At 48.9% G+C, this 144,179-nt stretch overlaps 2 protein-coding genes across 2 annotated transcripts; one reads left to right on the top strand and one right to left on the bottom strand.

Annotated features, from left to right (window-relative positions):
• Positions 1-5,917: 5,917 nt before the first annotated feature.
• LOC142190266 (carbonic anhydrase 9-like) lies at positions 5,918-72,948 on the bottom strand. Its single transcript, XM_075262285.1, has 8 exons — positions 72,829-72,948; positions 38,368-38,397; positions 36,914-37,084; positions 34,796-34,938; positions 31,217-31,309; positions 30,614-30,680; positions 17,819-17,976; positions 5,918-6,073 (listed from the first exon to the last, which is right to left on the bottom strand). Exons 1-8 carry the CDS (start codon positions 72,935-72,937, stop codon positions 5,918-5,920), a joined length of 927 nt encoding a protein of 308 aa, XP_075118386.1. The 5' UTR covers positions 72,938-72,948.
• Positions 72,949-107,574: 34,626 nt separating this feature from the next.
• LOC142191344 (inter-alpha-trypsin inhibitor-like) lies at positions 107,575-140,026 on the top strand. Its single transcript, XM_075262344.1, has 6 exons — positions 107,575-107,748; positions 127,087-127,278; positions 134,577-134,753; positions 139,060-139,113; positions 139,209-139,287; positions 139,909-140,026. Exons 1-6 carry the CDS (start codon positions 107,691-107,693, stop codon positions 139,961-139,963), a joined length of 615 nt encoding a protein of 204 aa, XP_075118445.1. The 5' UTR covers positions 107,575-107,690; the 3' UTR covers positions 139,964-140,026.
• Positions 140,027-144,179: the final 4,153 nt, after the last annotated feature.

Here is a 144,179-nt window from a genome sequence, read left to right on the forward strand (position 1 = left end):
CCTATACCAGTACGGTACCAGCCGCTTATACCAGTACGGTACCAGCCGCTTATACCAGTACGGTACCAGCCGCGTATGCCAGTACGGTACCAGCCGCCTATACCAGTACGGTACCAGCCGCCTATGCCAGTACGGTACCAGCCGCGTATACCAGTACGGTACCAGCCGCGTATACCAGTACGGTACCAGCCGCCTATGCCAGTACGGTACCAGCCGCCTATACCAGTACGGTACCAGCCGCCTATACCAGTACGGTACCAGCCGCCTATACCAGTACGGTATCAGCCGCGTATACCAGTACGGTACCAGCCGCCTATACCAGTACGGTACCAGCCGCCTATACCAGTACGGTATCAGCCGCGTATACCAGCACGGTACCAGCCGCCTATACCAGTACGGTACCAGCCGCCTATGCCAGTACGGTGCCAGCCGCGTATACCAGCACGGTACCAGCCGCGTATACCAGCACGGTACCAGCCGCGTATACCAGCACGGTACCAGCCGCGTATACCAGCACGGTATCAGCCGCCTATACCAGTACGGTACCAGCCGCGTATACCAGTACGGTACCAGCCGCCTATGCCAGTACGGTGCCAGCCGCCTATACCAGTACGGTACCAGCCGCCTATACCAGTACGGTACCAGCCGCCTATACCAGTACGGTACCAGCCGCGTATACCAGTACGGTACCAGCCGCCTATACCAGTACGGTACCAGCCGCCTATACCAGTACGGTACCAGCCGCGTATACCAGTACGGTACCAGCCGCCTATACCAGTACGGTACCAGCCGCCTATACCAGTACGGTACCAGCCGCCTATGCCAGTATGGTACCAGCACCTATGCCAGTACGGTACCAGCCGCCTATGTCAGTACGCTACCAGCCGCCTATGCCAGTACGGTATCAGCCGCGTATACCAGTACGGTACCAGCCGCCTATACCAGTACGGTACCAGCCGCCTATACCAGTACGGTATCAGCCGCGTATACCAGCACGGTACCAGCCGCCTATACCAGTACGGTGCCAGCCGCCTATACCAGCACGGTACCAGCCGCGTATACCAGCACGGTACCAGCCGCGTATACCAGCACGGTACCAGCCGCGTATACCAGTACGGTACCAGCCGCGTATACCAGTACGGTACCAGCCGCGTATACCAGCACGGTACCAGCCGCGTATACCAGCACGGTACCAGCCGCCTATACCAGTACGGTACCAGCCGCCTATGCCAGTACGGTACTAGCCGCCTATACCAGTACGGTATCAGCCGCGTATACCAGTACACTACCAGCCTTGTAGTACGGTACCAGCCGCCTATACCAGTACGGTACCAGCCGCCTATGCCAGTACACTACCAGCCGCGTATACCAGTACGGTACCAGCCGCGTATACCAGTACGGTACCAGCCTTGTAGTACGGTACCAGCCGCAGTGGATTGTTACAGGACACTGGTGAACAAACTGCATCATAAAGACCAAGGAACTCATCAGACAGCTCAGAGATAAGGTTGTGCAGAAGTGTAAAGCAGGGTCAGGGTATAAGAACATCTCCTGAGGAGCCCGGTACAATCCATCATCCAAACCTGGAGAAAGTGTCCTACAAGACATGGCCGCCCACCTAAGGAGAGCGCTGAGCAGGAGACGCCAAGAGCCCCCTGGTCAGTGCGGAGGAGCCGCCGAAACCCTCAGGTACAGAAGAATCTGTCCACAGGACACCTAGAGGTCACTGCGCACCCCACATATCATGTATGGGGGATATATAATACAGTATGAGGAGTATACAGGGGGGTGAAGACTTTTACAAGGAGGGGGGTGGGTACGGCAGAATTTATACCTGTCCCAGGATTGAGCGAAGACGAATCATCAGAGTCAGAGGGCGGAGCTAAAAGGAACAAAAATGGGGTAATATCAGGAAATATTACCGAGAACCGTCTCCTGGATTATATACCATCCGCTAGACCGTCTCCTGGATTATATACCGTCCACTAGACCGTCTCCTGGATTATATACCGTCCACTAGACCGTCTCCTGGATTATATACCGTCCACTAGGCCGTCTCCTGGATTATATACCGTCCACTAGACCGTCTCCTGGATTATATACCGTCCACTAGACCGTCTCCTGGATTATATACCGTCCACTAGACCGTCTCCTGGATTATATACCGTCCACTAGACCGTCTCCTGGATTATATACCATCCGCTAGACCGTCTCCTGGATTATATACCGTCCACTAGACCGTCTCCTGGATTATATACCGTCCGCTAGACCGTCTCCTGGATTATATACCGTCCACTAGACCGTCTCCTGGATTATATACCGTCCACTAGACCGTCTCCTGGATTATATACTGTACCCTAGACCATCTCCTGGATTACATACCGTCCACTAGATTATATACCGTCCACTAGACCGTCTCCTGGAATATATACCGTCCACTAGACCGTCTCCTGGATTACATACCATCCGCTAGACCGTCTCCTGGATTATATACCGTCCACTAGACCGTCTCCTGGATTATATACTGTACCCTAGATTATATACCGTCCACTAGACCGTCTCCTGGATTACATACCATCCGCTAGACCGTCTCCTGGATTATATACCGTCCACTAGACCGTCTCCTGGAATATATACCGTCCACTAGACCGTCTCCTGGATTATATACTGTACCCTAGATTATATACCGTCCACTAGACCGTCTCCTGGATTACATACCGTCCACTAGACCGTCTCCTGGAATATATACCGTCCACTAGACCGTCTCCTGGATTACATACCATCCGCTAGACCGTCTCCTGGATTATATACCGTCCACTAGACCGTCTCCTGGATTATATACTGTACCCTAGACCGTCTCCTGGATTACATACCGTCCACTAGATTATATACCGTCCACTAGACCGTCTCCTGGATTACATACCGTCCACTAGACCGTCTCCTGGATTACATACCGTCCACTAGACCGTCTCCTGGATTACATACCGTCCACTAGACCGTCTCCTGGATTATATACCGTCCGCTAGACCGTCTCCTGGATTACATACCGTCCACTAGATTATATACCGTCCACTAGACCGTCTCCTGGATTATATACTGTACCCTAGACCATCTCCTGGATTACATACCGTCCACTAGATTATATACCGTCCACTAGACCGTCTCCTGGAATATATACCGTCCACTAGACCGTCTCCTGGATTATATACTGTACCCTAGACCATCTCCTGGATTACATACCGTCCACTAGATTATATACCGTCCACTAGACCGTCTCCTGGAATATATACCGTCCACTAGACCGTCTCCTGGAATATATACCGTCCACTAGACCGTCTCCTGGATTACATACCATCCGCTAGACCGTCTCCTGGATTATATACCGTCCACTAGACCGTCTCCTGGATTATATACTGTACCCTAGATTATATACCGTCCACTAGACCGTCTCCTGGATTACATACCGTCCACTAGACCGTCTCCTGGAATATATACCGTCCACTAGACCGTCTCCTGGATTATATACTGTACCCTAGATTATATACCGTCCACTAGACCGTCTCCTGGATTACATACCGTCCACTAGACCGTCTCCTGGAATATATACCGTCCACTAGACCGTCTCCTGGATTACATACCATCCGCTAGACCGTCTCCTGGATTATATACCGTCCACTAGACCGTCTCCTGGATTATATACTGTACCCTAGACCGTCTCCTGGATTACATACCGTCCACTAGATTATATACCGTCCACTAGACCGTCTCCTGGATTACATACCGTCCACTAGACCGTCTCCTGGATTACATACCGTCCACTAGACCGTCTCCTGGATTACATACCGTCCACTAGACCGTCTCCTGGATTACATACCGTCCGCTAGACCGTCTCCTGGATTACATACCATCCGCTAGACCGTCTCCTGGATTATATACCGTCCACTAGACCGTCTCCTGGATTACATACCATCCGCTAGACCGTCTCCTGTAATATATACCGTCCACTAGACCGTCTCCTGGATTATATACCGTCCACTAGACCGTCTCCTGGATTACATACCGTCCACTAGACCGTCTCCTGGATTACATACCGTCCACTAGACCGTCTCCTGGATTACATACCTTCCACTAGACCGTCTCCTGGATTACATACCGTCCACTAGACCGTCTCCTGGATTATATACCGTCCACTAGACCGTCTCCTGGATTACATACCGTCCACTAGTTTATATACCGTCCACTAGACCGTCTCCTGGATTACATACCGTCCACTAGACCGTCTCCTGGATTATATACCGTCCACTAGACTGTCTCCTGGATTACATACCGTCCACTAGACCATCTCCTGGAATATATACCGTCCGCTAGACCGTCTCCTGGATTATATACCGTCTGCTAGACCGTCTCCTGGAATATATACCGTCCACTAGACCGTCTCCTGGATTATATACCATCCACTAGACCATTTCCTGGATTATATACTGTACTCTAGACCGTCTCCTGGATTACATACCGTCCACTAGATTATATACCGTCCACTAGACCGTCTCCTGGATTATATACTGTTCTCTAGACCGTCTCCTGGAATATATACCGTCCACTAGATTATATACCGTCCACTAGACCGTCTCCTGGATTATATACCGTACACTAGACCGTCTCCCGGATTACACACCGTCCACTAGACCGTCTTCCGGATTATATACCGTCCACTAGACCTTCTCCTGGATTATATACCATCTCCTGGATTACACACCGTCCACTAGACCGTCTCCTGGATTATATACCGTCCACTAGACCGTCTCCTGGATTATATACCGTCCACTAGACCGTTTCCTGGATTACATACCGTCCACTAGACCGTCTTCCGGATTATATACCGTCCACTAGACCGTTTCCTGGATTACATACCGTCCACTAGACCGTCTTCCGGATTATATACCGTCCACTAGACCGTTTCCTGGATTACATACCGTCCACTAGACCGTCTTCCGGATTACATACCGTCCACTAGACCTTCTCCTGGATTACACACCGTCCACTAGACCTTCTCCTGGATTACACACCGTCCACTAGACCGTCTCCTGGATTATATACCGTACACTAGACCGTCTCCTGGATTATATACCGTACACTAGACCGTCTCCTGGATTATATACTGTACACTAGACCGTCTCCTGGATTACATACCGTCCGCTAGACCGTCTCCTGGATTACATACCGTCCGCTAGACCGTCTCCTGGATTATATACCGTCCACTAGACCGTCTCCTGGATTACACACCGTCCACTAGACCTTCTCCTGGATTACACACCGTCCACTAGACCGTCTCCTGGATTATATACCGTACACTAGACCGTCTCCTGGATTATATACCGTACACTAGACCGTCTCCTGGATTATATACTGTACACTAGACCGTCTCCTGGATTACATACCGTCCGCTAGACCGTCTCCTGGATTACATACCGTCCGCTAGACCGTCTCCTGGATTATACACTGTCCACTAGACCGTCTCCTGGATTATACACTGTCCACTGGACCGTCTCCTGGATTACATACCGTCCACTAGACCGTCTCCTGGATTATATACCGTCCACTAGACCGTCTCCTGGATTATATACTGTACCCTAGTCCGTCTCCTGGATTATATACCGTCCACTAGACCGTCTCCTGGATTACATACCGTCCACTAGACCGTCTCCTGGATTATATACCGTCCACTAGACCGTCTCCTGGATTACATACCGTCCACTAGACCATCTCCTGGATTACACACCGTCCACTAGACCGTCTCCTGGATTATATACCGTCCACTAGACCGTCTCCTGGATTATATACCGTCCACTAGACCGTCTCCTGGATTATATACCGTCCACTAGACCGTCTCCTGGATTATACAGATGAGTTGTGGAGATTACATGACCTCACCTTCTCCGGCCGCCTTCCTTCCCAACACCGGGGCCTTGAAGCTGGATAAGACGTTGCGGCCGTTCAGTTTCTGGGGGTCTCTGAAGTTCTCCTGCAGGAGCTGGTCATGGTCATGGTGCAGAGTGTCCTCCAGAAGATCCAGCTAGAAGAGAGCGCAGGGTTAGGGGGGCACTCCGCACCATCTTGGATTACACGTTTCAGGATTCAATGATTTGTTTGTTTCTTACCTTTGGCAGACATTGGGGCGAGAGGATTTGGGGTGTTCAGGCTGCCGACGCTCTGACATCTAGTAATGGTATATACTATAGGGGGCGCTGTATACGCTATGGATAGGGGGCGCTGTATACGCTATGGATAGGGGGCGCTGTATACGCTATGGATAGGGGGCGCTGTATACGCTATGGATAGGGGGCGCTGTATACGCTATGGATAGGGGGCGCTGTATACGCTATGGATAGGGGGCGCTGTATACGCTATGGATAGGGGGCGCTGTATACGCTATGGATAGGGGGCGCTGTATACGCTATGGATAGGGGGCGCTGTATACGCTATGGATAGGGGGCGCTGTATACGCTATGGATAGGGGGCGCTGTATACGCTATGGATAGGGGGCGCTGTATACGCTATGGATAGGGGGCGCTGTATACGCTATGGATAGGGGGCGCTAGATACACTATGGATAGGGGGCGCTGTATACGCTATGGATAGGGGGCGCTGTATACGCTATGGCCAGGGGGCGCTGTATACGCTATGGATAGGGGGCGCTGTATACGCTATGGCCAGGGGGCGCTGTATACGCTATGGATAGGGGGCGCTGTATACGCTATGGATAGGGGGCGCTGTATACGCTATGGATAGGGGGCGCTGTATACGCTATGGCCAGGGGGCGCTGTATACGCTATGGATAGGGGGCGCTGTATACGCTATGGATAGGGGGCGCTGTATACGCTATGGATAGGGGGCGCTGTATACGCTATGGATAGGGGGCGCTGTATACGCTATGGATAGGGGGCGCTAGATACACTATGGATAGGGGGCGCTGTATACGCTATGGATAGGGGGCGCTGTATACGCTATGGATAGGGGGCGCTGTATACGCTATGGATAGGGGGCGCTGTATACGCTATGGATAGGGGGCGCTGTATACGCTATGGATAGGGGGCGCTGTATACGCTATGGATAGGGGGCGCTGTATACGCTATGGATAGGGGGCGCTGTATACGCTATGGATAGGGGGCGCTGTATACGCTATGGATAGGGGGCGCTGTATACGCTATGGATAGGGGGCGCTGTATACGCTATGGATAGGGGGCGCTAGATACGCTATGGATAGGGGGCGCTGTATACGCTATGGATAGGGGGCGCTGTATACGCTATGGATAGGGGGCGCTGTATACGCTATGGCCAGGGGGCGCTAGATACGCTATGGCCAGGGGGCGCTGTATACGCTATGGATAGGGGGCGCTGTATACGCTATGGATAGGGGGCGCTGTATACGCTATGGATAGGGGGCGCTGTATACGCTATGGATAGGGGGCGCTGTATACGCTATGGATAGGGGGCGCTGTATACGCTATGGATAGGGGGCGCTGTATACGCTATGGATAGGGGGCGCTGTATACACTATGGATAGGGGGCGCTGTATACGCTGTGGCCAGGGGGCGCTGTATACACTATGGATAGGGGGCGCTGTATACGCTATGGATAGGGGGCGCTGTATACACTATGGATAGGGGGCGCTGTATACGCTATGGATAGGGGGCGCTGTATACGCTATGGATAGGGGGCGCTGTATACGCTATGGATAGGGGGCGCTGTATACGCTATGGCCAGGGGGCGCTGTATACGCTATGGCCAGGGGGCGCTGTATACGCTATGGATAGGGGGCGCTGTATACGCTATGGATAGGGGGCGCTGTATACGCTATGGATAGGGGGCGCTGTATACGCTATGGCCAGGGGGCGCTGTATACACTATGGATAGGGGGCGCTGTATACGCTATGGCCAGGGGGCGCTGTATACACTATGGATAGGGGGCGCTGTATACGCTATGGCCAGGGGGCGCTGTATACGCTATGGATAGGGGGCGCTAGATACGCTATGGATAGGGGGCGCTAGATACGCTATGGATAGGGGGCGCTGTATACGCTATGACTACTAGTCCTCCCGTATACTCCATACACTAGTCCTCCCGTATACTCCATACACTAGTCCTCCCGTATACTCCATACACTAGTCCTCCCGTATACCCCATACACTAGTCCTCCCGTATACCCCGTACACTAGTCCTCCCGTATACCCCGTACACTAGTCCTCCCGTATACCCCGTACACTAGTCCTCCCGTATACCCCGTACACTAGTCCTCCCGTATACCCCATACACTAGTCCTCCCGTATACTCCATACACTAGTCCTCCCGTATACTCCATACACTAGTCCTCCCGTATACTCCATACACCAGTCCTCCCGTATACTCCGTACACCAGTCCTCCCGTATACTCCATACACTAGTCCTCCCGTATACTCCATACACTAGTCCTCCCGTATACCCCATACACTAGTCCTCCCGTATACTCCATACACTAGTCCTCCCGTATACTCCATACACTAGTCCTCCCGTATACTCCATACACTAGTCCTCCCGTATACTCCATACACTAGTCCTCCCGTATACCCCATACACTAGTCCTCCCGTATACTCCATACACTAGTCCTCCCGTATACTCCATACACTAGTCCTCCCGTATACCCCATACACTAGTCCTCCCGTATACTCCATACACTAGTCCTCCCGTATACTCCATACACTAGTCCTCCCGTATACTCCATACACTAGTCCTCCCGTATACTCCATACACTAGTCCTCCCGTATACTCCGTACACCAGTCCTCCCGTATACTCCATACACTAGTCCTCCCGTATACTCCATACACTAGTCCTCCCGTATACTCCATACACTAGTCCTCCCGTATACTCCATACACTAGTCCTCCCGTATACTCCATACACTAGTCCTCCCGTATACTCCATACACTAGTCCTCCCGTATACTCCATACACTAGTCCTCCCGTATACTCCGTACACTAGTCCTCCCGTATACCCCATACACTAGTCCTCCCGTATACTCCATACACTAGTCCTCCCGTATACTCCATACACTAGTCCTCCCGTATACCCCGTACACTAGTCCTCCCGTATACTCCATACACTAGTCCTCCCGTATACTCCATACACTAGTCCTCCCGTATACTCCATACACTAGTCCTCCCGTATACTCCATACACTAGTCCTCCCGTATACTCCATACACTAGTCCTCCCGTATACTCCATACACCAGTCCTCCCGTATACTCCATACACTAGTCCTCCCGTATACCCCATACACTAGTCCTCCCGTATACTCCATACACTAGTCCTCCCGTATACCCCATACACTAGTCCTCCCGTATACTCCATACACCAGTCCTCCCGTATACTCCATACACTAGTCCTCCCGTATACCCCATACACTAGTCCTCCCGTATACTCCATACACTAGTCCTCCCGTATACTCCATACACTAGTCCTCCCGTATACTCCATACACTAGTCCTCCCGTATACTCCATACACCAGTCCTCCCGTATACCCCATACACTAGTCCTCCCGTATACTCCATACACTAGTCCTCCCGTATACTCCATACACTAGTCCTCCCGTATACTCCATACACTAGTCCTCCCGTATACTCCATACACTAGTCCTCCCGTATACTCCATACACTAGTCCTCCCGTATACTCCATACACTAGTCCTCCCGTATACTCCATACACTAGTCCTCCCGTATACTCCATACACTAGTCCTCCCGTATACCCCATACACTAGTCCTCCCGTATACTCCATACACTAGTCCTCCCGTATACTCCATACACTAGTCCTCCCGTATACCCCATACACTAGTCCTCCCGTATACTCCATACACTAGTCCTCCCGTATACTCCATACACTAGTCCTCCCGTATACCCCATACACTAGTCCTCCCGTATACTCCATACACTAGTCCTCCCGTATACTCCATACACTAGTCCTCCCGTATACCCCATACACTAGTCCTCCCGTATACTCCATACACTAGTCCTCCCGTATACTCCATACACTAGTCCTCCCGTATACTCCATACACTAGTCCTCCCGTATACCCCATACACTAGTCCTCCCGTATACTCCATACACTAGTCCTCCCGTATACTCCATACACTAGTCCTCCCGTATACCCCATACACTAGTCCTCCCGTATACTCCATACACTAGTCCTCCCGTATACTCCATACACTAGTCCTCCCGTATACTCCATACACTAGTCCTCCCGTATACTCCATACATCACACCCTGTTCCTCCTTAGAGATTTCCTTATACAGTTTGGAGACGTCTTGGCTCTGGTTCGGACACTGTGGCCTTGTAGGGAGACTCTGCGCAGGTACCTGACTGTTTGCACCCCGGCAGACTTCCACATATGGACATGAAGTCTCCGCATTACTCGGGGGTCACATCAGCCTTGTATGTGGAATCTGCTCCGGCTCCAGCACTCGCAACATCTGGAGAGTTTCCTTTAAAGGATGTGTCTGTACAGCGCCCAAAGCTGCAGATTGTTGTATAGAGAGCGCCATCAGCTGGCCAAAGCCGGAGTCACCGCGAGGAAGGGGTTAACAGCACTCATTCTATAGACTGCCATTATACAGACATGGAGGAGAACGGGACAAAGATCTGCGTGTGATACACATCATACATCACATATCATACATGTGATACACATCATATACATACATGTGATACACATCATATACACACATGTGATACACCATCATACATCATATACACACATGTGATACACCATCATACATCATATACATACATGTGATACACATCATACATCATATACATACATGTGATACACCATCATACATCATATACACACATGTGATACACCATCATACATCATATACATATATGTGATACACCATCATACATCATATACATACATGTGATACACCATCATACATCATATACATACATGTGATACACATCATACATCATATACATACATGTGATACACCATCATATACATACATGTGATACACCATCATATACATACATGTGATACACATCATACATCATATACACACATGTGATACACATCATACATCATATACATACATGTGATACACATCATATACATACATGTGATACACATCATACATCATATACATACATGTGATACACCATCATATACATACATGTGACACATCATACATCATATACATACATGTGATACACCATCATATACATACATGTGATACACATCATACATCATATACATACATGTGATACACCATCATATACATACATGTGATACACATCATACATCATATACATACATGTGATACACCATCATACATCATATACATACATGTGATACACCATCATACATCATATACACACATGTGATACACCATCATACATCATATACATACATGTGATACACATCATACATCATATACATACATGTGATACACATCATACATCATATACACACATGTGATACACCATCATACATCATATACATACATGTGATACACCATCATACATCATATACACACATGTGATACACCATCATACATCATATACATACATGTGATACACATCATATACATACATGTGATACACATCATACATCATATACATACATGTGATACACATCATACATCATATACATACATGTGATACACCATCATATACATACATGTGATACACATCATACATCATATACATACATGTGATACACATCATATACATACATGTGATACACATCATACATCATATACATACATGTAATACACATCATATACATACATGTGATACACCATCATACATCATATATCATACACACGTGACACCATCATACATATAATATAGCATACACATACATGTAACACCATCATTCATCATACATGTGACACATCATAATTCATATGTTATACATCATATACCATATGTGACACCATCGCTCAACACATCTCATACATGTTACACCATCATACATCATACACATACATCTTGGCAGTTACTACTATAAGGCCCAGTCTCTTGGCGGTTACTACTATAAGGCCCAGTCTCTTGGCGGTTACTACTATAAGGTGCAGTCTCTTGGCGGTTACTACTATAAGGCACAGTCTCTTGGCGGTTACTACTATAAGGCCCAGTCTCTTGGCGGTTACTACTATAAGGCCCAGTCTCTTGGCGGTTACTACTATAAGGCGCAGTCTCTTGGCGGTTACTACTATAAGGCGCAGTCTCTTGGCGGTTACTACTATAAGGCGCAGTCTCTTGGCGGTTACTACTATAAGGCGCAGTCTCTTGGCAGTTACTACTATAAGGCGCAGTCTCTTGGCGGTTACTACTATAAGGCGCAGTCTCTTGGCGGTTACTACTATAAGGCGCAGTCTCTTGGCAGTTACTACTATAAGGCGCAGTCTCTTGGCGGTTACTACTATAAAGCGCAGTCTCTTGGCAGTTACTACTATAAGGCGCAGTCTCTTGGCTGTTACTACTATAAGGCGCAGTCTCATGGCGGTTACTACTATAAGGCGCAGTCTCTTGGCAGTTACTACTATAAGGCGCAGTCTCTTGGCAGTTACTACTATAAGGCGCAGTCTCTTGGCAGTTACTACTATAAGGCGCAGTCTCTTGGCAGTTACTACTATAAGGCGCAGTCTCTTGGCGGTTACTACTATAAGGCGCAGTCTCTTGGCAGTTACTACTATAAGGCCCAGTCTCTTGGCAGTTACTACTATAAGGTGCAGTCTCTTGGCAGTTACTACTATAAGGCGCAGTCTCTTGGCGGTTACTACTATAAGGCGCAGTCTCTTGGCGGTTACTACTATAAGGCGCAGTCTCTTGGCAGTTACTACTATAAGGCGCAGTCTCTTGGCGGTTACTACTATAAGGCCCAGTCTCTTGGCAGTTACTACTATAAGGCGCAGTCTCTTGGCAGTTACTACTATAAGGCGCAGTCTCTTGGCGGTTACTACTATAAGGCGCAGTCTCTTGGCAGTTACTACTATAAGGCGCAGTCTCTTGGCGGTTACTACTATAAGGCGCAGTCTCTTGGCGGTTACTACTATAAGGCGCAGTCTCTTGGCAGTTACTACTATAAGGCGCAGTCTCTTGGCGGTTACTACTATAAGGCGCAGTCTCTTGGCGGTTACTACTATAAGGCCCAGTCTCTTGGCAGTTACTACTATGAGGCCCAGTCTCTTGGCAGTTACTACTATAAGGCGCAGTCTCTTGGCAGTTACTACTATAAGGCCCAGTCTCTTGGCAGTTACTACTATAAGGCGCAGTCTCTTGGCGGTTACTACTATAAGACCCAGTCTCTTGGCGGTTACTACTATAAGGCGCAGTCTCTTGGCGGTTACTACTATAAGGCGCAGTCTCTTGGCGGTTACTACTATAAGGCGCAGTCTCTTGGCAGTTACTACTATAAGGCCCAGTCTCTTGGCAGTTACTACTATAAGGCGCAGTCTCTTGGCAGTTACTACTATAAGGCACAGTCTCTTGGCGGTTACTACTATAAGGCGCAGTCTCTTGGCTGTTACTACTATAAGGCCCAGTCTCTTGGCAGTTACTACTATAAGGCGCAGTCTCTTGGCGGTTACTACTATAAGGCGCAGTATCTTGGCGGTTACTACTATAAGGTGCAGTCTCTTGGCAGTTACTACTATAAGGCGCAGTCTCTTGGCGGTTACTACTATAAGGCGCAGTCTCTTGGCAGTTACTACTATGAGGCCCAGTCTCTTGGCAGTTACTACTATAAGGCGCAGTCTCTTGGCAGTTACTACTATAAGGCCCAGTCTCTTGGCAGTTACTACTATAAGGCGCAGTCTCTTGGCGGTTACTACTATAAGACCCAGTCTCTTGGCGGTTACTACTATAAGGCGCAGTCTCTTGGCAGTTACTACTATAAGGCGCAGTCTCTTGGCGGTTACTACTATAAGGCGCAGTCTCTTGGCGGTTACTACTATAAGGCGCAGTCTCTTGGCGGTTACTACTATAAGGCGCAGTCTCTTGGCGGTTACTACTATAAGGTGCAGTCTCTTGGCAGTTACTACTATAAGGCGCAGTCTCTTGGCGGTTACTACTATAAGGCGCAGTATCTTGGCGGTTACTACTATAAGGTGCAGTCTCTTGGCAGTTACTACTATAAGGCGCAGTCTCTTGGCGGTTACTACTATAAGGCACAGTCTCATGGCGGTTACTACTATAAGGTGCAGTCTCTTGGCAGTTACTACTATAAGGCGCAGTCTCTTGGCGGTTACTACTATAAGGTGCAGTCTCTTGGCAGTTACTACTATAAGGCGCAGTCTCTTGGCGGTTACTACTATAAGGCGCAGTCTCTTGGCTGTTACTACTATAAGGCGCAGTCTCTTGGCAGTTACTACTATAAGGCGCAGTCTCTTGGCAGTTACTACTATAAGGCGCAGTCTCATGGCGGTTACTACTATAAGGTGCAGTCTCTTGGCAGTTACTACTATAAGGCCCAGTCTCTTGGCTGTTACTACTATAAGGCCCAGTCTCTTGGCTGTTACTACTATAAGGTGCAGTCTCTTGGCGGTTACTACTATAAGGCACAGTCTCTTGGCGGTTACTACTATAAGGCGCAGTCTCTTGGCGGTTACTACTATAAGGCGCAGTCTCTTGGCTGTTACTACTATAAGGCCCAGTCTCTTGGCTGTTACTACTATAAGGTGCAGTCTCTTGGCGGTTACTACTATAAGGCACAGTCTCTTGGCGGTTACTACTATAAGGCGCAGTCTCTTGGCTGTTACTACTATAAGGTGCAGTCTCTTGGCGGTTACTACTATAAGGCGCAGTCTCTTGGCGGTTACTACTATAAGGCGCAGTCTCTTGGCGGTTACTACTATAAGTCACAGTCTCTTGGCGGTTACTACTATAAGGTGCAGTCTCTTGGCGGTTACTACTATAAGGCGCAGTCTCTTGGCGGTTACTACTATAAGGCCCAGTCTCTTGGCAGTTACTACTATAAGGCCCAGTCTCTTGGCTGTTACTACTATAAGGCCCAGTCTCTTGGCTGTTACTACTATAAGGTGCAGTCTCTTGGCGGTTACTACTATAAGGCACAGTCTCTTGGCGGTTACTACTATAAGGCGCAGTCTCTTGGCTGTTACTACTATAAGGCCCAGTCTCTTGGCAGTTACTACTATAAGGCGCAGTCTCTTGGCGGTTACTACTATAAGGCGCAGTCTCTTGGCGGTTACTACTATAAGGCACAGTCTCTTGGCGGTTACTACTATAAGGCCCAGTCTCTTGGCAGTTACTACTATAAGGCGCAGTCTCTTGGCAGTTACTACTATAAGGCCCAGTCTCTTGGCAGTTACTACTATAAGGCGCAGTCTCTTGGCAGTTACTACTATAAGGCCCAGTCTCTTGGCGGTTACTACTATAAGGCGCAGTCTCTTGGCAGTTACTACTATAAGGCACAGTCTCTTGGCGGTTACTACTATAAGACCCAGTCTCTTGGCGGTTACTACTATAAGGCGCAGTCTCTTGGCAGTTACTACTATAAGGCGCAGTCTCTTGGCAGTTACTACTATAAGGCCCAGTCTCTTGGCAGTTACTACTATAAGGCGCAGTCTCTTGGCGGTTACTACTATAAGACCCAGTCTCTTGGCGGTTACTACTATAAGGCGCAGTCTCTTGGCAGTTACTACTATAAGGCGCAGTCTCTTGGCGGTTACTACTATAAGGCGCAGTCTCTTGGCGGTTACTACTATAAGGCGCAGTCTCTTGGCGGTTACTACTATAAGGCGCAGTCTCTTGGCGGTTACTACTATAAGGTGCAGTCTCTTGGCAGTTACTACTATAAGGCGCAGTCTCTTGGCGGTTACTACTATAAGGCGCAGTATCTTGGCGGTTACTACTATAAGGCGCAGTCTCTTGGCTGTTACTACTATAAGGTGCAGTCTCTTGGCGGTTACTACTATAAGGCACAGTCTCATGGCGGTTACTACTATAAGGTGCAGTCTCTTGGCAGTTACTACTATAAGGCGCAGTCTCTTGGCGGTTACTACTATAAGGCACAGTCTCATGGCGGTTACTACTATAAGGTGCAGTCTCTTGGCAGTTACTACTATAAGGCACAGTCTCTTGGCTGTTACTACTATAAGGTGCAGTCTCTTGGCGGTTACTACTATAAGGTGCAGTCTCTTGGCAGTTACTACTATAAGGCGCAGTCTCTTGGCGGTTACTACTATAAGGCGCAGTCTCTTGGCAGTTACTACTATAAGGCACAGTCTCTTGGCGGTTACTACTATAAGGTGCAGTCTCTTGGCGGTTACTACTATAAGGCGCAGTCTCTTGGCGGTTACTACTATAAGGCCCAGTCTCTTGGCAGTTACTACTATAAGGCCCAGTCTCTTGGCTGTTACTACTATAAGGCCCAGTCTCTTGGCTGTTACTACTATAAGGTGCAGTCTCTTGGCGGTTACTACTATAAGGCACAGTCTCTTGGCGGTTACTACTATAAGGCGCAGTCTCTTGGCTGTTACTACTATAAGGCCCAGTCTCTTGGCAGTTACTACTATAAGGCGCAGTCTCTTGGCGGTTACTACTATAAGGCGCAGTCTCTTGGCGGTTACTACTATAAGGCACAGTCTCTTGGCGGTTACTACTATAAGGCGCAGTCTCTTGGCAGTTACTACTATAAGGCGCAGTCTCTTGGCAGTTACTACTATAAGGCGCAGTCTCTTGGCGGTTACTACTATAAGGCGCAGTCTCTTGGCGGTTACTACTATAAGGCGCAGTCTCTTGGCGGTTACTACTATAAGGCGCAGTCTCTTGGCGGTTACTACTATAAGGCGCAGTCTCTTGGCGGTTACTACTATAAGGCGCAGTCTCTTGGCGGTTACTACTATAAGGCGCAGTCTCTTGGCGGTTACTACTATAAGGCGCAGTCTCTTGGCGGTTACTACTATAAGGCGCAGTCTCTTGGCGGTTACTACTATAAGGCGCAGTCTCTTGGCGGTTACTACTATAAGGTGCAGTCTCTTGGCGGTTACTACTATAAGGCACAGTCTCATGGCGGTTACTACTATAAGGTGCAGTCTCTTGGCAGTTACTACTATAAGGCACAGTCTCTTGGCTGTTACTACTATAAGGTGCAGTCTCTTGGCGGTTACTACTATAAGGCGCAGTCTCTTGGCAGTTACTACTATAAGGCACAGTCTCTTGGCTGTTACTACTATAAGGTGCAGTCTCTTGGCAGTTACTACTATAAGGCACAGTCTCTTGGCTGTTACTACTATAAGGTGCAGTCTCTTGGCAGTTACTACTATAAGGTGCAGTCTCTTGGCAGTTACTACTATAAGGCGCAGTCTCTTGGCAGTTACTACTATAAGGCACAGTCTCTTGGCAGTTACTACTATAAGGTGCAGTCTCTTGGCGGTTACTACTATAAGGCGCAGTCTCTTGGCTGTTACTACTATAAGGTGCAGTCTCTTGGCAGTTACTACTATAAGGCGCAGTCTCTTGGCTGTTACTACTATAAGGTGCAGTCTCTTGGCTGTTACTACTATAAGGTGCAGTCTCTTGGCAGTTACTACTATAAGGTGCAGTCTCTTGGCGGTTACTACTATAAGGTGCAGTCTCTTGGCTGTTACTACTATAAGGTGCAGTCTCTTGGCGGTTACTACTATAAGGCGCAGTCTCATGGCGGTTACTACAATGACTCATCATCCACATCATGTCTTGGTTACAGGTGAGTACTAGTTATGGATCTCAGGTTAGTATTATTACAGGTTACTCCTAGTCACGTGTTTGGGGTCCGGTTTCTTACCTGTGTCTCGGACAGTCGGATGGTCTGATTGAAGATGGTCCAGTTGACAGTTTGTAGGCATGGAGGAGTTGTCAGAGAACCGTTATAGCGGAAGTATCTGTCCAGCCTCTGCGGTAATAATCTACTGATGTCAAATCCAGGGATCTCTGTGATCTGTCCTGTGGCACAAATGTAAAGCAGGATCAGATCAATGGACTTACCTCATCTCCCCCGAACATGCTCACTACATACAGGGGCACCATGTGGAATACCAATATTATATATGCAGACTATCACATGGTGTCCAATCTGCTGCAATCAGTGGTGGGTGTCAGCAGAGTCATCTCTGTATATATATGTATACACTGTTCTGTAGTGTGCTGCCCCTAGTGGTAGGTGTCAGCAGAGTCATCTCTGTATAAATATATGTATACACTGTTCTGTAGTGCGCTGCCCCTAGTGGTAGTTGTCAGCAGAGTCATCTCTGTATATATATGTATACACTGTTCTGTAGTGCGCTGTCCCTAGTGGTAGGTGTCAGCAGAGTCATCTCTGTATATATATATATATATGTATACACTGTTCTGTAGTGTGCTGCCCCTAGTGGTGGGTGTCAGCAGAGTCATCTCTGTATATATATGTATACACTGTTCTGTAGTGTGCTGCCCCTAGTGGTGGGTGTCAGCAGAGTCATCTCTGTATAAATATATGTATACACTGTTCTGTAGTGCACTGCCCCTAGTGGTGGGTGTCAGCAGAGTCATCTCTGTATAAATATATGTATACACTGTTCTGTAGTGCGCTGCCCCTAATAGTGGGTGTCAGCAGAGTCATCTCTATATATATATGTATACACTGTTCAGTAGTGCGCTGCCCCTAGTGGTGGGTGTCAGCAGAGTAATCTCTGTATATATGTATACACTGTTCAGTAGTGTGCTGCCCCTAGTGGTAGGTGTCAGCAGAGTCATCTCTGTATATATATGTATACACTGTTCTGTAGTGCGCTGCCCCTAGTGGTGGGTGTCAGCAGAGTCATCTCTGTATATATATGTATACACTGTTCTGTAGTGCGCGGCCCCTAGTGGTGGGTGTCAGCAGAGTCATCTCTGTATATATATGTATACACTGTTCTGTAGTGCGCGGCCCCTAGTGGTGGGTGTCAGCAGAGTCATCCCTGTATATATATATTAAAGGATTATCTTATCTTATCTTATATGTATACACTGTTCTGTAGTGTGCTGCCCCTAGTGGTGGGTGTCAGCAGAGTATTCTCTGTATATATATGTATACACTGTTCTGTAGTGCGCTGCCCCTAGTGGTGGTATCAGCAGAGTCATCTCTGTATATATATGTATACACTGTTCTGTAGTGCGCTGCCCCTAGTGGTAGGTGTCAGCAGAGTCATCTCTGTATATATGTATACACTGTTCTGTAGTGCGCTGTCCCTAGTGGTAGGTGTCAGCAGTCATCTCTTTATATATATTATACATATGTATACACTGTTCTGTAGTGCGCTGCCCCTAGTGGTGAGTGTCAGCAGAGTCATCTCTGTATATATATATGTATACACTGTTCTGTAGTGCACTGTCCCTGGTGGTAGGTGTCAGCAGAGTCATCTCTGTATAAATAAGTATACACTGTTCTGTAGTGCGCTGCCCATAGTGGTAGGAGTCAGCAGAGTCATCTCTGTATATATATGTATACACTGTTCTGTAGTGCGCTGCCCCTAGTGGTGGGTGTCAGCAGAGTCATCTCTGTATATATATGTATACACTGTTCTGTAGTGCGCTGTCCCTAGTGGTGGGTGTCAGCAGAGTCATCTCTGTATATATATATGTATACACTGTTCTGTAGTGTGCTGCCCCTAGTGGTAGTTGTCAGCAGAATCATCTTTGTATATATATGTATACACTGTTCTGTAGTGCGCTGTCCCTGGTGGTAGGTGTCAGCAGAGTCATCTCTATATATATATATATATATATATATATATATATATATATATATATATATACACACTGTTCTGTAGTGTGCTGCCCCTAGTGGTAGGTGTCAGCAGAGTCATCTCTGTATATATATGTATACTGTTCTGTAGTGCGCTGTCCCTAGTGGTGGTATCAGCAGAGTCATCCCTGTATATATGTATACAGTGTTCTGTAGTGCGCTGCCCCTAGTGGTAGGTGTCAGCAGAGTCATCTCTGTATATATATGTATACACTGTTCTGTAGTGCGCTGCCCCTAGTAGTAGGTATCAGCAGAGTCATCTCTGTATATATGTGTCACGGAGCAAAGGTATACGTCTTCCTCCGGAAGGTCTTTTGAATCAACACGGACGCAAGAGGTCAGGAGACAACAGCAATTTATTGTAATCCACAAAGTTAGTAGCCGGCGGCGGTCACATCAACCGTAATAACAATAAGTCCACAGAAGTCACAATCCAATGATAGCTTTGGCTCCTTGGTCCTGTAACTAAATCCTGGCTCTCTGCAGAGCTGTGCACAGGCCGGCTAACACATACTAACTGCTAGCTATATACTATATACTAAGACTGTTACACCTATATCTGTGGGTGGGAAGGGCTGAGTCACAGATCCTTCCCCCCTCACCTATACCAAGGAGAGCAGACTCCCTGTCTACTATGGACAATGCACCATCCAACATCTTCTTGGAGACACTGATCAGATTATCTCCACCCATTGTCCTCACTGGTCCTCACTAGTTAGAGGGATTTGCATACAATGTGCTAACACACTAGACCCCAATCAGCCAACTACACACTGATGTTTACAACAGGTTAGAGAATACATTCCACATGAAATATATATTACACATTGCCTATAGTATAGACTCTAACCATCCCGTGACAACCCCTCCCCCTCTCAAAACATGTGCATGACACAATTGGCCTACACAGGTAAATTGGGGAATGCACATCAGTCTCTATAGCTCATATGTCCTCCTGCCGGGATAACCCATCTGCGTTCTGGTGTTGGTTCCCTCGGCGGTGCTGAATGGTAAAGTTGTAGGGTTGAAGGGCTGGCATCTGGCAGAAAATCCGGTGGATCCATGTTGGCGTCTCTCTGAGCTTGGCTTCGGGTCACTGCTCCCACAAAGTGGCACTGTAGATTTCCAACATCGTTGCCTAACAGAACATCGGCCGGCAGCCCGCTCATCACACCAATTGTGCATCGTTTTGGTCCATAACCATAGTCGAGTTCCACGGTAGCTTTAGGAATACGTCTTTGAGTACCTCCTGCCAACTCGATAGAAATGCCAGGGCCCTCCTCTAGGGCCTCGGGTCGCACAACTCGGGGGTCCGCTACCGTTAGGAAAGCTCCCGAGTCCCGGAATCCAACAACTGTTCGGCCATCCAGTAGGACCTCCTGCAAGTGCTTCCGCTGAAGGTTTGCGGGATGTGTGGCGGAAGGCTGAATCCCATAGACCCCTGGAGGTGGAACAGATGGGTCATTCATGGAGTCATCTGGAAATGGGGCCAAACTTTCTGTCCTAGGGGTGGTTCCCAGGTAGTGAATAGGCCGGGATGCCACGGTGGCCCGTGCCCCCATGTTAGCAGGGCAACTAGCTTGCAAATGTCCAGGCCGCCCGCACCCAAAACATCTGCGCTCTAGCATTCTTCCAGTAGGTCGTTGTCTAGGGACAGGGTTGTTCATAGCTGGAGGCCGATGGGCTGGGGCAGGGGTAGAGGGGGAATTGTAATCCTGAGGCCGGGCACGAAAGGTGGGTGGCTGGATGAAGGGTGTCTGGCGGACTGTGGTAGTTTTCCGCTCCTCTGCAAACAACCTCTTCCACTGCGGCTTGATGGTCAGGCCCTCATCTGCAAGGGAAGCAGCTTGCTCCACTGTGGCTGGGTTCCGTTCCAGCACCCACTCACGGATCTCAGCGGGGCACTGGGAAAAGAACTGTTCCTTAAGTATGACTTGGAGGATCTTATCGACTGTGACAGCCTCCTCTCCTTCTAGCCAGCGCTTGCATGCTTGCTTCAACTTGTGGGCGAACATGTGGAAGGAGCTTCCCCCATTGTAAGACAAAGAGCGGAACTGAACTCGGTAGGTCTCTGGAGTGACTGCATAATACTTCTGCACCGCTCTTTTAATGGCCTCATAGTCCCGCTGATCACTAGGGTCCATGGCTCTGAGAGCTTCCGCAGCCCCATCTCGTAGGTGCCCCACCAGATACCGGACCCAATCCTTCTCTGGGACTTCCATCAGGCGGCACTGGTGTTCGAAGTCCTGAAAATATCCATCAACATCCCCAGCCGCTTCCTCAAAGGTCTTGAAGTGTTTATGGGAGACATATGGTGGTTCTCTCACTGTTGGGCTGGGGGTCGGCGTTTGATTATAATTCCGCGCAGTTATCTCAGCCATTCGCATTTCATGCGCCATTCTTTCCTTTTCATGCGCCATTCTCTGTTCCTCCTTCTCCGTTTCCTGAGCCCTCTGTAATGCTCTACTCCTTTGCTCTGCAGTTGCTCCTAGCCCCAGCACTGCCAATTCCTCCTCATACAAAACAACCCATCTGCTCTTTTGGGTCTGTACCTGCCACTCCTGTATCTCTCCAGTCTCCTGGGGGCAGCCCTCCTCATGGTCGCTTTGCAGGGTCATCTCCTCCAGTGCCTCGATCAGTTGCTCTTTCGTTCTTCCCTGGTAACTCAGGTTTAGTTCCCGGGCCCTTACTTGTAGACTTGCCATAGTCCAGTTCCTGTATTCTGAGGTTGTGGCTCCATTAATCGCTGGGCTGTTGTAGTCCATCTCGCTGTCCGCTGTTGATCCCACCGCTGCCACCAGTTGTCACGGAGCAAAAGGTATACGTCTTCCTCCGGATGGTCTTTTGAATCAACACGGACACAAGAGGTCGGGAGACAACAGCAATTTATTGTAATCCACAAAGTTAGTAGCCGGTGGCGGTCACATCAACCGTAACAACAATAAGTCCACAGAAGTCACAATCCAATGATAGCTTTGGCTCCTTGGTCCTGTAACTAAATCCTGGCTCTCTGCAGAGCTGTGCACAGGCCGGCTAACACATACTAACTGCAGCTATATACTATATACTAAGACTGTTACACCTATATCTGTGGGTGGGAAGGGCTGAGTCACAGATCCTTCCCCCCTCACCTATACCAAGGAGAGCAGACTCCCTGTCTACTATGGACAATGCACAGTCCAACATCTTCTTGGAGACACTGATCAGATTATCTCCACCCATTGTCCTCACTGGTCCTCACTAGTTAGAGGGATTTGCATACAATGTGCTAACACACTAGACCCGAATCAGCCAACTACACACTGATGTTTACAACAGGTTAGAGAATACATTCCACATGAAATATATATTACACATTGCCTATAGTATAGACTCTAACCATCCCGTGACAATATGTATACACTATTCTGTAGTGCGCTGCCCCTAGTGGTAGGTGTCAGCAGAGTCATCTCTGTATATATATGTATACACTGTTCTGTAGTGCGCTGTCCCTAGTGGTAGGTGTCAGCAGAGTCATCTCTGTATATATATATATATATATGTATACACTGTTCTGTAGTGTGCTGCCCCTAGTGGTAGGTGTCAGCAGAGTCATCTCTGTATATATATGTATACACTGTTCTGTAGTGCACTGCCCCTAGTGGTGGGTGTCAGCAGAGTCATCCCTGTATATATGTATACACTGTTCTGTAGTGCGCGGCCCCTAGTGGTAGGTGTCAGCAAAGTCATCTCTGTATATATATGTATACACTGTTCTGTAGTGTGCTGTCCCTAGTGGTAGGTGTCAGCAGAGTCATCTCTGTATATATATGTATACACTGTTCTGTAGTGCGTGGCCCCTAGTGGTAGGTGTCAGCAGAGTCATCTCTGTATATATATGTATACACTGTTCTGTAGTGCGCTGCCCCTAGTGGTAGGTGTCAGCAGAGTCATCTCTGTATATATATGTATACACTGTTCTGTAGTGCGCTGTCCCTAGTGGTAGGTATCAGCAGAGTCATCTCTTTATATATATGTATACACTGTTCTGTAGTGCGCTGCCCCTAGTGGTGGGTGTCAGCAGAGTCATCCCTGTATATATGTATACAGTGTTCTGTAGTGCGCTGTCCCTAGTGGTAGGTGTCAGCAGAATCATCTTTGTATATATATGTATACACTGTTCTGTACTGTGCTGCCCCTAGTGGTGGGTGTCAGCAGAGTCATCTCTGTATAAATAAGTATACACTGTTCTGTAGTGCGCGGCCCCTAGTGGTGGGTGTCAGCAGAGTCATCTCTGTATAAATAAGTATACACTGTTCTGTAGTGCGCTGCCACTAGTGGTAGGTGTCAGCAGAGTCATCTCTGTATATATATGTATACACTGTTCTGTAGTGCGCGGCCCCTAGTGGTAGGTGTCAGCAGAGTCATCTCTGTATATATATGTATACACTGTTCTGTAGTGCGCGGCCCCTAGTGGTAGGTGTCAGCAAAGTCATCTCTGTATATATATGTATACACTGTTCTGTAGTGTGCTGTCCCTAGTGGTAGGTGTCAGCAGAGTCATCTCTGTATATATATATGTATACACTGTTCTGTAGTGCGCGGCCCCTAGTGGTAGGTGTCAGCAGAGTCATCTCTGTATATATATGTATACACTGTTCTGTAGTGCGCGGCCCCTAGTGGTAGGTGTCAGCAGAGTCATCTCTGTATATATATGTATACACTGTTCTGTAGTGCGCGGCCCCTAGTGGTAGGTGTCAGCAAAGTCATCTCTGTATATATATGTATACACTGTTCTGTAGTGTGCTGTCCCTAGTGGTAGGTGTCAGCAGAGTCATCTCTGTATATATATGTATACACTGTTCTGTAGTGCGCGGCCCCTAGTGGTAGGTGTCAGCAGAGTCATCTCTGTATATATATGTATACACTGTTCTGTAGTGCGCTGCCCCTAGTGGTAGGTGTCAGCAGAGTCATCTCTGTATATATATATATATATGTATACACTGTTCTGTAGTGCGCTGCCCCTAGTGGTAGGTGTCAGCAGAGTCATCTCTGTATATATATGTATACACAGTTCTGTAGTGCGCTGTCCCTAGTGGTGGTATCAGCAGAGTCATCTCTGTATATATATGTATACACTGTTCTGTAGTGCGCTGTCCCTAGTGGTGGGTGTCAGCAGAGTCATCTCTGTATATATATATATGTATACACTGTTCTGTAGTGTGCTGCCCCTAGTGGTAGGTGTCAGCAGAATCATCTTTGTATATATATGTATACACTGTTCTGTAGTGCGCTGCCCCTAGTGGTAGGTGTCAGCAGAGTCATCCCTGTATATATGTATACACTGTTCTGTAGTGCACTGTCCCTGGTGGTAGGTGTCAGCAGAGTCATCTCTGCATATATGTATACACTATTCTGTAGTGCGCTGCCCCTAGTGGTAGGTGTCAGCAGAGTCATCCCTGTATATATGTATACACTGTTCTGTAGTGCGCTGCCCCTAGTGGTAGGTATCAGCAGAGTCATCTCTGTATATATATGTATACACTGTTCTGTAGTGCGCTGTCCCTAGTGGTAGGTATCAACAGAGTCATCTCTGTAGATATGTATACACTATTCTGTAGTGCGCTGCCCCTAGTGGTAGGTGTCAGCAGAGTCATCTCTGTATATATGTATACACTGTTCTGTAGTGCGCTGTCCCTAGTGGTAGGTATCAACAGAGTCATCTCTGTATATATGTATACACTATTCTGTAGTGCGCTGTCCCTAGTGGTAGGTGTCAGCAGAGTCATCCCTGTATATATGTATACACTGTTCTGTAGTGCGCTGTCCCTGGTGGTAGGTGTCAGCAGAGTATTCTCTGTATATATATGTATACACTGTTCTGTAGTGCGCTGCCCCTAGTGGTAGGTGTCAGCAGAGTCATCTCTGTATATATATGTATACACTGTTCTGTAGTGCGCGGCCCCTAGTGGTGGGTGTCAGCAGAGTCATCTCTGTATATATATGTATACACTGTTCTGTAGTGCGCTGCCCCTAGTGGTAGGTGTCAGCAAAGTCATCTCTGTATATATATATTAAAGGATTATCTTATCTTATCTTATATGTATACACTGTTCTGTAGTGTGCTGTCCCTAGTGGTGGGTGTCAGCAGAGTCATCTCTGTATATATATATATATATATGTATACACTGTTCTGTAGTGTGCTGCCCCTAGTGGTAGGTGTCAGCAGAGTCATCTCTGTATATATATGTATACACTGTTCTGTAGTGCACTGCCCCTAGTGGTGGGTGTCAGCAGAGTCATCCCTGTATATATGTATACACTGTTCTGTAGTGCGCTGCCCCTAGTGGTAGGTGTCAGCAGAGTCATCTCTGTATATATATGTATACACTGTTCTGTAGTGCGCGGCCCCTAGTGGTAGGTGTCAGCAAAGTCATCTCTGTATATATATGTATACACTGTTCTGTAGTGTGCTGTCCCTAGTGGTAGGTGTCAGCAGAGTCATCTCTGTATATATATGTATACACTGTTCTGTAGTGCGTGGCCCCTAGTGGTAGGTGTCAGCAGAGTCATCTCTGTATATATATGTATACACTGTTCTGTAGTGCGCTGCCCCTAGTGGTAGGTGTCAGCAGAGTCATCTCTGTATATATATGTATACACTGTTCTGTAGTGCGCTGTCCCTAGTGGTAGGTATCAGCAGAGTCATCTCTTTATATATATGTATACACTGTTCTGTAGTGCGCTGCCCCTAGTGGTGGGTGTCAGCAGAGTCATCCCTGTATATATGTATACAGTGTTCTGTAGTGCGCTGTCCCTAGTGGTAGGTGTCAGCAGAATCATCTTTGTATATATATGTATACACTGTTCTGTACTGTGCTGCCCCTAGTGGTGGGTGTCAGCAGAGTCATCTCTGTATAAATAAGTATACACTGTTCTGTAGTGCGCGGCCCCTAGTGGTGGGTGTCAGCAGAGTCATCTCTGTATAAATAAGTATACACTGTTCTGTAGTGCGCTGCCACTAGTGGTAGGTGTCAGCAGAGTCATCTCTGTATATATATGTATACACTGTTCTGTAGTGCGCGGCCCCTAGTGGTAGGTGTCAGCAGAGTCATCTCTGTATATATATGTATACACTGTTCTGTAGTGCGCGGCCCCTAGTGGTAGGTGTCAGCAAAGTCATCTCTGTATATATATGTATACACTGTTCTGTAGTGTGCTGTCCCTAGTGGTAGGTGTCAGCAGAGTCATCTCTGTATATATATGTATACACTGTTCTGTAGTGCGCGGCCCCTAGTGGTAGGTGTCAGCAGAGTCATCTCTGTATATATATGTATACACTGTTCTGTAGTGCGCTGCCCCTAGTGGTAGGTGTCAGCAGAGTCATCTCTGTATATATATGTATACACTGTTCTGTAGTGCGCTGTCCCTAGTGGTAGGTATCAGCAGAGTCATCTCTTTATATATATGTATACACTGTTCTGTAGTGCGCTGCCCCTAGTGGTGGGTGTCAGCAGAGTCATCCCTGTATATATGTATACAGTGTTCTGTAGTGCGCTGTCCCTAGTGGTAGGTGTCAGCAGAATCATCTTTGTATATATATGTATACACTGTTCTGTACTGTGCTGCCCCTAGTGGTGGGTGTCAGCAGAGTCATCTCTGTATAAATAAGTATACACTGTTCTCATATAGATATATATAGTCCTAGGAGCCCTGACAGTGTCATACACTATGTATTATAGATATATATATATAGTCCTAGGAGCCCTGACAGTGTCATACACTATGTATTATAGATATATATATAGTCCTAGGAGTCCTGACAGTGTCATACACTATGTATTATAGATATATATAGTCCTAGGAGCCCTGACAGTGTCATACACTATGTATTATAGATATATATATAGTCCTAGGAGTCCTGACAGTGTCATACACTATGTATTATAGATATATATATAGTCCTAGGAGTCCTGACAGTGTCATACACTATGTATTATAGATATATATATAGTCCTAGGAGCCCTGACAGTGTCATACACTATGTATTATATACACTCACCGGCCACTTTATTAGGTCCACCATGCTAGTAACGGGTTGGACCCCCTTTTGCCTTCAGAACTGCCTCAATTCTTCGTGGCATAGATACAACAAGGTGCTGGAAGCATTCCTCAGAGATTTTGCTCCATATTGACATGATGGCGGCATCACACAGTTGCAGTCGCAGATTTGTCGGCTGCACATCCATGATGCGAATCTCCCGTTCCACCACATCCCAAAGATGCTCCTCTATTGGATTGAGATCTGGTGACTGTGGAGGCCATTGGAGTACAGTGAACTCATTGTCATGTTCAAGAAACCAGTCTGAGATGATTCCAGCTTTATGACATGGCATTGCATTATCCTGCTGAAAGTAGCCATCAGATGTTGGGTACATTGTGCTCATAAAGGGATGGACATGGTCAGCAACAATACTCAGGTAGGCTTTGGCGTTGCAACGATGCTCAATTGGTACCAAGGGGCCCAAAGAGTGCCAAGAAAATATTCCTCACACCATGACACCACCACCACCAGCCTGAACCGTTACCGATACAAGGCAGGATGGATCCATGCTTTCATATTGTTGACGCCAAATTCTGACCCTACCATCCGAATGTCGCAGCAGAAATCGAGACTCATCAGACCAGGCAACGTTTTTCCAATCTTCAATTGTCCAATTTCGATGAGCTTGTGCAAATTGTAGCCTCAGTTTCCTGTTCTTAGCTGAAAGGAGTGGCACCCGGTGTGGTCTTCTGCTGCTGTAGCCCATCTGTAGCCTTAAAGTTGGACGTACTGTGCGGCGTTCAGAGATGCTCTTCTGGCTACCTTGGGTGTAACGGGTGGCTATTTGAGTCACTGTTGCCTTTCTATCAGCTGGAACCAGTCTGGCCATTCTCCTCTGACCTCTGGCATCAACAACGCATTTCCGCCCCCCACAGAACTGCCGCTCACTGGATGTTTTTTCTTTTTCGGACCATTCTCTGTAAACCCTAGAGATGGTTGTGCATGAAAATCCCAGTAGATCAGCAGTTTCTGAAATACTCCGACCAGCCCTTCTGGCACCAACAACCATGCCACGTTCAAAGGCACTCAAATCACCTTTCTTCCCCCCCAGACTGATGCTCGGTTTGAACTGCAGGAGATTGTCTTGACCATGTCTACATGCCTAAATGCACTGAGTTGCCGCCATGTGATTGGCTGATTAGAAATTAAGTGTTAACGAGCAGTTGGACAGGTGTACCTAATAAAGTGGCCGGTGAGTGTATATATAGTCCTAGGAGCCCTGACAGCGTCATACACTATGTATTATAGATATATATAGTCCTAGGAGCCCTGACAGTGTCATACACTATGTATTATAGATATATATAGTCCTAGGAGCCCTGACAGTGTCATACACTATGTATTATAGATATATATAGTCCTAGGAGTCCTGACAGTGTCATACACTATGTATTATAGATATATATAGTCCTAGGAGCCCTGACAGTTTCATACACTATGTATTATAGATATATATAGTCCTAGGAGCCCTGACAGTGTCATACACTATGTATTATAGATATATATAGTCCTAGGAGCCCTGACAGTGTCATACACTACGTATTATAGATATATATAGTCCTAGGAGCCCTGACAGTGTCATACACTACGTATTATAGATATATATATAATCCTAGGAGTCCTGACAGTGTCATACACTACGTATTATAGATATATATAGTCCTAGGAGCCCTGACAGTGTCATACACTACGTATTATAGATATATATAGTCCTAGGAGCCCTGACAGTGTCATACACTACGTATTATGGATATATATATAGTCCTAGGAGCCCTGACAGTGTCATACACTATGTATTATAGATATATATAGTCCTAGGAGTTCTGACAGTGTCATACACTATGTATTATAGATATATATATAGTCCTAGGAGCCCTGACAGTGTCATACACTATGTATTATAGATATATATAGTCCTAGGAGCCCTGACAGTGTCATACACTATGTATTATAGATATATATAGTCCTAGGAGTCCTGACAGTGTCAAACACTATGTATTATAGATATATATAGTCCTAGGAGCCCTGACAGTGTCATACACTATGTATTATAGATATATATAGTCCTAGGAGCCCTGACAGTGTCATACACTATGTATTATAGATATATATATAGTCCTAGGAGCCCTGACAGTGTCATACACTATGTATCATAGATATATATATAGTCCTAGGAGCCCTGACAGTGTCATACACTATGTATTATAGATATATATATAGTCCTAGGAGTCCTGACAGTGTCATACACTATGTATTATAGATATATATAGTCCTAGGAGCCCTGACAGTGTCATACACTATGTATTATAGATATATATAGTCCTAGGAGCCCTGACAGTGTCATACACTATGTATTATAGATATATAGTCCTAGGAGTCCTGACAGTGTCATACACTATGTATTATAGATATATATATATAGTCCTAGGAGCCCTGACAGTGTCATACACTATGTATTATAGATATATATATAGTCCTAGGAGCCCTGACAGTGTCATACACTATGTATTATAGATATATATAGTCCTAGGAGCCCTGACAGTGTCATACACTATGTATTATAGATATATAGTCCTAGGAGTCCTGACAGTGTCATACACTATGTATTATAGATATATATATAGTCCTAGGAGCCCTGACAGTGTCATACACTATGTATTATAGATATATATATATAGTCCTAGGAGCCCTGACAGTGTCATACACTATGTATTATAGATATATAATCTTACCTCCATCCTTCACGGCCTCCAGATGGCTCAGTAGAGGTTCGTAACCTTCATTATAGTCGGGTCCTTTCTGTGAGAAGGAACATGAGACGTTATATAATATACAGTTTTCTGCTGGTTATATCTTGAAGTTCTTGAGTCCCTGATGCTCAGATTGTGATGAGACCTCCCGTGCCCTGCGCTGTCTATAACATTGGTGTTGTCGTATGTTGTAGATTGGCTTTATTACCCCCATGGGCTCCAGGGCCCGGCTGCTGTTGCTTTCTCTGCCCCTCCTAATTGCCCCTGATTGGTAACCACTAATGGGACCAGTCTGTGGTCAGATTGTTATAATGTCCTATTTGCCCCTGGGTTTTGTCCCTTTGCCCCATACTTTTGCTCCTTCTATGTAGACGCTTGGGATATCGTGTTTGTCCTTCACCTTTTCCCGTCATATCTCTGGGTGTGATAAGATGGCTCGGGGTAATGTTCAGCCTGGTGAGGCCCCCTTATCTGACGTCTTGTGCTCTGCCACTTTGTCTTAGATTTTCTTGTTACATAAACTCTGAACTCTGCACAGACCTCGCAGAAGATTCCAGAACCTTGGACTTACCCCTGACCACTTACCTCTATGAAAGCAGCCAGAACGGCGAGGCCTCCAGAATGGTTGGCCGCCTTCTCTACACTCGTATACTCAGAGTTATAGTGAACCACGTGGATCTAAGGAAGAGATCAGCAACTTAGGAGCAAAGTAATGGCGCCACCTTGGAAATCAGCAGGGTGGTCAAACATGGTGGAGGACAGGAGAAAGGACCAGGAGGGGTAAACAGGGCAACCTTATCCTGTCTCATGTGATGAAATGCATTTTATGAAAACTCGCAGTGTTACTTGTGGCCATTAGAGGACGCCAAAGAGCCATAGACTATAAATGAACTGAGAAACAGGATGGAGGTCAATGGAGAGTCCGAATACCAGACCCTGGGCCCAATAATAGAGACCGGAGAGTAAAGTGCAGAGCGTGAGCCCAATAATAGAGACCGGAGAGTAAAGTGCAGAGCGTGAGCCCAATAATAGAGACCGGAGAGTAAAGTTCAGAGCGTGAGCCCAATAATAGAGACCGGAGAGTAAAGTGCAGAGTGTGAGCCCAATAATAGAGACCGGAGAGTAAAGTGCAGAGTGTGAGCCCAATAATAGAGACCGGAGAGTAAAGTGCAGACTGTGAGCCCAATAATAGAGACCGGAGAGTAAAGTGCAGACTGTGAGCCCAATAATAGAGACCGGAGAGTAAAGTGCAGAGCGTGAGCCCAGTAATAGAGACCGGAGAGTAAAGTGCAGAGCGTGAGCCCAATAATAGAGACCGGAGAGTAAAGTGCAGAGTGTGAGCCCAATAATAGAGACCGGAGAGTAAAGTGCAGAGTGTGAGCCCAATAATAGAGACCGGAGAGTAAAGTGCAGACTGTGAGCCCAATAATAGAGACCGGGGAGTAAAGTGCAGAGCGTGAGCCCAATAATAGAGACCGGAGAGTAAAGTGCAGAGCGTGAGCCCAGTAATAGAGACCGGAGAGTAAAGTGCAGAGCGTGAGCCCAGTAATAGAGACCGGAGAGTAAAGTGCAGAGCGTGAGCCCAATAATAGAGACCGGAGAGTAAAGTGCAGAGCGTGAGCCCAATAATAGAGACCGGAGAGTAAAGTGCAGAGCGTGAGCCCAATAATAGAGACCGGAGAGTAAAGTGCAGAGCGTGAGCCCAATAATAGAGACCGGAGAGTAAAGTGCAGAGCGTGAGCCCAATAATAGAGATCGGAGAGTAAAGTGCAGAGCGTGAGCCCAATAATAGAGACCGGAGAGTAAAGTGCAGAGCGTGAGCCCAATAATAGAGACCGGAGAGTAAAGTGCAGAGCGTGAGCCCAATAATAGAGACCGGAGAGTAAAGTGCAGAGCGTGAGCCCAATAATAGAGACCGGAGAGTAAAGTGCAGACCGTGAGCCCAATAATAGAGACCGGAGAGTAAAGTGCAGAGTGTGAGCCCAATAATAGAGACCGGAGAGTAAAGTGCAGACCGTGAGCCCAATAATAGAGACCGGAGAGTAAAGTGCAGAGTGTGAGCCCAATAATAGAGACCGGAGAGTAAAGTGCAGAGCGTGAGCCCAATAATAGAGACCGGAGAGTAAAGTGCAGAGCATGAGCCCAATAATAGAGACCGGAGAGTAAAGTGCAGAGCGTGAGCCCAATAATAGAGACCGGAGAGTAAAGTGCAGAGCGTGAGCCCAATAATAGAGACCGGAGAGTAAAGTGCAGAGCGTGAGCCCAATAATAGAGACCGGAGAGTAAAGTGCAGAGCGTGAGCCCAATAATAGAGACCGGAGAGTAAAGTGCAGAGCGTGAGCCCAATAATAGAGACCGGAGAGTAAAGTGCAGAGCGTGAGCCCAATAATAGAGACCGGAGAGTAAAGTGCAGAGCGTGAGCCCAATAATAGAGACCGGAGAGTAAAGTGCAGAGCGTGAGCCCAATAATAGAGACCGGAGAGTAAAGTGCAGACTGTGAGCCCAATAATAGAGACCGGAGAGTAAAGTGCAGAGCGTGAGCCCAATAATAGAGACCGGAGAGTAAAGTGCAGAGCGTGAGCCCAATAATAGAGACCGGAGAGTAAAGTGCAGAGCGTGAGCCCAATAATAGAGACCGGAGAGTAAAGTGCAGAGCGTGAGCCCAATAATAGAGACCGGAGAGTAAAGTGCAGAGCGTGAGCCCAATAATAGAGACCGGAGAGTAAAGTGCAGAGCGTGAGCCCAATAATAGAGACCGGAGAGTAAAGTGCAGACCGTGAGCCCAATAATAGAGACCGGAGAGTAAAGTGCAGAGCGTGAGCCCAATAATAGAGACCGGAGAGTAAAGTGCAGAGCGTGAGCCCAATAATAGAGACCGGAGAGTAAAGTGCAGAGCGTGAGCCCAATAATAGAGACCGGAGAGTAAAGTGCAGAGCGTGAGCCCAATAATAGAGACCGGAGAGTAAAGTGCAGAGCGTGAGCCCAATAATAGAGACCGGAGAGTAAAGTGCAGAGCGTGAGCCCAATAATAGAGACCGGAGAGTAAAGTGCAGAGCGTGAGCCCAATAATAGAGACCGGAGAGTAAAGTGCAGAGCGTGAGCCCAATAATAGAGACCGGAGAGTAAAGTGCAGAGCGTGAGCCCAATAATAGAGACCGGAGAGTAAAGTGCAGAGCGTGAGCCCAATAATAGAGACTGGAGAGTAAAGTGCAGAGCGTGAGCCCAATAATAGAGACCGGAGAGTAAAGTGCAGAGCGTGAGCCCAATAATAGAGACCGGAGAGTAAAGTGCAGAGCGTGAGCCCAATAATAGAGACCGGAGAGTAAAGTGCAGAGCGTGAGCCCAATAATAGAGACCGGAGAGTAAAGTGCAGAGCGTGAGCCCAATAATAGAGACCGGAGAGTAAAGTGCAGAGCGTGAGCCCAATAATAGAGACCGGGGAGTAAAGTGCAGAGCGTGAGCCCAATAATAGAGACCGGGGAGTAAAGTGCAGAGCGTGAGCCCAATAATAGAGACCGGGGAGTAAAGTGCAGAGCGTGAGCCCAATAATAGAGACCGGGGAGTAAAGTGCAGAGCGTGAGCCCAATAATAGAGACCGGGGAGTAAAGTGCAGAGCGTGAGCCCAATAATAGAGACCGGGGAGTAAAGTGCAGAGCGTGAGCCCAATAATAGAGACCGGAGAGTAAAGTGCAGAGCGTGAGCCCAATAATAGAGACCGGAGAGTAAAGTGCAGAGCGTGAGCCCAATAATAGAGACCGGAGAGTAAAGTGCAGAGCGTGAGCCCAATAATAGAGACCGGAGAGTAAAGTGCAGAGCGTGAGCCCAATAATAGAGACCGGAGAGTAAAGTGCAGAGCGTGAGCCCAATAATAGAGACCGGAGAGTAAAGTGCAGAGCGTGAGCCCAATAATAGAGACCGGAGAGTAAAGTGCAGAGCGTGAGCCCAATAATAGAGACCGGAGAGTAAAGTGCAGACTGTGAGCCCAATAATAGAGACCGGAGAGTAAAGTGCAGAGCGTGAGCCCAATAATAGAGACCGGAGAGTAAAGTGCAGACTGTGAGCCCAATAATAGAGACCGGAGAGTAAAGTGCAGACCGTCAGCCCAATAATAGAAGCTAGTGTGATGTGGGGTGTCTCGGGGGGAGCTCAGCAGGGGGCACTCACCTCTCCTGGGAATCGCCTTCCATTGACCATGTGCTCTGACCCTGGATTGCTCTTTGACCCCCAATGGAAGTGCAGTTGTGCTGCTTGGTAAATTTCAGGAAGACCCCCAATTATCTTCATGGTGCCAGGTAGCTTCAAAACCACTATGAGCCGAGAAACAAGTATTAATAACATGACACTAGAAAGACACAAAGTATCTGGAGCCCGTTCATGAAAAACTAGGGTATAATGGGTCAACATCATCCCCGGGCCACCTACATTCATCAGACAAACTAAGAAAATTAGAAGTCAAAGATTTTATGATAATCATCTCAAGTAGACTGATGAGAGGCCGGTGGAGAGCAGGTCATACAGACGTGAGGGGTCGGTGGAGAGCAGGTCATACAGACGTGAGGGGTCGGTGGAGAGCAGGTCGTACAGACGTGAGGGGCCGGTGGAGAGCAGGTCGTACAGACGTGAGGGGCCGGTGGAGAGCAGGTCGTACGACGTGAGGGGCCGGTGGAGAGCAGGTCGTACAGACGTGAGGGGCCGGTGGAGAGCAGGTCGTACAGACGTGAGGGGCCGGTGGAGAGCAGGTCGTACAGACGTGAGGGGCCGGTGGAGAGCAGGTCGTACAGACGTGAGGGGCCGGTGGAGAGCAGGTCGTACAGACGTGAGGGGCCGGTGGAGAGCAGGTCGTACAGACGTGAGGGGCCGGTGGAGAGCAGGTCGTACAGACGTGAGGGGCCGGTGGAGAGCAGGTCGTACAGACGTGAGGGGCCGGTGGAGAGCAGGTCGTACAGACGTGAGGGGCCGGTGGAGAGCAGGTCGTACAGACGTGAGGGGCCGGTGGAGAGCAGGTCGTACAGACGTGAGGGGCCGGTGGAGAGCAGGTCGTACAGACGTGAGGGGCCGGTGGAGAGCAGGTCCTACAGACGTGAGGGGCCGGTGGAGAGCAGGTCATACAGACGTGAGGGGCCGGTGGAGAGCAGGTCATACAGACGTGAGGGGCCGGTGGAGAGCAGGTCATACAGACGTGAGGGGCCGGTGGAGAGCAGGTCATACAGACGTGAGGGGCCGGTGGAGAGCAGGTCATACAGACGTGAGGGGCCGGTGGAGAGCAGGTCATACAGACGTGAGGGGCCGGTGGAGAGCAGGTCATACAGACGTGAGGGGCCGGTGGAGAGCAGGTCATACAGACGTGAGGGGCCGGTGGAGAGCAGGTCATACAGACGTGAGGGGCCGGTGGAGAGCAGGTCATACAGACGTGAGGGGCCGGTGGAGAGCAGGTCATACAGACGTGAGGGGCCGGTGGAGAGCAGGTCATACAGACGTGAGGGGCCGGTGGAGAGCAGGTCATACAGACGTGAGGGGCCGGTGGAGAGCAGGTCATACAGACGTGAGGGGCCGGTGGAGAGCAGGTCATACAGACGTGAGGGGCCGGTGGAGAGCAGGTCATACAGACGTGAGGGGCCGGTGGAGAGCAGGTCATACAGACGTGAGGGGCCGGTGGAGAGCAGGTCATACAGACGTGAGGGGCCGGTGGAGAGCAGGTCATAGAGACGTGAGGGGCCGGTGGAGAGCAGGTCATACAGACGTGAGGGGTCGGTGGAGAGCAGGTCATACAGACGTGAGGGGCCGGTGGAGAGCAGGTCATACAGACGTGAGGGGTCGGTGGAGAGCAGGTCATACAGACGTGAGGGGCCGGTGGAGAGCAGGTCATACAGACGTGAGGGGCAGGTGGAGAGCAGGTCATAGAGATGTGAGGGGTCGGTGGAGAGCAGGTCATACAGACGTGAGGGGCAGGTGGAGAGCAGGTCATACAGACGTGAGGGGCAGGTGGAGAGCAGGTCATAGAGATGTGAGGGGTCGGTGGAGAGCAGGTCATTCCAATGTCACTGCAGTGGGTAGAAGTAGGAAGAAGATAAAGAATTTCGGGTATCCTATATTCCCATCTTGTATACGCAGTGTGTACGAGGTACGGGGCCAGCAGATTGCACTACAATACCCATAACAACATTCCGCAAGAGACCGTTGCACTGGTTTATAGAGACACCCGGCATATAAGACGCTCTAATAAGTGACTGTGATTCCTCTTTCGTGACTGTTCACACTGACCACTGATATGTCACGTCTTACCTGTATGTTTGTTGTTCTCCAGCTCTAAGGTTTCGGCGGTGCTCAGGTTGTAGCCGGAGAGCTGGATGGGTCTCAGCTGAGCGTCAAAGACGGTGTGTTGTGTGTCCACATCAATGGGTGACTGAGCCTTCCCTCCGCACTCAGGGTAGTCCTTGTCCCACTCCAGAATGTCTGATACATAGATCGGAAAAGTGATAGATGTCTATAGGTAACATACTGATAGGATGACACTGATAAGTGATAGATATCTATAGGTCACATACTGATAGGATGACACTGATAAGTGATAGAAGTCTATAGGTCACATACTGATAAGATGACACTAATAAGTGATAGATGTCTATAGGTCACATACTGATAGGATGACACTGATAAGTGATAGATATCTATAGGTCACATACTGATAGGATGACACTGATAAGTGATAGAAGTCTATAGGTCACATACTGATAAGATGACACTGATAAGTGATAGATGTCTATAGGTCACATACTGATAGGATGACGCCGATAAGTGATAGATATCTATAGGTCACATACTGATAGGATGACACTGATAAGTGATAGATATCTATAGGTCACATACTGATAGGATGACGCCGATAAGTGATAGATATCTATAGGTCATAGACTGATAGGAAGACACTGATAAGTGATAGATATCTATAGGTCACATACTGATAGGATGACACTGATAAGTGATAGAAGTCTATAGGTCACATACTGATAGGATGACACTGATAAGTGATAGATATCTATAGGTCACATACTGATAGGATGACACTGATAAGTGATAGATATCTATAGGTCACATACTGATAGGATGACACTGATAAGTGATAGATATCCATAGGTCACATACTGATAGGATGACACTGATAAGTGATAGATGTCTATAGGTCACATACTGATAGGATGACACTGATAAGTGATAGATGTCTATAGGTCACATACTGATAGGATGACACCGATAAGTGATAGATATCTATAGGTCACATACTGATAGGATGACACTGATAAGTGATAGAAGTCTATAGGTCACATACTGATAGGATGACACTGATAAGTGATAGATGTCTATAGGTCACATACTGATAGGATGACACTGATAAGTGATAGAAGTCTATAGGTCACATACTGATAGGATGAAGCTGATAAGTGATAGATGTCTATAGGTCACATACTGATAGGATGACACTGATAAGTGATAGATATCTATAGGTCATAGACTGATAGGATGACACTGATAAGTGATAGATATCTATAGGTCACATACTGATAGGATGACACTGATAAGTGATAGATATCTATAGGTCACATACTGATAGGATGACACTGATAAGTGATAGATATCTATAGGTCACATACTGATAGGATGACACTGATAAGTGATAGATGTCTATAGATGAAATAGAGCTGAGTGTCCTGAGGTTTCGGCTCATGTAGGTTTCTTACCTTGGTAGCTCCAGTGGTGATGTCCAGGACCTGTAAGAGAGGAGATGAGACTGTCAGAAGTTGTCACCAGTTGTCACTTCATGTACCTGAGCGGTGAGTCTTGTCCTGACCGTCTGGTACATATTTTTTAGTTAGAGGCCAGAATTCTCCGTCCATTAGAACCATCACCTGTCATGGCCGACAACCCCACCGGTGACCTTAGGTGGACATCGACTTCTCACGGACAGATCCAGCTCTAGACCCTGGGCCCTGCCTCTGTGGCCACTAGATGTGTGTATGGAATTCTTATCAATGTGCTTGAGATTAGAGTGTCAGCTCCTGGGGTCAGGGATGATGGGAGTGATACATTGTGTGATATAGAGATTAGAGTGTCAGCTCCTGGGGTCAGGGATGATGGGAGTGATACATTGTGTGTGATATAGAGATTAGAGTGTCAGCTCCTGGGGTCAGGGATGATGGGAGTGATACATTGTGTGTGATATAGAGATTAGATTGTCAGCTCCTGGGTCAGGGATGATGGGAGTGATACATTGTGTGTGATATAGAGATTAGATTGTCAGCTCCTGGGGTCAGGGATGATGGGAGTGATACATTGTGTGTGATATAGAGATTAGAGTGTCAGCTCCTGGGTCAGGGATGATGGGAGTGATACATTGTGTGTGATATAGAGATTAGATTGTCAGCTCCTGGGGTCAGGGATGATGGGAGTGATACATTGTGTGATATAGAGATTAGATTGTCAGCTCCTGGGGTCAGGGATGATGGGAGTGATACATTGTGTGTGATATAGAGATTAGATTGTCAGCTCCTGGGGTCAGGGATGATGGGAGTGATACATTGTGTGTGATATAGAGATTAGAGTGTCAGCTCCTGGGTCAGGGATGATGGGAGTGATACATTGTGTGTGATATAGAGATTAGATTGTCAGCTCCTGGGGTCAGTGATGATGGCAGTGATACATTGTGTGATATAGAGATTAGATTGTCAGCTCCTGGGGTCAGCGATGATGGGAGTGATACATTGTGTGTGATATAGAGATTAGATTGTCAGCTCCCGGGTCAGGGATGATGGGAGTGATACATTGTGAGTGATATAGAGATTAGAGTGTCAGCTCCTGGGGTCAGGGATGATGGGAGTGATACATTGTGTGTGTGATATAGAGATTAGATTGTCAGCTCCTGGGGTCAGGGATGATGGGAGTGATACACTGTGTGTGATATAGAGATTAGAGTGTCAGCTCCTGGGCTCAGGGATGATGGGGGTGATACATTGTGTGTGATATAGACATTAGAGTGTCAGCTCCTGGGGTCAGGGATGATGGGAGTGATACATTGTGTGTGATATAGAGATTAGAGTGTCAGCTCCTGGGGTCAGGGATGATGGGAGTGATACATTGTGTGTGATATAGAGATTAGATTGTCAGCTCCTGGGGTCAGGGATGATGGGAGTGATACATTGTGTGTGATATAGAGATTAGAGTGTCAGCTCCTGGGGTCAGGGATGATGGGAGTGATACATTATGTGTGATATAGAGATTAGATTGTCAGCTCCTGGGGTCAGGGATGATGGGAGTGATACATTGTGTGTGATATATAGATTAGAGTGTCAGCTCCTGGGGTCAGGGATGATGGGAGTGATACATTATGTGTGATATAGAGATTAGATTGTCAGCTCCTGGGGTCAGCGATGATGGGAGTGATACATTGTGTGATATAGAGATTAGATTGTCAGCTCCTGGGGTCAGGGATGATGGGAGTGATACATTGTGTGTGTGATATAGAGATTAGATTGTCAGCTCCTGGGGTCAGGGATGATGGGAGTGATACATTGTGTGTGATATAGAGATTAGATTGTCAGCTCCTGGGGTCAGGGATGATGGGGGTGATACATTGTGTGTGATATAGAGATTAGATTGTCAGCTCCTGGGGTCAGCGATGATGGGAGTGATACATTGTGTGTGATATAGAGATTAGATTGTCAGCTCCTGGGGTCAGGGATGATGGGAGTGATACATTGTGTGTGATATAGAGATTAGAGTGTCAGCTCCTGGGGTCAGGGATGATGGGAGTGATACATTGTGTGTGATATAGAGATTAGATTGTCAGCTCCTGGGGTCAGGGATGATGGGAGTGATACATTGTGTGTGATATACAGATTAGATTGTCAGCTCCTGGGGTCAGGGATGATGGGAGTGATACATTGTGTGATATAGAGATTAGATTGAAAGCTCCTGGGGTCAGGGATGATGGGAGTGATACATTGTGTGTGATATAGAGATTAGAGTGTCAGCTCCTGGGGTCAGGGATGATGGGAGTGATACATTGTGTGTGATATAGAGATTAGAGTGTCAGCTCCTGGGGTCAGGGATGATGGGAGTGATACACTGTGTGTGATATAGAGATTAGAGTGTCAGCTCCTGGGCTCAGGGATGATGGGGGTGATACATTGTGTGTGATATAGAGATTAGATTGTCAGCTCCTGGGGTCAGGGATGATGGGAGTGATACATTGTGTGTGATATAGAGATTAGATTGTCAGCTCCTGGGGTCAGGGATGATGGGAGTGATACATTGTGTGTGATATAGAGATTAGAGTGTCAGCTCCTGGGGTCAGGGATGATGGGAGTGATACATTGTGTGTGTGATATAGAGATTAGATTGTCAGCTCCTGGGGTCAGGGATGATGGGAGTGATACATTGTGTGATATAGAGATTAGATTGAAAGCTCCTGGGGTCAGGGATGATGGGAGTGATACATTGTGTGTGATATAGAGATTAGATTGTCAGCTCCTGGGGTCAGGGATGATGGGAGTGATACATTGTGTGTGATATAGAGATTAGAGTGTCAGCTCCTGGGGTCAGGGATGATGGGAGTGATACATTGTGTGTGATATAGAGATTAGATTGTCAGCTCCTGGGGTCAGCGATGATGGGAGTGATACATTGTGTGATATAGAGATTAGATTGTCAGCTCCTGGGGTCAGGGATGATGGGAGTGATACATTATGTGTGATATAGAGATTAGATTGTCAGCTCCTGGGGTCAGCGATGATGGGAGTGATACATTGTGTGATATAGAGATTAGATTGTCAGCTCCTGGGGTCAGCGATGATGGGAGTGATACATTGTGTGATATAGAGATTAGAGTGTCAGCTCCTGGGGTCAGCGATGATGGGAGTGATACATTGTGTGTGATATAGAGATTAGATTGTCAGCTCCTGGGGTCAGCGATGATGGGAGTGATACATTGTGTGATATAGAGATTAGATTGTCAGCTCCTGGGCTCAGGGATGATGGGGGTGATACATTGTGTGTGATATAGAGATTAGAGTGTCAGCTCCTGGGGTCAGGGATGATGGGAGTGATACATTGTGTGTGATATAGAGATTAGATTGTCAGCTCCTGGGGTCAGCGATGATGGGAGTGATACATTGTGTGTGTGATATACAGATTAGATTGTCAGCTCCTGGGGTCAGCGATGATGGGAGTGATACATTGTGTGTGATATAGAGATTAGAGTGTCAGCTCCTGGGTCAGGGATGATGGGAGTGATACATTGTGTGATATACAGATTAGATTGTCAGCTCCTGGGGTCAGGGATGATGGGAGTGATACATTGTGTGATATACAGATTAGATTGTCAGCTCCTGGGGTCAGCGATGATGGGAGTGATACATTGTGTGTGATATAGAGATTAGAGTGTCAGCTCCTGGGGTCAGGGATGATGGGGGTGATACATTGTGTGTGATATAGAGATTAGATTGTCAGCTCCTGGGGTCAGGGATGATGGGAGTGATACATTGTGTGTGATATAGAGATTAGATTGTCAGCTCCTGGGGTCAGGGATGATGGGGGTGATACATTGTGTGTGATATAGAGATTAGAGTGTCAGCTCCTGGGGTCAGCGATGATGGGAGTGATACATTGTGTGTGATATAGAGATTAGATTGTCAGCTCCTGGGGTCAGGGATGATGGGAGTGATACATTGTGTGTGTGATATAGAGATTAGATTGTCAGCTCCTGGGGTCAGCGATGATGGGAGTGATACATTGTGTGATATAGAGATTAGATTGTCAGCTCCTGGGCTCAGGGATGATGGGGGTGATACATTGTGTGTGATATAGAGATTAGAGTGTCAGCTCCTGGGGTCAGCGATGATGGGAGTGATACATTGTGTGTGTGATATACAGATTAGATTGTCAGCTCCTGGGGTCAGCGATGATGGGAGTGATACATTGTGTGTGATATAGAGATTAGAGTGTCAGCTCCTGGGTCAGGGATGATGGGAGTGATACATTGTGTGATATACAGATTAGAGTGTCAGCTCCTGGGGTCAGGGATGATGGGAGTGATACATTGTGTGTGTGATATACAGATTAGATTGTCAGCTCCTGGGGTCAGGGATGATGGGAGTGATACATTGTGTGATATACAGATTAGATTGTCAGCTCCTGGGGTCAGCGATGATGGGAGTGATACATTGTGTGTGATATAGAGATTAGAGTGTCAGCTCCTGGGGTCAGGGATGATGGGGGTGATACATTGTGTGTGATATAGAGATTAGATTGTCAGCTCCTGGGGTCAGGGATGATGGGAGTGATACATTGTGTGTGATATAGAGATTAGATTGTCAGCTCCTGGGGTCAGGGATGATGGGGGTGATACATTGTGTGTGATATAGAGATTAGATTGTCAGCTCCTGGGGTCAGGGATGATGGGAGTGATACATTGTGTGTGATATAGAGATTAGATTGTCAGCTCCTGGGGTCAGGGATGATGGGGGTGATACATTGTGTGTGATATAGAGATTAGATTGTCAGCTCCTGGGGTCAGGGATGATGGGAGTGATACATTGTGTGATATAGAGATTAGAGTGTCAGCTCCTGGGGTCAGGGATGATGGGAGTGATACATTGTGTGATATAGAGATTAGAGTGTCAGCTCCTGGGCTCAGGGATGATGGGAGTGATACATTGTGTGTGATATAGAGATTAGATTGTCAGCTCCTGGGGTCAGGGATGATGGGAGTGATACATTGTGTGTGATATAGAGATTAGAGTGTCAGCTCCCGGGGTCAGGGATGATGGGAGTGATACATTGTGTGATATAGAGATTAGAGTGTCAGCTCCTGGGGTCAGGGATGATGGGAGTGATACATTGTGTGTGATATAGAGATTAGAGTGTCAGCTCCTGGGGTCAGGGATGATGGGAGTGATACATTGTGTGTGATATAGAGATTAGATTGTCAGCTCCTGGGGTCAGGGATGATGGGAGTGATACATTGTGTGTGATATAGAGATTAGATTGTCAGCTCCTGGGGTCAGGGATGATAGGAGTGATACATTGTGTGTGATATAGAGATTAGATTGTCAGCTCCTGGGGTCAGGGATGATGGGAGTGATACATTGTGTGTGTGATATAGAGATTAGATTGTCAGCTCCTGGGGTCAGGGATGATGGGAGTGATACATTGTGTGTGATATAGAGATTAGATTGTCAGCTCCTGGGGTCAGGGATGATGGGAGTGATACATTGTGTGTGATATAGAGATTAGATTGTCAGCTCCTGGGGTCAGGGATGATGGGAGTGATACACTGTGTGTGTGATATAGAGATTAGAGTGTCAGCTCCTGGGGTCAGGGGTGATGGGAGTGATACATTGTGTGTGATATAGAGATTAGATTGTCAGCTCCTGGGGTCAGGGATGATGGGAGTGATACACTGTGTGTGTGATATAGAGATTAGAGTGTCAGCTCCTGGGCTCAGGGATGATGGGAGTGATACATTGTGTGATATAGAGATTAGAGTGTCAGCTCCTGGGCTCAGGGATGATGGGAGTGATACATTGTGTGTGTGATATAGAGATTAGAGTGTCAGCTCCTGGGGTCAGGGATGATGGGAGTGATACATTGTGTGTGTGATATAGAGATTAGAGTGTCAGCTCCTGGGCTCAGGGATGATGGGAGTGATACATTGTGTGTGTGATATAGAGATTAGAGTGTCAGCTCCTGGGGTCAGGAATGATGGGAGTGATACATTGTGTGTGTGATATAGAGATTAGATTGTCAGCTCCTGGGGTCAGGGATGATGGGAGTGATACATTGTGTGATATAGAGATTAGATTGTCAGCTCCTGGGGTCAGGGATGAAGGGAGTGATACATTGTGTGTGATATAGAGATTAGATTGTCAGCTCCTGGGGTCAGGGATGATGGGAGTGATACATTGTGTGTGATATAGAGATTAGATTGTCAGCTCCTGGGGTCAGTGATGATGGGAGTGATACATTGTGTGTGATATAGAGATTAGATTGTCAGCTCCTGGGGTCAGGGATGATGGGAGTGATACATTGTGTGTGATATAGAGATTAGAGTGTCAGCTCCTGGGGTCAGGGATGATGGGAGTGATACATTGTGTGTGATATAGAGATTAGATTGTCAGCTCCTGGGGTCAGGGATGATGGGAGTGATACATTGTGTGTGATATAGAGATTAGATTGTCAGCTCCTGGGGTCAGGGGTGATGGGAGTGATACATTGTGTGTGATATAGAGATTAGATTGTCAGCTCCTGGGGTCAGGAATGATGGGAGTGATACATTGTGTGTGTGATATAGAGATTAGAGTGTCAGCTCCTGGGGTCAGGGATGATGGGAGTGATACATTGTGTGATATAGAGATTAGATTGTCAGCTCCTGGGGTCAGGGATGATGGGAGTGATACATTGTGTGTGATGTAGAGATTAGATTGTCAGCTCCTGGGTCAGGGATGATGGGAGTGATACATTGTGTGTGATATAGAGATTAGATTGTCAGCTCCTGGGGTCAGGGATGATGGGAGTGATACATTGTGTGTGATATAGAGATTAGAGTGTCAGCTCCTGGGTCAGGGATGATGGGAGTGATACATTGTGTGTGATATAGAGATTAGAGTGTCAGCTCCTGGGGTCAGGGAAGATGGGAGTGATACATTGTGTGTGATATAGAGATTAGAGTGTCAGCTCCTGGGGTCAGGGATGATGGGAGTGATACATTGTGTGATATAGAGATTAGAGTGTCAGCTCCTGGGGTCAGTGATGATGGGAGTGATACATTGTGTGTGATATAGAGATTAGAGTGTCAGCTCCTGGGGTCAGGGATGATGGGAGTGATACATTGTGTGTGTGATATAGAGATTAGATTGTCAGCTCCTGGGGTCAGGGATGATGGGAGTGATACATTGTGTGTGATATAGAGATTAGAGTGTCAGCTCCTGGGTCAGGGATGATGGGAGTGATACATTGTGTGTGATATAGAGATTAGATTGTCAGCTCCTGGGTCAGGGATGATGGGAGTGATACATTGTGTGTGATATAGAGATTAGATTGTCAGCTCCTGGGGTCAGGGATGATGGGAGTGATACATTGTGTGATATAGAGATTAGAGTGTCAGCTCCTGGGGTCAGGGATGATGGGAGTGATACATTGTGTGATATAGAGATTAGATTGTCAGCTCCTGGGCTCAGGGATGATGGGAGTGATACATTGTGTGTGATATAGAGATTAGATTGTCAGCTCCTGGGGTCAGGGATGATGGGAGTGATACATTGTGTGTGATATAGAGATTAGATTGTCAGCTCCTGGGGTCAGGGATGATGGGAGTGATACATTGTGTGTGTGATATACAGATTAGATTGTCAGCTCCTGGGGTCAGGGATGATGGGATTGATACATTGTGTGATATAGAGATTAGATTGTCAGCTCCTGGGTCAGGGATGATGGGAGTGATACATTGTGTGTGATATAGAGATTAGAGTGTCAGCTCCTGGGGTCAGGGATGATGGGAGTGATACATTGTGTGTGATATAGAGATTAGATTGTCAGCTCCTGGGGTCAGGGATGATGGGAGTGATACATTGTGTGATATACAGATTAGATTGTCAGCTCCTGGGGTCAGGGATGATGGGAGTGATACATTGTGTGTGATATAGAGATTAGATTGTCAGCTCCTGGGGTCAGGGATGATGGGAGTGATACATTGTGTGATATAGAGATTAGAGTGTCAGCTCCTGGGGTCAGGGATGATGGGAGTGATACATTGTGTGTGATATAGAGATTAGAGTGTCAGCTCCTGGGGTCAGGGATGATGGGAGTGATACATTGTGTGTGATATAGAGATTAGAGTGTCAGCTCCTGGGTCAGGGATGATGGGATTGATACATTGTGTGATATAGAGATTAGAGTGTCAGCTCCTGGGGTCAGGGATGATGGGAGTGATACATTGTGTGTGTGATATAGAGATTAGATTGTCAGCTCCTGGGGTCAGGGATGATGGGAGTGATACATTGTGTGTGTGATATAGAGATTAGATTGTCAGCTCCTGGGGTCAGGGATGATGGGAGTGATACATTGTGTGTGATATAGAGATTAGAGTGTCAGCTCCTGGGTCAGGGATGATGGGAGTGATACATTGTGTGTGATATAGAGATTAGATTGTCAGCTCCTGGGTCAGGGATGATGGGAGTGATACATTGTGTGTGATATAGAGATTAGATTGTCAGCTCCTGGGGTCAGGGATGATGGGAGTGATACATTGTGTGTGATATAGAGATTAGAGTGTCAGCTCCTGGGTCAGGGATGATGGGAGTGATACATTGTGTGATATAGAGATTAGAGTGTCAGCTCCTGGGGTCAGGGATGATGGGAGTGATACATTGTGTGATATAGAGATTAGAGTGTCAGCTCCTGGGCTCAGGGATGATGGGAGTGATACATTGTGTGTGATATAGAGATTAGAGTGTCAGCTCCTGGGGTCAGGGATGATGGGAGTGATACACTGTGTGTGTGATATAGAGATTAGAGTGTCAGCTCCTGGGGTCAGGGGTGATGGGAGTGATACATTGTGTGTGATATAGAGATTAGATTGTCAGCTCCTGGGGTCAGGGATGATGGGAGTGATACATTGTGTGTGATATAGAGATTAGATTGTCAGCTCCTGGGGTCAGGGATGATGGGAGTGATACATTGTGTGTGATATAGAGATTAGAGTGTCAGCTCCTGGGGTCAGCGATGATGGGAGTGATACATTGTGTGATATAGAGATTAGAGTGTCAGCTCCCGGGGTCAGGGATGATGGGAGTGATACATTGTGTGTGATATAGAGATTAGATTGTCAGCTCCTGGGCTCAGGGATGATGGGAGTGATACATTGTGTGTGATATAGAGATTAGATTGTCAGCTCCTGGGCTCAGGGATGATGGGAGTGATACATTGTGTGTGATATAGAGATTAGATTGTCAGCTCCTGGGGTCAGGGATGATGGGAGTGATACATTGTGTGTGATATAGAGATTAGATTGTCAGCTCCTGGGCTCAGGGATGATGGGAGTGATACATTGTGTGTGATATAGAGATTAGATTGTCAGCTCCTGGGGTCAGGGATGATGGGAGTGATACATTGTGTGTGATATAGAGATTAGATTGTCAGCTCCTGGGGTCAGGGATGATGGGAGTGATACATTGTGTGATATAGAGATTAGAGTGTCAGCTCCTGGGGTCAGGGATGATGGGAGTGATACATTGTGTGTGATATAGAGATTAGAGTGTCAGCTCCTGGGGTCAGGGATGATGGGAGTGATACATTGTGTGTGATATAGAGATTAGATTGTCAGCTCCTGGGGTCAGGGATGATGGGAGTGATACATTGTGTGTGATATAGAGATTAGATTGTCAGCTCCTGGGGTCAGGGATGATGGGAGTGATACATTGTGTGTGATATAGAGATTAGACTGTCAGCTCCTGGGGTCAGGGATGATGGGAGTGATACATTGTGTGTGATATAGAGATTAGACTGTCAGCTCCTGGGGTCAGGGATGATGGGAGTGATACATTGTGTGTGATATAGAGATTAGACTGTCAGCTCCTGGGGTCAGGGATGATGGGAGTGATACATTGTGTGTGATATAGAGATTAGATTGTCAGCTCCTGGGGTCAGGGATGATGGGAGTGATACATTGTGTGTGATATAGAGATTAGATTGTCAGCTCCTGGGGTCAGGGATGATGGGAGTGATACATTGTGTGTGATATAGAGATTAGATTGTCAGCTCCCGGGGTCAGGGATGATGGGAGTGATACATTGTGTGTGTGATATACAGATTAGATTGTCAGCTCCTGGGGTCAGGGATGATGGGAGTGATACATTGTGTGTGATATAGAGATTAGAGTGTCAGCTCCTGGGGTCAGCGATGATGGGAGTGATACATTGTGTGTGATATAGAGATTAGAGTGTCAGCTCCTGGGGTCAGCGATGATGGGAGTGATACATTGTGTGTGATATAGAGATTAGATTGTCAGCTCCTGGGGTCAGGGATGATGGGGGTGATACATTGTGTGTGATATAGAGATTAGATTGTCAGCTCCTGGGGTCAGGGATGATGGGAGTGATACATTGTGTGTGATATAGAGATTAGATTGTCAGCTCCTGGGGTCCGGGATGATGGGGGTGATACATTGTGTGTGATATAGAGATTAGATTGTCAGCTCCTGGGGTCAGGGATGATGGGAGTGATACATTGTGTGTGATATAGAGATTAGAGTGTCAGCTCCTGGGGTCAGGGATGATGGGAGTGATACATTGTGTGTGTGATATAGAGATTAGAGTGTCAGCTCCTGGGGTCAGGGATGATGGGAGTGATACATTGTGTGTGATATAGAGATTAGATTGTCAGCTCCTGGGGTCAGGGATGATGGGAGTGATACATTGTGTGTGATATAGAGATTAGATTGTCAGCTCCTGGGGTCAGGGATGATGGGAGTGATACACTGTGTGTGTGATATAGAGATTAGAGTGTCAGCTCCTGGGGTCAGGGGTGATGGGAGTGATACATTGTGTGTGATATAGAGATTAGATTGTCAGCTCCTGGGGTCAGGGATGATGGGAGTGATACATTGTGTGTGATATAGAGATTAGAGTGTCAGCTCCTGGGCTCAGGGATGATGGGAGTGATACATTGTGTGTGTGATATAGAGATTAGATTGTCAGCTCCTGGGGTCAGGGATGATGGGAGTGATACATTGTGTGATATAGAGATTAGATTGTCAGCTCCTGGGGTCAGGGATGAAGGGAGTGATACATTGTGTGTGATATAGAGATTAGATTGTCAGCTCCTGGGGTCAGGGATGATGGGAGTGATACATTGTGTGATATAGAGATTAGAGTGTCAGCTCCTGGGGTCAGGGATGATGGGAGTGATACATTGTGTGTGTGATATAGAGATTAGAGTGTCAGCTCCTGGGGTCAGGGATGATGGGAGTGATACATTGTGTGTGTGATATAGAGATTAGATTGTCAGCTCCTGGGGTCAGGGATGATGGGAGTGATACATGTGTGTGATATAGAGATTAGATTGTCAGCTCCTGGGGTCAGGGATGAAGGGAGTGATACATTGTGTGTGATATAGAGATTAGATTGTCAGCTCCTGGGGTCAGGGATGATGGGAGTGATACATTGTGTGTGATATAGAGATTAGATTGTCAGCTCCTGGGGTCAGTGATGATGGGAGTGATACATTGTGTGTGATATAGAGATTAGATTGTCAGCTCCTGGGGTCAGGGATGATGGGAGTGATACATTGTGTGTGATATAGAGATTAGAGTGTCAGCTCCTGGGGTCAGGGATGATGGGAGTGATACATTGTGTGTGATATAGAGATTAGAGTGTCAGCTCCTGGGGTCAGGGATGATGGGAGTGATACATTGTGTGTGATATAGAGATTAGATTGTCAGCTCCTGGGGTCAGGGATGATGGGAGTGATACATTGTGTGTGATATAGAGATTAGATTGTCAGCTCCTGGGGTCAGGGATGATGGGAGTGATACATTGTGTGTGATATAGAGATTAGAGTGTCAGCTCCTGGGGTCAGGGATGATGGGAGTGATACATTGTGTGTGATATAGAGATTAGAGTGTCAGCTCCTGGGGTCAGGGGTGATGGGAGTGATACATTGTGTGTGATATAGAGATTAGAGTGTCAGCTCCTGGGGTCAGGGATGATGGGAGTGATACATTGTGTATGATATAGAGATTAGAGTGTCAGCTCCTGGGGTCAGGGATGATGGGAGTGATACATTGTGTGTGATATAGAGATTAGAGTGTCAGCTCCTGGGTCAGGGATGATGGGAGTGATACATTGTGTGTGATATAGAGATTAGATTGTCAGCTCCTGGGGTCAGGGATGATGGGAGTGATACATTGTGTGTGATATAGAGATTAGAGTGTCAGCTCCTGGGGTCAAGGGATGATGGGAGTGATACATTGTGTGTGTGATATAGAGATTAGATTGTCAGCTCCTGGGGTCAGGGATGATGGGAGTGATACATTGTGTGTGATATAGAGATTAGAGTGTCAGCTCCTGGGGTCATGGATGATGGGGGTGATACATTGTGTGTGTGATATAGAGATTAGATTGTCAGCTCCTGAGGTCAGGGATGATGGGAGTGATACATTATGTGTGATATACAGATTAGAGTGTCAGCTCCTGGGGTCAGGGATGATGGGAGTGATACATTGTGTGATATAGAGATTAGAGTGTCAGCTCCTGGGTCAGGGATGATGGGAGTGATACATTGTGTGTGATATAGAGATTAGAGTGTCAGCTCCTGGGTCAGGGATGATGGGAGTGATACATTGTGTGTGTGATATAGAGATTAGATTGTCAGCTCCTGGGTCAGGGATGATGGGAGTGATACATTGTGTGATATAGAGATTAGATTGTCAGCTCCTGGGGTCAGGGATGATGGGGGTGATACATTGTGTGTGTGATATAGAGATTAGAGTGTCAGCTCCTGGGGTCAGGGATGATGGGAGTGATACATTGTGTGTGTGATATAGAGATTAGATTGTCAGCTCCTGGGGTCAGGGATGATGGGAGTGATACATTGTGTGTGTGATATAGAGATTAGATTGTCAGCTCCTGGGGTCAGGGATGATGGGAGTGATACATTGTGTGTGATATAAAGATTAGAGTGTCAGCTCCTGGGGTCAGGGATGATGGGAGTGATACATTGTGTGTGATATAGAGATTAGAGTGTCAGCTCCTGGGGTCAGGGATGATGGGAGTGATACATTGTGTGTGTGATATAGAGATTAGAGTGTCAGCTCCTGGGGTCAGGGATGATGGGAGTGATACATTGTGTGTGTGATATAGAGATTAGATTGTCAGCTCCTGGGGTCAGGGATGATGGGAGTGATACATTGTGTGATATAGAGATTAGATTGTCAGCTCCTGGGGTCAGGGATGATGGGAGTGATACATTGTGTGTGATATAGAGATTAGATTGTCAGCTCCTGGGGTCAGGGATGATGGGAGTGATACATTGTGTGTGATATAGAGATTAGAGTGTCAGCTCCTGGGGTCAGGGATGATGGGAGTGATACATTGTGTGTGTGATATAGAGATTAGAGTGTCAGCTCCTGGGGTCAGGGATGATGGGAGTGATACATTGTGTGTGTGATATAGAGATTAGATTGTCAGCTCCTGGGGTCAGGGATGATGGGAGTGATACATTGTGTGATATAGAGATTAGATTGTCAGCTCCTGGGGTCAGGGATGAAGGGAGTGATACATTGTGTGTGATATAGAGATTAGATTGTCAGCTCCTGGGGTCAGGGATGATGGGAGTGATACATTGTGTGTGATATAGAGATTAGATTGTCAGCTCCCTGGGGTCAGGGATGATGGGAGTGATACATTGTGTGTGATATAGAGATTAGATTGTCAGCTCCTGGGGTCAGGGATGATGGGGGTGATACATTGTGTGTGTGATATAGCAGATTAGATTGTCAGCTCCTGGGGTCAGGGATGATGGGAGTGATACATTGTGTGTGATATAGAGATTAGAGTGTCAGCTCCTGGGGTCAGCGATGATGGGAGTGATACATTGTGTGTGATATAGAGATTAGAGTGTCAGCTCCTGGGGTCAGCGATGATGGGAGTGATACATTGTGTGTGATATAGAGATTAGATTGTCAGCTCCTGGGGTCAGGGATGATGGGGGTGATACATTGTGTGTGATATAGAGATTAGATGTGTCAGCTCCTGGGGTCAGGGATGATGGGAGTGATACATTGTGTGTGATATAGAGATTAGATTGTCAGCTCCTGGGGTCAGGGATGATGGGGGTGATACATTGTGTGTGATATAGAGATTAGATTGTCAGCTCCTGGGGTCAGGGATGATGGGGGTGATACATTGTGTGTGATATAGAGATTAGATTGTCAGCTCCTGGGGTCAGGGATGATGGGGGTGATACATTGTGTGTGATATAGAGATTAGATTGTCAGCTCCTGGGGTCCGGGATGATGGGGGTGATACATTGTGTGTGATATAGAGATTAGATTGTCAGCTCCTGGGGTCAGGGATGATGGGAGTGATACATTGTGTGTGATATAGAGATTAGAGTGTCAGCTCCTGGGGTCAGGGATGATGGGAGTGATACATTGTGTGTGATATAGAGATTAGATTGTCAGCTCCTGGGGTCCGGGATGATGGGGGTGATACATTGTGTGTGATATAGAGATTAGATAAGCTCCTGGGGTCAGGGATGATGGGGGTGATACATTGTGTGTGATATAGAGATTAGAGTGTCAGCTCCTGGGCTCAGGGATGATGGGAGTGATACATTGTGTGTGTGATATAGAGATTAGATTGTCAGCTCCTGGGGTCAGGGATGATGGGAGTGATACATTGTGTGATATAGAGATTAGATTGTCAGCTCCTGGGGTCAGGGATGATGGGAGTGATACATTGTGTGTGATATAGAGATTAGATTGTCAGCTCCTGGGGTCAGGGATGATGGGAGTGATACATTGTGTGTGATATAGAGATTAGAGTGTCAGCTCCTGGGGTCAGGGATGATGGGAGTGATACATTGTGTGTGTGATATAGAGATTAGAGTGTCAGCTCCTGGGGTCAGGGATGATGGGAGTGATACATTGTGTGTGTGATATAGAGATTAGATTGTCAGCTCCTGGGGTCAGGGATGATGGGAGTGATACATTGTGTGATATAGAGATTAGATTGTCAGCTCCTGGGGTCAGGGATGAAGGGAGTGATACATTGTGTGTGTGATATAGAGATTAGATTGTCAGCTCCTGGGGTCAGGGATGATGGGAGTGATACATTGTGTGTGATATAGAGATTAGATTGTCAGCTCCTGGGGTCAGGATGATGGGAGTGATACATTGTGTGTGATATAGAGATTAGAGTGTCAGCTCCTGGGGTCAGGGATGATGGGAGTGATACATTGTGTGTGATATAGAGATTAGAGTGTCAGCTCCTGGGGTCAGGGATGATGGGAGTGATACATTGTGTGTGTGATATAGAGATTAGATTGTCAGCTCCTGGGGTCAGGGATGATGGGAGTGATACATTGTGTGATATAGAGATTAGATTGTCAGCTCCTGGGGTCAGGGATGATGGGAGTGATACATTGTGTGTGTGATATAGAGATTAGATTGTCAGCTCCTGGGGTCAGGGATGATGGGAGTGATACATTGTGTGTGATATAGAGATTAGATTGTCAGCTCCTGGGGTCAGGGATGATGGGAGTGATACATTGTGTGTGATATAGAGATTAGAGTGTCAGCTCCTGGGGTCAGGGATGATGGGAGTGATACATTGTGTGTGTGATATAGAGATTAGATTGTCAGCTCCTGGGGTCAGGGATGATGGGAGTGATACATTGTGTGATATAGAGATTAGATTGTCAGCTCCTGGGGTCAGGGATGATGGGAGTGATACATTGTGTGTGATATAGAGATTAGATTGTCAGCTCCTGGGGTCAGTGATGATGGGAGTGATACATTGTGTGTGATATAGAGATTAGATTGTCAGCTCCTGGGGTCAGGGATGATGGGAGTGATACATTGTGTGTGATATAGAGATTAGAGTGTCAGCTCCTGGGGTCAGGGATGATGGGAGTGATACATTGTGTGTGATATAGAGATTAGAGTGTCAGCTCCTGGGGTCAGGGATGATGGGAGTGATACATTGTGTGTGATATAGAGATTAGATTGTCAGCTCCTGGGGTCAGGGATGATGGGAGTGATACATTGTGTGTGATATAGAGATTAGATTGTCAGCTCCTGGGGTCAGGGATGATGGGAGTGATACATTGTGTGTGATATAGAGATTAGAGTGTCAGCTCCTGGGGTCAGGGATGATGGGAGTGATACATTGTGTGATATAGAGATTAGATTGTCAGCTCCTGGGGTCAGGGATGATGGGAGTGATACATTGTGTGTGATATAGAGATTAGAGTGTCAGCTCCTGGGGTCAGGGATGATGGGAGTGATACATTGTGTGTGATATAGAGATTAGAGTGTCAGCTCCTGGGGTCAGGGATGATGGGAGTGATACATTGTGTGTGATATAGAGATTAGATTGTCAGCTCCTGGGGTCAGGGATGATGGGAGTGATACATTGTGTGTGATATAGAGATTAGAGTGTCAGCTCCTGGGGTCAGGGATGATGGGAGTGATACATTGTGTGTGATATAGAGATTAGATTGTCAGCTCCTGGGGTCAGGGATGATGGGAGTGATACATTGTGTGTGATATAGAGATTAGATTGTCAGCTCCTGGGGTCAGGGATGATGGGAGTGATACATTGTGTGTGATATAGAGATTAGAGTGTCAGCTCCTGGGGTCAGGGGTGATGGGAGTGATACATTGTGTGTGATATAGAGATTAGAGTGTCAGCTCCTGGGGTCAGGGATGATGGGAGTGATACATTGTGTGTGATATAGAGATTAGAGTGTCAGCTCCTGGGGTCAGGGATGATGGGAGTGATACATTGTGTGTGATATAGAGATTAGAGTGTCAGCTCCTGGGGTCAGGGATGATGGGAGTGATACATTGTGTGTGTGATATAGAGATTAGATTGTCAGCTCCTGAGGTCAGGGATGATGGGGGTGATACATTGTGTGTGATATAGAGATTAGATTGTCAGCTCCTGGGGTCAGGGATGATGGGGTGATACATTGTGTGTGATATAGAGATTAGAGTGTCAGCTCCTGGGGTCAGGAATGATGGGAGTGATACATTGTGTGTGTGATATAGAGATTAGAGTGTCAGCTCCTGGGGTCAGGGATGATGGGAGTGATACATTGTGTGTGTGATATAGAGATTAGATTGTCAGCTCCTGGGGTCAGGGATGATGGGAGTGATACATTGTGTGTGTGATATAGAGATTAGATTGTCAGCTCCTGGGGTCAGGGATGATGGGGGTGATACATTGTGTGTGATATAGAGATTAGAGTGTCAGCTCCTGGGGTCAGGGATGATGGGAGTGATACATTGTGTGTGATATAGAGATTAGATTGTCAGCTCCTGGGGTCAGGGATGATGGGAGTGATACATTGTGTGTGATATAGAGATTAGATTGTCAGCTCCTGGGGTCAGGGATGATGGGAGTGATACATTGTGTGTGTGATATAGAGATTAGAGTGTCAGCTCCTGGGGTCAGGGATGATGGGGGTGATACATTGTGTGTGATATAGAGATTAGATTGTCAGCTCCTGGGGTCAGGGATGATGGGGGTGATACATTGTGTGTGATATAGAGATTAGAGTGTCAGCTCCTGGGGTCAGGGATGATGGGGGTGATACATTGTGTGTGATATAGAGATTAGAGTGTCAGCTCCTGGGGTCAGGGATGATGGGAGTGATACATTGTGTGTGTGATATAGAGATTAGAGTGTCAGCTCCTGGGGTCAGGGATGATGGGGGTGATACATTGTGTGTGATATAGAGATTAGATTGTCAGCTCCTGGGGTCAGGGATGATGGGAGTGATACATTGTGTGATATAGAGATTAGATTGTCAGCTCCTGGGGTCAGGGATGATGGGAGTGATACATTGTGTGTGATATAGAGATTAGATTGTCAGCTCCTGGGGTCAGGGATGATGGGAGTGATACATTGTGTGTGTGATATAGAGATTAGATTGTCAGCTCCTGGGGTCAGGGATGATGGGAGTGATACATTGTGTGTGATATAGAGATTAGAGTGTCAGCTCCTGGGGTCAGGGATGATGGGAGTGATACATTGTGTGTGATATAGAGATTAGAGTGTCAGCTCCTGGGGTCAGGGATGATGGGAGTGATACATTGTGTGTGATATAGAGATTAGAGTGTCAGCTCCTGGGGTCAGGGATGATGGGAGCGATACATTGTGTGTGTGATATAGAGATTAGATTGTCAGCTCCTGGGTCAGGGATGATGGGAGTGATACATTGTGTGTGATATAGAGATTAGATTGTCAGCTCCTGGGGTCAGGGATGATGGGAGTGATACATTGTGTGTGTGATATAGAGATTAGAGTGTCAGCTCCTGGGGTCAGGGATGATGGGAGTGATACATTGTGTGTGATATAGAGATTAGATTGTCAGCTCCTGGGTCAGGGATGATGGGAGTGATACATTGTGTGATATAGAGATTAGAGTGTCAGCTCCTGGGTCAGGGATGATGGGAGTGATACATTGTGTGTGATATAGAGATTAGATTGTCAGCTCCTGGGGTCAGGGATGATGGGAGTGATACATTGTGTGTGATATAGAGATTAGATTGTCAGCTCCTGGGGTCAGGGATGATGGGAGTGATACATTGTGTGTGTGATATAGAGATTAGATTGTCAGCTCCTGGGGTCAGGGATGATGGGAGTGATACATTGTGTGTGTGATATAGAGATTAGATTGTCAGCTCCTGGGGTCAGGGATGATGGGAGTGATACATTGTGTGTGATATAGAGATTAGATTGTCAGCTCCTGGGGTCAGGGATGATGGGAGTGATACATTGTGTGTGATATAGAGATTAGAGTGTCAGCTCCTGGGGTCAGGGATGATGGGAGTGATACATTGTGTGTGATATAGAGATTAGATTGTCAGCTCCTGGGGTCAGGGATGATGGGAGTGATACATTGTGTGTGATATAGAGATTAGATTGTCAGCTCCTGGGTCAGGGATGATGGGAGTGATACATTGTGTGTGATATAGAGATTAGATTGTCAGCTCCTGGGGTCAGGGATGATGGGAGTGATACATTGTGTGTGATATAGAGATTAGATTGTCAGCTCCTGGGGTCAGGGATGATGGGAGTGATACATTGTGTGTGATATAGAGATTAGATTGTCAGCTCCTGGGGTCAGGGATGATGGGAGCGATACATTGTGTGTGATATAGAGATTAGATTGTCAGCTCCTGGGGTCAGGGATGATGGGAGTGATACATTGTGTGTGATATAGAGATTAGAGTGTCAGCTCCTGGGGTCAGGGATGATGGGAGTGATACATTGTGTGTGATATAGAGATTAGATTGTCAGCTCCTGGGGTCAGGGATGATGGGAGTGATACATTGTGTGTGATATAGAGATTAGATTGTCAGCTCCTGGGGTCAGGGATGATGGGAGTGATACATTGTGTGATATAGAGATTAGATTGTCAGCTCCTGGGGTCAGGGATGATGGGAGTGATACATTGTGTGTGATATAGAGATTAGAGTGTCAGCTCCTGGGGTCAGGGATGATGGGAGTGATACATTGTGTGTGTGATATACAGATTAGATTGTCAGCTCCTGGGGTCAGGGATGATGGGAGTGATACATTGTGTGATATAGAGATTAGATTGTCAGCTCCTGGGTCAGGGATGATGGGAGTGATACATTGTGTGTGATATAGAGATTAGATTGTCAGCTCCTGTGGTCAGGGATGATGGGAGTGATACATTGTGTGTGATATAGAGATTAGATTGTCAGCTCCTGGGGTCAGGGATGATGGGAGTGATACATTGTGTGTGATATAGAGATTAGATTGTCAGCTCCTGGGGTCAGGGATGATGGGAGTGATACATTGTGTGTGATATAGAGATTAGAGTGTCAGCTCCTGGGGTCAGGGATGATGGGAGTGATACATTGTGTGTGATATAGAGATTAGAGTGTCAGCTCCTGGGGTCAGGGATGATGGGAGTGATACATTGTGTGTGATATAGAGATTAGAGTGTCAGCTCCTGGGGTCAGGGATGATGGGAGTGATACATTGTGTGTGATATAGAGATTAGATTGTCAGCTCCTGGGGTCAGGGATGATGGGAGTGATACATTGTGTGATATAGAGATTAGAGTGTCAGCTCCTGGGGTCAGGGATGATGGGAGTGATACATTGTGTGTGATATAGAGATTAGATTGTCAGCTCCCGGGGTCAGGGATGATGGGAGTGATACATTGTGTGTGATATAGAGATTAGATTGTCAGCTCCTGGGGTCAGGGATGATGGGAGCGATACATTGTGTGTGATATAGAGATTAGATTGTCAGCTCCTGGGGTCAGGGATGATGGGAGTGATACATTGTGTGTGATATAGAGATTAGAGTGTCAGCTCCTGGGGTCAGGGATGATGGGAGTGATACATTGTGTGTGATATAGAGATTAGATTGTCAGCTCCTGGGGTCAGGGATGATGGGAGTGATACATTGTGTGATATAGAGATTAGAGTGTCAGCTCCTGGGGTCAGGGATGATGGGAGTGATACATTGTGTGTGATATAGAGATTAGAGTGTCAGCTCCTGGGGTCAGGGATGATGGGAGTGATACATTGTGTGTGATATAGAGATTAGATTGTCAGCTCCTGGGGTCAGGGATGATGGGAGTGATACATTGTGTGTGATATAGAGATTAGATTGTCAGCTGCTGGGGTCAGGGATGATGGGAGTGATACATTGTGTGTGATATAGAGATTAGATTGTCAGCTCCTGGGGTCAGAGATGATGGGAGTGATACATTGTGTGATATAGAGATTAGATTGTCAGCTCCTGGGGTCAGGGATGATGGGAGTGATACATTGTGTGATATAGAGATTAGATTGTCAGCTCCTGGGGTCAGGGATGATGGGGGTGATACATTGTGTGTGATATAGAGATTAGAGTGTCAGCTCCTGGGGTCAGGGATGATGGGAGCGATACATTGTGTGTGATATAGAGATTAGATTGTCAGCTCCTGGGGTCAGGGATGATGGGAGTGATACATTGTGTGTGTGATATAGAGATTAGAGTGTCAGCTCCTGGGGTCAGGGATGATGGGAGTGATACATTGTGTGTGTGATATAGAGATTAGAGTGTCAGCTCCTGGGGTCAGGGATGATGGGAGTGATACATTGTGTGATATAGAGATTAGATTGTCAGCTCCTGGGGTCAGGGATGATGGGAGTGATACATTGTGTGTGATATAGAGATTAGATTGTCAGCTCCTGGGGTCAGGGATGATGGGAGTGATACATTGTGTGTGATATAGAGATTAGATTGTCAGCTCCTGGGGTCAGGGATGATGGGAGTGATACATTGTGTGTGTGATATAGAGATTAGATTGTCAGCTCCTGGGGTCAGGGATGATGGGAGTGATACATTGTGTGTGTGATATAGAGATTAGATTGTCAGCTCCTGGGGTCAGGGATGATGGGAGTGATACATTGTGTGTGATATAGAGATTAGAGTGTCAGCTCCTGGGGTCAGGGATGATGGGAGTGATACATTGTGTGTGATATAGAGATTAGATTGTCAGCTCCTGGGGTCAGGGGTGATGGGAGTGATACATTGTGTGTGATATAGAGATTAGAGTGTCAGCTCCTGGGGTCAGGGATGATGGGAGTGATACATTGTGTGATATAGAGATTAGAGTGTCAGCTTCTGGGGTCAGGGATGATGGGAGTGATACATTGTGTGTGATATAGAGATTAGATTGTCAGCTCCTGGGGTCAGGGATGATGGGAGTAATACATTGTGTGTGTGATATAGAGATTAGAGTGTCAGCTCCTGGGGTCAGGGATGATGGGAGTAATACATTGTGTGTGTGATATAGAGATTAGAGTGTCAGCTCCTGGGGTCAGGGATGATGGGAGTGATACATTGTGTGTGTGATATAGAGATTAGATTGTCAGCTCCTGGGGTCAGGGATGATGGGAGTGATACATTGTGTGTGTGACATACAGATTAGATTGTCAGCTCCTGGGGTCAGGGATGATGGGGGTGATACATTGTGTGTGATATAGAGATTAGAGTGTCAGCTCCTGGGGTCAGGGATGATGGGAGTGATACATTGTGTGTGATATAGAGATTAGATTGTCAGCTCCTGGGGTCAGGGATGATGGGAGTGATACATTGTGTGTGATATAGAGATTAGAGTGTCAGCTCCTGGGCTCAGGGATGATGGGAGTGATACATTGTGTGTGTGATATAGAGATTAGATTGTCAGCTCCTGGGGTCAGGGATGATGGGAGTGATACATTGTGTGTGATATAGAGATTAGATTGTCAGCTCCTGGGGTCAGGGATGATGGGAGTGATACATTGTGTGTGTGATATAGAGATTAGATTGTCAGCTCCTGGGGTCAGGGATGATGGGAGTGATACATTGTGTGTGATATAGAGATTAGATTGTCAGCTCCTGGGGTCAGGGATGATGGGAGTGATACATTGTGTGTGTGATATAGAGATTAGATTGTCAGCTCCTGGGGTCAGGGATGATGGGAGTGATACATTGTGTGTGATATAGAGATTAGATTGTCAGCTCCTGGGGTCAGGGATGATGGGAGTGATACATTGTGTGTGTGACATACAGATTAGATTGTCAGCTCCTGGGGTCAGGGATGATGGGGGTGATACATTGTGTGTGATATAGAGATTAGAGTGTCAGCTCCTGGGGTCAGGGATGATGGGAGTGATACATTGTGTGTGATATAGAGATTAGATTGTCAGCTCCTGGGGTCAGGGATGATGGGAGTGATACATTGTGTGTGATATAGAGATTAGAGTTTCAGCTCCTGGGGTCAGGGATGATGGGAGTGATACATTGTGTGTGATATAGAGATTAGATTGTCAGCTCCTGGGTTCAGAGATGATGGGAGTGATACATTGTGTGTGATATAGAGATTAGATTGTCAGCTCCTGGGGTCAGGGATGATGGGAGTGATACATTGTGTGTGATATAGAGATTAGAGTGTCAGCTCCTGGGGTCAGGGATGATGGCAGTGATACATTGTGTGTGATATAGAGATTAGAGTGTCAGCTCCTGGGGTCAGGGATGATGGGAGTGATACATTGTGTGTGATATAGAGATTAGAGTGTCAGCTCCTGGGGTCAGGGATGATGGGGGTGATACATTGTGTGATATAGAGATTAGATTGTCAGCTCCTGGGTCAGGGATGATGGGAGTGATACATTGTGTGTGATATAGAGATTAGATTGTCAGCTCCTGGGGTCAGGGATGATGGGGGTGATACATTGTGTGATATAGAGATTAGATTGTCAGCTCCTGGGGTCAGGGATGATGGGGGTGATACATTGTGTGTGTGATATAGAGATTAGATTGTCAGCTCCTGGGGTCAGGGATGATGGGAGTGATACATTGTGTGTGTGATATAGAGATTAGAGTGTCAGCTCCTGGGGTCAGGGATGATGGGAGTGATACATTGTGTGTGATATAGAGATTAGAGTGTCAGCTCCTGGGGTCAGGGATGATGGGAGTGATACATTGTGTGATATAGAGATTAGAGTGTCAGCTCCTGGGGTCAGGGATGATGGGGGTGATACATTGTGTGTGATATAGAGATTAGAGTGTCAGCTCCTGGGCTATACTCCCCCGCCCCTTCCTCTGCACTAGGTGTATGAGCTGCTCAGGAATGTCGGGGATTACTCGCTTCTCCTTTTCACTCCTAACAACCGTTTTAATTGGATTCCACTTGGATCATTAACTCAGTAATTCTGGCACAAGATTAATGTCTGGACGGGACAGGAGACCTTGTCGCTGGAATCACACAGGTCACCTCCTAGGGGAGAGGTCACCTCCATTAGGACAAAAGAACAGCGTCATCTTGTGCTGTGGAAGATCTTGAACAGGGTGATCCCTACTTCTTGTATCTGGTGTCATCTTAAGGTCTTGTACCATGTATGGTCTCCAGTTCAGATATGTGACATCCTTCAATCAAGAATCTCATATGGACTTCAGTTCTGGCATCTTCAGATGGTGTGCCTCGTATGATCTGAAGTTCTTGTACCTGGTGACATCTTCAGATGGTGTGCCTCGTATGATCTGAAGTTCTTGTATCTGGTGACATCTTCAGATGGTGTGCCTCGTATGATCTGAAGTTCTTGTACCTGGTGACATCTTCAGATGGTGTGCCTCGTATGATCTGAAGTTCTTGTATCTGGTGACATCTTCAGATCGTGTGCCTCGTATGATCTGAAGTTCTTGTACCTGGTGACATCTTCAGATGGTGTACCTCGTATGATCTGAAGTTCTTGTACCTGGTGGCATCTTCAGATGGTGTACCTCGTATGATCTGAAGTTCTTGTATCTGGTGACATCTTCAGATGGTGTGCCTCGTATGATCTGAAGTTCTTGTACCTGGTGGCATCTTCAGATCGTGTGCCTCGTATGATCTGAAGTTCTTGTATCTGGTGACATCTTCAGATCGTGTGCCTCGTATGATCTGAAGTTCTTGTACCTGGTGACATCTTCAGATGGTGTGCCTTGTATGATCTGAAGTTCTTGTACCTGGTGACATCTTCAGATGGTGTACCTCGTATGATCTGAAGTTCTTGTACCTGGTGACATCTTCAGATGGTGTACCTCGTATGATCTGAAGTTCTTGTACCTGGTGACATCTTCAGATGGTGTACCTCGTATGATCTGAAGTTCTTGTACCTGGTGACATCTTCAGATGGTGTACCTCGTATGATCTGAAGTTATTGTACCTGGTGACATCTTCAGATGGTGTGCCTCATATAATCCGAAGTTCTTGTATCTGGTGACATCTTCAGATGGTGTACCTCGTATGATCTGAAGTTCTTGTATCTGGTGACATCTTCAGATGGTGTGCCTCGTATGATTTGAAGTTCTTGTACCTGGTGACATCTTCAGATGGTGTGCCTCATATAATCCGAAGTTCTTGTATCTGGTGACATCTTCAGATGGTGTACCTCGTATGATCTGAAGTTCTTGTATCTGGTGACATCTTCAGATGGTGTGCCTCGTATGATTTGAAGTTCTTGTATCTGGTGACATCTTCAGATGGTGTGCCTCGTATGATCTGAAGTTCTTGTATCTGGTGACATCTTCAGATGGTGTACCTCGTATGATCTGAAGTTCTTGTATCTGGTGACATCTTCAGATGGTGTGCTTTGTATGATCTGAAGTTCTTGTACCTGGTGACATCTTCAGATGGTGTGCCTCGTATGATCTGAAGTACTTATACCTGGTGACATCTTCAGATGGTGTGCCTTGTATGATCTGAAGTTCTTGTACCTGGTGACATCTTCAGATGGTGTGCCTCGTATGATCTGAAGTTATTGTACCTGGTGACATCTTCAGATGGTGTGCCTCGTATGATTTGAAGTTCTTGTACCTGGTGACATCTTCAGATGGTGTGCCTCGTATGATTTGAAGTTCTTGTATCTGGTGACATCTTCAGATGGTGTGCCTCATATAATCTGAAGTTCTTGTACCTGGTGACATCTTCAGATGGTGTGCCTCGTATGATCTGAAGTTATTGTACCTGGTGACATCTTCAGATGGTGTACCTCGTATGATCTGAAGTTCTTGTATCTGGTGGCATCTTAAGATGGTGTGCCTCATATAATCTGAAGTTCTTGTACCTGGTGACATCTTCAGATGGTGTACCTCGTATGATCTGAAGTTCTTGTACCTGGTGACATCTTCAGATGGTGTGCCTCATATAATCTGAAGTTCTTGTACCTGGTGACATCTTCAGATGGTGTGCCTCGTATGATCTGAAGTTATTGTACCTGGTGACATCTTCAGATGGTGTACCTCGTATGATCTGAAGTTCTTGTATCTGGTGGCATCTTAAGATGGTGTGCCTCGTATGATTTGAAGTTCTTGTATCTGGTGACATCTTCAGATGGTGTGCCTCATATGATCTGAAGTTCTTGTATCTGGTGACATCTTCATATATTATACATTGGGTGATTTGTGTTAGAATTGCTCTTGCCAGTGACTTGGATTCTCTAAGACACAATCAGTTTGGAGTCAACTAGATTTTAGAAGCTTTCCATTCACACGTGCGGGAGGTAAATTTCAGGAAAAATTTGGAACAGAGAAATTCATTTGTGTGAACCACCTCTAAGGAACCTTCACAATTTTCACTCTTAACCTCCTCAAGGAGTTATGGACTTCGCTTGTTAAATTTGCAGGTCAGAATCTCAAGAATAGATCTTGTGGCCGTAACGTAGAAGTAGTAGAGTAGTATGGAGCCGAGGCAGGGGTCATTAGTAGGAGAGCGCTCAGGAGGCTATAAACCTGGTTATGGAGAAGAATAGTCATAAGACTGTCAGGTACCTTGTGTCCTACTATTGGTTCTGTCTCCTGACAGCGCGGTGAGGCTCGTGGGCTACCTCCCCCTTTAGCCGCCAGCTCTGACATCATATAAGTGCTGCTTACTGACACCTCCAGACCTGGTGAGGAGAAGAAAAGCCACCACTGATGTACCAGGAGCAGGGGAGTGGGTGTCTTCAGATGTCTTCTCCACATTAGATGCCCTGTGGACATTATATGAGGTGTATTCAGCACTTGTAACCATCTCCTCCTCTGCAGTTTCTCCTTGATGTGCTGGGTGAGATAAAGCACTCACTAGATGCTGCATGTCACGGACTGTCTCTTCCTCCGGCCTTTCCTCTCTGCTTCCTAGTTCAGAGAGCGTTTGCTGCCGCTGGGGAAGTCATCTTGAGGTTTTGGACCTTTTGTGGTCCTCAGACTTTGGAGTAATCTTATGACGTTGAGTCTTGTGTGATCTTCTAGAGCTTCATTTCATTTTGGCCTCCAAGTGTGACTTGTGGACTTGAGGTGCTGATCCAGAATTCTGAGTAATGAAGCTCTTGTGTGACCTGTATCATGGCAGGCTCTACCCTAACCCATGAGACGGATCCCTAACCCCAGGAGGTATGGAGGACTACTAGAGGAGGGGTGGGGGGTGGAGAAGTCTGGCACAGGCCCGGTCACTTACATGGAGAGGATCTTGCCACGCTGGACACCTGCTGAAGGCTCTGGAGCTTCTTCCTCCACTCCCTCTATACAAAGCACATGTACACTCAGTCCGGCCGAGCATGCATGTGCCCAGGGAGTATAGAGAGATGGCTGTAGCGGCTCAGCCCCCTGGGGTCACATCTCATGGTCAACATCTTCTACATAACTTCTCTCCTAACTGACAACTTCTCTATATATGGCCGAGTATTTATAGGGGACGCAGAGTTGTCATCAACATTTCAGAACTCCCTGCAGATATAGGACAGATATAGATCAGGAGGAATGTGCCTAATATGGGAACCAAGACCGTGGTGGTAAAGGTTGTCAGGCCCCTCGGGGTCCTTATATAGAGGGGCCGGAGGGATGTGTCTAATATGGGAACCAAGACCGTGGTGGTAAAGGTTGTCAGGCTCCTCGGGGTCCTTATATAGAGGGGCCGGAGGGATGTGTCTAATATGGGAACCAAGACCGCTGTAGTAAAGGTTGTCAGGCCCCTCGGGGTCCTTATATAGAGGGTTCATGTCCCCCCTCCATTTCTGCCCCCAGATTCATGTCCCCCCTCCATTTCTGCCCCCAGATTCATGTCCCTCCATCTCTGCCCCCAGTTTCATGTCCCTCCATCTCTGCTCCCAGATTCATGTCCCTCCATCTCTGCCCCCAGATTCATGTCCCCCATCTCTGCCCCCAGATTCATGTCCCCCCCATCTCTGCCCCCAGTTTCATGTCCCCCATCTCTGCCCCCAGATTCATGTCCCCCCCATCTCTGCCCCCAGTTTCATGTCCCCCATCTCTGCCCCCAGTTTCATGTCCCCCATCTCTGCCCCCAGATTCATGTCCCCTCCATCTCTGCCACCAGATTCATGTCCCCCATCTCTGCCCCCAGATTCATGTCCTCTCCATCTCTGCCCCCAGATTCATGTCCCCTCCATCTCTGCCCCCAGATTCATGTCCCTCCATCTCTGCCCCCAGATTCATGTCCCCTCCATCTCTGCCCCAGATTCATATCCCCTCCATCTCTGCCCCCAGATTCATGTCCCCTCCATCTCTGCCCCCAGATTCATGTCCCTCCATCTCTGCCCCCAGATTCATGTCCCCCCATCTCTGCCCCCAGATTCATGTCCCCTCCATCTCTGCCCCCAGATTCATGTCCCCTCCATCTCTTACCCCAGATTCATGTCCCCTCCATCTCTGCCCCCAGATTCATGTCCCACATCTCTGCCCCCAGATTCATGTCCCACATCTCTGCCCCCAGATTCATTTCCCCTCCATCTCTGCCCCCAGATTCATGTCCTCCCTCCATCTCTGCCACCAGATTCATGTCCCCTCCATCTCTGCCCCCAGATTCATGTCCCACATCTCTGCCCCCAGATTCATGTCCCACATCTCTGCCCCCAGATTCATTTCCCCTCCATCTCTGCCCCCAGATTCATGTCCTCCCTCCATCTCTGCCACCAGATTCATGTCCCCTCCATCTCTGCCCCCAGTTTCATGTCCCCTCCATGTCTGCCACCAGTTTCATGTCCTCTCCATCTCTGCCCCCAGATTCATGTCCCCTCCATCTCTGCCCCCAGATTCATGTCCCCCCATTTCTGCTCTTATTTTCTCGTCCCCCCATCTCTGCCCAGAGTTTTATTATAGAGTTATTATACAGACAGTGTATGGAGGTATTATCAGTCAGTGTATGGAGGTATTATACAGTCAGTGTATGGAGGTATTATACAGTCAGTGTATGGAGGTATTATCAGTCAGTGTATAGATGTATTATACAGTCAGTGTATGGAGGAATTATAAAGTCAGTGTATGGAGGTATTATACAGTCAGTGTATGGAGGTATGATACAGTCAGTGTATGGAGGTATTATCAGTCAGTGTATGGAGGTATTATACAGTCAGTGTATGGAGGTATTATACAGTCAGTGTATGGAGGTATTATACAGTCAGTGTATGGAGGTATTATACAGTCAGTGTATGGAGGTATTATACAGTCAGTGTATGGAGGTATTATCAGTCAGTGTATGGAGGTATTATACAGTCAGTGTATGGAGGTATTATCAGTCAGTGTATGGAGGTATTATCAGTCAGTGTATGAAGGTATTATACAGTCAGTGTATGGAGGTGTTATACAGTCAGTGTATGGAGGAGTTATACAGTCAGTGTATGGAGGTATTATACAGTCAGTGTATGGAGGTATTATACAGTCAGTGTATGGAGGTGTTATACAGTCAGTGTATGGAGGAGTTATACAGTCAGTGTATGGAGGTATTATACAGTCAGTGTATGGAGGTATTATCAGTCAGTGTATGGAGGTATTATACAGTCAGTGTATGGAGGTATTATACAGTCAATGTACGGAGGTATTATACAGTCAGTGTACGGAGGTATTATACAGTCAGTGTACGGAGGTATTATACAGTCAGTGTATGGAGGTATTATACAGTCAGTGTATGGAGGTATTATACAGTCAATGTATGGAGGTATTATACAGTCAGTGTATGGAGGTATTATACAGTCAGTGTATGGAGGTATTATACAGTCAATGTATGGAGGTATTATACAGTCAGTGTACGGAGGTATTATACAGTCAGTGTATGGAGGTATTATACAGTCAGTGTACGGAGGTATTATACAGTCAGTGTATGGAGGTATTATACAGTCAGTGTATGGAGGTATTATACAGTCAGTGTATGGAGGTATTATACAGTCAGTGTATGGAGGTATTATCAGTCAGTGTATGAAGGTATTATACAGTCAGTGTATGGAGGTGTTATACAGTCAGTGTATGGAGGTATTACACAGTCAGTGTATGGAGGTATTATACAGTCAGTGTATGGAGGAATTATACAGTCAGTGTATGGAGGTGTTATACAGTCAGTGTATGGAGGTATTACACAGTCAGTGTATGGAGGTATTATCAGTCAGTGTTTCGAGGTATTATCAGTCAGTGTATGGGGGTATTATACAGACAGTGTATGGAGGTATTATACAGTCAGTGTATGGAGGTATTATACAGTCAGTGTATGGAGGTATTATACAGTCAGTGTATGGAGGTATTATACAGTCAGTGTATGGAGGTATTATACAGTCAATGTATGGAGGTATTATACAGTCAGTGTATGGAGGTATTATCAGTCAGTGTATTGAGGTATTATCAGTCAGTGTATGGAGGTATTATACAGTCAGTGTATGGAGGTATTATACAGTCAGTGTATGGAGGTATTATACAGTCAGTGTATGGAGGTATTATACAGTCAGTGTATGGAGGTATTATACAGTCAGTGTATGGAGGTATTATACAGACAGTGTATGGAGGTATTATACAGTCAGTGTATGGAGGTATTATACAGTCAGTGTATGGAGGTATTATACAGTCAGTGTATGGAGGTATTATCAGTCAGTGTATGAAGGTATTATACAGTCAGTGTATGGAGGTGTTATACAGTCAGTGTATGGAGGTATTACACAGTCAGTGTATGGAGGTATTATACAGTCAGTGTATGGAGGAATTATACAGTCAGTGTATGGAGGTGTTATACAGTCAGTGTATGGAGGTATTATACAGTCAGTGTATGGAGGTATTATACAGTCAGTGTATGGAGGTATTACACAGTCAGTGTATGGAGGTATTATCAGTCAGTGTTTCGAGGTATTATCAGTCAGTGTATGGAGGTATTATACAGACAGTGTATGGAGGTATTATACAGTCAGTGTATGGAGGTATTATACAGTCAGTGTATGGAGGTATTATACAGTCAGTGTATGGAGGTATTATACAGTCAATGTATGGAGGTATTATACAGTCAGTGTATGGAGGTATTATCAGTCAGTGTATTGAGGTATTATCAGTCTGTGTATGGAGGAATTATACAGTCAGTGTATGGAGGTGTTATACAGTCAGTGTATGGAGGTATTATACAGTCAGTGTATGGAGGTGTTATACAGTCAGTGTATGGAGGTATTATACAGTCAGTGTATGGAGGTATTATACAGTCAGTGTATGGAGGTATTATCAGTCAGTGTATGGAGGTATTATACAGTCAGTGTATGGAGGTATTATCAGTCAGTGTATGGAGGTATTATACAGTCAGTGTATGGAGGTATTATACAGTCAGTGTATGGAGGTATTATCAGTCAGTGTATGGAGGTATTATACAGTCAGTGTATGGAGGTATTATACAGTCAGTGTATGGAAGTATTATACAGTCAGTGTATGGAGGTATTATACAGTCAGTGTATGGAGGTATTATACAGTCAGTGTATGGAGGTGTTATACAGTCAGTGTATGGAGGTATTATACAGTCAGTGTATGGAGGTATTATACAGTCAGTGTATGGAGGTATGATACAGTCAGTGTATGGAGGTATTATCAGTCAGTGTATGGAGGTATTATACAGACAGTGTATGGAGGTATAATCCAGTCAGTGTATGGAGGAATTATAAAGTCAGTGTATGGAGGAATTATAAAGTCAGTGTATGGGGGTATTATACAGTCAGTGTATGGAGGTGTTATACAGTCAGTGTATGGAGGAGTTATACAGTCAGTGTATGGGGGTATTATACAGTCAGTGTATGGAGGTATTATACAGTCAGTGTATGGAGGTATTATACAGTCAGTGTATGGAGGTATTATACAGTCAGTGTATGGAGGTATTATACAGTCAGTGTATGGAGGAATTATAAAGTCAGTGTATGGAGGAATTATACAGTCAGTGTATGGAGGTATTATACAGTCAGTGTATGGAGGTATTATACAGTCAGTGTATGGAGGAATTATACAGTCAGTGTATGGGGGTATTATACAGACAGTGTATGGAGGTATTATACAGACAGTGTATGGAGGTATTATACAGTCAGTGTATGGAGGTATTATACAGTCAGTGTATGGAGGTATTATACAGACAGTGTATGGAGGTATTATACAGTCAGTGTATGGAAGTATTATACAGTCAGTGTATGGAGGTATTATACAGTCAATGTATGTAGGTATTATACAGTCAGTGTATGGAGGTATTATACAGTCAGTGTATGGAGGTATTATACAGTCAGTGTATGGAGGTATTATACAGTCAGTGTATGGAGGTATTATATAGTCAGTGTATAGAGGTATTATACAGTCAGTGTATGGAGGTATTATACAGTCAGTGTATGGAGGTATTATACAGTCAGTGTATGGAGGTATTATCAGTCAGTGTATGGAGGTATTATACAGTCAGTGTATGGAGGTATTATACAGTCAGTGTATGGAGGTGTTATACAGTCAGTGTATGGAGGTATTATACAGTCAGTGTATGGAGGTATTATACAGTCAGTGTATGGAGGTATTATACAGTCAGTGTATGGAGGTATGATACAGTCAGTGTATGGAGGTATTATACAGTCAGTGTATGGAGGTATTATCAGTCAGTGTATGGAGGTATTATACAGTCAGTGTATGGAGGTATTATACAGTCAGTGTATGGAGGTGTTATACAGTCAGTGTATGGAGGTATTATACAGTCAGTGTATGGAGGTATTATACAGTCAGTGTATGGAGGTATTATACAGTCAGTGTACGGAGGTATTATACAGTCAGTGTACGGAGGTATTATACAGTCAGTGTATGGAGGTATTATACAGTCAGTGTATGGAGGTATTATACAGTCAGTGTATGGAGGTATTATACAGTCAGTGTATGGAGGTGTTATACAGTCAGTGTATGGAGGTATTATACAGTCAGTGTATGGAGGTGTTATACAGTCAGTGTATGGAGGTATTATACAGTCAGTGTATGGAGGTATTATCAGTCAGTGTATGGAGGTGTTATACAGTCAGTGTATGGAGGTATTATACAGTCAGTGTATGGAGGTATTATACAGTCAGTGTATGGAGGTATTATACAGTCAGTGTATGGAGGTATTATACAGTCAGTGTATGGAGGTATTATACAGTCAGTGTACGGAGGTATTATACAGTCAGTGTATGGAGGTATTATACAGTCAGTGTACGGAGGTATTATACAGTCAGTGTATGGAGGTATTATAAAGTCAGTGTATGGAGGTATTATACAGTCAGTGTATGGAGGTATTATACAGTCAGTGTATAGATGTATTATACAGACAGTGTATGGAGGTATTATACAGTCAGTGTATGGAGGTATTATACAGTCAGTGTATGGAGGTATTATACAGTCAGTGTATGGAGGTATTATACAGTCAGTGTATGGAGGTATTATACAGTCAGTGTATGGAGGTATTATACAGTCAGTGTACGGAGGTATTATACAGTCAGTGTATGGAGGTATTATACAGTCAGTGTACGGAGGTATTATACAGTCAGTGTATGGAGGTATTATACAGTCAGTGTATGGAGGTATTATACAGTCAGTGTATGGAGGTATTATACAGTCAGTGTATGGAGGTATTATACAGTCAGTGCATGGAGGTATTATACAGTCAGTGTATGGAGGTATTATACAGTCAGTGTATGGAGGTATTATACAGTCAGTGTACGGAGGTATTATACAGTCAGTGTATGGAGGTATTATACAGTCAGTGTATGGAGGTGTTATACAGTCAGTGTATGGAGGTATTATACAGTCAGTGTATGGAGGTATTATACAGTCAGTGTATGAAGGTATTATACAGTCAGTGTATGGAGGTATTATACAGTCAGTGTATGGAGGTATTATACAGTCAGTGTATGGAGGTATTATACAGTCAGTGTATGGAGGTATTATACAGTCAGTGTATGGAGGTATTATACAGTCAGTGTATGGAGGTATTATACAGTCAGTGTATGGAGGTATTATCAGTCAGTGTATGGAGGTATTATACAGTCAGTGTATGGAGGTATTATACAGTCAGTGTATGGAGGTATTATCAGTCAGTGTATGGAGGTATTATACAGTCAGTGTATGGAGGAATTATACAGTCACTGTATGGAGGTATTATACAGTCAGTGTACGGAGGTATTATACAGTCAGTGTATGGAGGTATTATACAGTCAGTGTATGGAGGTATTATACAGTCAGTGTATGGAGGTATTATACAGTCAGTGTATGGAGGTATTATACAGTCAGTGTACGGAGGTATTATACAGTCAGTGTATGGGGGTATTATACAGACAGTGTATGGAGGTATTATACAGTCAGTGTATGGAGGTATTATACAGTCAGTGTATGGAGGTATTATACAGTCAGTGTACGGAGGTATTATACAGTCAGTGTATGGGGGTATTATACAGTCAGTGTATGGAGGTATTATACAGTCAGTGTATGGAGGTATTATACAGTCAGTGTATGGAGGTATTATACAGTCAGTGTATGGAGGTATTATACAGTCAGTGTATGGAGGTATTATAGTAATCCTATCATGTGTGATACATTCCTCAGTATAATACGTTATCTTATCCTTTAATATATGGTCCGGTTGTCACCTACCTGCTGGCTGCTTGTCATGTTCCTCCTCCTCGGTGTGGTCCTGACATGTTACATGTGGCCCCAGTACACAGGTTATTAGCAGTATAACAGCGGGGCCCCGGGCTCTCATGTCCTCACTATATATCCAGCTGTGATCCCTGAGAGCTCTGTAATCTGCACAAGGTCCCGGTCTTGTCTCCTGGATACTACAAGTGACTGATCAGTGACGACCGTCCTATAGTGTCCTGCAGCAGAGCACAGCCCGTATACTGAGGAGGAGGAGGAGGAGGTGTCACACAGAGCAAACCTGTGTCTGTATGTACGTGCGTATATGTGTGTATATATATCTATATATGTTTGTATTTATAAATATATATATATATATATATATATATATATATATATCTATACATTTGTGTACCCATACCTCCCAACTTTTTAAGAACTGAAAGTGGAACAAAGTGTGCGGCGCACGTAGCGCACTGTGGCAAATTTAGCTCCACCCACTTTTATGTTGACTCCGCCTATTCTCATTCATTTTTCATGTGCCCGCACAAAGTATAATCCTCCTACAGTCACCCGTATATTATATGTCCCCCCTCTATCTCTCCCCCAGTTTCATGTCCCCCCCTCCATCTCTGCCCCCAGATTCATGTCCCTCCATCTCTGCCCCCAGATTCATGTCCCTCCATCTCTGCCCCCAGATTCATGTCCCCATCTCTGCCCCCAGATTCATGTCCCCCATCTCTGCCCCCAGATTCATGTCCCCCATCTCTGCCCCCAGACTCATGTCCCCTCCATCTCTGCCCCCAGATTCATTTTCCCTCCATCTCTTCCCCCAGATTCATGTCCCTCCATCTCTGCTCCCAGACTCATGTCCCCTCCATCTCTGCCCCCAGATTCATGTCCCCCCATCTCTGCCCCAGATTCATGTCCCCATCTCTGCCCTCAGACTCATGTCCCCCATCTCTGCCCCCAGATTCATGTCCTCTCCATCTCTGCCCCCAGATTCATGTCCCCTCCATCTCTGCCCCCAGATTCATGTCCCCCATCTCTGCCCCCAGATTCATGTCCCCCATCTCTGCCCTCAGATTCATGTCCCCCATCTCTGCCCCCAGATTCATGTCCCTCCATCTCTGTCCCAGATTCATGTCCCCCCCATCTCTGCCCCAGATTCATGTCCCCTCCATCTCTGCCCCCAGATTCATGTCCCCTCCATCTCTGCCCCCAGATTCATGTCCCCCATCTCTGCCCCCAGATTCATGTCCCCCATCTCTGCCCCCAGATTCATGTCCTCTCCATCTCTGCCCCCAGATTCATGTCCCCTCCATCTCTTCCCCCAGATTCATGTCCCCCATCTCTGCCCTCAGATTCATGTCCCCTCCATCTCTGCCCCCAGATTCATGTCCCCCATCTCTGCCCCCAGATTCATGTCCCCCATCTCTGCCCCCAGATTCATGTCCTCTCCATCTCTGCCCCCAGATTCATGTCCCCTCCATCTCTGCCCCCAGATTCATGTCCCCCATCTCTGCCCTCAGATTCATGTCCCCCATCTCTGCCCCCAGATTCATGTCCTCTCCATCTCTGCCCCAGATTCATGTCCCCTCCATCTCTTCCCCCAGATTCATGTCCCTCCATCTCTGCCCCCAGATTCATGTCCCCCATCTCTGCCCCCAGATTCATGTGATCTCCATCTCTGCCCCAGATTCATGTCCCCTCCATCTCTGCCCCCAGATTCATGTCCCCTCCATCTCTGCCCCCAGATTCATGTCCCCCATATCAGCCCCCTGATTCATGTCCTCTCCATCTCTGCCCCAGATTCATGTCCCCTCCATCTCTGCCCCCAGATTCATGTCCCCCCATCTCTGCCCCCAGATTCATGTACCCTCCATCTCTGCCCCCAGATTCATGTCCCCACATCTCTGCCCCCAGATTCATGTCCCTCCATCTCTGCCCCCAGATTCATGTCCTCTCCATCTCTGCCCCCAGATTCATGTCCCCACATCTCTGCCCCCAGATTCATGTCCCTCCATCTCTGCCCCCAGATTCATGTCCCCCCATCTCTGCCCCCAGATTCATGTCCCCCCCATCTCTGCCCCCAGATTCATGTCCTCCCATCTCTGCTCCCGGATTCATGTCCCTCCATCTCTGCACAGTTTCCTGCCATTCTTCCCCCCACCTTCATCTGCCTCCGGTTTCATGGACCCCCTTCATTATGATCCACTCACCTTCCATCGCTCCCCCGCCGCTCTCTCCGCAGTCTCGCTAACACAGTTGTAGGTGTGATGTGACATCATCACATCACGCTTACACTGCCACTAGCCGGAGGCTTCGGCAAAGCAAGGAGCTGAGCTGTGACAACTCCTTGTTTTAGTCGCCTATGTATTCATCTCAGATCTGCCTCCTCCTGACATACCTTCTGCTGACCAGGACTGTGGGACACAAAAATCAGGACGGTTGGGAGGTATGTGTGTATATATATATATAATGTGTGTGTGTGTGTGTGTGTGTGCGCGTATACATATATATATATATATATATATATATATATATATATATACATATATATATATATGGTATCTCTGTATGTATAAGTGTATATATCTACACTCACCGGCCACTTTATTAGGTCCACCATGCTAGTAACGGGTTGGACCCCCTTTTGCCTTCAGAACTGCCTCAATTCTTGGTGGCATAGATACAACAAGGTGCTGGAAGCATTCCTCAGAGATTTTGCTCCATATTGACATGATGGCATCACACAGTTGCCGGAGATTCGTCGGCTGCACATCCATGATGCGAATCTCCCGTTCCACCACATCCCAAAGATGCTCCTCTATTGGATTGAGATCTGGTGACTGTGGAGGCCATTGGAGTACAGTGAACTCATTGTCATGTTCAAGAAACCAGTCTGAGATGATTCCAGCTTTATGACATGGCATTGCATTATCCTGCTGAAAGTAGCCATCAGATGTTGGGGACATTGTGCTCATAAAGGGATGGACATGGTCAGCAACAATACTCAGGTAGGCTTTGGCGTTGCAACCATGCTCAATTGGTACCAAGGGGCCCAAAGAGTGCCAAGAAAATATTCCCCACACCATGACACCACCACCACCAGCCTGAAGCGTTACCGATACAAGGCAGGATGGATCCATGCTTTCATGTTGTTGACGCCAAATTCTGAACCTACCATCCGAATGTCGCAGCAGAAATCGAGACTCATCAGACCAGGCAACGTTTTTCCAATCTTCAATTGTCCAATTTCGATGAGCTTGTGCAAATTGTAGCCTCAGTTTCCTGTTCTTAGCTGAAAGGAGTGGCACCCGGTGTGGTCTTCTGCTGCTGTAGCCCATCTGTAGCCTCAAAGTTGGACGTACTGTGCGGCGTTCAGAGATGCTCTTCTGGCTACCTTGGTTGTAACGGGTGGCTATTTGAGTCACTGTTGCCTTTCTATCAGCTGGAACCAGTCTGGCCATTCTCCTCTGACCTCTGGCATCAACAACGCATTTCCGCCCCCCACAGAACTGCCGCTCACTGGATGTTTTTTCTTTTTCGGACCATTCTCTGTAAACCCTAGAGATGGTTGTGCGTGAAAATCCCAGTAGATCAGCAGTTTCTGAAATACTCAGACCAGCCCTTCTGGCACCAACAACCATGCCACGTTCAAAGGCACTCAAATCACCTTTCTTCCCCCCCATACTGATGCTCGGTTTGAACTGCAGGAGATTGTCTTGACCATGTCTACATGCCGAAATGCACTGAGTTGCCGCCATGTGATTGGCTGATTAGAAATTAAGTGTTAACGAGCAGTTGGACAGGTGGACCTAATAAAGTGGCCGGTGAGTGTATATATAGTCCTAGGAGCCCTGACAGCGTCATACACTATGTATTATAGATATATATAGTCCTAGGAGCCCTGACAGTGTCATACACTATGTATTATAGATATATATAATCCTAGGAGCCCTGACAGTGTCATACACTATGTATTATAGATATATATAGTCCTAGGAGCCCTGACAGTGTCATACACTATGTATTATAGATATACACTCACCGGCCACTTTTTTTAGGTACACCTGTCCAACTGCTCGTTAACACTTAATTTCTAATCAGCCAATCACATGGCGGCAACTCAGTGCATTTCGGCATGTAGACATGGTCAAGACAATCTCCTGCAGTTCAAACCGAGCATCAGTATGGGGGGGAAGAAAGGTGATTTGAGTGCCTTTGAACGTGGCATGGTTGTTGGTGCCAGAAGGGCTGGTCTGAGTATTTCAGAAACTGCTGATCTACTGGCATTTTCACGCACAACCATCTCTAGGGTTTACAGAGAATGGTCCGAAAAAGAAAAAACATCCAGTGAGCGGCAGTTCTGTGGGGGGCGGAAATGCGTTGTTGATGCCAGAGGTCAGAGGAGAATGGCCAGACTGGTTCCAGCTGATAGAAAGGCAACAGTGACTCAAATAGCCACCCGTTACACCAAGGTAGCCAGAAGAGCATCTCTGAACGCCGCACAGTACGTCCAACTTTGAGGCTACAGATGGGCTACAGCAGCAGAAGACCACACCGGGGGCCACTCCTTTCAGCTAAGAACAGGAAACTGAGGCTACAATTTGCACAAGCTCATCGAAATTGGACAATTGAAGATTGGAAAAACGTTGCCTGGTCTGATGAGTCTCGATTTCTGCTGCGACATTCGGATGGTAGGGTCAGAATTTGGCGTCAACAACATGAAAGCATGGATCCATCCTGCCTTGTATCGGTAACGCTTCAGGCTGGTGGTGGTGGTGTCATGGTGTGGGGAATATTTTCTTGGCACTCTTTGGGCCCCTTGGTACCAATTGAGCATCGTTGCAACGCCAAAGCCTACCTGAGTATTGTTGCTGACCATGTCCATCCCTTTCTGACCACAATGTACACAACATCTGATGGCTACTTTCAGCAGGATAATGCAATGCCATGTCATAAAGCTGGAATCATCTCAGACTGGTTTCTTGAACATGACAATGAGTTCACTGTACTCCAATGGCCTCCACAGTCACCAGATCTCAATCCAATAGAGGAGCATCTTTGGGATGTGGTGGAACGGGAGATTCGCATCATGGATGTGCAGCCGACAAATCTGCGACTGCAACTGTGTGATGCCATCATGTCAATATGGAGCAAAATCTCTGAGGAATGCTTCCAGCACCTTGTTGTATCTATGCCACGAAGAATGGAGGCAGTTCTGAAGGCAAAAGGGGGTCCAACCCGTTACTAGCATGGTGGACCTAATAAAGTGGCCGGTGAGTGTATGTGTCTATGTTATTCTGTGTGTGTATATAAGAGTATATATATGTGCGTGTATTTCTATATGTGAATCTGTGCGTAAATAATGGTCTATCTATCTATCTATCTATCTATCTATCTATCTGAGTTTATAGATGTGTCTATATGTAGAGTATATAAGGGTATATATACATGTGTGCCTATATATTTATCAGTAAGAGTGAGGGCCCTGATCACAAGAGCTTACAATCTATCAGACCAGGCTGAGAAGTGGAGATGGACCAACTAAAAGAGATAATCTTGTGGTACTACCCTGGGGTCAGTCCTGTACACTGGGGGTGAGCCGGATTTCTATAGGGTCACCTGCTGCCCTGTCACACCTGCCTAGATGCCTCCTGGACACACGGAGAACCTTATGCAACAAAACCCTGACTTGTGTGCTTCATTTTTGGTGGACCAGCTCCACATGGAGATCCTGGAGTTCTCCTGCCCCTCCGAGGCCATACAAGCATTGCTATACACACCTTGTTAGGACTGCCGTACTATATCTGTATACTGCTTAGGGCGGCTAGTATAGAGTATAGATGGGATCCAGTCTCTGGGATTACCCCAATAGTAGAATATAAATTGTGCAATGATGGGATCCAGTCTCTGGGATGAGCCAAGTGGCAAAATATACAGCAGATGTGAGAATGATCCAGTCTGTAGAGTATAAATAATCCTAATGATCAGATCTAGTCTATAAGATCTCCCTAATAGTATATAATACATTATGATCAATAGATCCAGTCTCTGGAATCACTCTAGTAATATATAATAAATGGTGATCATTAGATCTAGTCTTGGCTAATCTAGTAGTAGATTATAAATAATTACAATTAGATCCAGTCTTTGGGATCACACTAGTAGCAGAGTACAAATTATCCAGTGTGGGGTGATAAAGTATAAATGGTCCTAATGATCAGATCCTGCGTATAGGATCTCACTAATAGCACATTGTATATGGCGATCGTTAGATCCAGTCTCTGGAATCATCCAAGTGGTAGATTATAAATGGTGATCATTAGATCCAGTCTCTCGGATCATCCTAGTAGTAGATTATAAATGGTGATCGTTAGATCCAGTCTCTGGGATTATCCTACAAGTAGATTATAAATGGTGATCATTAGATCCATTCTCTGGGATCATCAAGTAGTAGAATATAAATGGTGATCATTAGATCCATTCTCTGGGATCATCTAGTAGTAGATTATAAATGGTGATCATTAGATCTAGTCTCTCGGATCATCCTACAAGTGGATTATAAATGGTGATTGTTAGAGCTAGTCTCAGGGATCATCCTACAAGTAGATTATAAATGGTGATCATTAGATCCATTCTCTGGGATCATCAAGTAGTAGATTATAAATGGTGATCATTAGATCCATTCTCTGAGATGATCTAGTAGTTGATTATAAATGGTGATCATTAGATCTAGTCTCTGGGATCATCTAGTGGTAGATTATAAATGGTGATCATTAGATCTAGTCTCTGGGATCATCTAGTATATAGATTATAAATGGTGATCAGTAGATCTAGTCTCTTGGATCATCTAGTAGTAGATTATAAATGGTGATCGTTAGATCCAGTCTCTGGGATTATCCTACAAGTAGATTGTAAATGGTGATCATTGGATCCAGTCTCTCGGATCATCCTAGTAGTAGATTATAAATGGTGATCATTGGATCTAGTCTCTGAGATGATCTAGTAGTAGATTATAAATGGTGATCATTAGATCTAGTCTCTGGGATCATCTAGTAGTAGATTATAAATGGTGATCATTAGATCCAGTCTCTGGGATCATCTAGTAGTAGATTATAAATGGCGATCATTAGATCCAGTCTCTGGGATTAGCCTACAAGTAGATTCTAAATGGTGGTAATGATGGGATCCGGTTACAACAAGCCTTGGTACGGATTGTATGTTCTCTTGATCCCTTGTCTGGTGATCTGGTGTTTATTGTCTTCTCTGTCCTCTTCCATTTTCGGCCCCTGTTTACACTTGCAATGAGTTTTGTGTCCAGATGACAGATGTGATGGATCAGTGATCTCAGGGGTCTGTGGTTGGACATTGCGGTGGTCCTGGAGCCGCAGGTGGAGCAGACTACGTGGCCTGGGACAGTAGTGTAAACAATAGTGTACTGTATAAACCACCCCGGGCGGCCATGACTGCAGTGATCGACAAGCCCTTCATTGCTCTCGCTGCAGCTTCAGCTGTGTTTGGAGGACTTGGCATCGATAAGTTTATTGCAGATAAGTGAAAGGACTGAATAACTGAGACGGTTAATAATTAACCCCTCCCTCCCCCACCAGCTCTTTATGACAAGGTCAATACTGCTGCAGGTTTTATGTCTTCATTAAGTGAGAGGAATTTTTTTACAATGTTTTATACAAATAGGAAGTTATTCTTAGCTGCCCTGCCCCGCTCCACTGCCCTGCCATGCTGCCCTCTCTCCTGCACCACTCCCCTACTCCGCTCCCTTGTCCCCCTCCAATGCTCCTCCACCCACTGCCCACACTGCACCCCCGCTCCTGTGCCCCATCCAGCTCCCCCACTCCACTCCTGTGCCCTGCTCTGCCCCTCTCTCCTACTCTGCTCTCCAACCCACTGCCCGCACTGTACCGCCGCTCCTGTGCCCCATCCAGCTCCCCCACTCCACTCCTGTGCCCTGCTCTGCCCCTCTTTCATACTCTGCTCTCCAACCCACTGCCCACACTGCACCCCCGCTCCTGTGCCCCATCCAGCTCCCCCACTCCACTCCTGTGCCCTGCTCTGCCCCTCTTTCATACTCTGCTCTCCAACCCACTGCCCGCACTGTACCGCCGATCCTGTGCCCCATCCAGCTCCCCCACTCCACTCCTGTGCCCTGCTCTGCCCCTCTTTCATACTCTGCTCTCCAACCCACTGCCCGCACTGTACCGCCGATCCTGTGCCCCATCCAGCTCCCCCACTCCACTCCTGTGCCCTGCTCTGCCCCTCTCTCCTACTCTGCTCTCCAACCCACTGCCCACACTGCACCCCCACTCCTGTGCCCCATCCAGCTCCCTCACTCCACTCCTGTGCCCTGCTCTGCCCCTCTTTCATACTCTGCTCTCCAACCCACTGCCCACACTGCACCCCCACTCCTGTGCCCCATCCAGCTCCCCACTCCACTCCTGTGCCCTGCTCTGCCCCTCTTTCATACTCTGCTCTCCAACCCACTGCCCGCACTGTACCGCCGATCCTGTGCCCCATCCAGCTCCCCCACTCCACTCCTGTGCCCTGCTCTGCCCCTCTTTCATACTCTGCTCTCCAACCCACTGCCCGCACTGCACCCCCGCTCCTGTGCCCCATCCAGCTCCCCCACTCCACTCCTGTGCCCTGCTCTGCCCCTCTTTCATACTCTGCTCTCCAACCCACTGCCCGCACTGTACCGCCGATCCTGTGCCCCATCCAGCTCCCCCACTCCACTCCTGTGCCCTGCTCTGCCCCTCTCTCCTACTCTGCTCTCCAACCCACTGCCCGCACTGCACCCCCGCTCCTGTGCCCCATCCAGCTCCCCCACTCCACTCCTGTGCCCTGCTCTGCCCCTCTCTCCTACTCTGCTCTCCAACCCACTGCCCACACTGCACCCCCACTCCTGTGCCCCATCCAGCTCCCTCACTCCACTCCTGTGCCCTGCTCTGCCCCTCTTTCATACTCTGCTCTCCAACCCACTGCCCACACTGCACCCCCACTCCTGTGCCCCATCCAGCTCCCCCACTCCACTCCTGTGCCCTGCTCTGCCCCTCTTTCATACTCTGCTCTCCAACCCACTGCCCGCACTGTACCGCCGATCCTGTGCCCCATCCAGCTCCCTCACTCCACTCCTGTGCCCCGCTCCTCTACCTTGCTCCCTCACTCCCATGCTCTGCTCTTCCCTCTCTCCTGCACCACTCTGCTCTCTTGTCCCCCTACAATGCTCCCCCACCCATTGCCTACACTGCTCCCCCACTTCTGTGCCCCATCCAGCTCCCCCACTCCTGTGCCTTGCTCCTCAACCCTGCTGCCCCTGCTCTGCCCCTCTCTCCTGCACCACTTCCCTACTACACTCCTTCATACCCCTGCAATGCTCCTTCACCCATTGCCCACACTGAACCTCCGATCCTGTGCCCCATCCTGCTCCCCCACTACGCACCTGTGCCCCGCTCCTGTGCCCTGCTCCTCTACCCTGCTCCCTCACTCCCATGCTCTGCTCTTCCCTCCCTCCTGCACCACTCCCCTACTCCGCTCCCTCGTCCCCCTCCAATGCTCCCCCACCCACTGCCCACACTGCACCCCCGCTCCTGTGCCCCATCCTGCTCCCCCACTACGCTCCTGTGTCCCACTCCTCTACCCTGCTCCCTCACTCCACTGCTCTGCTCTTTCCTCTGTTCTGAACCACTCCACTCCTTCGTACCCCCTACAATGCTCCCCAACCCACTGCCCACACTGCTCCCCCACTTCTGGGCCCCATCCAGCTCCCCCACTCCACTCCTGTGACTTGCTCCTCTACCCTGCTCCCCCTGCTCTGCCCCTCTCTCCTGCACCACTTCCCTACTCCACTCCATCGTACCCCTGCAATTCTCCCTCAGCCACTGCCCACACTGAACCTCCGATCCTGTGCCCCATCCTGCTCCCCAACCACTGCTCTGCTCTGTCCCTCTCTCCTGCACCACTCCCCTACTCAGCTCTCCATCCCCCTGAAACGCTCCTGGGGCTGACCTCCAGTTTGCTCCATGTTGCACAAGGTCCTTTGGCTTTACAAGGTCTCTAACAATGTGCATATACAATAATATATACACATATGGTATAGCGACCTCCAGTATGGAGCCTACCAGAAGTCCTAGAAGTCTCTATAGGAGGTCAGAATTAGAGTGAGTCTCTGAAAAGATGTCCTATCTACTGGTGGTTAAAGATCCTGCCCTCTACTCCGCTGACATATGTTCTCTGTGACTGGAGTAAATCGGGGGGTCCTGTATGTGAGTCAGCCTTGGACCCTTGTCTGGACACCTTCTTTATGGACACCCATAAGGACAGTCTGGCTGTGACTTCATGCTGGTGAGGAGCTCCGAGGGTTCCCTGTGCTGATGACTTGAGGCCCACTGACCTTCACCTTACATACCTATGTAATAGTGAACGACAGCTCCAGGTTGTAAAGATATTGTCAATCAATTGAATGATCTTCACTGGGTCCCTACGAAATGCAAAAGGTTGTCAACTCTCAGGGCTGGGACTGTAATGTGACACACAACAAGTCATAACACTTCTAAGGGTGACTCCGGAGTTTGTATGATGTAATCAGTGGAATGACTATGAAACACTGGCCACCCTCTTTACTGGTCCCCACAAGGTATATGACCCCCTCCACAGTGACATCCACAAAGTATTATATGCTAAACAGTGGCCCCCACACAGTATTATATGCTCCACATTGGCCCCCACACAGTATAATATGCTCTACAGTGACCCCCACACAGTATTATATGCTCCACAGTGGCCCCCCACAGTATTATATGCTCCACAGTGGCCCCCACACTGTATTATATGCTCCGCAGTGACCCCCACACAGTATTATATGCTCCACAGTGACCCCCCACAGTATTATATGCTCCACAGTGCCCCCCCACAGTATTATATGCTCCACAGTGGCCCCCACACTGCATTATATGCTCCACAGTGACCCCACACTGTATTATATGCTCCACAGTGACCCCCACACAGTATTATATGCTCCACAGTGGCCCCCACACAGTATTATATGCTCCACAGTGACCCCCACACAGTATTATATGCTCCACAGTGGCCCCCACACTGCATTATATGCTCCACAGTGACCCCACACTGCATTATATGCTCCACAGTGACCCCACACTGTATTATATGCTCCACAGTGACCCCCACACAGTATTATATGCTCCACAGTGGCCCCCACACATTATTATAAGCTCCACAGTGGCCCCCACATAGTATTATATGCTCTACAGTGTCCTACACACAGTATTATATGCTCCACAGTGCCCCCCACAGTATTATATGCTCTACAGTGACCCCCCCACACAGTATTATATGCTCCACAGTGGCCCCCACACAGTATTATATGCTCCACAGTGGCCCCCACACAGTATTATATGCTCCACAGTGACACCCCACATAGTATTATATGCTCCACAGTGGCCCCCCACACACAGTATTATATGCTCCACAGTGTCCTCCACACAGTATTATATGCTCCACAGTGGCCCCCCACACACAGTATTATATGCTCCACAGTGTCCTCCACACAGTATTATATGCTCCACAATGACCTCCACACAGTATTATATGCTCCACAGTGGCCCCCACACAGTATTATATGCTCCACAGTGACCCCCCACACAGTATTATATGCTCCACAGTGGCCCCCACACAGTATTATATGCTCCACATTGGCCCCCACACAGTATAATATGCTCCACAGTGGCCCCACACAGTATTATATGCTCCACAGTGGCCCCACACAGTATTATATGCTCCACAGTGACCCCACACACAGTATTATATGCTCCACATTGGCCCATACACAGTATTATATGCTTCACACAGTATTATATGCTGCACAGTGACCCCCCCCACAGTATTATATGCTCCACAGTGACCCCCCACAGTATTATATGCTCCACAGTGGCCCCACACAATATTATATGCTCCACAGTGACCCCCCACACAGTATTATATGCTCCACAGTGACCCCCACACAGTATTATATGCTCTACAGTTACCTCCACACAGTATTATATGCTCCACAGTGACCCCCCCACACAGTATTATATGCTCCACAGTGGCTCCACACAGTATTATATGCTCCACAGTGACTCCCACACAGTATTATATGCTCCACAGTTACCTCCACACAGTATTATATGCTCCACAGTGGCCCCTACACAGTATTTTATGCTCCACAGTGACCCCACACAGTATTATATGCTCCACAGTGACCCCCCCCCCCACAGTATTATAAGCTATCCTGTCCAGTGTATGGACACAATACTACAGGACAAGATATAAATGGGAGAGACACCGCGCGCCGATATAGTGTAGTATATACAAGGACTCTTGGTGATGATTTGGGATTGGTCACATCATCATATGAGCGTATAAAAGCAGAAGCGAAGCCGCGTACTGGTGGATTATGCCCCTCCCTCACTGCTACACAGTTTGTATTACAGGTGCCCGAAACGCGTCGTGTTTAATAAACTGTTGAAGACCATACATTGGTGTGCGCGCTCACTCCCCACCCCTCCACTCCTGTCGGGCTTACCTGAGGAATCACCTATCACAGCAATACTACACCAGCGATGCCCCACTCATGGTTGGCCTTCACCCCCTATGGTACTACCAGCGGACATCCCCACGTTCCGGTGACTTCCATCCTTTCTTTTATTGGAACTTTCCGGTAAGAGTTGGGATGTAACGGGATTTTGTACTCACCATAAGATCTTGTTCTCGTTGTTTCACTGGGGGACACAGCACCTTGGGATATCCTAAAGCAGTCCCTGAGGGAGAGGAAAGCAGACAGTCATACGTCTCATCCTACCACAATGGAGGGGCTTCCGACCCAGGAGATTGCAGCCTCAGAGGCCGCCCCATCACCCTTCTTGGCACTCAGATTGTGTTCTCTAACCAGAGGAGCCATTTTAGTGTTTGTGTCTATAAGTGAGTGCCCCCAACTTTCTTCAGATCAGACAGACCCCTCCTCAGATTGTGTCAGCAGATTATTGGGGACATCTACAGTCCTACCGGAAGGATTAGGTGGTCCTTCCTGTCCCTGCAGATCTGTAAGCACCACAGCTTGTAGGTCTCCACTGGATGTCCTCTAGAAATGGTCTGTGGCCAACTCTACTTATAGCCTACCCTAGATCTCACGTCTAGGAAGCCAAAGAGCCCACTACTCACGTCACCAGCATCAAAGTGTTGTCACCCACCAGGTCCCTAATTAGAGCGAACTGGCCAAGAACACTATTATACACGGGTGTCACCAAGACGGGATCAAGTCAACCCCCAAATGGTATTCAGAAAACGGCCACAAGGAGAAACAAAGGGATGGATACAGCCCACCTCCACCAGGGGGCATACAGCACCTTCTAGAACAGCAGAGTAGAGAGCACTCCCGATAACATGGTTATTACTACCAGGGTGACACCAATGGGGGGCAGTAAGGAAGGGTGTGGTGGGGGAGCCCTGAAGGTTACTATATACTGAGCGATGTCATCACTTGCTGCAGGGACGTTCAGTATGGGCATCACTAATAATGACAGATGTCGCATCTACATGACTGTGCCCGGGACAACCCACATGTATAAGACTGTGCCCGGGACAACCATAATCTACATGACTGTGCCCGGTACAACCATAATCTACATGACTGTGCCCGGTACAACCATAATCTACATGACTGTGCCCGGTACAACCCTCATCTACATGACTGTGCCCAGGACAACCCACATGTACAAGACTGTGCCCGGTACAGCCCTCATCTACATGACTGTGCCCGGTACAACCCTCATCTACATGACTGTGCCCGAGACAAACATAATCTACATGACTGTGCCCGGTACAGCCCTCATCTACATGACTGTGCCCGGTACAACCCTCATCTACAAGACTGTGCCCGGTACAACCATAATCTACATGACTGTGCCCGGTACAGCCCTCATCTACATGACTGTGCCCGGTACAACCCTCATCTACAAGACTGTGCCCGGTACAACCCTCATCTACAAGACTGTGCCCGGTACAACCCTCATCTACAAGACTGTGCCCGGTACAACCCTCATCTACAAGACTGTGCCCGGTACAACCATATTCTACATGACTGTGCCCGGTACAACCGTAATCTACATGACTGTGCCCGAGACAAACATAATCTACATGACTGTGCCCGGTACAGCCCTCATCTACATGACTGTGCCCGGTACAAACATAATCTACATGACTGTGCCCGGGACAGTCCTCATCTACAAGACTGTGCCCAGTAAGGCCCTCATCTATATGATTGTGCCCGGAACAAACATAATCTACATGACAGTACCCGGTACAACCCTCATCTACAAGACTGTGCCCGGTACAACCATAATCTACATGACTGTGCCCGGTACAACCCTCATCTACATGACTGTGCCCGGTACAACCATAATCTACATGACTGTGCCCGGTACAGCCCTCATCTACATGACTGTGCCCGGTACAACCCTCATCTACAAGACTGTGCCCGGTACAACCCTCATCTACAAGACTGTGCCCGGTACAACCCTCATCTACAAGACTGTGCCCGGTACAACCATATTCTACATGACTGTGCCCGGTACAACCGTAATCTACATGACTGTGCCTGGTACAACCATAATCTACATGACTGTGCCCGGTACAAACATAATCTACATGACTGTGCCTGGGACAGCCCTCATCTATATGACTGTGCCCAGGACAACCCACATGTACAAGACTGTGCCCGGTACAAACATAATCTACAAAACTGTGCCCAGTAAGGCCCTATTCTACAAGACTGTGCCCAGTACAACCATAATCTACATGACTTTGCCCGGTACAGCCCTCATCTACATGACTGTGCCCGGTACAAACATAATCTACATGACTGTGCCCGGTACAACCATAATCTACATAACTGTGCCCGGTACAACCATAATCTACATGACTGTGCCCGGTACAACCATAATCTACATGACTGTGCCCGGTACAACCATAATCTACATGACTGTGCCCGGTACAACCATAATCTACATGACTGTGCCCGGTACAACCATAATCTACATGACTGTGCCCGGTACAACCATAATCTACATGACTGTGCCCGGTACAACCATAATCTACATGACTGTGCCCGGTACAACCATAATCTACATGACTGTGCCTAGTACAACCATAATCTACATGACTGTGCCCGGTACAGCCCTCATCTACAAGACTGTGCCCGGTACAACCATAATCTACATGACTGTGCCCGGTACAACCATAATCTACATGACTGTGCCCGGTACAACCATAATCTACATGACTGTGCCCTGTACAACCATAATCTACATGACTGTGCCCGGTACAGCCCTCATCTACAAGACTGTGCCCGGTACAACCATAATCTACATGACTGTGCCCGGTACAGCCCTCATCTACAAGACTGTGCCCGGTACAACCATAATCTACATGACTGTGCCCGGTACAACCATAATCTACATGACTGTGCCCGGTACAAACATAATCTACATGACTGTGCCCGGTACAGCCCTCATCTACAAGACTGTGCCCGGTACAACCATAATCTACATGACTGTGCCCGGTACAACCATAATCTACATGACTGTGCCCGGTACAACCCTCATCTACATGACTGTGCCCGGTACAACCATAATCTACATGACTGTGCCCGGTAAAACCATAATCTACATGACTGTGCCCGGTACAGCCCTCATCTACATGACTGTGCCCGGTACAACCATAATCTACATGACTGTGCCCGGTACAACCATAATCTACATGACTGTGCCCGGTACAACCATAATCTACATGACTGTGCCCTGTACAACCCTCATCTACATGACTGTGCCCGGTACAACCCTCATCTACATGACTGTGCCCGGTACAACCCTCATCTACATGACTGTGCCCGGTACAACCATAATCTACATGACTGTGCCCGGTACAAACATAATCTACATGACTGTGCCCTGTACAACCATAATCTACATGACTGTGCCCGGTACAACCCTCATCTACATGACTGTGCCCGGTACAACCATAATCTACATGACTGTGCCCGGTACAACCATAATCTACATGACTGTGCCCGGTATAACCCTCATCTACATGACTGTGCCCGGTACAACCATAATCTACATGACTGTGCCCGGTAAAACCATAATCTACATGACTGTGCCCGGTACAGCCCTCATCTACATGACTGTGCCCGGTACAACCATAATCTACATGACTGTGCCCGGTACAACCATAATCTACATGACTGTGCCCGGTACAACCATAATCTACATGACTGTGCCCGGTACAACCATAATCTACATGACTGTGCCCGGTACAACCCTCATCTACATGACTGTGCCCGGTACAACCATAATCTACATGACTGTGCCCGGTACAACCATAATCTACATGACTGTGCCCTGTACAACCATAATCTACATGACTGTGCCCGGTACAAACATAATCTACATGACTGTGCCCTGTACAACCATAATCTACATGACTGTGCCCTGTACAACCATAATCTACATGACTGTGCCCGGTACAACCATAATCTACATGACTGTGCCCGGTACAAACATAATCTACATGACTGTGCCCGGTACAAACATAATCTACATGACTGTGCCCGGTACAACCATAATCTACATGACTGTGCCCTGTACAACCATAATCTACATGACTGTGCCCGGTACAGCCCTCATCTACAAGACTGTGCCCGGTACAACCATAATCTACATGACTGTGCCCGGTACAACCATAATCTACATGACTGTGCCTAGTACAACCATAATCTACATGACTGTGCCCTGTACAACCATAATCTACATGACTGTGCCCTGTACAACCATAATCTACATGACTGTGCCCGGTACAACCATAATCTACATGACTGTGCCCGGTACAAACATAATCTACATGACTGTGCCCTGTACAACCATAATCTACATGACTGTGCCCTGTACAACCATAATCTACATGACTGTGCCCGGTACAACCCTCATCTACATGACTGTGCCCGGTACAACCATAATCTACATGACTGTGCCCGGTACAACCATAATCTACATGACTGTGCCCGGTACAACCCTCATCTACATGACTGTGCCCGGTACAACCATAATCTACATGACTGTGCCCGGTACAAACATAATCTACATGACTGTGCCCGGTACAACCCTCATCTACATGACTGTGCCCGGTACAACCATAATCTACATGACTGTGCCCGGTACAAACATAATCTACATGACTGTGCCCGGTACAACCATAATCTACATGACTGTGCCCGGTACAGCCCTCATCTACAAGACTGTGCCCGGTACAACCATAATCTACATGACTGTGCCCGGTACAACCATAATCTACATGACTGTGCCCGGTACAACCATAATCTACATGACTGTGCCTAGTACAACCATAATCTACATGACTGTGCCTGGGACAGCCCTCATCTACATGACTGTGCCCAGGACAACCCACATGTCCAAGACTGTGCCCGGTACAACCATAATCTACATGACTGTGCCCGGTACAGCCATCATCTACATGACTGTGCCCGGTACAGCCATCATCTACATGACTGTGCCCGGTACAACCATAATCTATATGACTGTGCCCGGTACAACCCTCATCTACATGACTGTGCCCGGTACAACCATAATCTACATGACTGTGCCCGGTACAACCATAATCTATATGACTGTGCCCGGTACAACCATAATCTACATGACTGTGCCCAGTACAATCATCTACTATTACTGTTCCTGGCACAGTCTTTACCTCTGGGACTACGCCCGGGCACAACCCTCAGTACTTTAGCAGATACATAGAGGACTGGTGGCAGATAATCACATGATCCATCTTGTCTTCTCCTTATATTGCTCCCACACAACCGTCTACAGTGTAGGTTCCCATGCTTGTCCTGGCCCACAGGCACCTACAGTGGGCACATCATGGGCATCAGGGCTTGTGTATAATAGGAGATGTCAGATACTCCTCTGCCTGTAGTACTGGTCACAGAGTGTAGGGGGCAGTATTACAGTGCAGTCATTTGCTTGGCTATTTCTCAGCCAGGTATTCACAGATATCACTAGTACTACAGTATGTGTAGGGGGAGGGCGGGCGCTGCTTCACATGGTGCCTGGTACTTGTGTAATGTGCTGACACCTGATTGGTTGGTCGCACCACGTAACATTCGTCCAGTCACAGTTATCGCCTTGTACCGTCCTCAGCTCTGACAACCACCGCCGCCTCCTGAGTCATAGTCAATAAGATAAGGCGGAATAATCAGCTCTGTTGTCAGAGTCTGTGTACTGGAAGGGAGCAGCCGAAACGAGGCATCTTATACCAGGAGCCATCACTGGGGGTCAGGACGGGTGTATATATATACTCAGAGGATATAGTGATATCACACGAGGACTGGACACATATATATATATATATATATATATATATATATATATATATATATATATATATATACACACAGAAGAGGGCGCTAGCTTTCCAGGCACACATCCAGGGGAGCGACTCCTACCACCACCAAGCATGGCTAAGCCACCTGAGCAAACCAGACACCCCCCAACCAAACAGCAGCCAACCACCAAACCAAAAACACCAACAGATGATAACCAAGGCCGAAATAAAGGCGACCACAGAGGCAAACAGAGAGCGGTACATTGAAGAATGGAGAAACGAAATAAATAACTCCAAGAAACTCACTGTGTACCATGACTTTGGATATGGGATGTCCCTCACTCCTACCTAAAACCACCCAAACTACGGTAAATAATGACTTTGGAATAAATGCACAAAACACTTTATTTTGGTTGTAAAAATGGCCACAGCTTTATTAAACTCACAGAAGTAAAATAATGACAGAAGGAGTCAGGTGAAGTGCTAGACCATTGGGATTCACGAATACTGTGAGAGCCCCAGCTGTCTGACATACAGCACCCGGCCAGACAGCAATAAATAAATAAAGGGGGGCGGCACGCTCCGGCTTGCAATTCTAGCAGAGCCAGTACACTTTAAGGGCACCAACGACCCTGTGCTTAACCACTGTGCCCGCCTCTGGATGACGTTACTATTACCACATCCTTCAGGCTGGCCATTTCTAAAGCTCAGCCTGTTCACCACCATGAGGTTTAACCTCCTCTATTAGTTAAAATAAGTCTACAATAACTTGCCTGCAACCTCCACCTGACTCTTCAACCGCAAAAGTAAAGCTGTGACAGTTTATCAATGGACCATGTGACACGTAATACTTTATTACACACGACTGACTAAATAATGGCAAACCCCCGACTCACAAAGAGTCATCCTACAGCACTCAGGAGAGGAAAAAACCCCTGTGGAGGAAACCTCTAGGGAACCATGGCTGGAGGACTGCCCTTCCCTTGGGCCTAGAAGGATAATGCCCAACAATAACTCATCAGTCATCTCATAATTGAATATATAGAGCCAAATACACAATTACAGTAACAAAGCAATGATACAATAATACATTAGATAGGAAAATGTGAAAAAAAAAAATAAAAATAAAAAACAAGTATAACATAGTGATGCAAAGAGGGCGGGAAATGCTTCATCCAGGTCTTGTGATGAGAAAGAGGATGAAGATGGGTGAGACAGGAAGTGACATCTATTCCTAACTCCTCCCTCCTACAGTAACACACTAAGCACCATATACTAAAGCAGAACATACACAGATATATACTCCTACAACAGATATATACTCCTACACAGAACATACAGATATACACTCCTACAGCAGAACATACACAGATATATACTCCTACACAGAACATACAGATATACACTCCTACAGCAGAACATACACAGATATATACTCCTACTACAGATATATACTCCTACACAGAACATACAGATATACACTCCTACAGCAGAACATACACAGATATATACTCCTACACAGAACATACAGATATACACTCCTACAGCAGAACATACACAGATATATACTCCTACTACAGATATATACTCCTACACAGAACATACAGATATACACTCCTACAGCAGAACATACACAGATATATACTCCTACAACAGATATATACTCCTACACAGAACATACAGATATACACTCCTACAGCAGAACATACACAGATATATACTCCTACTACAGATATATACTCCTACACAGAACATACAGATATACACTCCTACAGCAGAACATACACAGATATATACTCCTACTACAGATATATACTCCTACACAGAACATACAGATATACACTCCTACAGCAGAACATACACAGATATATACTCCTACTACAGATATATACTCCTACACAGAACATACAGATATACACTCCTACAGCAGAACATACACAGATATATACTCCTACAGCTGTATATACACTAAAGCTGAATATACACCGATATATTCTTAAAGCTGACCCAGTCTGTATAAATCTACTCAACTACTGCACAAAGAAGAAACTGCAGGAGTTATTGGTTCCCCCATCCCAAAGTCATGTCCCCCTTTGCTGATGGCTCCGGGGGTGTCTATCCCTACAAAGGGACTACACCATGGCCACCTACCTGGAGAGAATACGCCACCCCAAGCACAGACAGACCCTGAGCCGATACAGACTGAGCGCCCACAACCTAGAGATAGAGACGGGGCGATACAGGCAGACGTACAAGCCACGGGAGAAGAGACTGTGCCAGCACTGTGACCAGGGGGCCCTAGAAGACCAGACCCACTTCCTGCTACACTGCACCAAATACTCAGCTGTGAGGGCCGTCTACTACCAAAGACTCTCTGCCCACATCCCAGACTGGGAGAAGAGGAAACTCTACATCCTACTGGGAGAAGAAGAGGCCACTGTGGAGATCGCTGCCCAATACGTGTCCAGCTGTCACCAAACCAGAGGAAGATGAGACTCCACGGACTGTTATATTTATCCCAATACACCCGCCCCACCCCCACCTCCCCATATAGTGGTCACCAACTAAGAGGAAGATGAGACTCCACGGACTGTTATATTTATCCCAATACACCCGCCCCACCCCACCCCCCATATAGCGGTCACCAACTAAGAGGAAGATGAGACTCCATGGACTGTTATATTTATCCCAATACACCCGCACCCCCCCCCCCCCCATATAGCAGTCACCAACGAAGAGGAAGATGAGACTCCACGGACTGTTATATTTATCCCAATACACCCACCCCCACCTCCCCATATAGCGGTCACCAACTAAGAGGAAGATGAGACCCCATGGACTGTTATACCCCAAAAATTACTGTTATTACTACTAATACTATTACTACTATTATTACTACCACCATTACCATACCTCCCAACCAAAATCATGAATGTCCCGCGGTCCCGGTCGGCAGGAGGTATGTCCTACAGATGCCGATGAGCTGAATACTTAGGTGTTTAAAGCAGGAGCTGTCACAGCTCAGCTCCTGCTTTAACGCTGCGGTCCGACATTTGTAGCTGCGATGTGATGACATCATGTCACGCCTACAACTATGTGTATGAGGGAGAGAGCGGCGGCGGGGGAGCGATGGAAGGTGAGTGTAAGTGTTTGTATTAAACAATGAGGGGAATGTAATTAAGGGGGCCTATGAAATTGGGGGCAGATGGGGGGAGAACAACATCACATTGGGACAGATGAGGGGGGGGGGGGAACGGTGTGGACTGGAGGGGTGTTGCAATGACAGGTCCCACTACCAACCTACCTGCCATTCCTAAAAATCCAGCCCAGTACTGAGCATTTACCAAAATACTCAGCAAACGAAAGTTATCTGCTGAGAACAAACATCCCTGGAGTATTCTCATCTCACCCACTTGAGTACTCTGTGTGAGATGTACACCTCCTCCATTATCTGACCGGCCATCCGCTTACACCCCCTCCATTACCTGACCGGCCATCGGCTTACACCCCCTCCGTCACCTGACCGGCCATCCGCTTACACCCCCTCCATCACCTGACCGGCCATCCGCTTACACCCCCTCCATCACCTGACCGGCCATCCGCTTACACCCCCTCCATCACCTGACCGGCCATCGGCTTACACCCCCTCCATCACCTGACCGGCCATCGGCTTACACCCCCTCCATCACCTGACCGGCCATCCGCTTACACCCCCTCCATCACCTGACCGGCCATCCGCTTACACCCCCTCCATCACCTGACCGGCCATCCGCTTACACCCCCTCCATCACCTGACCGGCCATCCGCTTACACCCCCTCCATCACCTGACCGGCCATCCGCTTACACCCCCTCCATTACCTGACCGGCCATCGGCTTACACCCCCTCCATTACCTGACCGGCGATCGGCTTACACCCCCTCCATTACCTGACCGGCCATCCGCTTACACCCCCTCCATTACCTGACCGGCCATCGGCTTACACCCCCTCCATTACCTGACCGGCCATCCGCTTACACCCCCTCCATTACCTGACCGGCCATCCGCTTACGCCCCCTCCATCACCTGACCGGCCATCCGCTTACACCCCCTCCATCACCTGACCGGCGATCGGCTTACACCCCCTCCATTACCTGACCGGCCATCGGCTTACACCCCCTCCATCACCTGACCGGCCATCCGCTTACACCCCCTCCATCACCTGACCGGCGATCGGCTTACACCCCCTCCATTACCTGACCGGCCATCGGCTTACACCCCCTCCATTACCTGACCGGCCATCGGCTTACGCCCCCTCCGTCACCTGACCGGCCATCGGCTTACGCCCCCTCCATTACCTGACCGGCCATCGGCTTACATACCCCCCCTCTTCTCCAGACAGGCCATCATACAATGCATCCTTGACAGGGCATCAGCGTTTCCCAATAATTTCCCTGGCCTGTGTTCTACATCAAACACAAAATTTTGCAGAGACAGGACCCATCAGGTAACCCTAGCATTTCTGTCCTTATTGATTTCCATCCATGTGAGGGGAGCATGGTCAGTGATCATTGTAAACTTTCTCCCGAGGCAGTGACACCTCAGGGCATCCAGCGCCCACTTAAAGAGGACCTTTCATCAGATTGGGCACAGGCAGTTCTATATACTGCTGGAAAGCCGACAGTGGGCTTCTGACAGTAAAGAGCTACGGTACCGGGACCGATAGCACGTTACCCGGGGCACAGATCAGGAAAGCTGCACTGAATTCAGCCCACTGTCGGCTTTCCAGCAGTATATAGATCTGCCTGTGCCCAATCTGATGAAAGGTCCTCTTTAATGGCCAAACATTCCCTCTCTACAATGGCGTAGTTTTTCTCAGCGGGGGACAGCCTCCTGCTCAGGCCCATTACTGGACGCTCCTCACCATTTACCACCTGGGACAGCACCGCTCCTAGACCTGCATCTGTCTGCACCAGGATCTCCTTCCTATAGTCCGGGGCTCTCAGCACTGGCTGCTGGCATAGAGCTTGCTGTAACCTCTGGAGCGCCTCCTCTGCCTCCGCTGTCCATTCAATCATCACTGACTTCCCACCTTTCATCAGGTCAGTGAGAGGAGCTGCAATAGAGGCAAAGTTTAGCACAAACCTCCAGTAGTAGCCCGCAATGCCAAGAAATGCCCGGACTTGCTTCTTGGTTAGCAGTCTTGGCCAGTTCTGTATTGCCTCCACCTTATTGATTTGGGGCTTTATTAGCCCTTTTCCGATGACATAGCCCAGGTACTCGGCTTCCTCCAGCCCTAAAGCCCATTTCTCAGGGTTGATAGTAAGGCCGGCCTCACTTATGGAGTCCAGTACTGCCTGCACCTTACAGAGGTGACTTCCCCAGTCTGGGCTATGAATGGCCACATCGTCCAGGTACATACCTCCCAACTTTTGAAGAACCGAAAGAGGGACAAAATGTGCGGCGCGTGTAGCGCGCCGCGGCAAATTTAGCCCCACCCACTTTTGTGTTGACTCCGCCCACTCGTTAATTTTTCATGTGCCCGCACACAGTATAATCCTCCTACAGTCACCCGTAAATTATATGTCCCCCCTCTATCTCTCCCCCAGTTTCATATACACCCTTCATCTGCCCCCAGTTTCATGTCCCTCTTCCATCTCTGCCCCCAGATTCATGTCCCTCCATCTCTGCCCCCAGATTCATGTCCCCTCCATCTCTGCCCCCAGATTCATGTCCCCCATCTCTGCCCCCAGATTCATGTCCTCTCCATCTCTGCCCCCAGATTCATGTCCCACATCTCTGCCCCCAGATTCATGTCCCTCCATCTCTGCCCCCAGATTCATGTCCCTCCATCTCTGCCCCCAGATTCATGTCCCCACATCTCTGCCCCCATATTCCTGTCCCTCCATCTCTGCCCCCAGAGTCATGTCCCCATCTCTGCCCGCAGAGTCATGTCCTCTCCATCTCTTCCCCCAGTGTCATGCCGTCCTCTCCATCTCTGCCCCCAGTGTCATGCCGTCCTCTCCTTCATCTGCCCCCAGATTCACGTTCCACCTCCACATTAAACTTACCTTCTCCTCCGCTCCCTCGCCGCTCTCTGCCCGCCTCTCTCGCTGACACATGCGGCTGAAGGAAGGAGCTGACACAGGTCAGCTCCTCGCTTCGCCGCTGCCCGCCTCTCTCCCTGACACACGCGGCTAAAGCTGCTCGCGTGCTCGCTTCGCCGCTGCGTCTCTCTCTCGCTGACACATGCGGCTGAAGCGAGGAGCTGACCTGTGTCAGCTCCTCGCTTCGCTGCTGCCGCCGGCTCCTGGCTTGTACATCGCGTACATCGCGTACATCGCGTCTACAAGCCAGGAGCCGGCGGCAGCAGCGAAGCGAGGAGCTGACACAGGTCAGCTCCTCGCTTCAGCCGCATGTGTCAGCGAGAGAGAGACGCAGCGGCGAAGCGAGCACGCGAGCAGCTTCAGCCGCATGTGTCAGGGAGAGAGGCGGGCAGCGGCGAAGTGAGGAGCTGACCTGTGTCAGCTCCTTGCTTCAGCCGCATATGTGTTCAACTCAGATCTGCGTCCTCTGGACGCAGATCTGAGTTGAAATCGGGACATACCTCCCTCCAACCGGGACCGCGGGACATGTCACCCAAATCGTGACTGTCCCGCGGAAATCAGGACGGTTGGGAGGTATGCAGGTAAGCCGCTGCGTAGTCACAATGTGGCCACAAGATCTGGTCCGTCAACCTCTGAAAGGTAGCAGGAGCTCCATGCAAACCAAATGGCCTAACCCTGTACTGGAACAGCCCTCTGGAACAACAAAGGCAGGTCTCTCTCCTTGGCTTCCTTAGACAGAGGTATTTGCCAGTAACCTTGTGTCAGCTCCAGTGTGGTTATGTACCTGGCATTACCCAACTTCTCAATCAGCTCATCAACCCTGAGCATAGGATAAGCGTCAGACTCGGAAATCTCATTCAATTTTCTAAAGTCATTGCAGAACCGCCAAGTACCATTGGGCTTTGGTATCAATACAATTGGGTTAGACCACTCACTTTTGGACTCCTCAATCACTCCTAACTCCAGTATGTGTTTGACCTCAGCTGACCCCACCTCCCTACGTGCCCCTGGTATTCTGTAGGGTTTGAGGTTTACTTTCCTCCCAGGTTCTGTCTCTCCATGGTGCTCTATCAGGTGGGTACGCCCTGGTAGATCAGAGAACTTGCGACTATTCTTCTGCAGGAACGCTCTTGCCTCATTGTTGGGGCACTAAGAGGGTCTCATTCACACTGACTGGAGGGATTGGTGGCAACGAATCACCCACCTCTGTATTTGAGGCCACCAAGGGTTCCCTCTGGTTCCAGGGCGTAATCAGGTTCACATGGTAGATTTGACAAGGCTTCCTTCTCCCTGGTTGGTGAACCTTATAGATGACTGGCCCTACTGTTTCCACAATTTCATAAGGGCCTTGCCATTTCGCTAAGAACTTGATCTCCACATTCGGCACCAAAATAAGGACTCTGTCCCCTGGGTTAAGCTCATGGACTCTGGCAGAACGATTGTAAATTCTGCTTTGGGCCTCTTGTGCACTTTGCAGATGTTCTTACAATTGGCCATGACTGTTGATATAAGGTCCTGCATTTGGGCTACATTGGAGCTAAGTGTGAACATGCTGCAGTGTCTTTGTGAGCAGAAGAAGGCAGTGAATGATTATTATATGCAGCAGAGCACGAGGACAATCTCTTCCTTCCAGATAGGTCATTGGAGGCTCCTGAGAGAAGTTCTCAAGCCCTTTAAAGAAGCCACCAAATTTGTAAGCAGCGATGTGAGACCTCTATTGTATATCTTACAAGAAACCCCTCAAATTCATGCAACAAGGGATGGAAGAGGAGGAACCGATTCCAACTCTAAGTCAATGTCAGCACTTGGTGTGGATGGAGGATGAGGATGATTATGGTTGAGGAACTGGGAATCCTGGTCTGGAGGAGGAGGAGGAGGACCCTCTCTTGGATGCAGAAGAAGCCCTTGATATGTCGCAGGCACAACCAGGGGAGGAGGCTGACCGTTATCATTTGTAAGTAGAAGATAAGGAGGAGGACAATGCTGGTCCAGAACACCAACCACGGCAGGCACCTGGTCCATGCATACACTGGCAATGACAAGTATATTACCCTGTTTCTCCACAAATAAGCCCTAGTTACAGTCACCCCCGCAGTGCGAGGTTATATCACGTGACATCACGGAGGTATCCTGTAGTCAAGGAGCCGTGTCCTCTCTGAATGTCTTCCATCTTTAGTCCTGGAGCCGTGTCCTCTCTGAATGTCTTCCATCTTTAGTCCTGGAGCCGTGTCCTCTCTGAATGTCTTCCATCTTTAGTCCTGGAGCCGTGTCCTCTCTGAATGTCTTCCATCTTTAGTTCTGGAGTTGTGTCCTCTCTGAATGTCTTCCATCTTTAGTCCTGGAGCCTTGTCCTCTCTGAATGTCTTCCATCTTTAGTCCTGGAGTTGTGTCCTCTCTGAATGTCTTCCATCTTTAGTCCTGGAGTTGTGTCCTCTCTGAATGTCTTCCATCTTTAGTCCTGGAGCCGTGTCCTCTCTGAATGTCTTCCATCTTTAGTCCTGGAGTTGTGTCCTCTCTGAATGTCTTCCATCTTTAGTCCTGGAGTCGTGTCCTCTCTGAATGTCTTCCATCTTTAGTCCTGGAGTCGTGTCCTCTCTGAATGTCTTCCATCTTTAGTCCTGGAGTCGTGTCCTCTCTGAATGTCTTCCATCTTTAGTCCTGGAGTCGTGTCCTCTCTGAATGTCTTCCATCTTTAGTCCTGGAGTTGTGTCCTCTCTGAATGTCTTCCATCTTTAGTCCTGGAGCCGTGTCCTCTCTGAATGTCTTCCATCTTTAGTCCTGGAGCCGTGTCCTCTCTGAATGTCTTCCATCTTTAGTCCTGGAGTTGTGTCCTCTCTGAATGTCTTCCATCTTTAGTCCTGGAGTTGTGTCCTCTCTGAATGTCTTCCATCTTTAGTCCTGGAGTTGTGTCCTCTCTGAATGTCTTCCATCTTTAGTCCTGGAGTTGTGTCCTCTCTGAATGTCTTCCATCTTTAGTCCTGGAGTCGTGTCCTCTCTGAATGTCTTCCATCTTTAGTCCTGGAGTCGTGTCCTCTCTGAATGTCTTCCATCTTTAGTCCTGGAGTTGTGTCCTCACTGAATGTCTTCCATCTTTAGTCCTGGAGTTGTGTCCTCTCTGAATGTCTTCCATCTTTAGTCCTGGAGTTGTTTCCTCTCTGAATGTCTTCCATCTTTAGTCCTGGAGCCGTGTCCTCTCTGAATGTCTTCCATCTTTAGTCCTGGAGTCGTGTCCTCTCTGAATGTCTTCCATCTTAAGTCCTGGAGTCGTGTCCTCTCTGAATGTCTTCCATCTTTAGTCCTGGAGTTGTGTCCTCTCTGAATGTCTTCCATCTTTAGTCCTGGAGCCGTGTCCTCTCTGAATGTCTTCCATCTTTAGTCCTGGAGCCGTGTCCTCTCTGAATGTCTTCCATCTTTAGTTCTGGAGTTGTGTCCTCTCTGAATGTCTTCCATCTTTAGTCCTGGAGCCGTGTCCTCTCTGAATGTCTTCCATCTTTAGTCCTGGAGTTGTGTCCTCTCTGAATGTCTTCCATCTTTAGTCCTGGAGTTGTGTCCTCTCTGAATATCTTCCATCTTTAGTCCTGGAGTTGTGTCCTCTCTGAATGTCTTCCATCTTTAGTCCTGGAGTTGTGTCCTCTCTGAATGTCTTCCATCTTTAGTCCTGGAGTCGTGTCCTCTCTGAATGTCTTCCATCTTTAGTCCTGGAGCCGTGTCCTCTCTGAATGTCTTCCATCTTTAGTCCTGGAGTTGTGTCCTCTCTGAATGTCTTCCATCTTTAGTCCTGGAGTCGTGTCCTCTCTGAATGTCTTCCATCTTTAGTCCTGGAGTTGTGTCCTCTCTGAATGTCTTCCATCTTTAGTCCTGGAGTTGTGTCCTCTCTGAATGTCTTCCATCTTTAGTCCTGGAGTCGTGTCCTCTCTGAATGTCTTCCATCTTTAGTCCTGGAGCCGTGTCCTCTCTGAATGTCTTCCATCTTTAGTCCTGGAGTCGTGTCCTCTCTGAATGTCTTCCATCTTTAGTCCTGGAGTCGTGTCCTCTCTGAATGTCTTCCATCTTTAGTCCTGGAGTCGTGTCCTCTCTGAATGTCTTCCATCTTTAGTCCTGGAGTCGTGTCCTCTCTGAATGTCTTCCATCTTTAGTCCTGGAGTCGTGTCCTCTCTGAATGTCTTCCATCTTTAGTCCTGGAGTCGTGTCCTCTCTGAATGTCTTCCATCTTTAGTCCTGGAGCCGTGTCCTCTCTGAATGTCTTCCATCTTTAGTCCTGGAGCCGTGTCCTCTCTGAATGTCTTCCATCTTTAGTCCTGGAGTCGTGTCCTCTCTGAATGTCTTCCATCTTTAGTCCTGGAGTCGTGTCCTCTCTGAATGTCTTCCATCTTTAGTCCTGGAGTCGTGTCCTCTCTGAATGTCTTCCATCTTTAGTCCTGGAGTTGTGTCCTCTCTGAATGTCTTCCATCTTTAGTCCTGGAGTTGTGTCCTCATCCACATATTGGTGGGTCCTCCTGGGTCTGGTTGTCTCCTTCCTGACATGGAGGTATCTGCAGGACATTTCCACCCCGTGACTCGTCTCCGTTTCACCAGATGTGACTTAATCAGAACAAACAACCAGATAAACAAAAGCACAAGAAGTAAATCTGAGCAGACGGGAGCGTCCAAACATCCGGGGTCTTAATGTGGAAAATCTGAGGAGACGTCTCAGTACTGGGGGGGGGGACACGGATTGTCCTTAGTCATCTGAGTAATAAAGTCTCCCCCTGGATCAGTCACTTCAGTTCTAACTAATCCCTAATATCCAGCACTTCCCTCTGCCGACGCCCCGTGGTCTGTTGTGGCCACAGCTGGAGGATGACCCTGAGGTTGGAGGGATTATCAGTATGATGGCGTCCTCCTGCGTATACAGTATACAGCTCAGCCTTAGACATACAGTATATATACAGTATATAGGCTGAGCGGTTTCTGTTTGGCTCTGTTCACATCACACTGTGGCCCTTTCTTTGCTGTTATATCTTATATTGTAAGAGTGGGGGAAGTGATCTATAAGGTACCGGCCGGGCAAGAGGAAGCCCGAACACATATACCATATACATGTACTAAACCCTGGAAGGACAGGGAGGTGCTGGCGTCAGTAGGTGCCCCTATAAGGTTACTACTCCTGGTAGGGCTTCACCGGAGGGGCACAGAGCACATATTGTACCCCCATAATTCACTTCCATTTGGCTGAATTGCTGGGTGCACGGGGCGTGGAGGCGGCTCCTGTGCAGCTCCTACATCGCAGACGTCCCCCTACACACTGCCAGGACTCAGTACACGTGTGGAGGAGGGGGAGGCGCAGGTCCTGCGAAGTGCTGGCGATGTACAGAGCAGAAGACCCTGCAAGTGCTAAAGGTGATGGTGGCTACAAACAGTAGAGTAAGACTGGGCCCCTACTGATGTGGGGACGCTGGGCCCCTACAATCCCTACTGCCTTCCTCCCCAATGCTGGCCCTGCCCACAAGGAGATAGGGACCGTCTTCTGCCGCTGCACTACATCTGCAGCCGGATCTGGCCTTGGTCCCATTTGGGATGCTCAGGGGTCCTGACCAATGCATTTGTAATGGTAAAATGTGGATTAATAGTCAGGCTCGGGGCCCACCGGGGAATTCACCGGTCCCCCTGTATACAATATAGATGTACTATGTATTATATAGATACACTGACTACATATATATAAGATAAGATAATCCTGTAATAGTGGCACAGTGCAGATACTCAGCATGTTACAGCAGCCTAGTAATACAGATACAGGATAATACACAGGAATATATTACAGGACACACAGACTGAGGAGAGAAGATATACTCCGAAGGCTCTAAGAAGTGTCCCCTGGACTCCGAAGGCCCTAATAAGTGGCCCCTGGACTCCGAAGGCCCTAAGAAGTGGCCCCTGGATCCTCGGCCCTAAGAAGTGGCCCCTGGACTCCCAGCCCTCGGCCTCCTGAGCAGGTAGAGTCTGCTGTGGCCCTTTCTGTGCAGCGCCTCCAGGTGATCGGCCCAGTCTAGTTTATTATTGAGGAGCACGCCCAGATACTTATAGGTCCTGACTATCTCCATACATGTTCCTTGGATCTCCACCGGGGTCGGAGCACCTCTCCGTTTACTAAAGTCCACCACCATCTCCTTGGTCTTCCCGGCATTAATCCTGAGCTGGTTCCGCTGGCACCAGTCCACACAGTCCCGGTATAAGTCTCTGTATTCCCTATCGTCGCCATCAGTGATAAGGCCGACTATAGCAGAGACATCGGAGGACTTCTGTAAGTAACAGCTGGAGGAGTTGTGCCTAAAGTCAGCAGTGTACAGTGTGAAGAGGAATGGGGCAAGAACTGGACCTTGTGGTGCCCCCGTACTACAGATCACAGTGTCAGACACACAGTCCTGGGCTCTCACATACTGAGGGCGGGGTGTCAGGTAGTCTAGGACCAGTAGGACAGGTGATGGTCCCTCCACCAAAGTTCAGTTTCTCCCTCAGTAGTCCTGGCTGATGGTGTTGAAAGCACTGTATATATATATATATATATATATATATATATATATATATATAGTGACAGGCAGAGTGCTGGAGTTCAGGTATATTAGCCCCAGGTCTCTGACCTATGTGAGGTCCGGGGCAGATCTGAGGAGCCTGAGAACAGGGGCGGATCTGGAGGAGCCTGAGAACAGGGGCAGATCTGGAGGAGCCTCAGCACGGGGGCAGATCTGGAGGAGCCTCAGCACGGGGGCAGATCTGGAGGAGCACAAGCACAGGGGCAGATCTGGAAGAGACTCAGCACAGGGGCAGATCTGGAGGAGCCTCAGCACGGGGGCAGATCTGGAAGAGCCTCAGCACAGGGGCAGATCTGGAGTAGCCTGAGAACAGGGGCAGATCTGGAAGAGCCTCAGCACGGGGGCAGATCTGGAGGAGCCTCAGCACAGGGGCAGATCTGGAGTAGCCTGAGAACAGGGGCAGATCTGGAGAAGCCTCAGCACGGGGGCAGATCTGGAGAAGCCTCAGCATGGGGGCAGATCTGGAGAAGCCTCAGCACGGGGGCAGATCTGGAGAAGCCTCAGCACGGGGGCAGATCTGGAGAAGCCTCAGCACGGGGGCAGATCTGGAGAAGCCTCAGCACGGGGGCAGATCTGGAGGAGCCAGGATATTGGAGGTGGGGGGGGGTGATATAGGAGGGAGCAGGGGGTGATATAAGAGGTAGCAGGGGGTGATATAGGAGGTAGCAGGGGGTGATATAGGAGGTAGCAGGGGGTGATATAGGGGGTAGTGGGGGGTGATATAGGGGGTAGCAGGAGGTGATATAGGGGGTAGTGGGGGGGTGATATAGGGGGTAGCGGGGGGGTGATATAGGGGTAGCGGGGGGTGATATAGGGGGTAGCAGGGGGTGATATAGGAGGTAGCAGGGGGGGTGATATAGGAGGTAGCGGGGGGGGTGATATAGGGGGTAGCGGGGGGTGATATAGGGGGTAGCGGGGGATGATATAGGGGTAGCGGGGGTGATATAGGGGGTAGTGGGGGGTTATATAGGGGGTAGCGGGGGGTTATATAGGGGTAGCGGGGGGTGATATAGGGGGTAGCGGGGGGTGATATAGGAGGTAGAAGGGGGTGATATAGGAGGTAGCGGGGGGTGATATAGGGGGTAGCGGGGGGTGATATAGGGGGTAGCGGGGGGTGATATAGGAGGTAGCGGGGGGTGATATAGGGGGTAGCGGGGGGGTGATATAGGAGGTAGCGGGGGGTGATATAGGGGGTAGCAGGGGGTGATATAGGAGGTAGCAGGGGGTGATATAGGGGGTAGCAGGGGGTGATATAGGGGGTAGTGGGGGGTGATATAGGGGGTAGCGGGGGGGTGATATAGGGGTAGTGGGGGGTGATATAGGGGGTAGCAGGGGGTGATATAGGAGGTAGCAGGGGGGTGATATAGGAGGTAGCGGGGGGGTGATATAGGAGGTAGCGGGGGGGTGATATAGGGGGTAGGGGGGGATGATATAGGGGTAGCGGGGGTGATATAGGGGGTAGTGGGGGTTATATAGGGGGTAGCGGGGGGTTATATAGGGGGTAGCGGGGGGTGATATAGGGGGTAGCGGGGGGTGATATAGGAGGTAGAAGGGGGTGATATAGGAGGTAGCGGGGGGTGATATAGGGGGTAGCGGGGGGGTGATATAGGGGGTAGCAGGGGGTGATATAGGGGGTAGCGGGGGGTGATATAGGAGGTAGAGGGGGGTGATATAGGGGGTAGCGGGGGGGTGATATAGGAGGTAGCGGGGGGTGATATAGGGGGTAGCGGGGGGGTGATATAGGGGTAGCGGGGGGTGATATAGGAGGTAGCGGGGGGGTGATATAGGGGGTAGCGGGGGGTGATATAGGGGGTAGCGGGAGGGGGGGTGATATAGGGGGTAACGGGGGTGTGATATAGGGGGTAGCGGGGGGTGATATAGGGGGTAGCAGGGGGTGATATAGGGGGTAGCGGGGGGTGATATAGGAGGTAGCGGGGGGTGATATAGGGGGTAGCGGGGGGGGTGATATAGGGGATAGCGGGGGGTGATATAGGGGGTAGCGGGGGGTGATATAGGAGGTAGCGGGGGGTGATATAGGGGGTAACGGGGGGTGATATAGGAGGTAGCGGGGGGGTGATATAGGGGTAGCGGGGGGTGATATAGGAGGTAGCGGGGGGGTGATATAGGGGGTAGCGGGGGGGTGATATAGGGGGTAACGGGGGTGTGATATAGGGGGTATCGGGGGGTGATATAGGGGGTAGCAGGGGGGTGACATAGGGGGTAGCGGGGGGGTGATATAGGGGTAGCGGGGGGGTGATATAGGGGTAGCGGGGGGTGATATAGGAGGTAGCGGGGGGTGATATAGGAGGTAGCAGGGGGTGATATAGGGGGTAGCGGGGGGGGGTGATATAGGGGTAGCGGGGGGTGATATAGGAGGTAGCAGGGGGTGATATAGGGGGTAGCGGGGGGGTGATATAGGGGTAGCGGGGGGTGATATAGGAGGTAGCGGGGGGGTGATATAGGGGGTAGCGGGGGGGGGTGATATAGGGGGTAACGGGGGTGTGATATAGGAGGTAGCAGGGGGTGACATAGGAGGTAGCAGGGGGTGATATAGGAGGTAGCAGGGGGTGATATAGGAGGTATCGGGGGGTGATATAGGTAGCGGGGGGGGTGATATAGGGGATAGCGTGGGGTGATATAGGGGGTAGCGGGGGGTGATATAGGAGGTAGCGGGGGGTGATATAGGAGGTAGCGGGGGGTGATATAGGGGGTAGCGGGGGGGGGTGATATAGGGGGTAGCGGGGGGGGTGATATAGGGGGTAACGGGGGTGTGATATAGGGGGTAGCCGGGGGGGATATAGGGGGTAGCGGGGAGTGATATAGGGGGTAGCAGGGGGTGATATAGGGGGTAGCAGGGGGTGATATAGGAGGTAGCAGGGGGGGTGATATAGGAGGTAGCAGGGGTGGCATTGGAGGTAGCAGGGGGTGATATAGGGGGTAGCAGGGGTTGATATAGGGGGTAGCGGGGGGGTGATATAGGGGGTAGCAGGGGGGTGATATAGGGGGTAGCGGGGGGTGATATAGGGGGTAGCGGGGGGGGTGATATAGGGGGTAGCGGGGGGTGATATAGGGGGTAGCAGGGGGTGATATAGGAGGTAGCAGGGGGTGATATAGGGGGTAGCAGGGGGTGATATAGGAGGTAGCGAGGGGTGATATAGGGGGTAGCGGGGGGGTGATATAGGGGGTAGCGGGGGGGGTGATATAGGGCGTAGCGGGGGGGTGATATAGGGGGTAGTGGGGGGGTGATATAGGGGGTAGCAGGAGGTGATATAGGGGGTAGCAGGGGGTGATATAGGGGGTAGCGGGGGGGTGATATAGGGGGTAGCGGGGGGTGATATAGGGGTTAGCATTGCTTATACATGTACCATTACATGACCAAAGAGAAGGAAAGTGGCGGAAACATCAGGAAGTGAGAAGAACCAAGACGTACTGATTGTCGCTCTCAGTGGCAGGAATCTTGTGACTCCTTGGACGTGGGCAGACATATGTGGGCTCGGGGCAGGTGACGTCCTCTCCTCTGGGCCGCTTTAGGTCTTATCTCCTGTGTAATATTGGCCCCATAAATCTTCTTCCTCTATTGGCTTCTCCGGCGTTATCAGGAAGGACACATTATCTACTCAACACACAAGATCCAAAGATCATTCTACTCCCAGACAACAGCCGGACGGAGTCTTCCTCCCCGTAGCCGTGTTTACAACGTTGTAGGCCCCACCACCATCCCTGGTGACAGACCCTCCTCTGAAGACAATGAGCCCAATGTGGATATTCCTAGGATTTCTCCTGGCCGGCGTCACAAGAGCACAAGGTAAGAAGACTCCACATAAGACCTATGGGGCCCCAGATGTGAGGGCCAACACTCAGCGCCCCCTTCTGGGTCGGCTCTACTGAAGGCTAGTGGTCATGGTGGGAGACGCCAGTCATGTCAGATAGTCGCGATGTCTCCTGGTATTACGGAGTGGAGACTCCTTCCACTGAGTATTGTGACCGCTCTAGTGCCGCACCCTCGTCTGTTCTAGAAGATTCACCATAGTCATGTTCAGTCATAGGAAGGTTCCAGAATCACTTGTCACATTAGAGGCGTCTTCTCCTGTTATTGTGGTTAGAACATGTCAGATTGGATCTTATCTGACTGGTGTTATCTGTGATCCCGCCAATATCTGTCACTCTGATAGTAGCTGTGACCCGTGACCAGTATCACCATAATGGTATCTGTGACTCTAGACCAGTATCTGTGACCCGTGACCAGTATCACCATAATGGTATCTGTGACTCTAGACCAGTATCTGTGACCCGTGACCAGTATCACCATAATGGTATCTGTGACTCAACCAGTATCTGTGACTCTAGACCAGTATCACCATAATGGTATCTGTGACTCTAGACCAGTATCTGTGACACGTGACCATTATCACCATAATGGTATCTGTGACTCTAGACCAGTATCTATGACTCTAGACAGATATCTGTGACTCTAGACCAGTATCACCCTGCTGGTATCTGTGCCTCAACCAGTATCTATGACTCTAGACAGGTATCCATGACTCTCACCAGTATGCATCATGCTGCTGTGCCTCAACCAGTATCTGAGACTCTAGACCAGTATCTGAGACTATAGAGCAGTATCCGAGACTCTAGACCAGTATCTGAGACTATAGACAGGTATCTGTGACTCTGGACCAGTATCTGTGACACATGACCAGTATCACCATAATGGTATCTGTGCCTCAACCAGTATCTATGACTCTAGACAGGTATGTATGACTCTCACCAGTATGCATCACGCTGCTGTGCCTCAACCAGTATCTATGACTCTAGACTAGTATTTGAGACTATAGACCAGTATCTACGACTCTAGACAGGTATCTGTGACTCTAGACCAGTATCACTCTGCTGGTATCTGTGCCTCAACCAGTATCTATGACTCTAGACCAGTATCTGTGACTCTAGACCAGTATCTATGACTCTTAGACAGGTATCTGTGACTCTAGACCAGTATCACCCTGCTGGTATCTGTGCCTCAACCAGTATCTATGACTCTAGACGAGTATCTGAGACTCTAGACCAGTATCATCCTGCTGGTATCTGTGCCTCAACCAGTATCTATGACTCTAGACCAGTATCTGAGACTCTAGACCAGTATCTATGACTCTAGACAGGTATCTGTGACTCTAGACCAGTATCACCCTGCTGGTATCTGTGCCTCAACCAGTATCTATGACTCTAGACCAGTATCTGAGACTCTAGACCAGTATCTGAGACTATAGAGCAGTATCCGAGACTCTAGACCAGTATCTGAGACTATAGACAGGTATCTGTGACTCTGGACCAGTATCTGTGACACATGACCAGTATCACCATAATGGTATCTGTGCCTCAACCAGTATCTATGACTCTAGACAGGTATCTATGACTCTCACCAGTATGCATCACGCTGCTGTGCCTCAACCAGTATCTATGACTCTAGACTAGTATCTGAGACTCTAGACTAGTATCTACGACTCTAGACAGGTATCTGTGACTCTAGACCAGTATCACTCTGCTGGTATCTGTGCCTCAACCAGTATCTATGAGTCTAGACCAGTATCTGAGACTCTAGACCAGTATCTGAGACTATAGACCAGTATCTATGACTCTAGGCTGCTAACTGAGACTCTAGACCAGTATCTACGACTCTAGACAGCTATCTGTGACTCTAGACCAGTATCACTCTTCTGGTATCTGTGCCTCAACCAGTATCTATGAGTCTAGACCAGTATCTGAGACTCTAGACCAGTATCTGAGACTATAGACCAGTATCTATGACTCTAGGCTGCTATCTGAGACTCTAGACCAGTATCTACGACTCTAGACAGGTATCTGTGACTCTAGACCAGTATCACTCTGCTGGTATCTGTGCCTCAACCAGAATCTATGAGTCTAGACCAGTATCTGAGACTCTAGACCAGTATCTGAGACTATAGACCAGTATCTATGACTCTAGGCTGCTATCTGAGACTCTAGACCAGTATCTACGACTCTAGACAGGTATCTGTGACTCTAGACCAGTATCACTCTGCTGGTATCTGTGCCTCAACCAGTATCTATGACTCTAGACCAGTATCTGTGACTCTAGACCAGTATCTGAGACTCTAGACCAGTATCTATGACTCTAGACAGGTATCTGTGACTCTAGACCAGTATCTGAGACTCTAGACCAGTATCTACGACTCTAGACAGGTATCTGTGACTCTAGACCAGTATCACTCTGCTGGTATCTGTGCCTCAACCAGTATCTATGACTCTAGACAGGTATCTATGACTCTCACCAGTATGCATCACGCTGCTGTGCCTCAACCAGTATCTATGACTCTAGACTAGTATCTGAGACTCTAGACTAGTATCTACGACTCTAGACAGGTATCTGTGACTCTAGACCAGTATCACTCTGCTGGTATCTGTGCCTCAACCAGTATCTATGACTCTAGACCAGTATCTGTGACTCTAGACCAGTATCTGAGACTCTAGACCAGTATTTATGACTCTAGACAGGTATCTGTGACTCTAGACCAGTATCACTCTGCTGGTATCTGTGCCTCAACCAGTATCTATGAGTCTAGACCAGTATCTGAGACTCTAGACCAGTATCTGAGACTATAGACCAGTATCTATGACTCTAGGCTGCTATCTGAGACTCTAGACCAGTATCTACGACTCTAGACAGGTATCTGTGACTCTAGACCAGTATCACTCTGCTGGTATCTGTGCCTCAACCAGAATCTATGAGTCTAGACCAGTATCTGAGACTCTAGACCAGTATCTGAGACTATAGACCAGTATCTATGACTCTAGGCTGCTATCTGAGACTCTAGACCAGTATCTACGACTCTAGACAGGTATCTGTGACTCTAGACCAGTATCACTCTGCTGGTATCTGTGCCTCAACCAGTATCTATGACTCTAGACCAGTATCTGTGACTCTAGACCAGTATCTGAGACTCTAGACCAGTATCTATGACTCTAGACAGGTATCTGTGACTCTAGACCAGTATCTGAGACTCTAGACCAGTATCTACGACTCTAGACAGGTATCTGTGACTCTAGACCAGTATCACTCTGCTGGTATCTGTGCCTCAACCAGTATCTATGACTCTAGACAGGTATCTATGACTCTCACCAGTATGCATCACGCTGCTGTGCCTCAACCAGTATCTATGACTCTAGACTAGTATCTGAGACTCTAGACTAGTATCTACGACTCTAGACAGGTATCTGTGACTCTAGACCAGTATCACTCTGCTGGTATCTGTGCCTCAACCAGTATCTATGACTCTAGACCAGTATCTGTGACTCTAGACCAGTATCTGAGACTCTAGACCAGTATTTATGACTCTAGACAGGTATCTGAGACTCTAGACCAGTATCTGAGACTCTAGACCAGTATCTACGACTCTAGACAGGTATCTGTGACTCTAGACCAGTATCACTCTGCTGGTATCTCTGCCTCAACCAGTATCTATGACTCTAGACCAGTATCTGAGACTCTAGACCAGTATATGAGACTCTAGACCAGTATCTATGACTCTAGACCAGTATCTGTGACTCTAGACCAGTATCTGAGACTCTAGACCAGTATCTGAGACTATAGAGCAGTATCCGAGACTCTAGACCAGTATCTGAGACTATAGACAGGTATCTGTGACTCTGGACCAGTATCTGTGACACATGACCAGTATCACCATAATGGTATCTGTGCCTCAACCAGTATCTATGACTCTAGACAGGTATGTATGACTCTCAACAGTATGCATCACGCTGCTGTGCCTCAACCAGTATCTATGACTCTAGACTAGTATTTGAGACTATAGACCAGTATCTACGACTCTAGACAGGTATCTGTGACTCTAGACCAGTATCACTCTGCTGGTATCTGTGCCTCAACCAGTATCTATGACTCTAGACCAGTATCTGTGACTCTAGACCAGTATCTATGACTCTTAGACAGGTATCTGTGACTCTAGACCAGTATCACTCTGCTGGTATCTGTGCCTCAACCAGTATCTATGACTCTAGACGAGTATCTGTGACTCTAGACCAGTATCCATGACTCTAGACAGGTATCTGTGACTCTAGACCAGTATCACTCTGCTGGTATCTGTGCCTCAACCAGGATCTATGACTCTAGACCAGTATCTGTGACTCTAGACCAGTATCTGAGACTCTAGACCAGTATCTATGACTCTAGACAGGTATCTGTGACTCTAGACCAGTATCTGAGACTCTAGACCAGTATCTACGACACTAGACAGGTATCTGTGACTCTAGACCAGTATCACTCTGCTGGTATCTGTGCCTCAACCAGTATCTATGACTCTAGACGAGTATCTGAGACTCTAGACCAGTATCATCCTGCTGGTATCTGTGCCTCAACCAGTATCTATGACTCTAGACCAGTATCTGAGACTCTAGACCAGTATCATCCTGCTGGTATCTGTGCCTCAACCAGTATCTATGACTCTAGACCAGTATCTGTGACTCTAGACCAGTATCTGAGACTCTAGACCAGTATCTATGACTCTAGACAGGTATCTGTGACTCTAGACCAGTATCACCCTGCTGGTATCTGTGCCTCAACCAGTATCTATGACTCTAGACCAGTATCTGAGACTCTAGACCAGTATCTATGACTCTAGACAGGTATCTGTGACTCTAGACCAGTATCACCCTGCTGGTATCTGTGCCTCAACCAGTATCTATGACTCTAGACCAGTATCTGAGACTCTAGACCAGTATCTATGACTCTAGACAGGTATCTGTGACTCTAGACCAGTATCACCCTGCTGGTATCTGTGCCTCAACCAGTATCTATGACTCTAGACCAGTATCTGAGACTCTAGACCAGTATCTGAGACTATAGACAGGTATCTGTGACTCTGGACCAGAATCTGTGACACATGACCAGTATCACCATAATGGTATCTGTGCCTCAACCAGTATCTGTGACTCTAGACAGGTATCTATGACTCTCACCAGTATGCATCACGCTGCTGTGCCTCAACCAGTATCTATGACTCTAGACTAGTATCTGAGACTCTAGACTAGTATCTACGACTCTAGACAGGTATCTGTGACTCTAGACCAGTATCACTCTGCTGGTATCTGTGCCTCAACCAGTATCTATGAGTCTAGACCAGTATCTGAGACTCTAGACCAGTATCTGAGACTATAGACCAGTATCTATGACTCTAGGCTACTATCTGAGACTCTAGACCAGTATCTACGACTCTAGACAGGTATCTGTGACTCTAGACCAGTATCACTCTGCTGGTATCTGTGCCTCAACCAGTATCTATGAGTCTAGACCAGTATCTGAGACTCTCACCAGTATCTGAGACAATATACCAGTATCTATGACTCTAGGCTGCTATCTGAGACTCTAGACCAGTATCTACGACTCTAGACAGGTTTCTGTGACTCTAGACCAGTATCATTCTGCTGGTATCTGTGCCTCAACCAGTATCTATGAGTCTAGACCAGTATCTGAGACTCTAGACCAGTATCTGAGACTATAGACCAGTATCTATGACTCTAGGCTGCTATCTGAGACTCTAGACCAGTATCTACGACTCTAGACAGGTATCTGTGACTCTAGACCAGAATCACTCTGCTGGTATCTGTGCCTCAACCAGAATCTATGAGTCTAGACCAGTATCTGAGACTCTAGACCAGTATCTGAGACTATAGACCAGTATCTATGACTCTAGGCTGCTATCTGAGACTCTAGACCAGTATCTACGACTCTAGACAGGTATCTGTGACTCTAGACCAGTATCACTCTGCTGGTATCTGTGCCTCAACCAGTATCTATGACTCTAGACCAGTATCTGTGACTCTAGGCCAGTATCTGAGACTCTAGACCAGTATCTATGACTCTAGACAGGTATCTGTGACTCTAGACCAGTATCTGAGACTCTAGACCAGTATCTACGACTCTAGACAGGTATCTGTGACTCTAGACCAGTATCACTCTGCTGGTATCTGTGCCTCAACCAGTATCTATGACTCTAGACAGGTATCTATGACTCTCACCAGTATGCATCACGCTGCTGTGCCTCAACCAGTATCTATGACTCTAGACTAGTATCTGAGACTCTAGACTAGTATCTACGACTCTAGACAGGTATCTGTGACTCTAGACCAGTATCACTCTGCTGGTATCTGTGCCTCAACCAGTATCTATGACTCTAGACCAGTATCTGTGACTCTAGACCAGTATCTGAGACTCTAGACCAGTATTTATGACTCTAGACAGGTATCTGTGACTCTAGACCAGTATCTGAGACTCTAGACCAGTATCTACGACTCTAGACAGGTATCTGTGACTCTAGACCAGTATCACTCTGCTGGTATCTCTGCCTCAACCAGTATCTATGACTCTAGACCAGTATCTGAGACTCTAGACCAGTATATGAGACTCTAGACCAGTATCTATGACTCTAGACCAGTATCTGTGACTCTAGACCAGTATCTGAGACTCTAGACCAGTATCTGAGACTATAGAGCAGTATCCGAGACTCTAGACCAGTATCTGAGACTATAGACAGGTATCTGTGACTCTGGACCAGTATCTGTGACACATGACCAGTATCACCATAATGGTATCTGTGCCTCAACCAGTATCTATGACTCTAGACAGGTATGTATGACTCTCAACAGTATGCATCACGCTGCTGTGCCTCAACCAGTATCTATGACTCTAGACTAGTATTTGAGACTATAGACCAGTATCTACGACTCTAGACAGGTATCTGTGACTCTAGACCAGTATCACTCTGCTGGTATCTGTGCCTCAACCAGTATCTATGACTCTAGACCAGTATCTGAGACTCTAGACCAGTATCTATGACTCTAGACAGGTATCTGTGACTCTAGACCAGTATCTGAGACTCTAGACCAGTATCTACGACACTAGACAGGTATCTGTGACTCTAGACCAGTATCACTCTGCTGGTATCTGTGCCTCAACCAGTATCTATGACTCTAGACGAGTATCTGAGACTCTAGACCAGTATAATCCTGCTGGTATCTGTGCCTCAACCAGTATCTATGACTCTAGACCAGTATCTGAGACTCTAGACCAGTATCATCCTGCTGGTATCTGTGCCTCAACCAGTATCTATGACTCTAGACCAGTATCTGTGACTCTAGACCAGTATCTGAGACTCTAGACCAGTATCTATGACTCTAGACAGGTATCTGTGACTCTAGACCAGTATCACCCTGCTGGTATCTGTGCCTCAACCAGTATCTATGACTCTAGACCAGTATCTGAGACTCTAGACCAGTATCTATGACTCTAGACAGGTATCTGTGACTCTAGACCAGTATCACCCTGCTGGTATCTGTGCCTCAACCAGTATCTATGACTCTAGACCAGTATCTGAGACTCTAGACCAGTATCTATGACTCTAGACAGGTATCTGTGACTCTAGACCAGTATCACCCTGCTGGTATCTGTGCCTCAACCAGTATCTATGACTCTAGACCAGTATCTGAGACTCTAGACCAGTATCTGAGACTATAGACAGGTATCTGTGACTCTGGACCAGAATCTGTGACACATGACCAGTATCACCATAATGGTATCTGTGCCTCAACCAGTATCTGTGACTCTAGACAGGTATCTATGACTCTCACCAGTATGCATCACGCTGCTGTGCCTCAACCAGTATCTATGACTCTAGACTAGTATCTGAGACTCTAGACTAGTATCTACGACTCTAGACAGGTATCTGTGACTCTAGACCAGTATCACTCTGCTGGTATCTGTGCCTCAACCAGTATCTATGAGTCTAGACCAGTATCTGAGACTCTAGACCAGTATCTGAGACTATAGACCAGTATCTATGACTCTAGGCTACTATCTGAGACTCTAGACCAGTATCTACGACTCTAGACAGGTATCTGTGACTCTAGACCAGTATCACTCTGCTGGTATCTGTGCCTCAACCAGTATCTATGAGTCTAGACCAGTATCTGAGACTCTAGACAGGTATCTGTGACTCTAGACCAGTATTATTCTGCTGGTATCTGTGCCTCAACCAGTATCTATGAGTCTAGACCAGTATCTGAGACTCTAGACCAGTATCTGAGACTATAGACCAGTATCTATGACTCTAGGCTGCTATCTGAGACTCTAGACCAGTATTTACGACTCTAGACAGGTATCTGTGACTCTAGACCAGTATCACTCTGCTGGTATCTGTGCCTCAACCAGTATCTATGACTCTAGACCAGTATCTGTGACTCTAGACCAGTATCTGAGACTCTAGACCAGTATCTATGACTCTAGACAGGTATCTGTGACTCTAGACCAGTATCTGAGACTCTAGACCAGTATCTACGACACTAGACAGGTATCTGTGACTCTAGACCAGTATCACTCTGCTGGTATCTGTGCCTCAACCAGTATCTATGACTCTAGACAGGTATGTATGACTCTCACCAGTATGCATCACGCTGCTGTGCCTCAACCAGTATCTATGACTCTAGACCAGTATCTGAGACTCTAGACTAGTATCTACGACTCTAGACAGGTATCTGTGACTCTAGACCAGTATCACTCTGTTGGTATCTGTGCCTCAACCAGTATCTATGAGTCTAGACCAGTATCTGAGACTATAGACCAGTATCTATGACTCTAGACCAGTATCTGAGACTCTAGACCAGTATCTATGACTCTAGACAGGTATCTGTGACTCTAGACCAGTATCACCCTGCTGGTATCTGTGCCTCAACCAGTATCTATGACTCTAGACCAGTATCTGAGACTCTAGACCAGTATCTGAGACTATAGACAGGTATCTGTGACTCTGGACCAGAATCTGTGACACATGACCAGTATCACCATAATGGTATTTGTGCCTCAACCAGTATCTGTGACTCTAGACAGGTATCTATGACTCTCACCAGTATGCATCACGCTGCTGTGCCTCAACCAGTATCTATGACTCTAGACTAGTATCTGAGACTCTAGACTAGTATCTACGACTCTAGACAGGTATCTGTGACTCTAGACCAGTATCACTCTGCTGGTATCTGTGCCTCAACCAGTATCTATGAGTCTAGACCAGTATCTGAGACTCTAGACCAGTATCTGAGACTATAGACCAGTATCTATGACTCTAGGCTACTATCTGAGACTCTAGACCAGTATCTACGACTCTAGACAGGTATCTGTGACTCTAGACCAGTATCACTCTGCTGGTATCTGTGCCTCAACCAGTATCTATGACTCTAGACCAGTATCTGAGACTCTCACCAGTATCTGAGACAATATACCAGTATCTATGACTCTAGGCTGCTATCTGAGACTCTAGACCAGTATCTACGACTCTAGACAGGTATCTGTGACTCTAGACCAGTATCATTCTGCTGGTATCTGTGCCTCAACCAGTATCTATGAGTCTAGACCAGTATCTGAGACTCTAGACCAGTATCTGAGACTATAGACCAGTATCTATGACTCTAGGCTGCTATCTGAGACTCTAGACCAGTATTTACGACTCTAGACAGGTATCTGTGACTCTAGACCAGTATCACTCTGCTGGTATCTGTGCCTCAACCAGTATCTATGACTCTAGACCAGTATCTGTGACTCTAGACCAGTATCTGAGACTCTAGACCAGTATCTATGACTCTAGACAGGTATCTGTGACTCTAGACCAGTATCTGAGACTCTAGACCAGTATCTACGACACTAGACAGGTATCTGTGACTCTAGACCAGTATCACTCTGCTGGTATCTGTGCCTCAACCAGTATCTATGACTCTAGACAAGTATCTATGACTCTCACCAGTATGCATCACGCTGCTGTGCCTCAACCAGTATCTATGACTCTAGACTAGTATCTGAGACTCTAGACTAGTATCTACGACTCTAGACAGGTATCTGTGACTCTAGACCAGTATCACTCTGTTGGTATCTGTGCCTCAACCAGTATCTATGAGTCTAGACCAGTATCTGAGACTCTAGACCAGTATCTGAGACTATAGACCAGTATCTATGACTCTAGGCTGCTATCTGAGACTCTAGACCAGTATCTACGACTCTAGACAGGTATCTGTGACTCTAGACCAGTATCACTCTGCTGGTATCTGTGCCTCAACCAGTATCTATGAGTCTAGACCAGTATCTGAGACTCTAGACCAGTATCTGAGACTATAGACCAGTATCTATGACTCTAGGCTGCTATCTGAGACTCTAGACCAGTATCTACGACTCTAGACAGGTATCTGTGACTCTAGACCAGTATCACTCTGCTGGTATCTGTGCCTCAACCAGTATCTATGAGTCTAGACCAGTATCTGAGACTCTAGACCAGTATCTGAGACTCTAGACCAGTATCTATGACTCTAGACAGGTATCTGTGACTCTAGACCAGTATCACTCTGCTGGTATCTGTGCCTCAACCAGTATCTATGACTCTAGACCAGTATCTGTGACTCTAGACCAGTATCTGAGACTCTAGACCAGTATCTATGACTCTAGACAGGTATCTGTGACTCTAGACCAGTATCTGAGACTCTAGACCAGTATCTACAACTCTAGACAGGTATCTGTGACTCTAGACCAGTATCACTCTGCTGGTATCTGTGCCTCAACCAGTATCTATGACTCTAGACCAGTATCTGAGACTCTAGACCAGTATCTATGACTCTAGACCAGTATATGAGACTCTAGACCAGTATCTATGACTCTAGACCAGTATCTGTGACTCTAGACCAGTATCTGAGACTCTAGACCAGTATCTATGACTCTAGACAGGTATCTGTGACTCTAGACCAGTATCTGAGACTCTAGACCAATATCTACGACTCTAGACAGGTATCTGTGACTCTAGACCAGTATCACTCTGCTGGTATCTGTGCCTCAACCAGTATCTATGACTCTAGACCAGTATATGAGACTCTAGACCAGTATCTATGACTCTAGACCAGTATCTGAGACTCTAGACCAGTATCTATGACGCTAGGCTGCTATCTGAGACTCTAGACCAGTATCCATCACGCTGCTGGTATCTGAGACTCTAGACCAGTATCTGAGACTCTAGACCAGTATCTGTGACTCTAGATCAGTATCTTTGACTCTAGACCAGTATCCATCGTGCTGCTGGTATCTGTGACTCTCACTGGTATCCATCACGTTGCTGTGCCTCGACCAGTATCTGAGACTCTAGACCAGTATCTATGACTCAATCACTATGACTGTGGACTTGGGACTTAGGTCTATAAACTCCACTCATTAAAGGAGACCTCCGATGACCACCTAATGTTACCCAGAGCCCTCCCACCAGGAGACCAGTGACTGCGCTTGTATGACGTCACATGATACACCGATGCACATAAACCAATAAAAACGCAATTCCTGTAATTTGCCAACCAGCTCCTGGCCACAACTCCGCTGACAGCACTGAAACCAAATGTTCAGGGGGTTCCTCTCTGAGTGCAGCAGCTGCAGCAACAAGATTCCTGGCACCCTTGGGGTGCGGTGAACAGAAAACCAAGGACTAAGACCGAAAATCAGAAGCTTTAGTGGAAGGGACCCAGGACATCACAACCGGCATGGAATTCCACTGCAAGAAGACAGCCAAGCAGCAGAACCGGACCGAACCGTGGGGACACCGGAGCATTGGGGGACAGGGGAGCACCGTGGGGACACCGGAGCATTGGGGGACAGGGGAGCACCGTGGGGACACCGGAGCATTGGGGGACAGGGGAGCACCGTGGGGACACCGGAGCATTGGGGGACAGGGGAGCACCGTGGGGACACCAGAGCATCAGGGGACAGGGGAACATTGGAGGACACCAGAGCATCAGGGGACAGGGGAGCATCGGAGGACACCAGAGCATCAGGGGACAGGGGAACATTGGAGGACACCAGAGCATCAGGGGACAGGGGAGCATCGGAGGACACCAGAGCATCAGGGGGTCAGGGGAGCATCAGGAGACAGGGGAGTATCGGGGGACAGGGGAGTATCGGGGGACAGGGGAGTATCGGGGGACAGGGGAGTATCGGGGGACACCGGAGCATCAGGGGACAGGGGAACATTGGAGGACACCAGAGCATCAGGGGGACAGGGGAGCATTGGAGGACACCAGAGCATCAGGGGGACAGGGGAGCATTGGAGGACACCAGAGCATCAGGGGGACAGGGGAGCATCGGAGGACACCAGAGCATCAGGGGACAGGGGAACAATGGAGGACACCAGAGCATCAGGGGGACAGGGGAGCATCGGAGGACACCAGAGCATCAGGGGACAGGGGAACATTGGAGGACACCAGAGCATCAGGGGGACAGGGGAGCATCGGAGGACATCAGAGCATCAGGGGACAGGGGAGCATCGGAGGACACCGGAGCATCAGGGGGTCAGGGGAGCATTGGAGGACACCGGAGCATCGGGGGACAGGGGAGCATCGGAGGACACCAGAGCATCAGGGGACAGGGGAGCATCGGAGGACACCGGAGCATCGGGGGACAGGGGAGCATCGGAGGACACCAGAGCATCAGGGGACAGGGGAGCATCGGAGGACACCAGAGCATCAGGAGACAGGGGAGCATCGGAGGACACCATAGCATCAGGGGACAGGGGAGCATCGGAGGACATCAGAGCATCGGGGGACAGGGGAGCATCGGAGGATAGGGGAGCATCAGGGGGACAGGGGAGCATCAGGGGACAGGGGAGAATCGGAGGACAAGGGAGCATCGGAGGACACCAGAGCATCAGGGGACAGGGGAGCATCGGAGGACACCAGAGCATCAGGGGACAGGGGAGCATCGGAGGACAAGGGAGCATCAGGGGGACAGGGGAGCATCGGAGGACACCGGAGCATCAGGGGACAGGGGAGCATCGGAGGACAACAGAGCATCATGGGACAGGGGAGCATCGGAGGACACCAGAGCATCAGGTGGACAGGGGAACATCAGAGGACACCAGAGCATCAGGGGGACAGGGGAGCATTGGAGGACACCGGAGCATCGCGGGACAGGGGAGCATCGGAGGACACTAGAGCACCAGGGGGTCAGAGGAGCATCGGGGGACACCAGAGCATCAGGGGGTCAGGGGAGCATCGGGGGACACCAGAGCATCAGGGGAGCATTGGAGGACACTGGAGCATCGGAGGACACCAGAGCATCAGGGGACAGGGGAGCATCGGAGGACACCAGAGCATCAGGGGACAGGGGAGCATCGGAGGACAACAGAGCATCAGGGGGACAGGGGAACATTGGAGGACACCGGAGCATCAGGGGACAGGGGAGCATCGGAGGACACCAGAGCATCAGGGGACAGGGGAGCATCGGAGGACAACAGAGCATCAGGGGGACAGGGGAGCATCGGAGGACACCAGAGCATCAGGGGACAGGGGAGCATCGGAGGACACCAGAGCATCAGGGGACAGGGGAACATCGGAGGACACCACAGCATCAGGGGGACAGGGGAGCATCGGAGGACACCGGAGCATCGGGGGACAGGGGAGCATCGGAGGACACCAGAGCATCAGGGGACAGGGGAGCATCGGAAGACATCAGGGGACAGGGGAGCATCGGAGGACACCGGAGCATCGGGGGACAGGGGAGCATCGGAGGACACCAGAGCATCAGGGGACAGGGGAGCATCGGAAGACATCAGGGGACAGGGGAGCATCGGAGGACACTAGAGCACCAGGGGGTCAGGGGAGCATCGGGGGACACCAGAGCATCAGGGGGTCAGGGGAGCATCAGGGGACACCAGAGCATCAGGGGAGCATTGGAGGACACCGGAGCATCGGAGGACACCAGAGCATCAGGGGACAGGGGAACATCGGAGGACACCGGAGCATCGGGGGACAGGGGAGCATCGGAGGACACCAGAGCATCAGGGGACAGGGGAGCATCGGAGGACACCAGAGCATCAGGGGACAGGGGAGCATCGGAGGACAACAGAGCATCAGGGGGACAGGGGAACATTGGAGGACACCGGAGCATCGGGGGACAGGGGAGCATCGGAGGACACCAGAGCATCAGGGGACAGGGGAGCATCGGAGGACACCAGAGCATCAGGGGACAGGGGAGCATCGGAAGACATCAGCGGACAGGGGAGCATCAGGGGACAGGGGAGCATTGGAGGACACCAGAGCATCAGGGGGACAGGGGAACATTGGAGGACACCAGAGCATCAGGGGGACAGGGGAACATCAGAGGACACCAGAGCATCAGGGGGACAGGGGAGCATCGGAGGACACCGGAGCATCGCGGGACAGGGGAGCATCGGAGGACACTAGAGCACCAGGGGGTCAGGGGAGCATCGGGGGACACCAGAGCATCAGGGGAGCATTGGAGGACACCGGAGCATCGGAGGACACCAGAGCATCAGGGGACAGGGGAGCATCGGAGGACACCGGAGCATCGGGGGACAGGGGAGCATCGGAGGACACCAGAGCATCAGGGGACAGGGGAACATCGGAGGACACCAGAGCATCAGGGGAGCATCGGAGGACACTAGAGCATCAGGGGACAGGGGAGCATCGGAAGACATCAGGGGACAGGGGAGCATCGGAGGACACTAGAGCATCAGGGGACAGGGGAGTATCAGGAGACAGGGGAGTATCGGGGGACAGGGGAGCATCGGGGGACAGGGGAGCATCGGGGGACAGGGGAGCATCAGGGGACAGGGGAGCATCGGGGGACAGGGGCAGCGCCGCACCTCCCATGAGGCAACCTGAAGCGACCGCTTCAGGCGGCGCTATGTCGGGGCTCCGGGGGGGCGGCATTTTTGCTGTCCTGGACTGGCTTAGCGTCACCGAGCGGTGGATTGGCGCAACCCTCTGGACACAGCGCTGCTCGAGCGGCCGCCCCTCATGCTTAGCAGAGAGCAGGTCCTCTCCCTGCCTGCTCTCTGCCTGCTAACGCCGCCCACTCCGCCCCCTCTGTCCCAATCCGCCCCCTTCGCTCTGCCCCCCCTCCGCTAGGCTCCGCCCCTCCGCTAGGCTCCGCCCCTCCGCTCGGCTCCGCCCCTCCGGGGGGGCGGATTTCTGACATCCACCTCAGGCGGCACAAAGACTAGGTTCACCCCTGGACAGGGGAGTATGTGTGTTTTTGTTTTTTTAATTATTATTACACTGGATTGGTAAATCTGCCCCAGTGTTTCTCATTCACACCCTGTGTGGGGCACATGGCAGACGAGGTGCAATGCGGATACATGTAAAGTTCTGTCTTTGGGTAATAATATAACATATGTCCTAGGGGGAGTAATGCTGGGGGGGTCATTGGTGGAGGAGGACCTGGGGGTACTTGTGGGACAATGGGGCGCTCCCTCCTTATGGAGGAAAGATGATCCCCAGTACTGACAAGGCTTCTACACTGTAAGAACTGAATCTGTGGAATAGCCTACCTCAGAACCGGGATCTATACTGTAAAGACTGAATCTGTGGAATAGCCTACCCCAGGACCTGGATCTATACTGTAAAGACTAAATCTGTGGAATAGCCTACCCCAGAACCGGGATCTAAACTGTAAAGACTGAATCTGTGGAATAGCCTACCTCAGAACCGGGATCTATACTGTAAGGGCTGGGAATATGTGGTATAGCCTACCCCAGGATTGGGATCTATACTGTAAAGACTGAATCTGTGGAATAGCCTACCCCAGGACCGGGATCTATACTGTAAAGACTGAATCTGTGGAATAGCCTACCCCAGGAGCTGGTTCTATACTGTAAGGACTGAATCTGTGGAATAGCCTACCCCAGGAGCTGGTTCTATGCTATAAGGATTGAATCTGTGGTATAGCCTACCCTAGGAGCTGGTTCTCTAGTATAAGGAATGTGAATCTGTGGAATAGCCTACCCCAGGAACTGATTGTATACTATAAGGACTGTGAATCTGTGGTATAGCCTACTCTAGGAGCTGGTTCTCTACTGTAAGGACTGTGAATCTGTGGAATTGCCTACCCCAGGAACTGGTCACAGATGACAACTTTATAAATGGTTTAGATGCCTGGTTGTGGAAATGTAGAGACTTAGAGGCCGTCCTGTCCCCTGATAGAACTTGATGGACTTGTGTCTTTTTTTAACCATACTGAGTATATAGCTACAGTGGTCACATGACCGCCTACATCATAACGGTTAGATCTGGTTTTGTAAATGCCATAAAAGGGCGGAGCCTGACACACCCTGACACGCCCACTTAGCCAAATACCACAAGATTTATGCAGAAAAGGGAAGAACATGTCGTAATCAATCAGCCTCCTGTACGTGTCCTCCTCTGTGTCACCTCCTGTACATGTCCTGCTCTGTGTGATTGCCTGTACGTGTCCTCCTCTGTGTGACCGCCTGTACGTGTCCTCCTCTGTGTGACCGCCTGTACATGCCCTCTTCTGTGTGACCGCCTGTACATGCCCTCTTCTGTGTCGCCTCCTGTACGTGTCCTCCTCTGTGTCGCCTCCTGTACGTGTCCTGCTCTGTGTAACCTCCTGTACGTTTCCTCCTCTGTGTGATTGCCTGTACATGTCCTCCTGTACGTGTCCTCCTCTGTGTCACCTCCTGTACGTTTCCTCCTTTGTGTGATTGCCTGTACGTGTCCTCCTCTGTGTGACCGCCTGTACATGCCCTCTTCTGTGTCGCCTCCTGTACGTGTCCTCCTCTGTGTCGCCTCCTGTACGTGTCCTGCTCTGTGTGATTGCCTGTACGTGTCCTCCTCTGTCACCTCCTGTACGTGTCCTCCTCTGTGTGATTGCCTGTACGTGTCCTCCTCTGTCACCTCCTGTACGTGTCCTCCTCTGTGTCACCTCCTGTACGTGTCCTCCTCTGTGTGACCACCTATACGTGTCCTCCTCTGTGTCACCTCCTGTACGTGTCCTCCTCTGTGTGACCGCCTATACGTGTCCTCCTGTACGTGTCCTCCTCTGTGTGACCACCTATACGTGTCCTCCTGTACGTGTCCTCCTCTGTGTGACCGCCTATACGTGTCCTCCTCTGTGTGACCGCCTATACGTGACCTCCTGTACGTGTCCTCCTCTGTGTCACCTCCTGTATGTGTCCTCCTCTGTGTCACCTCCTGTACGTGTCCTCCTCTGTGTGACCACCTATACGTGTCCTCCTGTACGTGTCCTCATCTGTGTGACCGCCTATACGTGTCCTCCTGTACGTGTCCTCTTCTGTGTGACCGCCTATACGTGTCCTCCTCTGTGTGACCGCCTATACGTGTCCTCCTGTACGTGTCCTCCTCTGTGTGACCTCCTGTACGTTTCCTCCTTTGTGTGACCTCCTGCACGTGCCCTCCTTTGTATCACCAACTGTACATGTCCTCTTCTGTGTCGCCTCCTGTACGTGTCCTCCTCTGTGTCGCCTCCTGTACGTGTCCTCCTCTGTGTCGCCTCCTGTACGTGTCCTGCTCTGTGTCACCTCCTGTACGTTTCCTCCTCTGTGTGATTGCCTGTATGTGTCCTCCTGTACGTGTCCTCCTCTGTCACCTCCTGTACGTGTCCTCCTCTGTGTCACCTCCTGTACGTGTCCTCCTCTGTGTCACCTCCTGTACGTGTCCTCCTGTGTGACCGCCTATACGTGTCTTCCTGTACGTGTCCTCCTCTGTGTGACCGCCTATACGTGTCCTCCTGTACGTGTCCTCCTCTGTGTGACCGCCTATACATGTCCTCCTGTACGTGTCCTCCTCTGTGTCGCCTCCTGTACGTGTCCTCCTCTGTGTCGCCTCCTGTACGTGTCCTCCTCTGTGTCGCCTCCTGTACGTGTCCTCCTCTGTGTCGCCTCCTGTACGTGTCCTCCTCTGTGTCGCCTCCTGTACGTGTCCTGCTCTGTGTCACCTCCTGTACGTTTCCTCCTCTGTGTGATTGCCTGTATGTGTCCTCCTGTACGTGTCCTACTCTGTGTCACCTCCTGTACGTGTCCTCCTCGGTGTCACCTCCTGTACGTGTCCTCCTCGGTGTCACGTCCTCTTCTACGTGTCCTCCTCTGTGTGACCACCTATACGTGTCCTCCTGTACGTGTCCTCCTCTGTGTGACCGCCTATACGTGTCCTCCTCTGTGTGACCGCCTATACGTGTCCTCCTGTACGTGTCCTCCTCTGTGTGACCTCCTGTACGTTTCCTCCTTTGTGTGACCTCCTGCACGTGCCCTCCTTTGTATCACCAACTGTACGTGTCCTCCTCTGTGTCACCTCCTGTACGTTTCCTCCTCTGTGTGACCGCCTATACGTGTCCTCCTGTACGTGTCCTCCTCTGTGTCACCTCCTGTACGTGTCCTCCTCTGTGTGACCGCCTATACGTGTCCTCCTGTACGTGTCCTCCTCTGTGTCACCTCCTGTACGTGTCCTCCTCTGTGTGACCGCCTATACGTGTCCTCCTCTGTGTGACCACCTATACGTGTCCTCCTGTACGTGTCCTCCTCTGTGTGACCTCCTATACGTGTCCTCCTTTGTGTGACCGCCTATACGTGTCCTCCTGTACGTGTCCTCCTCTGTGTGACTGTCTGTACATGTCCTCCTGTACGTGTCCTCCTGTATCACCTCCTGTACGTGTCCTCCTGTATCACCTCCTGTACGTGTCCTCCTCTACGTGTCCTCCTCTGTGTGACCACCTATACGTGTCCTCCTGTACGTGTCCTCCTATGTGTCACCTCCTGTACGTTTCCTCCTCTGTGTGACTGTCTGTACGTGTCCTCCTGTACGTGTCCTCCTCTGTGTCACCTCCTGTACGTGTCCTCCTGTATCACCTCCTGTATGTGTCCTCCTCTGTGTGACCGCCTATATGTATCCTCCTTCCTCCTCTGTGTGACTGTCTGTACATGTCCTCCTGTACGTGTCCTCCTGTATCACCTCCTGTACGTGTCCTCCTATGTGTCACCTCATGTACTTGTCCTCCTCTGTGTGATCGCCTGTACGTGTCCTCCTGTACGTGTCCTCCTCTGTGTCACCTCCTGTACGTGTCCTCCTCTGTGTCACCTCCTGTACGTGTCCTCCTCTGTGTGATCACCTGTACGTGTCCTCCTCTGTGTCACCTCCTGTACGTTTCCTCCTCTGTGTGACCGCCTGTACGTGTCCTCCTCTGTGTGACCGCCTATACGTGTCCTCCTTCCTCCTCTGCTTCGGAGTAACTTTTTCCAATCCTTTTCCTCAGATAGCCAGTGTTTGGGTTCAGTGCTGGAGGACCCCAGAGGAGCAGAAGTGAGGTGGACGTACGACCACACCCAGGACACCTGCAGAGTCATCCACCTGAAGGACCCAATGAATGGTGGCAACTTATTCAACAGTGAGAAGGAGTGTCTGAGAACGTGCTCCGAAAAGTACAACAGCCTGTACCCCGCCGGAGGTGAGGACACCCCTAAACAATACTGCGTACACCCTGCCCCAGTATAGCCCCTATATCTACTATGTGACCTACTAGCTTCTGCCCGCGACTTCATCTGCGGATTGTTGTTGGCGATGAGCTGCTAATAATTAGCCAATTGTGGTTGGCGGTGATGCACCTGCGTCCGCGTGTCGGCTCTGCTACATCTATGCATATACACAGCAGCCCCAGCTGTATACACATCCATATGGAGAGTAGAGCAAGCTGTGGTACCGCGCTGCCTCAGCTCTGCTACATCTGTGGATATGCGCAGCAGCCCCAGCTGTATACACATCCGTATGGAGAGTAGAGCAAGCTGTGGTACTGCGGTGCCTCAGCTCTGCTACATCTGTGCATATACGCAGCAGCCCCAGCTGTATACACATCCATATGGAGAGTAGAGCAAGCTGTGGTACCGCGCTGCCTCAGCTCTGCTACATCTGTGGATATGCGCAGCAGCCCCAGCTGTATACACATCCGTATGGAGAGTAGAGCAAGCTGTGGTACTACGGTGCCTCAGCTCTGCTACATCTGTGCATATACGCAGCAGCCCCAGCTGTATACACATCCATATGGAGAGTAGAGTAAGCTGTGGTACCGCGCTGCCTCAGCTCTGCTACATCTGTGGATATGCGCAGCAGCCCCATCTGTATACACATCCATATGGAGAGTAGAGCAAGCTGTGGTACCACGCTTCCTCAGCTCTGCTACATCTGTGGATATGCGCAGCAGCCCCAGCTGTATACACATCCGTATGGAGAGTAGAACAAGCTGTGATACCGCGCTGCCTCAGCTCTGCTACATCTGTGCATATGCGCAGCAGCCCCAGCTGTATACACATCCGTATGGAGAGTAGAGCAAGCTGTGGTACCGCGCTGCCTCAGCTCTGCTACATCTGTGCATATATGCAGCAGCCCCAGCTGTATACACATCCGTATGGAGAGTAGAGCAAGCTGTGGTACTGCGGTGCCTCAGCTCTGCTACATCTGTGCATATACACAGCTGCCCCAGCTGTATGCACATCCGTATGGAGAGTAGAACAAGCTGTGGTACCGCGCTGCCTCAGCTCTGCTACATCTGTGCATATACGCAGCAGCCCCATCTGTATGCACATCCGTATGGAGAGTAGAACAAGCTGTGGTACCGTGCTGCCTCAGCTCTGCTACATCTGTGCATATACGCAGCAGCCCCATCTGTATGCACATCCGTATGGAGAGTAGAGCAAGCTGTGGTACCGCGCTGCCTCAGCTCTGCTACATCTGTGCATATACGCAGCAGCCCCAGCTGTATACACATCCGTATGGAGAGTAGAGCAAGCTGTGGTACCGCGCTGCCTCAGCTCTGCTACATCTGTGCATATACGCAGCAGCCCCAGCTGTATACACATCCGTATGGAGAGTAGAGCAAGCTGTGGTACTGCGGTGCCTCAGCTCTGCTACATCTGTGCATATACACAGCTGCCCCAGCTGTATGCACATCCGTATGGAGAGTAGAACAAGCTGTGGTACCGCGCTGCCTCAGCTCTGCTACATCTGTGCATATACGCAGCAGCCCCATCTGTATGCACATCCGTATGGAGAGTAGAGCAAGTTGTGGTACCGCGCAGCCTCAGCTCTGCTACATCTGTGGATATGTGCAGCAGCCCCAGCTGTATGCACATCCGTATGGAGAGTAGAACAAGCTGTGGTACTGCGCTGCCTCGGCTCTGCTACATCTGTGCATATGCGCAGCAGCCCCATCTGTATACACATCAATATGGAGAGCAGAGCAAGCTGTGGTACCGCGCTGCCTCGGCTCTGCTACATCTGTGCATATGCGCAGCAGCCCCAGCTGTATGCACATCCGTATGGAGAGTAGAACAAGCTGTGGTACTGCGCTGCCTCGGCTCTGCTACATCTGTGCATATGCGCAGCAGCCCCAGCTGTATGCACATCCGTATGGAGAGTAGAACAAGCTGTGGTACCGCACTGCCTCGGCTCTGCTACATCTGTGCATATACGCAGCAGCCCCAGCTGTATGCACATCCGTATGGAGAGTAGAACAAGCTGTGGTACTGCGATGCCTCGGCTCTGCTACATCTGTGCATATGCGCAGCAGCCCCATCTGTATGCACATCAATATGGAGAGCAGAGCAAGCTGTGGTACCGCGCTGCCTCGGCTCTGCTACATCTGTGCATATGCGCAGCAGCCCCATCTGTATGCACATCCGTATGGAGAGTAGAGCAAGCTGTGGTACCGTGCTGCCTCGGCTCTGCTGCATCTGTGCATATACGCAGCAGCCCCATCTGTATGCACATCTGTATGGAGAGTAGAGCAAGCTGTGGTACCGCGCTGCCTCGGCTCTGCTACATCTGTGCATATATTCGCAGCAGCCCCAGCTGTATACACATCCATATGGAGAGTAGAGCAAGCTGTGGTACTGCGCTTCCTCAGCTCTGCTACATCTGTGGATATACGCAGCAGCCCCAGCTGTATACACATCCGTATGGAGAGTAGAGCAAGCTGTGGTACCGCGCTGCCTCAGCTCTGCTACATCTGTGCATATACGCAGCAGCCCCATCTGTATGCACATCCGTATGGAGACCAGAGTAAGCTGTGGTACCACGCTGCCTCAGCTCTGCTACATCGGGCAATTTGGATCACAGGGGTTGTCTTGTCTGAGTGTCCCAGCAGCGTCTGTGTTAGACACGGCTGAATGGCTGCTGATGAAATTTGAGTTCACCCTCCCCCCCTCAGACAGTCCAAAGACCCCATACCCCTGTGTTATGCATACAAACTGCTAGCGCGCTGCCTGAGCTCTGCTACATCTGCTAATTTGGATTACACGACTTGTGTTGTGTGTGACTGTCTGAGCAGCTTCCGTGTTACAAAGGGCTGGATGGATGTTGCTGAAATGTACAACAGAACTCCCCCCTCCGAGGCAGAATAACACATTCCCCGTCCTACTCACTGAAACACTACACCCGATATACTGCTCTTACCCACACACAGCTGCATGTTCTGTAGTCTCCTGATCTTCTAGGAGACTCCATTTTCTTCAGCTTTCACACTGTCCGGCTCCCTCCTGTTTAGCTCCGCCCCCAAATTAGTGTGTAGCTCCGCCCGCCACATAGCATGATCCTATAGGACGGCTGAAGGGCCTGTGATGTCATCGAAGGTCCTCAAACATAATGTGTGTGTAAATTCGTGCTTAACGATCATGCAGTGATGTCATTTACCGGGATGAATAGTAGCCTGTGTGGTATTCGGGGTTCTATCTATCTACATGCCAAATTTCAGCCAAATCCGTTCGGCCGATTTTGCGCGATTTAATAACAAACACACAAACTATCACACTTATAATATTAGTAGGATGGGGGAGGGGTGCAGAGAAACTGTACTAGACCTCACAACCGTCACGAATTCTGCGGGACATTCATGGATTCGGTGTCCTGTCCTGCGGTTCCGGTCGGTGGGAGGAATGTCCGGGGGACGCCGATGAGTTGAACTCATATGCGAGTAAAGCAGGAGCTGTCACAGCTCAGCCCCTGCCTTACCCCTGCGCTCCGGCATGTATAGGCCCGATGTGATGATGTCACACCGCACCTACAACTATGTGAGTGACCACGGAGAGAGCGGCGGCGGGGGAGCGAGGGAAGGTGAGTATAAGTGTTTCATTGTGTTAACCAATGAGGGGAACATAATGAAGGGGGACCATGAAACTGAGCAGATGAAGGGGGGGGGGGGGGGGGAGAACGGCATGACACTGAAGGGGGGGGGGGGCAGCTTGACACTGGGAGGAGATGAAGGGGGGAGGGCTTGACACTGGGAGGAGATGAAGGGGGCGCGGCGTGACACTGGGGGCAGATGAAGGGGGGGAGGCATGACACTGGGGACAGATGAAGGGGGGGAGAACGGCATGACACTGGGGGCAGATGAAGGGGGGAGAACGGCATGACACTGGGGGCAGATGAAGGGGGGGAGGCATGAAACTGGGAGAAGATGAAGGGGGGAGAACGGCATGACACTGGGGGCAGATGAAGAGGGGGAAGGCATGACACTGGGGGCAGATGAAGGGGGGAGGCATGACACTGGGGAAAGATGAAGGGGGGAAGGCATGACACTGAGGGGAGATGAAGAGGGGGAAGGCATGACACTGGGGGCAGATGAAGGGGGGGAAGGCATGACACTGGGGGCAGATGAAGGGGGGGAAGGCATGACACTGGGGGCAGATGAAGGGGGGGAAGGCATGACACTGGGGGCAGATGAAGGGGGGGAAGGCATGACACTGGGGGCAGATGAAGAGGGGGAAGGCATGACACTGGGGGCAGATGAAGGGGGGAGGCATGACACTGGGGAAAGATGAAGGGGGGAAGGCATGACACTGAGGGGAGATGAAGAGGGGGAAGGCATGACACTGGGGGCAGATGAAGGGGGGGAAGGCATGACACTGGGGGCAGATGAAGAGGGGGAAGGCATGACACTGGGGGCAGATGAAGGGGGAAAGGCATGAAACTGGGGGAAGATGAAGGGGGGGGAAGGCATGACACTGGGGGCAGATGAAGGGGGGGAGGCATGACACTGGGGGTAGATGAAGGGGGGGAAGGCATGACACTGAGCAGATGAAGGTGGGGAAGGCATGACACTGGGGGCAGATGAAGGGGGGACGGCATGACACTGGGGCAGAGATGTAGGGGGGACATGAAACGGAGAACAGAGATAGAAGGGGGACATGAAACTAGGGGCAGATGAAGGGGGAGAGAACGGCATGACACTGAGGGGCAGGTGAAGGGGGGATGGCATGACACTGGGGCAGAGATGGGGGGACATGAATCTGGGGGAAGAGATGGGGGCACATGAAACTGGGGCAGAGATGGGGACACATGAGTCTGGGGGTAGAGATGGGAGGACATGAAATTGGGGACAGAGATGGGAGGACATGAAACTGGGGGTAGAGATGGGGGGACATGAAACTGTGGCAGAGATGGGGGGACATGAAACTTGGGGCAGAGATGGGGGGACATGAAACTTGGGGCAGAGATGGGGGGACATGAAACTTGGGGCAGAGATGGGGGGACATGAAACTTGCGGCAGAGATGGGGGGACATGAAACTTGGGGCAGAGATGGGGGACATGAATCTGGGGGGAAGAGATGGGAGGACATGAAACTGGGAACAGAGATGGGAGGACATGAAACTGGGGACAGAGATGGGAGGACATGAAACTGGGGACAGAGATGGGAGGACATGAAACTGGGGCAGAGATGGAGGGGACATGAAACTTGGGGCAGAGATGGAGGGGACATGAAACTGGGGACAGAGATGGAGAGGACATGAATCTGGGGGCAGAGATGGGAGGACATGAAACTGGGGCAGAGATGGGGGGACATGAATCTGGAGGGCAGAGATGGGAGGACATGAAACTGGGGCAGAGATGGGGGACATCAAACTGGGGGAACATGAATCTGGTGACAGAGATGGGGGAACATGAATCTGCGGGCAGAGATGGTGGGGACATGAATCTGGGGACAGAGATGGAGGGACATGTAAATGGGGAAAGAGATGGGGGGACATAATTTTCGGGTGACTGTAGGCAGATTATACTGTGTGGGAGCACATGAAAAAAATGAATGAGAATGGGTGGAGTCAAATTAAAATTGGGCGGAGCTAAATTTGCCGCAGTGCGCTACATGCACCACACATTTTGTCCCTCTTTCTGCTCTTCATAAGTTGGGAGGTATGGTAGACTACAGGAGAAGATTGGTATGGAGCCATGACAGAGGGCAGTGCATTATGGGAACAACAACTGACAGCAGACAGGACAATAACAACCTGACACTACTGACAACCAGCTGTATATATCATGTCTGAGAGGTAGTCACAGCCCCGCCCCCTGTTACTGACAACCAGCTGTATATATCATGTCTGAGAGGTAGTCACAGCCCCGCCCCCTGTTACTGACAACCAGCCTGTATATATCATGTCTGAGAGGTAGTCACAGCCCCGCCCCCTGTTACTGACAACCAGCCTGTATATATCATGTGTGAGAGGTAGTCACAGCCCCGCCCCCTGTTACTGACAACCAGCCTGTATATATCATGTGTGAGAGGTAGTCACAGCCCCGCCCCCTGTTACTGACAACCAGCCTGTATATATCATGTGTGAGAGGTAGTCACAGCCCCGCCCCCTGTTACTGACAACCAGCCTGTATATATCATGTGTGAGAGGTAGTCACAGCCCCGCCCCCTGTTACTGACAACCAGCCTGTATATATCATGTCTGAGAGGTAGTCACAGCCCCGCCCCCTGTTACTGACAACCAGCCTGTATATATCATGTCTGAGAGGTAGTCACAGCCCCGCCCCCTGTTACTGACAACCAGCTGTATATATCATGTCTGAGAGGTAGTCACAGCCCCGCCCCCTGTTACTGACAACCAGCTGTATATATCATGTCTGAGAGGTAGTCACAGCCCCGCCCCCTGTTACTGACAACCAGCTGTATATACCATGTCTGAGAGGTAGTCACAGCCCCGCCCCCTGTTACTGACAACCAGCCTGTATATATCATGTCTGAGAGGTAGTCACAGCCCCGCCCCCTGTTACTGACAACCAGCTGTATATATCATGTCTGAGAGGTAGTCACAGCCCCGCCCCCTGTTACTGACAACCAGCTGTATATACCATGTCTGAGAGGTAGTCACAGCCCCGCCCCCTGTTACTGACAACCAGCCTGTATATATCATGTCTGAGAGGTAGTCACAGCCCCGCCCCCTGTTACTGACAACCAGCCTGTATATACCATGTCTGAGAGGTAGTCACAGCCCCGCCCCCTGTTACTGACAACCAGCTGTATATATCATGTCTGAGAGGTAGTCACAGCCCCGCCCCCTGTTACTGACAACCAGCTGTATATATCATGTCTGAGAGGTAGTCACAGCCCCGCCCCCTGTTACTGACAACCAGCTGTATATATCATGTCTGAGAGGTAGTCACAGCCCCGCCCCCTGTTACTGACAACCAGCCTGTATATATCATGTCTGAGAGGTAGTCACAGCCCCGCCCCCTGTTACTGACAACCAGCTGTATATACCATGTCTGAGAGGTAGTCACAGCCCCGCCCCCTGTTACTGACAACCAGCTGTATATACCATGTCTGAGAGGTAGTCACAGCCCCGCCCCCTGGTACTGACAACCAGCCTGTATATATCATGTCTGAGAGGTTGTCAGGGGGTGGTTGTACACTCACTATGGCACTCTTCACGCCTGTAGTTATTAACCCTTTCTGTTTCCCTCCTCTCCAGACGCCGCCTGTGACCTCGCACTGGATCCGGGACCTTGTATGGCCGCGATTGTCATGTGGTCTTATAACAAGGAGAAGGGGATCTGTGACACCTTCTTCTATGGTGGTTGTCAGGGCAATGGGAACAGATTTGACAGCGAGGAAGACTGTCTCACCCAGTGTGTGGTGCCAAAGAAAGGTTAGTGGGGGTGTCGGGTGTATCCGGCATTGGGGTATATTCAGGGTGTATTCTGGTATCGTGGTGCATCGGGCGTGTACTCTGGTGCCTGGGATATTCAGGCTGTTTTCTATTATCCAGTTGTATTCAGGCTGTTTTTCTAGTGTTTGGGTGTATTTTCAGGTGTCGGTGTATTGGACTTTTTTCTTGTATCGGGGTGTATTCTAGTGTTGGGGTATACTCTGGTCTCTGGGTGTATTTGGGGTGTTTTCTGGTCTCTGGGTGTATTTGGGGTATTTTCTGGCATTGAGGTGTATGGGCGTGTATTCTGGTGTTAAGGTGAATTCGCGGCATATTCAGGGTGTATTCTGGCGTTGGTGTATTGGGATGCATTCGGGGTGTTTCTCTGGCATCATGGTCAGTGTAGAACAAGGTCATGGCAATGGGGGAGAGGTCAGTGGAGAACAAGGTCATGGCAATGGGGGAGGGGTCAGTGGAGAACAAGGTCATGGCAATGGGGGAGGGGTCAGTGGAGAACAAGGTCATGGCAATGGGGGAGGGGTCAGTGGAGAACAAGGTCATGGCAATGGGGGAGGGGTCAGTGGAGAACAAGGTCATGGCACTGGGGGAGGGGTCAGTGTAGAGCAAGGTCATGGCGCTGGGGGAGGGGTCAATGTAGAACAAGGTCATGGCGCTGGGGGAGGAGTCAGTGTAGAACAAGGTCATGGCGCTGGGGGAGGAGTCAGTGTAGAACAAGGTCATGGCGCTGGGGGAGGGGTACTTCCTATAGATATAATGATAATGTTACCCTATCTTGTTGAGGTGACCTGGGGTCAGTATGGGCTGTGGTGAGGATACTGTAGTGTATGGGCTGGATGTGAGTGTGGTTACAGGTGAGAGTCAGGTGTGAGAGTGGTTACAGGCGAGTATCAGGTGTGAGTGTAGTAAAAGTTGAGTGAGAGTTTGTGAGTGTAGTTACAGGTGAGTGTCAGGTGTGAGCGTGGTTACAGGTGAGTGTCAGGTGTGAGCGTGGTTACAGGTGAGTGTCAGGTGTGAGTGTGGTTACAGGCGAGTGCCAGGTGTGAGTGTGGTTACAAGTGAGTGCCAGGTGTGAGCGTGGTTACAGGCGAGTGTCAGGTGTGAGCGTGGTTACAGGCGAGTGCCAGGTGTGAGCGTGGTTACAGGCGAGTGCCAGGTGTGAGCGTGGTTACAGGCGAGTGTCAGGTGTGAGCGTGGTTACAGGCGAGTGTCAGGTGTGAGCGTGGTTACAGACGAGTGTCAGGTGTCAGCGTGGTTACAGGCGAGTGTCAGGTGTGAGTGTCAGGTGTGAGCACAGGTGAGTGTCAGGTGTGAGCGTGGTTACAGGCGAGTGCCAGGTGTGAGCGTGGTTACAGGCGAGTGCCAGGTGTGAGCGTGGTTACAGGCGAGTGCCAGGTGTGAGCGTGGTTACAGGCGAGTGTCAGGTGTGAGCGTGGTTACAGGCGAGTGCCAGGTGTGAGCGTGGTTACAGGCGAGTGCCAGGTGTGAGCGTGGTTACAGGCGAGTGCCAGGTGTGAGCGTGGTTACAGGCGAGTGCCAGGTGTGAGCGTGGTTACAGGCGAGTGCCAGGTGTGAGCGTGGTTACAGGTGAGTGCCAGGTGTGAGCGTGGTTACAGGCGAGTGCCAGGTGTGAGCGTGGTTACAGGCGAGTGTCAGTTGTGAGCGTGGTTACAGGCGAGTGCCAGGTGTGAGCGTGGTTACAGGTGAGTGCCAGGTGTGAGCGTGGTTACAGGCGAGTGTCAGTTGTGAGCGTGGTTACAGGCGAGTGCCAGGTGTGAGCGTGGTTACAGGCGAGTGTCAGGTGTGAGCGTGGTTACAGGTGAGTGCCAGGTGTGAGTGTGATTAAAAGTGAGTGCAGCTTCAGGTGAGTGTGGTTACAAGTGAGTGCCAGGTGTGAGCGTGGTTACAGACGAGTGCCAGGTGTGAGCGTGGTTACAGGCGAGTGCCAGGTGTGAGCGTGGTTACAGGCGAGTGTCAGTTGTGAGCGTGGTTACAGGCGAGTGTCAGGTGTGAGCGTGGTTACAGGTGAGTGCCAGGTGTGAGTGTGATTAAAAGTGAGTGCAGCTTCAGGTGAGTGTGGTTACAAGTGAGTGCCAGGTGTGAGCGTGGTTACAGACGAGTGCCAGGTGTGAGCGTGGTTACAGGCGAGTGCCAGGTGTGAGCGTGGTTACAGGCGAGTGCCAGGTGTGAGCGTGGTTACAGGCGAGTGCCAGGTGTGAGCGTGGTTACAGGCGAGTGTCAGGTGTGAGCGTGGTTACAGGCGAGTGCCAGGTGTGAGCGTGGTTACAGGCGAGTGTCAGGTGTGAGCGTGGTTACAGGCGAGTGCCAGGTGTGAGCGTGGTTACAGGCGAGTGTCAGTTGTGAGCGTGGTTACAGGCGAGTGCCAGGTGTGAGCGTGGTTACAGGCGAGTGTCAGGTGTGAGCGTGGTTACAGGTGAGTGCCAGGTGTGAGTGTGATTAAAAGTGAGTGCAGCTTCAGGTGAGTGTGGTTACAAGTGAGTGCCAGGTGTGAGCGTGGTTACAGGCGAGTGTCAGGTGTGAGCGTGGTTACAGGCGAGTGTCAGGTGTGAGCGTGATTACAGGCGAGTGTCAGGTGTGAGCGTGGTTACAGGCGAGTGTCAAGTGTGAGCGTGGTTACAGGCGAGTGTCAGGTGTGAGCGTGGTTACAGGCGAGTGTCAGGTGTGAGCGTGGTTACAGGCGAGTGTCAGGTGTGAGCGTGGTTACAGGCGAGTGTCAGGTGTGAGCGTGGTTACAGGCGAGTGTCAGGTGTGAGCGTGGTTACAGGTGAGTGTCAGGTGTGAGCGTGGTTACAGGTGAGTGTCAGGTGTGAGCGTGGTTACAGGTGAGTGTCAGGTGTGAGCGTGGTTACAGGGGAGTGTCAGGTGTGAGCGTGGTTACAGGCGAGTGCCAGGTGTGAGCGTGGTTACAGGCGAGTGCCAGGTGTGAGCGTGGTTACAGGCGAGTGCCAGGTGTGAGCGTGGTTACAGGCGAGTGTCAGGTGTGAGCGTGGTTACAGGCGAGTGCCAGGTGTGAGCGTGGTTACAGGCGAGTGTCAGGTGTGAGCGTGGTTACAGGCGAGTGTCAGGTGTGAGCGTGGTTACAGGTGAGTGTCAGGTGTGAGCGTGGTTACAGGTGAGTGTCAGGTGTGAGCGTGGTTACAGGTGAGTGTCAGGTGTGAGTGTGGTTACAGGAGAGTGTCAGGTGTGAGCGTGGTTACAGGTGAGTGTCAGGTGTGAGCGTGGTTACAGGCGAGTGCCAGGTGTGAGCGTGGTTATAGGCGAGTGTCAGGTGTGAGCGTGGTTACAGGTGAGTGTCAGGTGTGAGCGTGGTTACAGGTGAGTGTCAGGTGTGAGCGTGGTTACAGGTGAGTGTCAGGTGTGAGCGTGGTTACAGGCGAGTGCCAGGTGTGAGCGTAGCTACAGGTGAGTGTCAGGTGTGAGTGTGGTTACAGGTGAGTGCCAGGTGTGAGCGTGGTTACAGGCGAGTGCCAGGTGTGAGCGTGGTTACAGGCGAGTGTCAGGTGTGAGCGTGGTTACAGGCGAGTGTCAGGTGTGAGCGTGGTTACAGGTGAGTGTCAGGTGTGAGCGTGGTTACAGGTGAGTGTCAGGTGTGAGCGTGGTTACAGGTGAGTGTCAGGTGTGAGCGTGGTTACAGGTGAGTGTCAGGTGTGAGCGTGGTTACAGGTGAGTGTCAGGTGTGAGCGTGGTTACAGGTGAGTGTCAGGTGTGAGCGTGGTTACAGGTGAGTGTCAGGTGTGAGCGTGGTTACAGGTGAGTGTCAGGTGTGAGCGTGGTTACAGGTGAGTGTCAGGTGTGAGCGTGGTTACAGGCGAGTGCCAGGTGTGAGTGTAGCTACAGGTGAGTGTCAGGTGTGAGTGTGGTTACAGGCGAGTGCCAGGTGTGAGTGTAGCTACAGGTGAGTGTCAGGTGTGAGTGTGGTTACAGGTGAGTGCCAGGTGTGAGCGTGGTTACAGGTGAGTGTCAGGTGTGAGTGTGGTTACAGGAGAGTGTCAGGTGTGAGCGTGGTTACAGGAGAGTGTCAGGTGTCAGCGTGGTTACAGGCGAGTGTCAGGTGTGAGCGTGGTTACAGGCGAGTGTCAGGTGTGAGCGTGGTTATAGGCGAGTGTCAGGTGTGAGCGTGGTTACAGGCGAGTGTCAGGTGTGAGCGTGGTTATAGGTGAGTGTCAGGTGTGAGCGTGGTTACAGGTGAGTGCCAGGTGTGAGCGTGGTTACAGGTGAGTGTCAGCTCTTTGCACAGACTAATGCCTTCCTCTGCTCCGGTTTGCAGGGCGCTCTGGTGCGACTCAGGACTCCAAGCCCTCAGGTTCAGGACCAGACACAGGTACGGAGTGTCTCCCATCATCCCACTCTGCAGACACTGATCAGGGTTGTCTTGTGATGTCTCTTCTCACCTGAGTGTGGTTACTCTGCCCGCAGGTCTCATCATTGGCATCGTCTTTGGGGTAATCTTCGGAGCAGCTTTTCTCGTCACACTTGGGCTCTACTTGGTCCAGAGGTGAGGTCACATCTTCTGGCTGCAGCTCGCCAAAGACCGAACTAAACCTACGGCCGCCCTAGGAAATGGATGGAGGGGGACGGGGGGACGGGGGGACGGAGGGACAGGGGGGGACGGAGGGAAAGGAGGGAGGGGTGGGGCGAGGGGGACAGGGGGACAGGGGGGAGGGGGACAGGGGGGGGGGGGTCCAGAGACTGGTACAACACAGCAGGAGACAACAATATATAGTAATATAATCAGATAGAAGCCCATTACTAGATGGGTCAGGACGGTGAAGGGGTTAACCTAATCGGCCCTGACCCCAATACACCAGAGCGGTCTCCGGCCCTGACCCCAATACACCAGAGCGGTCTCTGTCCCTGACCCTAATCCACCTGACCCCAATACACCTTCTGCAGACCATCTTCGTATCTGCGGTTATTTAGGTGACACCACGGACAGCAGATTCTCGGCACACTCCACCAGATGTAGCCGGACCTGCCAGATGTCTGCAGATAAGTGTGATCTTACATGTATGGCCGTCTGTAGGGTCACCTGACCAGTCACTGGGCCACAGGACAAACCCCAAGGGAGCGGCCGACTCTGCCTGTGTAACATCGCATTCATCTCTATTATTTTCAGGAAGAAACTAAAGAAGCAGCAGCACAAGCGCGTCCCCGCCACCGAGATGAAGTGAAGGCCGAAAACCAAGACTCCAATATTTTATACCAGAAATGTTTTCAAATAAAGAGAAAACTGAGGTGGATGTGAGAGATGTCTATAAACACTGGGGGCCCAGGAGCATAGCCCACCCTCATACCACCCGAGAGGAGGACACAAATCATCCAGGGCTCTGTAGGGGTCAGTGTACGGGAGGAGAGCTCCTCACCATCAATGGTCAGTGTACGGGAGGAGAACTTCTCACCATCAATGGTCAGTGTACGGGAGGAGAACTTCTCACCATCGATGGTCAGTGTACGGGAGGAGAGCCTCTCACCATCGATGGTCAGTGTACGGGAGGAGAACTTCTCACCATCAATGGTCAGTGTACGGGAGGAGAGCTCCTCACCATCAATGGTCAGTGTACGGGAGGAGAGCTCCTCACCATCAATGGTCAGTGTACGGGAGGAGAACTTCTCACCATCAATGGTCAGTGTACGGGAGGAGAGCCTCTCACCATCGATGGTCAGTGTACGGGAGGATAACCCCCCCAACATAGATGTCAGTGTATGGGAGGAGAACCCCTCACCATCAATGGTCAGTGTACGGGAGGATAAGCCCCCCAACATAGATGTCAGTGTATGGGAGGAGAACCCCTCACCATTAATGGTCAGCGTGCAGGAGGAGAACCTCTCACCATCAATGGTCAGCGTGCAGGATAACCCCCCTACCATCGATGGTCAGTGTACAGGAGAACTTCTCACCATCAATGGTCAGCGTACGGGAGGATAATCCCCCCCTAACCATCGATGGTCAGTGTACAGGAGGATAAGCCCCCCAACATAGATGTCAGTGTATGGGAGGAGAACCCCTCACCATTAATGGTCAGCGTGCAGGAGGATAACCCCCCCAACCATCGATGGTCAGTGTACGGGAAGATAACCCCCCACCATCGATGGTCAGTGTATGGGAGGATAACCCCCCAACATAGATGTCAGTGTATGGGAGGAGAACCTCTCACAATCAATGGTCAGCGTGCAGGAGGATAACCCCCCCAACCATCGATGGTCAGTGTACGGGAAGATAACCCCCCACCATCGATGGTCAGTGTATGGGAGGATAACCCCCCAACATAGATGTCAGTGTATGGGAGGAGAACCCCTCATCATCAATGGTCAGCGTGCAGGAGGATAACCCCATCCAACCGTCGATGGTCAGTGTATGGGAGGAGAACCCCTCACCATCAATGGTCAGTGTACAGGAGAACTTCTCACCATCAATGGTCAGTGTACGGGAGGATAAGCCCCCCAACATAGATGTCAGTGTATGGGAGGAGAACCCCTCACCATTAATGGTCAGTGTGCAGGAGGAGAACCTCTCACCATCAATGGTCAGCGTGCAGGATAACCCCCCTACCATTGATGGTCAGTGTACGGGAGGATAACCCCCCAAAATAGATGTCAGTGTATGGGAGGAGAACCCCTCATCATCAATGGTCAGCGTGCAGGAGGATAACCCCATCCAACCGTCGATGGTCAGTGTATGGGAGGAGAACCCCCCCCCAACATAGATGTCAGTGTATGGGAGGAGAACCCCTCATCATCAATGGTCAGTGTATGGGAGGACAACCCCCCAACATAGATGTCAGTGTATGGGAGGAGAACCCCTCATCATCAATGGTCAGCGTGCAGGAGGATAACCCCATCCAACCGTCGATGGTCAGTGTATGGGAGGAGAACCCCTCACCATTAATGGTCAGTGTGCAGGAGGAGAACCTCTCACCATCAATGGTCAGCGTGCAGGATAACCCCCCTACCATCGATGGTCAGTGTACGGGAGGATAACCCCCCCAACCGTCGATGGTCAGTGTACGGGAGGAGAACCCCTCACCATCGATGGTCAGTGTATGGGAGGATAACCCCCCAACATAGATGTCAGTGTATGGGAGGAGAACCCCTCATCATCAATGGTCAGCGTGCAGGAGGATAACCCCATCCAACCGTCGATGGTCAGTGTATGGGAGGAGAACCCCCCCCAACATAGATGTCAGTGTATGGGAGGAGAACCCCTCATCATCAATGGTCAGTGTATGGGAGGATAACCCCCCAACATAGATGTCAGTGTATGGGAGGAGAACCCCTCATCATCAATGGTCAGCGTGCAGGAGGATAACCCCATCCAACCGTCGATGGTCAGTGTATGGGAGGAGAACCCCCCCCAACATAGATGTCAGTGTATGGGAGGAGAACCCCTCATCATCAATGGTCAGTGTATGGGAGGATAACCCCCCAACATAGATGTCAGTGTATGGGAGGAGAACCCCTCATCATCAATGGTCAGCGTGCAGGAGGATAACCCCATCCAACCGTCGATGGTCAGTGTATGGGAGGAGAACCCCCCCCCCCCCCCCCAACATAGATGTCAGTGTATGGGAGGAGAACCCCTCATCATCAATGGTCAGCGTGCAGGAGGATAACCCCATCCAACCGTCGATGGTCAGTGTATGGGAGGAGAACCCCCCCAACATAGATGTCAGTGTACGGGAGGAGAACCTCTCACAATCAATGGTCAGCGTGCAGGAGGATAACCCCCCCAACCATCGATGGTCAGTGTACGGGAAGATAACCCCCCCAACCATCGATGGTCAGTGTACGGGAAGATAACCCCCCACCATCGATGGTCAGGGTATGGGAGGAGAACTCCTCACCATCAATGGTCAGCGTGCAGGAGGATAACCCCATCCAACCGTTGATGGTCAGTGTATGGGAGAACCCCCCACAATCAATGGTCAGTGTACGGGAGAAGAACCTCTCACAATCAATGGTCAGTGTACGGGAGGAGAACCTCTCACCATCAATGGTCAGCGTGCAGGAGGATAACCCCCCCTAACATAGATGTCAGTGTACAGGAGAAGAACTCCACCATAATGGCTTAATGATAGGACATTGACCATCACAGCGATCAGAGATTTACCAAGATTGTCCAGGTCAAGGTAACGGGCTCTAGAGACCCAATAATGTCCCCACACCCAGACCCTCCAGTATAGGACCTCTCCTGGTCACCCACTCCAGTTCACACTGCACAGTTGTGACCAATGACTCCACTGATGGACAGAAAGTTTAGAGAAATGGGAGCAGAACGGGCAGATACAGTCCGTGCTTATTCACACATTGCAGTTCTCTCGGAGTCTTCTTCATTTACAATAAATCAAAACACAAAAGAAAAGACATCTCAGAATCACTAAGACCGCAGCGCCTACAACAAAGGATCCTGATCTAGGACATGTTCAGCAATCAATCCCTCAGCACCGGCCTCAGGCTGCACCAAAACCATCTACCGATCCCAGCACCGGCCTCAGGCTGCCTCAAAACCATCTATCGATCCCAGCACCGGCCTCAGGCTGCCCCAAAACCATCTATCGATCCCAGCACCGGCCTCAGGCTGCCCCAAAACCATCTACCGATCCCAGCACCGGCCTCAGGCTGCCCCAAAACCATCTACCGATCCCAGGACCGGCCTTGTGCTGCACCAAGACCATCTACCGATCCCAGCACCGGCCTCAGGCTGCCTCAAAACCATCTATCGATCCCAGCACCGGCCTCAGGCTGCCCCAAAACCATCTACCGATTCCAGGAACGGCCTCAGGCTGCCCCAAAACCATCTACCGATCCCAGCACTGGCTTCAGGCTGCCCCAAAATCATCTACCGATCCCAGGAACGGCCTCGGGCTGCCCCAAAACCATCTACCGATCCCAGCATTGGCCACAGGCTGCCCCCAAAACCATCTACCGATCCCAGCACCAGCCTCAGTCTGCCCCAAAACCATCTACCGATCCCAGGAACGGCCTCAGGCTGCCCCAAAACCAATCTACCGATCCCAGCACCGGCCACAGGCTGCCCCAAAACCATCTACCGATCCCAGCACCGGCCTCGGGCTGCCCCAAAACCATCTACCGATCCCAGCACCGGCCTCGGGCTGCCCCAAAACCATCTACCGATCCCAGGAACGGCCTCAGGCTGCCCCAAAACCATCTACCGATCCCAGGAACGGCCTCAGGCTGCCCCAAAACCATCTACCGATCCCAGGAACGGCCTCAGGCTGCCCCAAAACCATCTACCGATCCCAGGAACGGCCTCAGGCTGCCCCAAAACCATCTACCGATCCCAGCACTGGCCTCAGGCTGCCCCAAAATCATCTACCGATCCCAGCACCGGCCTCAGGCTGCCCCAAAACCATCTACCGATCCCAGCAC

This window comes from Leptodactylus fuscus, chromosome 1 (genome assembly GCF_031893055.1).
Source record: "Leptodactylus fuscus isolate aLepFus1 chromosome 1, aLepFus1.hap2, whole genome shotgun sequence".
Taxonomy (NCBI): domain Eukaryota; kingdom Metazoa; phylum Chordata; class Amphibia; order Anura; family Leptodactylidae; genus Leptodactylus; species Leptodactylus fuscus.

Coding starts and splice junctions, on each gene's coding strand:
- LOC142190266 (XM_075262285.1), bottom strand. CDS start 72,937: ATGAGAGCCCGGGGCCCCGCTGTTATACTGCTAATAACCTGTGTACTG. Junction 38,398..72,828: donor ACATGACAAGCAGCCAGCAG/GTAGGTGACAAC, acceptor CCTCTCTTACAG/GTCCTGGACATCACCACTGG. Junction 30,681..31,216: donor TTCTGGCTGCTTTCATAGAG/GTAAGTGGTCAG, acceptor TCCTTCTCACAG/AAAGGACCCGACTATAATGA.
- LOC142191344 (XM_075262344.1), top strand. CDS start 107,691: ATGAGCCCAATGTGGATATTCCTAGGATTTCTCCTGGCCGGCGTCACA. Junction 127,279..134,576: donor CAGCCTGTACCCCGCCGGAG/GTGAGGACACCC, acceptor CCTCCTCTCCAG/ACGCCGCCTGTGACCTCGCA. Junction 139,114..139,208: donor AGGTTCAGGACCAGACACAG/GTACGGAGTGTC, acceptor CTCTGCCCGCAG/GTCTCATCATTGGCATCGTC.